This window comes from Danio rerio, chromosome 23 (genome assembly GCF_052040795.2).
Source record: "Danio rerio strain M-AB ecotype USA chromosome 23, GRCz13ab, whole genome shotgun sequence".
NCBI lineage: Eukaryota > Metazoa > Chordata > Actinopteri > Cypriniformes > Danionidae > Danio > Danio rerio.
The window spans coordinates 45,635,001-45,755,000 of record NC_141043.1 but is presented as its reverse complement, the minus strand read 5'-3'; the positions used below and the strand labels follow the sequence as shown (position 1 = coordinate 45,755,000).

Genomic DNA, 120,000 nt, shown 5'->3' with positions numbered 1-120,000 from the left:
GTTCCGCTGACTCTGGCCTTCTCGCTGTCCCTCGGTACCGCCTCTCTTCAATGGGGGGCAGATCATTTAGTGTTATTGCACCCAAACTCTGGAACTCTCTCCCACGCTCACGCTCACTCCGCTCTGCTAATAAAATCTCTGAATGCAAATCCTTACTTAAGACTAACTTATTTTATGAATGCTTCGCTTCTGATCTGCCAAACTGACTTTATCTGATCCACCTCCACTCTGCTCATTTGTCTCCTAGGTCTTGTTTGTGTAATTCCAGTTTATTATATTTGACTTCATGTGTTTTGTTTATTTACATTTACATTTAGTCATTTAGCAGACGCTTTTATCCAAAGAGACTTACAAATGAGGACAAGGAAGCAATTTACACAACTATAAGAGCAACAATGAGTGAGTGCTAAAGGCAAGTTTCAGGTGTGTAAAGAAAGTGTAAGAAGCATTAAACATTAGTAATTAGTAAAACATTAGTATATATATATCTTTTGAGGTAGTTAGTGGAGGAGTCAGAGAGGCAATTGCAGATTAGGAAGGGAAGTGGAGACTAAATAGTTGAGTTTTCAGTCGTTTCTTGAAGACAGCAAGTCAGCCGTTCTGATGCAGTTAGGGAGTCCATTCCACCAACTGGGCAGATTGAGCGAGAGTTCGTGAATGCGATTTCTTCCCTCTTTGGGATGGAACCACAAGGCGACATTCATTCACAGAACGCAAGTTTCTGGAGGGCACATAAATCTGCAGAAGTGAGAGCAGATAAGAAGGAGCAAAGCCAGAAGTCACATTGTAAGCAAACATCAGAGCTTTGAATTTGATGCGAGCAGCAACTGGCAGCCAGTGCAAACAGATGAGTAGCGAAGTGACATGTGCTCTTTTAGGTTCATTAAAGACCAGTCGTGCTGCTGCGTTCTGAAGCAGCTGAAGAGGTTTGATAGAGTTAGCTGGGAGCCTGGCTAGTAGAGAGTTGCAATAGTCCAGTCTGGAGAGAACAAGAGCTTGAACAAGGAGTTGAGCTGCATGTTCAGATAGGAAGGGTCGGACCTTTCTGATGTTATAGTGCGATTCTGCACGATCCAGCAGTTCTAGAAATGTGGTCAGAGAAGTTTAGTTGGTCATCAATCGTTACTCCAAGGCTTTTCACCATTTTGGATGCAGTAATGATTGCCCCATCCATCTGGATTGAAAAGTTATGATGTTTATCTTTTTGGTCGCATTCCTTGCAAAGTGTCCTTGAGCTCTGGAAAGGTGCTATATAAATAAAAATTATTATTATTATTATTAATAAAGTTGCCTATACTACATGTAGAATAAGTGTATGGAATGTTGATAATAGAGGGCTGCTGTCCTGGAGAGTTCAGCTCTAACACTGAAAACAAATACATCCATGAATACTGAAGACAGTATTCAAACTCAGTTCCTGAAGGACTGCAGCTCTGCAGAGTTTAGTTTCATCTTAATAAAACACACCTGAACGAAGCAAAGTCCTTTAGGCTTGTTTGAAACCTGCACTGAAAGACGCAGTAATATTTCCGCATCAAGTGCATACGGATGATCCAGCGCAGTCTTTACACATTCGCCGTGGCTGACGCGCTCCTCTTAAAAAAATGTACCTACATGTTGTTATAACACGTAGCGTAAGCTCTGTGATTGGTTGGCTTGGTAGGGTTGACAAGTGTAAACAGGGCTGAGAGTCGCAGGAGAATTGTGAGTGTTGTTGTCGAATCCCGTGGAGGAGCTCCATATGTAAACTGTTGTTTTGTGTTTACCCTATAATTAAAGTTGTAGCACATCTGCTGAAGCTGGATTGGAATGAAACTCTGCAGGACTCAACCCTTCAGGAACTGAGTTTGACACCCTTGACCTAAGACCTTGAGTTGCATGTTCAGTTGTGTTTGTGGGTTGGAGCTAATCTCTGCAGGGACACCAGTTCAACAGAATCAATGGTCCACATCCCTGCTGTAATATGCTGAGATTTCATGATCATGTGACTGAACTGATTAGATTGACCTGTGGACAGATTACAACTTTTAAAAAAGGAGGCAAGCAACACAGAATCAGGAGCTCGAAGGTGGTTAGTCGTGATGTACATTTGGCTGTCTATCAGGGACAGCACTCTTGAGATAATGATAATCAGGGTGATCTCATCATTGCCTCCGGGCCTAGAATTGATGAGTGGAATTCAAGCATGGGGATCTTAATGGGGACAGAGACAGAAAGTCATAATCTGAAGGCCATCCCCACCGGCAAACAGTGCAACCGGTTTCATTGATCAGGTTATGCAGGAAGCAAAAACTTCTCAATATCCTCTCCTTGCTTGTCAACTTTGGCTCTGTTCATGGGGTTGGCCGGCTGCTGGACCCCCACATTAGTCGTCGAGTCTCGCTCTCACTAGCGAGCGGTATATCTTTATGTACTTTGACTCCTCAGCTGACTGGAAAGCTTGCAGTGTTGATTCTCATGGATTTTGTAGCTTCAGTAAATAGAGTTGCTCTATTGCTGCAGCAGGAGAAATGCATTGAGCTGATGTGGACTTAGGGTGATGGAAGTTCTCTCTCCTTTTCTTTTGTACAGGAGTGCAAACTCAACAGGGGTGAAAAAAAGGTGACAACCAGATGTAGACTAGTTGAAATCTGCTTCGACCAAAACCACATTTGCACATTCTTCTTGTGTAAGGTTTCAAAAGAAAGATCTTGAGTGTGTAGAATGGGTTTGTTACGGATTATATATTAATGATGATTAATGAAACCATTGGTTAAATTCCTTAATTGATAAGTTGCAACCAAGAGACTTTGGTTAAATAAGTCTTGCAGCACTACAGTTTCTCTGTTTCTGCCACTGGCAGGAGTCTCTTGGTTGCAACTTATCAATTAAGGAATTTAACCAATGGTTTCATCAATGTGCACATTTCCCACTCTGTAGACCAGCATATTAGGTCTGATTGGCTGTTATAACTCAAGTTGTGCATTATTAATTATTTTTCAACAATCAAACACACAAGAGTCAATTATTCTGCTTATACTATGGTGACCACACCTAAAGACATGGTTCAGATGTTGTATTTCAGGTCAGGTTTTGTCCTTAAGCAGCTCCTGTATGTAGTTCCTGCTTCTTACACATCTTCTGCCAAGTCTTTAGGTTTTTTTTTTTTTTTTTGAGTAAATTGTTGAGTGTTGCAGGCTTTGAAATATCAATCATTCAGCGTAGTGATATGGAAATGTAATGCAGTCATTATATACCTGGGACAACTATATAGCTGTGTGATTCACTGAAAGTAATTGCACACCTCATAATGTTCTTCAGTCAATCACAGGCGAGCATCAGCCGCGTTTCCACTGTCGCATCTAAAGCGAGCGTTTCCACTGTCACTTCCAAGGCCTGTTCGGGCCAAAGCGGGGCTTTCTCAGGGCCAGCGTCAGCCTTTTTTAGCCCACCAAATATCTTGGGCCAAAGAGAGCCAGCTGGGGCTTCGGGGCGGAGTGAAAGAGGAGGCGGACTTTGCCCGAGTCTGGTAAAGATGGCATGCAGTCATTACACTAGTTTTCCAATCACATATGAGTTCATGCACCAAACAAATAAATAAGGGAAAGAAAACGTATAGCCTTATAGGCTGGGGTCTTTTTGCTTATGATCGCCCCTTTATGTTTCTACATGTAAGGGTGTTGCATAAAATAATAAAGTCTTAATTTATAAGCGACTTTTCTTTGCTGCGTCCTCCTTGATGTTTCAATAACGCATAATAATCTTTACACCATATTAAAACACAGCAGCCAGTAAAGGTTGTCAAGAGTTTTTGTCAAGTTTAAAAGGTGTGTTTTTTACAGGCTCGAAACTTTATTTTGACAAAATATAGAGATAACCCAGGAGGATTTGGTATTTCCCCAGTTGAACCACTACTTGCCACTGAGAAGCAGGTCAAATGTATCACACGGATATAATAATAAAGCTGAGAACCTTGACTCACTTAAGTGTAAATGGGAAGCTGGTCTGGGTAGTGTAATTGACAATGATTATTGGTTAGATCTAAGTAGCAACCACCTTGGTTTGTTAGCCTCAAATTCTGCTTGGGAAAGACAAATTAAAATTTTACATAGACTGTTTATTACACCTGAGGTTAGACATAACATGAATTCAGGTCTGTCTGAGCTGTGTGTGAAATGTAAATTAGACATTGGAACCTTCTTTCATTGTATGTGGAGATGTCCTTATGTACAGCAGTTTTGGGATTTGATTAGACTGCACTCGACACCATCCTTAAATGTACATTTCGACTGGGAGCAAAAACTTGCTTACTGGGGCTCGATGATTTAATTTGTAATTTTCCAATCAGAGACCTACTACATATTTTGGTTTACTTTGCTCAGAAATGTATCCTTGTAAAGTGGATCAATGACGAACCGTCCAGTTTAAGTCAATGCCTGCTTGCAGTCTGCAGGATAATCCCACTGGAGGCTTTCTCCACATCTATGAAGAACAACCTTTTTTTTTTATTTTATCAGACCTGAGACCCTTTCTTTGATTATCTAGGAACCTCTAAGTTTCAAAGACTAAAAGCTAGACTGTTGGACTCAGCCTGGACAAAAGAAGTGTAATATGCCTTTTTGCAATATAATATTGTATTTTTTGACATTATTATTAGTGTTATTATAATTTATTTGTTGTTTATTTAATTACAATTTAATTTTATTTACTATTATTATTATTAAATGTTTATTTTTCATGTGGGGGTCAGAACTCAGATTACATGTTTACATGTATGACAGATATTTTCTTTCTTTTTGGAAATTGAAATGCATACATCATCTTAAAGATTAACAAACAAGCTTTATGTTAGGAAATGATGATATTTAGCTGATGTATGACTATTTGAAAAACTGGAATCAGATATTGAGAGACCCACCTTTAAAGTTGTCGAAATGAAGTTAATAATTATCGAAAATTGAGTTTTGTATCAAAAATAAAGATGTAAAAATACGTAACAGTCGCAGTTAATCAATGTTAATCAATGAGATTTATCGAATGTGATAATTAAGGGACCAGGCCAAAGTTTGATGTCCAATAATCAAAATCTGTTAACCTCTCCATGTGTGCGCACAGTAGTGAACCTACACTCACATATTTACTAATGCAATTATGACTATGCAGTGTGTTCGGAAGTTCCAAGAAGAAAACTAATATTATCAAATTGCAAGAAAAAAAAATAGGATGTAGAGGCTTTGCAGGGCATTCACTTTGCCTCAGTCCTCAGTCGTTTGGGCATTACAGGGGTGGCAAAGAAAAGGGCCATTTGATCTGTAAGCGAAGCCGCAGAGAAGGCCACAAGCTTATTAAAGATATCATTAGGGATTTATGGTCAGCTAAAGTTCTAAAGAACCTTTTTAAAGGTAAACCTCAATTTAAAGTATTTATTCTAAATTCTTTGAATTTTAAGGTTCATGTCATTACCTAATTTTGTATATTGCTGACCTATTTTAATAAAATAAAAAAATATATATGATGATCAAATATAAAGCAACTGGTGTAGAAATAGATAATAATATTAATTATTTTTATTATTGTAACAGCCCGGTTGGAAAAATAAAAGGATTAAACTCATGCACTGATGTTGCACTGTCCTCCTTTGTGCCTTTATTGTTGCATTTGCCGTCCTTAAAGACTGTACAACACCGTAAGAGCTAAGAACAGATGAATAAACACAAATAGAAAAAATGTAATGAATAATAATTCACATAATAAGACAAAACAATAAACTTAGTGACAATGTTTAAAGTATCTGCAAATATATGACTAATTTTACGATAAAATAGCAATTTAAATTATTAGCAAGCCAACAGATGCATCAAATTTTAGCAATATGTATAAAAATGTCCTCATCTACCTTGTTCTCCCTTCCAACCAGGTGTTCAAACAATGAAGATGAACAGAACAAAAAACAAACTCAAATATGCATTAAATCTCTCCTAAATCAGTCCTTAAATGTAACATTAGCTCCGTGCATTTCTCTGTACAAGCGATCGCTCTCTCCCTCGTGCTAGGCGCGCTTCTCCAATCTCCCTGCTTCCGTGATCTGCGCGCGCTCGCGCACCTGACCACTTCCGGCAAGCCGCGCGTCAAAATAAGGGTCTCTATAGGCTAAATAACTTAGTGCAAAGCGGAGTTCAAATAAATAACAAAAACACAACAATTTTTAAAGAAATAGAGAAGTAATTAAAAGCAGCATAAATAATTAACACTGAAACCTAACTTAAATAACTTGGGGTTATTTACACTCCCACCAATCATGAGTGATTATGAATTTTAACCTTTTAATCACGAATGATTTTAAATGAATTATAATTACTACTACTACTACTATAACCATTTAAGACTAGATGTAAACAACACTAAAACATATATTACTATGAACTGTTTACTCAAAGGATATGTCAGTATGTTCAGGCTGCCTCCATCAGCAGGACCAGCTTCTGCACTGGACGTTCCACCACAGATGGTTTATGTGGACGTTTGCCATCCTTCCCCAGATTTCTGTCTCCGAACTGTATTTTCACTCTTCTCACCAATCCGTCCTTGTCAGTGACTGCCTCAATAATCCTTGCCAAGCGCCACTCATTCCTGGGCAGATCCACTGCCTTCTCCAAGACAATATCTCCTACTTGCATGTTCCTTCTTGGTGTATGCCAGCACTGTCTTGTTGTGATGTTAGACACATACTCCTTATGCCAACGTCCCCAGAATTGTTCCGCTAAGTATTGGACATGCCGCCATCTCTTACGGGCATACACATCTTCCCTGACAAATTTGCCAGGAGGTGGTAGGGCTTGAGTAGGTTTTAGAGTGAGGAGGTGATTAGGGGTTAGAGGTTCAGGGCTACTTGGGTCAGTTAGACTATCAACCGTGAGCGGACGACTGTTTACAATGGACATGGCCTCGTAAAAGAACGTTCGCAGAGAAGAGTCATCGAGCCTTCCAGATGACTGTGACAGGGTGGAGCGAAGAACACTTCTGACTGTTCTAATCTGTCTTTCCCAAACTCCGCCAGTGTGGCTTGAATGAGGTGCATTAAAAACAAAGTCACACTGTTTTTCCGCTAAGAATGTTACCAGACGGTTGGTGTCAATCTCCTCCATAGCTTTGGTGAACTCATTCCTGGCTCCAATGAAATTACTGCCTTGATCACACCTTATTTGATGGACTGCTCCTCTGAGAGCGATGAAACAACGCAGGCCATTGATAAAGGCATCTGTGGACATGTCATCCAGCATCTCAATATGGATGGCTCTGCAACAGAAACAGGTAAAGAGAAGTCCATACCTCTTGTTTGACTTGCGACCTTTGCAGGTGATGAATGGACCGAAAACATCCATCCCGCTGTATGTGAATGGAGGGGATGGCTCGATGCGCTCTGAGGGTAAGTTAGCCATTTTTTGCTCTTCCGTAGGTCCACGTAACTTGCGACATCTCACACATTGTCGTACAAAGGAAGCTACAGTCCTGTTAACTCCCGTAATCCAGAATCCTCTTGATCTGATTTCATTTATAGTCATTCCCTTTCCTTGATGAGCCATCTTCTCATGACAATCAGCAATCAGGAGTTTTGTAAGTTGGTGCTCCTTCGGAAGTATCACTGGATACTTGACAGCATTAGGGATAGATGCCTCACAAAGTCTCCCTCCCACCTTCAGCAATCCATCTTGGTCGACAAAGGTGTTAAGATTGTATAGTCTGTTGCTGCGAGGTAGTTGTTTGCCCTTACAGAGTAAAGTTATCTCCTCTGCATATGTCTGCTTCTGTAAGTCCTTGATTATGATACATTGTGCATCGTTCCGTTCCGCCAATGTACTGTGATTATGTGACTTGTCTTTCCTGACACGACGTATTAAACGTGCAACAGCTTGGATAGCTTTGGACCATGAGGACAACTTGGTGAGACGGTCTGACAAACATGAATACTGTACAGTTTGCGTGTTGAGTGACTGAACCTTCTTGACTTCAGGGTCGCCAATTGGAAGCTGCTTGCTGATTTCCATAGGTGGTGGTATTTGCTTTTCCCATAAAACTTTAGGTCCTCTAAACCAGTTGGAAGTGACAAGATTGTTAACACTTAGACCACGCGATGCGTAATCGGCTGGATTTTCATCTGAGCAAATGTACCGCCACTGTTGAGGAGTTGAGGTGCGGTGAATCCTTTGTACTCTATTTGCCACAAACGTGTGGAAACGGCGGGCTTCATTGTTTATGTAGCCTAACACCACTTGTGAGTCAGTCCAGAAAAACGTTTCTGCATCTGCCAGGTTCATTTCCTCCTTCAACATGTCATTCACTGCAACTGACACCACTGCGGCAGCCAATTCTAGCCGAGGAATTGTTGTGATCTTGAGTGGGGCCACTCTAGATTTTGCCATGAGCAACGAACAACTGATGTCACCTTGCTCGTTCTCGAGTCTGAGATATGAACACTGACCATATCCACTCATGCTGGCGTCTGAGAAGTGGTGAATCTCTCTCCTTATGATTCTCCCAAAGCCAGAAGGCACAATACAACGAGGCACTTCAATCTTTTCTAGGTTAACTACATCTGCCTTCCAGTGTTCCCATGCTGATTGTAGATCAGCGGGTAAGTTATCATCCCAACCCATACCACTTCGGCACATTTCTTGCAGAATGGTCTTTCCTTTGAGTACAAAGGGGGCAAGAAAGCCTAAGGGATCAAACAATGATGCCACTATAGACAGTATCCCTCTACGGGTTGCTGGTTGGTCCTTAACAGTGATACGGAATTTGAAATTGTCTTGTTCCAGACTCCAGTATATGCCCAAAGCTCTTTCCAAAGGCTGATCAGTGAGAGCAAGATCGACAGCTGTAACATCTACCGCACACTCTGAGGGTGGTATTGTCTTCAAGACTTCCTTGTCATTAGACACAAACTTGTGAAGCCTTAAGCTTCCCAGTGCACAAAGCTGACGAGCTTCTTCAGCCAATTTGATGGCCTTCTCTGTGTTTTCAATGCTGGAAACTCCATCATCCATGTAGAAATCTTGCATAATAAATTGCGAGCCCAGAGGATACAGACGTTCACCTTCTCTTGCAAGATGCTTCAGCCCATAGTTAGCGCATCCAGGGGACGATGAGGCTCCAAACAAATGCACTGTCATGCGGAAGGTTTGAGGCTGTGAATTGAAATCTCCATTTCTCCACCATAGAAATCGTAAATAATCACGATCCGCATGGTCTACATGAAATTGGTGGAACATTTTCTCCACGTCACACATTAGGGCTACAGGGTACTGTCTGAACCTCAAAAGGATGCCAGTTAAGCTGTTCATCAGATCTGGGCCAGTTAGAAGATGGTCGTTCAAGCTAGTTCCCTTGTATCTGGCTGAACAGTCAAAAACTATACGCAATTTCCCTGGCTTTTTCGAGTGGTACACTCCGTGATGTGGTATGTACCATCTTTCTCCTTCTCGTCCTTCCTCAAACACCTGTTCTGCATTACCCTTCTCTATTACTTCCTCCATGAATGTTACATAATGCTCTCTGTACTCCTGATCTCTCATTAATCTCCTCTTCAAATGTTGAAGTCTTATGACAGCTAGAGGTTTGTTATCTGGAAGATATGGTCTTTTCCTGAATGGCAGGGGCATTTCCAGATGACTATCCTTGTTCAATCTGATATTCTCTTCCAGCTTTCTCAGAAACATGATGTCCTCCTGAGACGTCACTTTAGTGTGCCCTTCTGTATCCTTGAAATCAGATTCCAGCACTTTTATCACATCTGTGGGAGTTACTGCAGGTATTTCCTTGATAGACACTCTATGACACATGGCAGCACTGCTTTGGGGCTCAAAATGTGTTAAGGAAGGACCTATAATGCTCCATCCGAGGTCCGTGCGAACAGCATATGGTTCATTCTCCGTTCCAAGAATTACTTCTCGGGGCGCTAGCGCTCTGGAACAATTGTATCCTATCAATAGTCCAACCTCACAATTTTGAAGTGGGGGAATTTTGTCTGCTAGAGTGGCTAGATGTTTCCAATGACTTGCAGTCTCCATTGTAGGGATGTGTGCGCGATCCACAGGAATGCATTCTTTGGTGTATGCAGGGGGTAGATCTATAATCAGTGAGGAATTGAAACCTCTAACTCGAAGACCAGAAATCCTTTCACTTGACATCAAGGAGTCCTTTCCAACTAAAGTAGTGAGTTTAAGCGTCACGGAACAGGAGTCAACTTTAAGACTTTTGCATACTGCACATTCAATAAAGACTGAATCGCTTTGTGTGTCTAACAGAGCATAGACGAGCTTCTCAGAAACTGGGTCTTTATGTGTGGACAACCACACTGGCACAATCATAGAGGTGTTAACAGGCGTGCATCCAGATTCTACACTCAATGACATGGTCGCAACTCCTTCATGGACATTTTCTGGGCTCTGAGCAGAAGAAGACCTCACCTTTCTATTGAAGCTGTCGTCATGTAGGCAGGTAGGGTGTCTTCCCTTACAGGTGTTGCAGCAATGTCGGGAGCGGCAGTCCTTGGCACTGTGACCCAGCCTCAAACATCCATAGCACAATCTTGTATCCTTTACGAACTGTCTACGTTCTTCAAGAGACCTTGCAGAGAATTTAGAACACTCATGAATTTGATGTTCACCATTTTGACAGAACAGACATGGCTTATTGACCTTTCCAGTGGGCTTAGAATTATCATGCTGTGTGACAGTCTTTGTATGGAAGACATTAGCTTTAGGTTTACTGACCTTGAAATAAATTTTCTCTTTGTTAGGTTCTGAAACATGAAGGGCATGAAAGGATGTGACTGGATTACAGGCAACTTCAGCTTCAACAGACATGAAATGGGCGAATTCTTGAAAAGTTGGAAAATCTTGTGTTTCACTCAACGTTTGTGTGGTTTGACGATTCCAGCGGGCAGCCGCCCAATCAGGGAGTTTGCTTACAAGCTTCCTATTCTCTTCGCAATCATTCAATATTTCTAGTCCCTTTACATGTGGCATTGCATCCTTACATGAGTTCAAGAAATCAGAGAAATTTCGAAGTCCTACCGAGTCCTTGGATTGAATTTTAGGCCAGTATGCGAGTTTCTCTCTGAATGCTCGTTGTATGATGAATGGCTGTCCGTAGCGATCTAGAAGCCTCTTCCACGCGTCCTTGTAAGCCTCCTCATCATTTCTGTAAAAGATACCATCTAGCACTTTCAGAGCAGGCCCAGTAACGTACTTCTTCAGGTAGTATAACTTGTCTCCTGAAGAGATATGTCTTTTATCAATGAGTGATTGAAATGAAGCCTTCCACTCTATGAAGTGAATGGGGTCACCACTGAAAACTGTGGGCTCTGGCATAGGAAGTCTGTTTAGTGTTATGCTATCTTGGACAGCCTGCGCTAATTGAGACACATCAGCATTGGGACTCTGTGATGAAATGTTAGGCGTTGGATTAACGGAGGATAAGTATACTGGTTTATGCGTGGGAGGGCTTACAGGTTGCTGCAGCCCTTCATCTTGATTAACAGTGTCAACAGTTTCTTCCTTGTCATACACCTCCAGTCTTGCTCTAGCTGCTCTTACCTCCTTCATCGCTTGGAGCCTTTCAAACTCGCCTTTTTGAGCCTCAAGTTCTTTTCTTTGCTTCTCTTCTAGAAGTCGTAATTTTTCTCTTTGCTCCCTTTCTTCTATTACAGTAGCATATTCTGCTTCCTTAGCTGCTAGCTCTGCTGCTGCCTCTATGCGTTTAGCCATTAGTATAGAATTCAGAGAAGGTTGACTAATAGGTGTACTGGATTTGGAGCTGATGCGTGAAACAGTAGAACCATAAACAGAGCGAGCGTAGTCTCGTTCAAGCAGCTCACGTAAATGCCCCTTTACGGTGTCATTGTCAAAGCCTCCATCTACCCCTGAGATCCTCTCGTATGCAATTTTTACTATATCCTTTGTAACAGCATCACAAGCATCAATTTTCCGTCTCATATCAGTGGGTGGAGTTACATAACTTCTAACCCTTATGTATGCATTCATCACACTGTCCTTTTCCCTTTCCAATGAGTCTATGAGTGTTGCTAATTCACTCTCAGAAATGTCTAATTTCAACTGACTTCTTGCTTTCCGAGCCTCAGCCTTCCATTTTTCATATGCATGCATAAGCTTTCTTTCTGCTTTATGAGACTCCTCCCTTTGATATGCAAGCATCCTGTCTGTCTGAGTTCGTTCACGGGTAGAGCGACGTACATTTGTGTCTAATTCTTCAGATTGAACTTCTATTTCTTCATCAACTTCTTTGTTTTGAACATTATCAATTTGTTCGTTTACTTTTGCAGGAGTGCACAAATTGGAACCGTGATCCGTCATCATTTACATCAGCAAATAATGTCAGTGGGTGCAAGCTCTTACTGTAACAGCCCGGTTGGAAAAATAAAAGGATTAAACTCATGCACTGATGTTGCACTGTCCTCCTTTGTGCCTTTATTGTTGCATTTGCCGTCCTTAAAGACTGTACAACACCGTAAGAGCTAAGAACAGATGAATAAACACAAATAGAAAAAATGTAATGAATAATAATTCACATAATAAGACAAAACAATAAACTTAGTGACAATGTTTAAAGTATCTGCAAATATATGACTAATTTTACGATAAAATAGCAATTTAAATTATTAGCAAGCCAACAGATGCATCAAATTTTAGCAATATGTATAAAAATGTCCTCATCTACCTTGTTCTCCCTTCCAACCAGGTGTTCAAACAATGAAGATGAACAGAACAAAAAACAAACTCAAATATGCATTAAATCTCTCCTAAATCAGTCCTTAAATGTAACATTAGCTCCGTGCATTTCTCTGTACAAGCGATCGCTCTCTCCCTCGTGCTAGGCGCGCTTCTCCAATCTCCCTGCTTCCGTGATCTGCGCGCGCTCGCGCACCTGACCACTTCCGGCAAGCCGCGCGTCAAAATAAGGGTCTCTATAGGCTAAATAACTTAGTGCAAAGCGGAGTTCAAATAAATAACAAAAACACAACAATTTTTAAAGAAATAGAGAAGTAATTAAAAGCAGCATAAATAATTAACACTGAAACCTAACTTAAATAACTTGGGGTTATTTACAATTATTATTATATCACCCCCCCCCCCCCCCCCAAAAAAAAAAAAAAAAATTAGCTGCTTTTAAAAATTTTTTTCCTTAATTTCTGTTTAATGAAGAGATTTGTTCAACACATTTCTAAACATAATAGTTTTAATAACTCATCTTTAATAACTGATTTATTTTATCTTTGCCATGATGACAGTAAATAATATTTGACTAGATATTTTTCAAGACACTTCTATACAGCTTAAAGTGACATTTAAAGGCTTAACTAGGTGAATTAGGTTAACTAGACAGGTTAGGGTAATTAGGCAAGTTATTGTATTTGGTTTGTTCGGTAGACTATCGAAAACAAACTACCTTAAAAGGGCTAATAATTTTGACCTTAAAATGTTTTTTTTATTTTATTATTATTTAAATTGCTTTTATTCTAGCCAAAATAAAACAAATAAAACTTTCTCCAGAAGAAAAAATATTATCAGGCATTCTGTGGAAATGTCCTTGCTCTGTTAAACATAACTTGGAAAGTATTTAAAAATAGAAAACAAAATTCAAAGGGGGCTAATAATTCTGACTTCAACTGTATGTATATATATATATATATATATATATATATATATATATATATATATATATATATATATATATATATATATATTTGTGAGGTAAATAAATAAATAAATAAATAAAGCATTTTCTATAGCCCCATGGCCAAAGCCCTGCTTCCTATTTTATATAAATAAATTGTACTGCAATGAGGAGCCAATAAATAATAATGTTAAATGAAAAGTAATTCTCAGAACACTTCAAATGAAAATAGTTTAATAATATTTGCTACGGTCATGACTGAACTAGATACAAAATAAATGTCGGAAGTGGAAAAAAAAAACATGAAATGATAAAACAATATTAATTGTGCTGAGCTTAAAATCTATAAGTTACCTAAGAATCAGACAAAAAGTAAAAAAAAGCCTTGTTTTATCATATCCTTGTGACCTTTATTATCAGAATGACCTGACAACAGTTGTTTATATATGATATAGATGAGCCAAAGTGCTCTTCTGCACTCAACAACTGCTGTTATTGTTTTCCCTCTATATGGCATGTTTCAAGTCACTTTTGGTGTCTCTACTGCAGCAGATGATGCTAAAGGGTTGAGGATAGCGGACTATACCCATAATGCCATCCATGTCTAAGGGCTTTGCATCAGGCAGCCAAGAGAAACGAATCCTCTGTAGGAGAGATGTGATGAACAAGAAGAGCTCTGTCTTTGCCAGTGTCTCACCCAGACAGGACCTTGGACCTGAAAACAAACACAAATCAATCCAGCAACTTTTGCTTGTGCTCAAGGGGGCATTTAACAAAAATCTAGAAACTTTTAATGAATTTTCTTGTTTTAACAACAATGGAAATCTGGGGACTGAAAACATGTCATTTTAATTCTCAGTGCACATTTTTGAAAATGCCACCACTATTGCTCATGTGTAAACACCCCATGTTGCAATATCTGAAAAGGGTGATGCATGTTATGGGCCCTATCATACACTCGGCGCAATGTGGCACGAGCGTGGTTATGAATATATTAATATATTCACTATATTAATACATGAATATATGAATATACACTAATATATACACTAATATATATTAGTACTAATATATATATATATATATATATATATATATATATATATATATATATATATATATATATATATATCAAATCGCTTTTATTGTCACATCATTAGCAGCATGTGTGCTTTGATGAGTGAAAAGCTTAGACCTCCACAGACAGCCAGGTTTCTGTAAGGCAGATAATGCAGCAGTTTCTTGTTTCTCGCTGGAATGAAATGTGCGCCCTTAACTCGCAAAGTTTGTTGTCCAGTCACTGAACATCAGCCAGCAGAATGATGGAGAGCGGAGGTCGAAATCCACGGCGTCTCAGTCTGACGAGGACGCCGGCTCTCTTTCCTCTTTTCCGGCTGCGTTTCCTTCATCGCTTCGGTTGTGTGACCCAGACAAAGGGCTCTGTTGCTGTGTTTGTAAACAGAGCGTCATTAAAGAACTCAAAGTCCGGTCTTTGGTGTGCAACGAGTGAATATGAAATTAAAGGCTTTTTAAGACTATTTCAAATGAAATTCAATGCCAACTTAGTACCCTGTCAAATGATGAACACATGCCCCGTCATTCACATCGCCTCATTTGTGCTAATTGCGCCATAGGATGTCTATTCGCGTCTTTGCATTGGCTCATGCTTGATGCTTCGTCCGCATCTGGTGTGAACGCAGCATGAGACCTTGATTAGCTTGTTCAGTTGTGTTTGTGGGTTGGAGCTAAACTATGCAGGGACACCTGTCCTACAGGATCAATGTTCCACACCCCTGCTGTAGTATGTTAAGATTTCATGATCATGTAACTGATCTGAGTAGATTGACCCGTGGACAGAATACAACTTTTAGGATAAGAAGCACGCAACACAGAAACAGGACTTTGAAGGTGGTTAGTCGTGGGGTACATTTGGTTGTCTATCAGGGGCAATATGCTTATTTCACGCGGCTGCCATTTTAAAGAACCAAAGCAAGGCTGCGGTGGGAAGAAACCAGCTGTTGCCGAGATTTCAAAATGCAGAAATGGTGTAACCATATCTTTAATATTATTTAGTAAGTTTTTTTTAAACAATAAAAGCAATTTAGGATAAAACAAGATCACAATCTCAGTGATACGCTTAAGTGTCCTCCTAGGCTTCAGCTCATGGCACCAGTTAAACACCGTGAGGACGCTTTCCTGCTTCAGTCTATGTAACCCGGTGAGTGATAAAACACTGCAGTCCTCTGTAGCACACCCTTGCGTTGTCTGTAATAGTGTTTTCCCGGTACTTAAGTTTTAAACCCGGCTGTTTCCCGCTAACATGGAAGCGCCGCTGAGCGCGGATGACTCGACTGATCTTCATGGCTTCGCGCTTTAGTCTCCGTGTATCTGTGTTTGGTTTGCACTCAGTTTACTGCTCTTCACCCAGTGCAAACACAGACACACGGACTGGAGCGCGAAGCAGCCGTCAAGATCAGTCGAGTCATCAAGCAGATCGCTCTGCTCGTCTGTGTTTATACTCAGTATACAGCGGTGGGTGAACTGATGACCTTCTCGGCCAATCACAATCATTTCTGTTGAGCACGTGAACACAATGGCAAATCAGCGCTGTTTTAAGAAAGCCATTAACATTGCCTTAAATGTTAGCGCGAAATTGTCGGTTATTCTTTTAATTCAGTATCGTGATGAGTCTAATATAGTGAAAGATTCAGTTTATTAACTCGAGTTTGATAAATAGCATCTAAAACGTGTGTTTGGGAAAGAAAACGTTAACTAACTAGTGCCATTTCCCTTAACTTAGCTGAAAATGAGCTCTGATATCCCTTTTAACATTCACCATTCATTCAGAACAGACCTTCGGGTCACCCGGAAGGCGGAGAAATTATAAATTTGTGTCACTTTATCTTCACTGATAAGATATACAGCCAGGTACACAACATTCCTATTCCATTCCGACTCCCAATGATACTTCTGGGTTTCTTCCCACTGCAGCCTCGATTTCGCTTTTGAAAATGGCGGCCGCGTGAAATCAGTCTATAAGGAGATGAAGATTGTGTTTTTGAAGACAGATGAAGACAGTCAGATTTTGTATGTCGAGTCAGGGTGGGATTAGTGATCTAGTAGCTCATCCCTGCCTCTGGGCCGAGTATTGATGAGTGGAATTCAAGCAAGCCACACTATCTGAACGGGGATAGAGACAGAATGCAGCTATTCAAAGCGTTGGCTGGCTGCCGGGCCCCCACATCAGTCAGTGAGTCTCGCTTTCTCTAGCGAGCTGTATATCTGCATATCTCATGTCACTTGACCCCTCAGGTTGCAGTGCTGATTCTCGTGGATTTTGTAGCTCTAGTAAATAGAGTTGCTCTCTTGCTGCAGTAGGAGGAATGCATTGAGGTGATGTGGACTTGGGATGATGGAAGTTCTGTCTCTATTCTTTTCTATAGCAGCACTACAGTTTCACTGTTTCTGCTACTGGCAGGAGTCTCTTGGTTGCAACTTATGAGTTACGGAATTTGACCAATGGTTTCATTCATGGGCACATTTCCCACAGCGTAGTCCAGCATATTATGTCTGAGTGGCCGTCATGACTCGAGTTGCACATTATTTATTATTATTCAATAACCAAACGGACAAGAGTCATTTATTATGCTTATACTATGGTGACCACACCTAAAGACTTGGTTCAGATGCATTTCAGGATAAGTCAGGTTTTGTCCTCGAGCAACTCCTGTGTGTAGTTCCTGTTTCTTACTCATCCTCTCCAAAGCTTTGTTTTGAATAGATTTTGACTGTGAAATATCAATCATTCAGCATAGCGATATGGAATTGTAATGCAGTCAAGATATGCCTGGGACAACTATGTGGCGGTGTGATGATTTTTGGAGACAAAAAACTTATTTGAAGACATATTTTAAGCAAATGCTTTGAACTATACACATTACTCAATAATTGTGTACACTATACACACATTTGCCACACTTTCTTTATGCTGGTGACTGTTTTTGCTCCATTGACTTCCATTATAACACAATTTTTTGATTGCAATGCCATGACACAATTTAATCATACATTCTTGAATGTTGGTGGTTTTCCCTGTTGGGAAGAGGTACAATTTTGTAATTTTTGTAATGTTGATCAAGAGTTGCAGTGCAAAAAAAAGCATAGTTTCTGGCTTTTATATGGAGTTATATGAAGTATACTGTTTGTGTGAGAGAGAGATCTTTAAGCATTAACTTTGATACGTCTGAGAAAATGAAAGTGAGCACCTCAGAACACAGTGAACATCAGATGGGGACTGGGATAGCATTTTTAACCGGGAAAAATTTCACATCTGAAGTGATATGGGAAGTGTAACAGGGCAGGAGGGGGTTTTTAGAGTTGGTGGGAGAGACACTATCTGAAGACCCTGAGGGGGTGTGGCGGGGGTTATGATGGAAGAGAGAGACACCCGTTTACACTAGTGCGTTTTAGTTTTAAAACGGCGTTTTAGATCAAAAACGATCTGCGTCCACACTAGCGTTTCACCTAGCGTCTTTGAACATATCTCCGTCCACACTACGCCACCAAAAATGTATATCACGTGACCATTCACGCACTCTGGGCATGCGCGTTCTAGTATAAACAGAAAGCATGTGTCTCGCTCGGCATTTGGTTTCTGTTTATACTAGAACGCGCATGCCCAGAGTGCGCGAATGGTCAAGTGATATACATTTTTGGTGGCGTAGTCTGGACGAAGATATGTTCAGAGACGCTAGGTGAAACGCTAGACGGTACAGCAACGTTTTAGAATGAAAACGGCCTCTCCAGCGTTTTCAAAACGTCTCTGTTTTCAACGCTCGAGAACTCCGGCATAGCGTGGACGGATGGCGTAACCGTAACAAAACGTATGCGTTTTAAAACGAAAACGAATTAGTGTAAACGGGGCCTAAGTGAAAAGCGGTGGGTGCGGGGTTGAAATGGAAGTGAATAGCCGGGGGCAAAGGGTTGGGTTTGGGTAGGGGATGGTGAAGGGGGAGATGGTAATTGAAGAGAGAGGAGGGGTGGGGGGTGTAGGTGCATGCCAGGCCACAGTCACGGTGGAGGGCCAGATTGACCGTCAGGCAACCGGGAAATGGCCTGTCTGCACCTAGTAAACATAGTAAGTGTATTTATGCATGCACACTATATTCAAAAAAAAGACAGAAACAATTTTTACCTCTTCTAAACAGGGAAAACCACCAACAATTAATAATTCATTATTACATGGTGCTATGGCTTCGCAATCAAAACATTGTTATAGTGGAAGTCAATGGGGCAAAAACAGCCCCCAACATAATGAAAGGGTAGTCAATTTAAACAGTACTCAAGGGTTCAAATCTATCCAGAATTTGGAGGATGATAGTATGCTCAACCAGTTCTACAGGTTTAATCATATGGACATAGAGATCAAAATAAGACAACATCCTTCTGTGTTCAAGTGTTTCCTCGTTGGTTAGTTACACTATATTCAACACTAGTGAATTAGTTACACTATATTTCTTTGCACAACAATAGTCTATCAGGCTTTTTGGCTAAAAAAAGAGAAATCATGGTTTAATTTGTTATCTTTGGATTATTTTTATATTTGATGTCTCCTGCTAGGCATGAACTAAGCTGTTGAATAGTCTGCGTATAAGGCGGCTAGCTTCAATTTTGATAAAATTATTCTCTAATCGTTTGCTTATTATGTGGGGAATATCCCCCTATAATGCATGCTGCAGTCCTTTTTTGTCTGGCCTTCCAGATCTCACAAGAAAACGTAGGTATTTTACGTTTTGCCAGTTTAGTGGCTAATTCGTACAAATTCGTACGAGTTCAGTCGTAAGAAATTGTACGATTTTAAAAAGGAGGCGTGGCACCTAACCCCACCCCTAAACCCAAACGTCGTTTCGGGATGAGCAAATCGTACTAAATTGTACGAACTAGATCGTACAAATTCATACGAATTAGCCACTAAATAAAAAAAAATTAAGAATTGCCGTGAGATTGTGTTGGGTTTTCTCAGATATCTTACCTGTTCACCAAAAAATGACTAATCATATCCCTGGGAATGTCTGACACCAGCCAGGCACGAAAGCTTAACATGTGTAAGAACAGTAACTAAGCAGGGCGGGGCTTAGTGAAGAGTCAATTAGCCAGTGATTTCCATGCAAAATGGGTAGTTGAAGCTAAAAACAATGAAATGGCAGCCCTGAGTCTTTAAAAAATGACTTTATTTATTTCATTAATTCTTTATTTAATGAAAGATCATTACAGTACAATAATCAGAATAAAATAATTAGAATAAAGTCAAAACAAAGGGTAAAAACTATTCAATTTTTGATTGCATGAAGATTAAAAAACTGCTTAAATGTTCAAACATGTTAAGAAGCATCAATGCAAAGAATAATACACACTCTTCTTTTTATTATCTGAGTTACCTGAGAACTGTGAATTATACATGATATAGATGAGCCAAAGTGCTCTTCTGCGCTCAACGGCTGTGCTGTTATTGTTTTTCCTTTGTATGTTATGGCTTGATGTGTTTCGGGTCACTTTTTGCTGTCTCTACTGCAGCAGATGATGCTAAAGGTTTGAGGATAGCGGACTATACCCACGATGCCATCCATGTCTAAGGGCTTTGCATCAGGCGGCCAAGAGAAATGAATCCTCTGTAGGAGAACAGTGGCGAACAAGAAGAGCTCCGTCCTCACTAGTGACTCACCTATACAGGCCCTCAGCCCTGAAAAACAAGCACACAGATCAATCCAGTGACTACTGCCTGTGCTTTAGGGGGCATTTAACACAACAACGATTCAGTCAAAAACTGTCAACTTTTAATGCATTTTCTGTCGTTTTCACAACAATGGAGACTGAAAATGTATATTGGGAAAAGTGCAAGTTTTTGAAAAAGGCACAGTTATTGCTTCCATGTAAACACAAAATGCGGAAATCTTTGAAAAACAAAGACGTCATGGGCATACATAGTATGTTTTGGGTATGTAGAAATGCAGTACATGCTGATTTTAAAAATAAGTGTGAACAAACATACACCCCAATGCAGGAGTTCATGGTTAGAGGCTTGCATTTTAGCCCGAACCCACTGGGGCCCACATTTTGTATGCCCGTAGGGCCAGGTTTCAAATTTTCACATCATAGCTAGAATGCATAACGGCTTCAGGCTTGCATTAGAAAAAAAAATGCGTGCGGTCTGGAAATGCCAGCAATGCCTTGCGCGTAGAGATTTCCAGCAACATGCAATAGACTGATTTCACGCAGCCGCCATTTTCAAAAGCGAAATCGAGGCTGCGGTGGGAAGAAAACCAGAAGTATCATTGGGAGTCACATAGGAATGTTGTGTAGCTGGCTGTATATCTTATCAGCGAAGAGAAAGTGACACAAATTTATCATTTCTCCGCCTTCCGGGTGACCCGAAGGTCTGTTCTGAATGAATGGTGAATGTTAAAAGGGATATCAGAGCTCATTTTCAGCTAAGTTAAGGGAAATGGCACTAGTCAGTTAAGGTTTTCTTTCCCAAACACACGTTTTAGATGCTATTTATCAAACTCGAGTTAATAAACTGATTCTTTCAGTATATTAGACTCGTCACGATACTGAATTAAAAGAAAAGTCGGCAATTTCGCGCTAACATTTAAGGCAATGTGGATGGCTTTCTTAAACAGAGCTGATTTGCCATTGTGTTCACGTGCTCAACAGAAATAATTGTGATTGGCCGAGAAGGTCATCAGTTCACCCACCGCTGTATACTGAGCACAAACACAGATGAGCCGAGCGATCTGCTTGAGGACTCGACTGATCTTGACGGCTGCTTCGCGCTCCAGTCCGTGTATCTGTGTTTGCACTGGGTGAAGAGCGGTAAACTGAGCGCAAACCAAACACAGATACACAGAGACTGAAGCGCGAAGCCATAAAGATCAGTCGTGTCGAGACATCCATGCTCAGCAGCGCTTCCATGTTAGCGGGAAACAGCCGGGTTTAAAACTTCAATACCAGGACAACAGACAACACGAGGGCGTGCTACAGAGGACTGCAGTTTTATCACTCACCGGGTTACTCACGGTGCTTAACTAGAGCCATGAACTAAAGCCTAGAAGGACACTTGAGCATATCACTGAGATTGTGATGTTGTTTGATGCTAAATTGCTTTTAATTGTTTAAAATAAACTTACTAAATAATTATAAAGTGATGACACCATTTTCTGCATTTTGAAATCTCGGCAACAGCTGGAGGTTTGTAGTCCACAGCATGTTACTGCAAAGTTTACAGTGCTTGTCCTATACTTCCGGGTTTCTTCCCACCGCAGCCTCGCTTTTGTTCTTTAAAATGGCGGCCGCGTGAAATAAATGTATGAAGAACATAAAGAGAACATTTGCCAACGCCAAACAAACGTCGTGCGACGTGTTACATTTTTTGGGAGGTGCGCCTCAGCAACGCTGACGGCGAGGGCTATGCGTCCACGCATAGGCCGCGTCGTAGCATATGTGTGCAATTGACGCAGAAGTATAAATCAGCCTTTAGATTTAAGGCCCGTGCGCGGGTCTATTCATGGTAGTGTTGTGCGGCTCCTCAAGAGTTTAAGCTTTTTCAGCAAAGTGTGAATTTACTTAAGGAACATTACAGCAAACAGCGGAGATGTATCAAACAGTACACACAGCAAATTCTAAATACACACCAGGGTCAAACGCATGTCTCTAAAACGTGTTTTTAGATTAGACTAGACATGTGTGTGTGCTATGACTCTTTTAAACAGAGGTTCTATAACCCTAAAAGCTCAGAATCCATAAATACAGGTTTTCACATCATGTTTAGTCAATAAAACACTTCCACATAAATTTATCATTACAATTTGACAAACAGCTGACTCACCCAGGGAAAATGGAATGTAAGACTCAGGCTTGCTGAAGTGTCCGTTCTCATCAAGGAAATTCTCTGGGTTAAATGTGTCAGGATGCTTCCAGTGCTCCTTACTGCTGAAAATTGCAGCCAAGTTTGTCATGATCATAGTTCCCTGTGTGAGGAAAAAAAAAGAGCAACAGAATTGAAATAAATGCATATTAATTTTTTTTTTTTTATGTAGTTCCTTTTGTGTTTTTTTTTTTTTTTTTTTTTTTTTGTGATAATATGTAACCAGGAGCCTGAAATATAAAAGCTGTATATGCATGTGCAAATCATCATATCTTTTATGACAATTATTATGGAGACCAATTTGGTGCCACAGTAACTGCATCAAATCTTTTTACATTCAAAATGTGTGAAATTCCTAAAGCTTAATCTTCATCATTTTGTGTTCACATCAATCAGATGGAAATTTTGAATCAACCGATTCAACAAAAAGATTTATTAAGCTTTGATATGAACAATTTGAATGTGTAAAACCAGAGCAAATTTCCATTTTACAATCGATTAGCTTCATTCACTCAAACTCCATTCATTACCTGAGGAATGTCAAATCCATGTAGTTTTGTGGGCCAAATTGTTTCATGAAACACACCGAAAGGTACAGTTTTTGCAAAGCGCTGAATCTCATGAACAGTGGCGTGTGTGTATGGTAGTCTGTCACAGTCATCCATGCAGGGCAAGCGGTCGTAACCCAGAACCTGAACAATCTCCTCATGACATCTCTCTGTGTTGTAAAAAAAAAAAAGTTTAGGACCCAGAAAATACAAATGTTCTCCTAAAGATCCCATATGGATACTATTTGGGGAGAGGAGTTGTGAACCAAATAACAATTCTTTTTTTGGTAACCAAAAACTAAGGCCCTGTTTACACTAGTGCGTTTTAGTTTTAAAACGGCCTTTTAGATCAAAAACGATATCTCCGTCCACACTACGCCACCAAAAACGTATATCACGTGACCATTCGTGCACTCTGGGCATGCGCGTTCTAGTATAAACAGGAAGCATGTGTCTCGCTCGGCATTTGGTTATTGTTAGTCAACAAACGCTGGTTGAACATTAAACGCGATGGCAAAGAAAGCAAAAGAGGTATTTTTGTGGACAGACGATGAGGTCGAGTTGTTACTAAACGTAACAAATGAATAACTGCACAATGGCGCCTAAACACAGAAAATAGAGCAAACAACGCTAAATTTCTGTATTCATGTTGTTGTTTACAGTGAAGGCTGATCTGCTGTCTGCCGGTAGTGTTAAAGCCATGTGTTATAGTCATGTGATAGGGGCTTGACGAATAAGAGAAGGATACGCAATGGCACAAAAGCCCCAATCAGGTAGCGAATCTCAGCAGCCCCGCCTCCATTTTCCGATATCTCCGTTTTCCCTCATCCACACTGAGACGTTTCAGAATAAATACAGCCTCTCCAGCGTTTCCAAAACGCTCTGTTTTCGGCACTTGAAAACTCTGGCGATGTGTGGACGGATGGAGTAACTGTAGCAAAACTTATGCGTTTTCAAACTAAAAAGCATTAGTGTAAACGGGGCCTAAACTTTCCAGAACGTTACAGGGAGGGTTTTTGTAACAACTTAAATAGAACCTAAAAGAGAATGTTCTGAATACGTTCTCCTAACCTAGAAGGAACGTTCTATTAAGATGGTCTAACTCAGCAGCAAAGCTAAACTGTATATTCATCACACATCTAAGCTAAAAAGTTTAGTATAGCGGTGAAACCTAAAGTACGGTTTGAGCGGAAAACAAACAGAATCAAGTCATGACTGCAGTTGATGTTTTACTTTAGTACCTTGTACGTCTGGGTTTTGAATCAAGAAGAGGAGTCCCCATCTGATGCTGGTCGCTGTGCTGTCGGTTCCAGCAAAAAACAGGTCAATAGCTGAACCAATCAGGTTTTCTTCTTGAAATGTGGAGTCTTTGTTAGACTTTTGCTGTTTCAGATAGAACAAAGCTGTCAGTTTACAGTAACTACAATTAAATGAATAAATATAAGAATTCTTCTTTCATGATCTCACTTTCTCGATCTCCAGCAGATAGGCATCTATGAAGTCTCGTGGACTGACTGGATCCAGAGTTTTTCTGTGTTCCTCAACTTCATCCTCAATGAAACTATATAACTCATTGGAGTTCTTCTTGATCTTCTGGTGTGGACCAGGGAAATGCTTGATGAACGGGGCCAAGTTGAAAATCTAAGACAGATAAAGTATAATGGGGCAACATTTTGTGTTTTAGTTACAAAAAAAAGACAAACATAACACATACTGTGCAGTATATGGCAATGAGTGCAGGTCACATGACAACGTTTTAGTAGGGACGTGTTTGGTATTTAAAGAGCCCCTATTATTGGTTTTTGAAAATGACCATCCATGCAGTGTTTAACACAGCTCTGAGTGAATGAAAACATCCAGGTGAGGTTTAAATATAGAAGTCCAGCATGTTCAAAACTATTGATTCTTCAGCGAAATATTTGACTCGGAGTCGAATAAATGAATCGAGTTGGGTTTGACTCTTTTGTTTGATTGCATCGACGTTGATACGGTACATCTCCAAATATGTACTTCCAGTTCCCGTAAAATGAGCATGTGCCTTCCCTTCACACATCACGGGACTGAACATGACGCGAAGATGCCCATCACTGACAGATAGAGATTTGGCTGTTGAGAATAAAGGGTTAAAGTTCATTTTCACAACAACACCACAGTATAGCCAACCGTGTGCTGTGATTATTCCTGTCATTTTCCAGATTTTTTATACAATAACCTACGCTGCAGTGTGGGATTCGTCGGCCGTTTACTATTGAAGGAACAGCAGAGACTATGGGACTTTGACAGGGACTTTTACATTTACATTTACATTTAGTCATTTAGCAGATGCTTTTATCCAAAGCGACTTACAAATGAGGACAAGGAAGCAATTTACACAACTAAGAGCAACAATGAATAAGTGCTGTAGGCAAGTTTCAGGTCTGTAAAATCTAAGAAGGGAAGTATTAGTAGTATTAGTATTTTTTTTTTTTTTTTGTGCAGTTAGTGTGATATTCAAAGAGGCAATTGCAGATTAGGAAGTGAAGTGGACATTTCAAATGGACCGGTTTCAGTTTCTTCTTTCACCGAATCATAACATGTAAGTGTCATTAAAATTGTTGCCTCGTTTTGTCTAGTTTGCAAAATATGTGTTTAATTCCGTGTTGTTACTTGTAATCACTCAGCGTGGCTTGTAATCATGTCTCTATTATAGATCAGTGCTTGTACCGTATCTCTCAGGTTAAATCTGTATGGGGCTGTTCACATATCGTGTCCAAAACCACATTAAAAACGTGACGCGTGCTTCTTCCTTTACTGATTTAAATGCGTTTCTGAAGTGGTGATCCTCTGCTGTTTGCCTTTGCTATGGCCACCTTCAGTGGTTCCTACACATGTGTGGCCACTGTGTGGCTTCATACTGAATGTGTGTCGTTGTTATTACTTATGGTTAGGTTTAAGAGTAGAGCAATATGCTGGTCAGTATTTATTGCATTCCTGTATTGGGCTTTCACATACTCTCTGGCTGCAATTTCATAGTCACGGTGGGCATTTCTCTCTGTCTCGTGCTTTTAAGCCTGTACAGTTTAAGCCGAGATTACAGACCCAGATTAGCTTCGCGATAAGGAGGGGTCTGGGAACAAATGAATGACTGAATGATTCATCTGGGAGTCGATTATTAGGAGTAGGATTATTAGGTTAAAATAAATGCATATTATAAAACAACTAGATTATTAAAGTTCGTCGAGACAAACTTTAGGCTGCCTTGAAAGTCTCTTGAAAATAGTTTGTTTAGTTTAAACAGTTTTAAAAAAATTAAAAGATGATAGATAGATAGATAGATAGATAGATAGATAGATAGATAGATAGATAGATAGATAGATAGATAGATAGATAGATCGATAGATAGAAAAGAACAGTTTGAAAAAGGATAGATAGATAGTTGAGGTCACAAAGTTAGATCTAATGTAAAGTCAATGACAGTCTTTTGCAATGGAAGTCTATGGGACAGTTGTTGCTAGGGTGCAGTATGTGGTAGCTAGGGTGTGGCTAGAAAATTAAAAGCTCATCAGTTATTGTTAGTTTGGTAGTCTGAGTTAAATGAGCTCAGCCATTAGTCTGTATGACAGTCTGATGCAGAGTTATGAGCTCACAAAGTTTGATCCCATATTAAGTCAATGAGAGTCTTTTGCAATGGAAGTCTATGGGACAGGTTCTAGGGTTCAAAAGTGGTTGCTAGGGCGTGGCTAAAAAGTTAAAAGCTCATCAGTTATTTTCAGTTAGGTAGTCTGAGTTAAATGAGCCCAGTTAGAAGTCTGTGTGACAGTCTGACGCAGAGTTATGAGGTCACAAAGTTTGGTCCAATGTTAAGTCTATGGGATTTTTCCGACGGTGCCGGGACGTTTTTCGGAAAACCGAAAGTCGGATCAGTCGGAAAAGATATAGCATACAGAGTCAGAATAGTTTGGAGGTCTGGTGTGAGTTTGGTGGTCATAGCTCGAAAGCTCTAGGAGGAGATAGATTTTGAATTTTAGTCTCAGAAGAAGAATAAAAATGTTAACTTTAAATAGGATTTCAGTAGTCTGGCTTGTTTCTCAAGCCAGCCTAATGAAAGTATTTTTTGACATAGCATGCATATCAGCCTGTTGTTGAAGACCCCCAAAACCAAAATATGATATTTTTCCATGCAAAATAGGGGCTCTTTAAACTCTGTTTATAAATATTTTCCACATAGGTTGGCCTTGGCAAATAATGAATAAGTTACAAAACTACATAAGGATAAATATTTCAGGTGCATATACTTTAAAATAAAGACAAAATCATAAATTAGGAGTTTGATCATACCTGTCCTATAGCTGATCCTGTCAGCATCATGTTTTCATTCAGGATTTTCAGAAGGTAGCCTAAGCGTTTGTTATCGTAGTCAAATCGCTCTCCAAACATGATGGAGCAGAAAATGTTGGAAACGGCATTCTGTAGGGCATGATGGGGATTCACTGGCTCACCTACAAAGACAATCTCCCACGAAATGAATATACATTTGAAACTTTTTGCGAAAATTGTATTATGCAAAATTACACTGCAAAAAATGCTTTTCTTACTTAGATTTTTTGTCTTGTTTCTAGTCCAAATATCTACAAATTCTTAAAGCAAGAAGCATTTTCTAGACAAGCAAAATATGTTGTCTTGTTTTAAGAAATAATACGCCAAAATGATGTGAGATTTCCTTAAATCAAGCAAAATAATCTGCCAATGGGGTAAGCAAAATAATCTTGTTTTTCGATTTGTGATAAGACTATTTTGCTTACCCCATTGGCAGATTATTTTGCAGATTATTTTGCTTAATTTAAGGAAAACTCACTTCATTTTGGCATATTATTTCTTAAAACAACACAAAGTTTTGCTTGTCTAGAAAATGCTTCTTGATTTAAGGAACTTTAAGATATTTGTACTAGAAACAAGACAAAAAAATCTAAGTAAGAAAAGCATTTTTTTTTTGCAGTGTAAGCATGAAGCTTTTGATATTCTACAACATATTCTTGTCACTAATATGTTTCAGAGAGGGTTCTTGGTTTCTGTTTGACATTTATAAGCACAGATGAGCTTGTTTAAAGCATCACACAATGTCATGTGCTTAAACAAAACATGAACATGTCATACCTTCATCTTTGAGCAGTTCAGCAAACAGATATTGGCTTTCCTCTAACACACGACTTTCTATTGATTTCTTCCCCAAGCCAAAGTTTCTGAGCGTGTGCAGAGCAAACCGTCTCTGCTGCTTCCAGGAGTTGTTAAATGTGGCCATTATTATACCTAAAAAAGAGAGAAGCAGACCTTCAAACCTTCACACCCTTGGAATGGTGATTGCATTTTGCTGAGCTGTACAGTCTTAAAATAAATGCTGGCATTTTTCATTCCATAAAGAACCTTTAACATCTATGAAACCTTATTGTTGTGCATAAGGTTCTATAGAGTGCAAAAGGGATTTAGATTTATTGGGCTCTATTTTGACGGTCCATGCGCAGAGCGCAAAACGCAGGGCGCAAACGCTTTCAGGGCGTGTCAGAACGCATTTTTGCTAATTTAAGGACGGGAAAATCCGCTTTGCGTCATGGCGCATGGTCTAAAAGGGTTGAGTTTATTTTCTTAATGAGTTATAGGTGTGTTTTGAGAATAAACCAATTAGAGCCTCATCTCCCATTCCCTTTAAGAGCCAGCTGCGTCGCGCCATAAGTGCATTTTGACGTAAAGTAAGTTCACTTTCGCTTTTGCTCTCGTGGATAGGGAAACCTTTACGCACAGACATCTATTAGCCTATAAATAATTAATTTTGTTTGTTAAGTGCAAAGATTTGTTTCAAAACTATTTCTAAATTCGGTTATAATTTCTAGCAAATGAATAAATGAACAATAATAACCAAGTGTGCTCAAAATACTGAGTTATTTTCAAATACACCTGCCATGCCCCAAATGGTCTAAAACCTGACAGGTGGACAAATCTAAGCTTGTTTTTAATAAAACAAATATAAATATGTATATAATAAATAATACTGCTAATAATAATAACATTATACAAAAGCAAATTGAATGAACTGAAAAAGCCTCCCGAGATGAAGAAAGTAAGGCAGTGGTTTTTAAATCTTCATGTAGGCTAGAAATTAATATGTTTTGTAATATTTTAATTATTTATATTTATATCCTGTATATATCCTTATTTTATATATATCCTTAAGATATTATATATTTTTCATATGTAAAGATATTTGCGTATTGCTCTACATCTTGTGTGTAGTGTGTAAGCCAGGCGCACTTCGCGCCAGACAATAGACCGACTTTGTTCTGGTCTAAAAATCAGACTATTTACAGTTTTTCAAAATACCAACGCGCCAAAACACGCCTGCTTTTTTTAGACCAGAAAGCCTATGGGCGCACATTTGAGCGCAAATGCATTTGCTATTTAAACAGCGTGGCGCAACACCTCAAAATGACCCTTGCGCCGAGCTAAAACAAGCAAAAGAGTATTGCGTGTGCCTTGCGCCACATTGCGCCGGGTGTATGATAGGGCCCATAAACTGATTCTGATCTGTTTACTGAAAGGTTCTTTGAGAATTATTTTTTGGAGCTTGATTAAGAAAAGTGTTACTGACCGCATCCATTAGAAGTCCAGTCTATAACCGGCAGACATGGTCTTCCAGCAAAAGCTTCCTGAACCAGGGCTTCCTTAGCCACCTGGATTGTATTGAGGACTATCGCTGGCTTTTTCCCAAGATACATAGTGGACATTTCTCCATATTGAGCCATCTGTTTAGAGAACATTTACAGCAGTATTGTTCAGAATACAGCAGCAGAGCTTCACAATGAGAGAAAACAGCAACAACTTACTAATCTGTTGAAGCCCATCGGGTCCCTCAATAAATGTGGTAGGTTTCCCACAAAAGGCAGAGGTGTTGGACCAGGCGGAAATCGACTTTTGTAAGAATGAATCCTGAAGATCTCAAACAGAACCAGAAGAATCAAGCCCAGCAACAGAGTCAAGCCCACAGAGGAAAGGTCTAACTTTACAAGAGCCCCAAACATGATGACAGATTGAGTTCAGGACAAACACAACAGCAGCAGAGGGTCAGGAGCTTTATAACAGAGGGAGGAGGTGGAGACAGAAAGAGTTTGATCTGATGTGAAGCCTTTCAGTCCTGTCTTTATCCCCACTCATACAGAAGGGCATTTGCAAAATATTACCCAGAGTACCTAAGTTGATTAAAACAATCAATGACTTAACTGTAACATACTAATGTGTTGAAAACACTGTGAAACTGCTTTTGATGTCATTCTTTCTGATTGCTTTTTCTTCATACAGCTTGAGCAATACCAACCCCCAAATCCAGCTGAGCCATCATGAAGGGGTGATGACATAAAGAGGGGAGCAGAACAATAACATACAGCATTCTCCTCAAGCCATACATAGATTGTTCATTAAAATACATCAACATCTCTATTGTTCCTCACCACTACAAAGTTGGTCATAAACTATCAAATGACATTGACAAAACAAAAGTTAAATGGCAGAGGTGTGTATTAGAGGTGTAGGAACTCTGCTTGATCAAGACATCATCAAACATGATCAATGACAGATTAATCCAGCTGCTGGTTTATGAATGAGCTTAATAGGCTGAGAGATGGTTCCGCAGCCATTAAAGGTGCAGTAGGTGATTGTCTTCAGAAGCATTTTTTGTTGTGCAGGTTGAAAGTCTCTTCACAGTCTAATAGTAATGATTACAGTAAATGACTTAAATGTATTTACATGTATATTTATATTCTGGGTAAAGCATAAAACTAAAAAATCCCTTAATTCCGATAAGCAGGTCAGACTGTCTGTCAGCAAATGTAGATTCCCATAGATATGTACACTAGATGTTGCCTGGCCTATTGTTGTCTATTGGACGGAATGCGTCAATAGCGCCGCCATCTTGGTTCAGGGTAGCGCTCCTTTGAAATGAATGCGGGACCAAGGTACAGTGGAGGACTGTGGCCATCCAAAGCCAGAGATATACACATATATCTATGATCGGGAGTTTTCCTGGATGTTAGTATGTAATTTTTTTTAATTACGAAAATTATCATTTTACATCACTTTTCTACATTGATGGATCAGTGACCGCACCGGCATTCCTGACAAAAAGCTTGTGTTTGTTTACAGAAATGTACTATTCACCCTCCCTGTTAAATTTGATCTAATCATGTCCTGAAACACACCTCCTCTCCTGCTTTCACTTCTCATACTGACGGAGGGAGCGATTCGTTTGTGAATGAATCCCCCGAACGACTCTTCCTAGGCTGGTTTAAGCTGGAATTTTCAGCAGGGATATAAATCCGTAATGTAGATTTAGTTTAACAACAAAACACCAGTAAATAGCGCTATTCCGCCTAACCTGTTTTATTGAGCTGAAGTTGCTTTTATATTCACATTGGGTCATTTTTGAACAATGACAGCCTTCCTTTACTGTTTACCGTGCTACTCTGAATATTCGCTCTGAAATAGCACGCAAGTGTGGCAAAGTAATACATGTAATTCCTGCACGGCGCTGGCACTAGCTAACTGGCGAATGACATGAACTAGTGGGTTGTCTGTCTGCTGTTGTGACGCGGTGCGCGTGCTCGCGATTTCAGGGGGTGCGGCTTTGAATCACAGTCCCTCCCCGCCGTCCAAAGATAATATGCTAAGCGGTTAGCATTTTGGCAGATCACCTACTGCACCTTTAAACCGGATTCAATCACATTTGCATTCACACTGTTAGAGCGATCTCACCTAATGTGCTTTTGACTACCTCTCGAAGTAGTCAAAAGTGGACTAACTCAAAACATTGCACACGCCATTCACACTTGTGCTTGGCATTGTCAACTTGTTTTCGGATTGACAAATACAGCAGAAAATAGATGGAAACTGGATAAAATAAATAAAAATTAAGGTACATAGAAAGAACTCCCTGCTGAAAAATCCAGCCTAAACCAGCCTAGGCTTGTTGGCTGGTTTTAGCTGGTCGACTAGGCTGGTTTTAGAGGGGTTTTGGCCACTTCCAGGCTGTTTTCCAGCCATTTCCAGCCTGGTCTTAGCTGGTCAGGTTGGGAGATAACCAGCTAAAACCAGCTTGACCAGCCTAGCCAAGCTGGGAGTCCAGCCAAAACCAGCTATATCCAGCTTAAACCAAGCTGGTCAAGCTGGTTTTAGCTGGATTTGGCAGGTCATTTTCCAGCCTGACCAGCTAAGACCAGGCTGGAAATAGCTGGAAACCAGCCTGGAAATGGCCAAAACCCCTCTAAAACCAGCCTGGTCGACCAGCTAAAACCAGCCAACCAGCCTAGGCTGGTTTAAGCTGGATTTTTCAGCAGGGCTGTTGTATTCATGTACAACTAAACAAATTAATATAAAATAAAACAAGTGAGATCTCTTTGGCAAGCTGCATATCTTTGCGTCACTTGACCCCTCAGCTGACTGGACAGCTTGCTGTGTTGATTTCTCGTAGACTTTGTAGCTTACGTAAATAGTGTTGCTCTCTTGCTGCAGCAGGAGAAATGCATTGAGCTGATGTAGACTTGAGATGAACAGATGGGAGTTCTGTCTCCTTTTCTTTTTTACAGAGCTGAAAAAGGTGACATCCAGATATACACTCACCAGCCACTTTATTAGGTACACCTTACTAAAACTTGGTTGGTCCCCCGTTCAGAACTGCCTTAATCCTTCGTGGCATAGATTCAACAAGCTACTGGAAATATTCCTTAGAGATTTTGCTCCATATTGACATGATAGCATCACGCAGTTGCTCCAGATTTGTCGGCTGCACATCCATGTTGTGAATCTCCCATTCCACCACATCCCAAAGGTGCTCTATTGGATTGAGATCTGGTGATTGTGGACTCATTGTTAAATTATGACATGGCGTATGGCATATCCTGCTGGAAGTAGCCATCAGATCATGGGTACTCTGTGGTCATAAAGTGATGGACATGGTCAGCACCTATGACACCCCTACCTAACAGCACAATCCACATCAGCTTTGAGGGACTAAAATAGTTTTTAAAACAGAACATTACTTGTCTAAAAGAAATACTTCAGCAATGGTGTAGTCCTAAAACTAAAATCTCCTACACACCGGGACGCTTTTCGTGTACATTTATCGTCAGTGTTTTACGAGACGTTTTTCCACATTCAAACCCAAGGATTTGATAAAGTTTTGATTTTACGGCTGTGTCTCGTGTGCACATGAACAAAGGCAGATCTGCATGAACATGAACAGTTGTACAAATCTACATTTGTTGACCGACAGTTTGGGCTACATATCAGAATTAAGGGAATTTTCAGCCTGACAATATTTAATTGGATGAACATTTTTTAGTTTTATGCCTCACCCAGAATATAAAAACACATATAAATACATTTAGATCATTTACTTTAATCAGTACTATTGGAATATGAAGAAACTTTCAACCCATCACCTACTGCACCTTCAATTGAGTGGTGTGATTCGGTACAGTACAGCAGGCGTTCCCAAACTTTTCAGCTCGCGACCCCCAAAATAACAATGCCGGTGACTCGCAACCCCTAATATCCTCTTAGGTGGTTATAAATACAGAAACCTTGCATGCAATGGTGCTCACACACCAATAGACCCAAGTCTGTTCTTCATTTCATTTTTTTAATGCATGTTAGTGCTGCAAATGTGCCAAAAAGTTTAACCTGGTGTTATAAAGTCAATCTGCTGCATCTGATGCTGATGCTGTGTCTTTAATATAATGTAATTACCTCAGGGGTTGCAATCCAACAGAACTAGTAACTATGAGCTACTATAGTAACTTTATATTATATAGTAACTATAAAAAATTATTTTTTCTCTTCAGTAGGATATGAATAAAATATGTTAATTCTTATGGTTTAATAATAATAAATAGATTTTAGATATCACCAAGCAACCCCCCTTCATTGTCCCGTGACCCCTCGGGGGGTCCCAACCCCCAGTTTGAGAACTACTGTAGTACAGTATGCATTTACAGTTTCCACAACGAAAGGTGCCAGAATAGCAAACCATTCCACTTTTTTTTAACTTTTAAATTGCATACAAACATGTTGACATCTTTGGAAACACTTGTAAATTTTAAGTCGGACACTGATGGTCAGTGTTTTGAATCTCTGCTATAGCAGATGATGTTAAATGGTTCAGGAGAGCGAATCACACTGAGAATCCTATTCATATCTGGCCACTTCTCTCCAGTTGGCCAGGAGAAACGAATCCGCTGAAGGAGAGAAGTGACGAAGAGGAAGAGCTCAGTCTTAGCCAGAGTCTCACCAAGACAGGCCCTTGGACCTGGAGCAAAAGAGAAATCAAAGTCAGAGTCACTCAATTTCTACCTGGTTTGTCATTGTTCCAAGTGGCTCACCCAAGGAGAAAGGAAGAAAAGCCTCCGGTTTGAAGAAATGTCCCTTATCATCTAAGAAATTCTCTGGGTTAAAAGTGTCTGGATGCTTCCAGTGCTCTTTGTTAGCCAAAATACCCATCAAGTTAATCAATATCTGAGTTCCCTTGCGAGACAACATTTATTAGTTCATTTCATTCCCATACAAACATAACATACAAGATCATTCAGCACCTGAGGAATGTCGTATCCTCTTAGTTTTATTGGTTTAGTTGTTTGATGAGGCACTCCAGAAGGTGCGACGTTTGCACAACGTTGAATCTCATGAACAGTGGCGAGTGTGTATGGTAGTTGGTCACGGTCATCCATACTGGGAAAGCAGTCAAAACCCAGAACCTGAACAATCTCATCATGACATCGCTCTGGAAGGATACAAAAGCTGGAGTTAATGATGGAATACCACTGTAAGTATGCCACTGGAAAGTTGACTTCCTGCAGAATTTATACCTTCTGGTGGCTTCAAAACTTTGGTACAATAGTAATCAGTTGCTTATTGTTACTCTTTACCTGAATAATTCATTTAATGGACAAACTTTTTTTGGTAATCTTCAAAGTCCTGAGCATTTGCTTCTGTGTTCGGACTGGCTTCTTTTCTGTAGATGTCAGTTTGACGGTGTCAGCCACAATGTTCTTAGCCACACCCATTTTACCATTAGTTGGCTAAGAGTGAATGATGCACAAAAAGAATACTGTCAGTGTTAATTACCTTGTACATCTGGGTTCTGAGTCAAGTAGAGGAGTCCCCATCTGATGGTGGTCGCTGTAGTGTCGGTTCCAGCGAAAAACAAATCACCCACTGACATAACCATGTTATCCTCGTGAAAAGTGGAGTCCTGAGTGGACTTTTGCTGTTCCAGTAAAAACAGAAATATTTACCCATGCGTATCTACTTCATTAGCAGAATACATTGATTCTTGTTAATACTGTATTCCTAGCAGGGATCAGAACCGAAATTATTAGCAATTTTATTTGCAAGTTACCACAGTTACTTTTACTTGACAGAATCAGTCACATTCACAATAGAGATGGGCGATACCACAATTTTTAAATTCGATACGATACCGATACTTTTTGCTAAAAATTTTACGATACCGATATCGATACCACTAATTATTTAGAATGTTAATGTAATTTTTCTAAAAAATGTTAACAATAAAAAAATCATTACATGTAAATATACATACACGCACACACAACCATATTGCATATATACACTGCATAAACATGCATACTGCATACTCATGTGACGTTCCGCCACAGATTGATTGGTGTAACATCTTGTATACAAAGCGTCACTGACAATCCTGTCCACAGCGCTAAAACATTTAGTTATTCAGAAATTAAAACATAGTCGAAATATCGATACTTTAAAAAATATCGATACCAAATTAGAAGCTTCTAAGTATCGATATATCGATACTCGAGCATCAATGTGCACATCCCTAGTTCACAAGCAGTAACAACCATCAAAGAGTGTATTCTACATTTTCTTAAGTGGTAAATCAAGGTGGTCTCACTTTCTCCATCTCCAGCAGGTAGGCATCAATAAAATCTCGTGGACTGTCTGGATCCAGAGTTTCTCTGTGTGCTTTGACTGATTCCCTGATGAAAGACTTAAATTCTTCTCCATTCTGATATATTTTCTGATGTGGCCCTGGCAAATTTTTGATGATAGGAACCAAATTAACCATCTGGAAAAGAAAAAGAGAGAGGAGGGAGCAGTCAGAAAACTAGTCAGTATGTGTCTCACACATTGCAACTCATCTTCTTCACAGATCAGAGATGATCAGGTTGTTGATTGTGGTCTGTGGAATGCTGGTCCACTCCTCCTCTTCAGTGTCTAATGCCAAGTTTAGGATATTGGCTGGGATATTGGAAAGAATGGGATATTGTCTGGAACTTGAACAGGCTATTGCATACTCTGATCCAGAGCATGCTCAATGGGTGACATGTCCAGCGAGCATGCTGGTCATTAGATTAGATTCGATTCGATTCAACTTTATTGTCATTACACATGTCCAAGTACAATGCAACGAAATGCAGTTTAGGTCTGACCAGCAGTGCAATAGCCGCAAGTGCAGGATACAGGTATAAGTTATAAAGTGCTATTATGAAAAGACTATGGTGGTTAGTGATGGGTCGTTCATGAACGATTCGTTTATTTTGAACGAATCTTCAATATGACTCGGGAACTACGAGTCCTCTCAGGGAGTGATTCATTCATCTGGTTGTGCGCATATTTGTGCAGGTAGTATCGTTAATATCAAGTCTTCATCACATTGGCAGAAGCCAATCATATGCGTTTAGAGCCGGAAAAAGAACTGATCAGTTCACCTCTCGAGTCCTCTATCTGGTCTGAGTCACTCGTTCATCACGGGCCAATTATATGCGTTTAGAGCCGGAAAAAGAACTGATCCGTTCACCTCTCGAGTCCTCTATCTGGTCTGAGTCACTAGTTCATCACGGGCCAATCATATGCGTTTAGAGCCGGAAAAGAATTGATCCGTTCATCTCTCGAGTCCTCTATCTGGTCTGAGTCACTAGTTCATCACGGGCCAATCATATGCGTTTAGAGCCGGAAAAGAATTGATCCGTTCATCTCTCGAGTCCTCTATCGGGTATGAGTCACTCGTTCCTCACGGGCCAATTCTATGTGTTTAGAGCCGGAAAAGAATTGATCCGTTCATCTCTTGAGTCCTCTATCGGGTATGAGTCACTCGTTCCTCATGGGCCAATCATATGCGTTTAGAGCCGGAAAAAGAATTGATCCGCTCACCTTTCAAGTCCTCTATCGAGTCTGAGTCACTCGTTCATCACAGGCCAATCATATGCGTTTAGAGCCGAAAAAAGAATTGAACCGTTCATCTCTCGAGTCCTCGGGTTTGAGTCATTCTGTCACGTGATGAACGAACGATTATGGCTCCTATCGGCTTAGACTGTGCATTGATTAAGGTTATATGTGACTGTCAGTGTAACATGAATGAACCCCTGACATTTGAAGACATGAAGAGGTGAGCTGAGCAAAGAGACAACAATACCTTCATAGACAAAAGAGCAGGTAAACATTGAATTATTATTTTCTCCTTCTTATAGTATTCTACTTATGACTTATTTGTCGTGCAATCAACCTTTTGGGCTAGTTGTATATGTGTTTGGAAGCAATTCGTAACATTTTAATAATATTTTGGCAAATTGAACCAAATGACTCGAAAAAAGATTCGTTCATCTTGATGAACGAGACTCAAAGATTCGAGTCAGTAAAATGATCCGAACTTCCAATCACTAATGGTGGTATTTACAGATGGATGTACAATCAACATTTCGTCTTGACCAGGCTGGAGGTGTTGGTGATCCGGGAAAGGTCCTTTGAGATATGGGTCCCCAGGAACTTGAAGGATGAGACAGGCTCAACGGCCATCCCATTGATGTGAATGGGATCATGTGAGCCTGTTCGTCCCTTTCTGAAGACCACAATGAGCTCCTTGGTCTTGTTGGTGTTAAGGAGCAGATTTATTGTCGGTGCACCAAGTGGCCAGATGCTGTATTTCCTCCCTGTAGGCAGTCTTTGGTCATGCAAGAACTGGGATGTTTTCAGCCCCCAGGAATTGTGTACAGATTCTTCCAATATGGAGCCATGCATTTTTAGCCTCATGATCTTGTTGTGGTACCTTTGTGCATTCAACATGCCATCAATAACATTCAGCTGTGTTCATTGTCCACACCTGCCCATACAATAATCACTTTGCCTTCATGGGCCACCCTATACACAGTACAAATTGATCACCCTTACAACGCCTACACACTGTCTGACATCTGCCCTGTGCAGTGATAACCAGGATTTATCTGTGAAGACAACACCACCCCAAAGTGCCCAATGCCATCGAATGTGAGCATTTGCCCACTCCAGCTGGTTACAGTAAAGAACTAGTCAGGTCGAGACCCTGATATGGATAATGTTTATGCAGATGAGCTTCTCAGAGACAGGTTTCTGACAGTTTGTGCAAAAAAAAAAAAAAAAGTTTGATTATGCAAACCAATTGTTGCAGCAGCTGTCCGGGTGACTGGTCTCTGACAATCTTGGATTTGAAGATGTTTTGGTCAGTGGTTATGAATGGATGTACCATCAAATTCTCTGAAATGCCTTTGGAGATTTTTGTTGCTAGAAAAATGACTATTCAATTCACATTTCACCAATCGGCTTGACAATTACATGCTCCCTCAAAACTTGCGAAATCTGTAGGATTGTGCTGTGTTGTCAAACCGCACATTTCAGAAAGGCCATATACTGTGTCCAGCCTAAGTCACATTTGTGCAATAATCATGAGGTGTAATCAGCATTGTGATATATCACACCAGTGAGAAGGATGGATTATCTCGGCAAAGAAAAAGTCCTGACTAGTGCTTTAGACAAATTGTGTGGACAACATTTTAGAGAAATTGACATTTTTTTGTATGTAGAAAAACTTTTAGATTTTTCAAGAGTTCACACTTAGCTGATGATTGATTATAAAGCTTGTTTAGCATGCTGTCCCGGGAGAGAGCCCTGACCTCATAAGATCCTCGAGCCCAGGGCTCCCTCCTGTTGCAGGGTGAGAGGGGAGTTTGAGCTCAGGTAGATCTCGAAACTCCCCTGCTGTAGTAACTAATGAACAGATAGTGATTGCTCTTAAGAAATAGCTACTTACTAGCAGCATGCCTATGGTACAGATTTGGATTAGTCAATTAACTTAAGTTGCATGTTTTTTGGACGGTGGGAGGAAACTGGGGGAAACCCACATGAGTACGGGGAGAACGTGTAAACTCCGCACAGAAACCTTAGGACTAGAACCAGTAATGTTCTTGCTGTGAGGCAACAGTGCTAACCACTGGGCCACCGTGTCACCCATCTAGGAAAGGAGGAGGAGTATGGGGGATTCTTCAAAATGAAGATGGATGTGATATGGAACCCAGGGTATTTATAGTGGCTCATAGATATATATACACTAGATGTCGCCTGGCCTGTTGTTGACTATTGGACGGAATGCGTCAATAGCGCCGCCATCTTGCTACAGGGTAGCGCTCCTTTGAAATGAATGCGGGACCGAGGTACAGTGGAGGACTGTGACCATGCAAAGCCAGAGATATACACATATATCTGTGATCGGGAGTTTTCCTGGATGTTAGTATGTAATTTTTATTTTCTAATTACGAAAATTATAATTTTACATCACTTTTCTACATTGATGGATCAGTGACCGCACCGGCATTCCTGACAAAAAGCTTGTGTTTGTGTGTACAGAAATGTACTATCCACCCTCCCTGTTATATTTAATCTAATCCGTGTCCTGAAACACATCTCCTCTCCTGCTTTCACTTCTCATACTGACGGAGGGAGCGATTCGTTTGTGAATGAATACCACGAACGACTATAATTACTATATTATTCACGTAATAACACTGTCTTGACTAGTGCGGTTGAATGACATTTGTCGTGGGAGCACTGTACCAATGTGGCGGCGCTATTGACGCATGCTCAGGGTCCCTATGCGATATCTAGTGTATATATCTATGATAGTGGCTTAGGAAACGTCTGATTGGTGAATCATGAATTGGCTAATGCATGACCAGCTGTGTTCATCATAAGCATGTGATCCTCTCGAAATTAGTTTATAAATAAACTTCACTGTGAGTTCAGTGTTGCATTCATATTAGTAGTCCTATGTACCTTTTAGTAATTATTTTGCGATCTTTAAAATGTTTCCACTCTATTTGCACTTGATATCTACTCAGAAACTGAAGGTCCTCTAGGAAAGTTCAGCCAAATTTGAAGAAATACTGGCAGATAACATAGCACTCTGTTCACATTCTGTGTTAACATGCTTTAAAGTAGGAAAGTAATACATTTTTAATGCAGCACTTCATTCACTTTTCATTTCATTTGAGTCAAGATCAACTCTGCTGGAAGTAGAATCATGGTATCAGATTCGGACATCTTGTAAAAATATACTTAGAAGTATTCTTGGCACTGTTCCATACCTGTCCAGCAAATGACCCTGCCAGATCGAGGTTTTCTTTTATGATTTCCAGAAGATACGTGAAGCTCTTGTTATCATAGTCAAATCGATCTCCAAACACGATGGAGCAGATAATGTTGGCAGCAGCGTTGTGTATTGCGTGTTGGGGGTTGAACGGTTTGCCTGTAACAAAGAAGAACATTAGTCAGAGTTTGACACTTAAACCTGAATAGATTAAATCTTGCCAAATCAAATGAATTAATATGGCATGACAGCTAACTTTAAATAACACCTGAAAAGATATTCAGAGACTAAAGGCCTACTCACACTATGCCATCGGTACCGTGCCCAGGCCCGTTTCCCAGATCGTTTGAGAAGTGTGAGTGCGCTGAATCGGGCTCAAGCACGGTTCACTTGGCCGGCCCTGGCCCGGTTGGAAGAGGTGTGCCTGAGCGCGGTTCACTTGGGCTTTGGCACGGTACGCTTGTGTGCGAGTGCAAAATGCGCCAAAGCCCGAAACTGAAAGCGAGACGTGACTTTTAAGGGGCTGTTTCATATTGATTTATTTATCATTTTTACTGTTCAGTGAACGCAAACTGCCGTAGTTTATTAAAGACGTGAACTCCTCACAGCACGACAGCTGCGCGGCTTCAGCAGACCTCCTCATTCCTGCCGCACAAGAGCTTTATGATTGTTTATGAGCGCCAAAAGTGGTGGATCTGTTCGGCGAAATTTCTGACTGCGTGTCACCGCATACCTAAGGACTGTTTGGCGAAATATTTGACGGCATATCAAACGACTGAAACGATATAACTAGAGAAATCTCCACTGTGCTGCTGAGTGAGACAGCGCTTCTCACTGAACAGCGCAGCAGCGATGACGTAAGCGTGCCGAGGCCCATTTGTTGTGTGAGTGCGGCCGTCGGGGGAGATGGGAGGGGGGACAAGCGTGCTTTGGCCCGGTTCGAGGCAACTGTACCTAGTGTGAGTACGGCCTAAATCCTTAATAACCTTCCACTCTGAGCAATTCAGAAATCAGGTAACCGCTTTCCTCCGTCACACGTTCCTCCACAGACTTCTTTCCCAGACCAAAGTTTCTGAGTGTGTGCAGAGCAAACCGTCTCTGCTGCCTCCATGAGTGACCATCCATAGCCATTATGATACCTGATGAAGAGAGACGAAACCTTCATAATTATACACAAACAAGTTGAACAAAAAACATATCATAAACATCTGTATAGACCAATCGGCTTTAAACATCATGACAAAGATGATTTACTCAACCTTGGCCTCTACAGAGCTCAAAATTCCTCAAGTACCTTTGCTACTAACAATCTTGCAAAAATCAAGTGCTTTTTGTATGCAGTGGTCCCTCGTTAATCACGGGAGTGAAGTTCTAAAAATAGCCTGCAATAGGTGAAATCCACAAAGTGGAAAATTATATTTTATTATTTAATTTATTTACAATTATTACAGATGTTTTAAGGCTGTAAAACCGAATGTAACAAACCAAAGATTCATTTATTCTGTAATGGCGCCCTACATCCGCGCAACTTCTACACTACTTTCCGGAAGTCCAACATTTTGTGCGATGGGTAGCAGCTTTTTTTGACTTTTGGGTGCTACTGCAGATGCGTTTGAGGATGCAGAACGTCTTGTAGAAATTGTGGGGTTTGTTGTGGAGAAAACTCCATGGAGGACATTGATTGACAATGGTCTGAAGACAATCAGGGGTCCGTTTTTCGTACGTGGATTACTCAGTTAGCTGGATTTGGATGTTGACGATTTGACACGATCCAGGATCGTTTCGTTCTTCAAAGCTGATCTGAGAGTTGTTGTCATAGCAACAGTTCTGCTAGCTCAAACCTGATCGAGGCAGGTTCAATTCATATAAACAGGATTAGATCGGCTCAGTTCAAGCAAAGATAATACAGAGAGTATGTTCCGAATTCTGATATTTTCTAAAAGTAGTAGTTATATACACTTGGGAAAATGGTAAATATTTTTAACTATATATATAAAGTTATAGTTATTAATAAAATAAATAGAGTTATACATATTAATAAAACTTATGCAATCTGCACCCTCGAAATGATAGTACAAAGACTGCCACCTGGTGGTGCAAAGAGAAAACTTATTGATATGAACTTTTTAGATCGCTTTAGTACAAATTGTGTATAATAGAAATGCACAATATGACTTTTTTAAAGCAATAATATATTTATGCAGTCATGAACATGTTTTGAAAGTTAATATGCCGGTGATTTGATGCTTCACAAAAGTTGCAGACGCCTTTACCAATATGAAAACGCTTTTGTAAACATCCAGTTATTCTTTACACCGATTAAAAAACGGCTACTATAATAAAGAAAATCTTTTCTAAATGTAGAACTAAATACACTGATGTGCATTGAAATACATGATGAATACTCTCGACACATGACAGTGTAAAGCCTGCAGCTCACAACAAATGTGGAAGGTTATTGTGTGTTAATTGTAACAAACCGCAATACTGCTAATTTGATGTAATTTTGCTCACATGGATAATTGAATATTAATCAGATGATGTCATTACGCTGATGTGCCGTCAGCTAGTCGTTGCATTGCTGATCATGATTTTGAGGATCGATAGATCTGTCCTTCACAAGACACACAGCAATCTCAGATCAGTTTATCCAGACATTCTAATCTGATTTGCGAACTTGTTTGAAGAACCAAATTAGCGAGAGATCAGTTATCAAGATATAAAGATCCAGGATCTGCCAAATCATCTTAGATCATTTAAGCGAGGTACGAAGAACGGACCCCTGGACGTAGAACATAATGCACTAACCTGGAAGCAGAACACAACGGCTCTGAAAATGCATGTCAAATTGCACAAAAAAAATAATCGGCGAAACTGCGAAGCCACGAAAGGTGAACCGCGTTATAGCGAGAGACCACTGTACTGGCTTTTGGATAAGCTCTCTTAAGAAGTACAGATAACAGTTTAAGACAGTTCTGGAGGTAATAATAATACTGAACCACTGTGATGACAGACTTTGGCTTAGGGATTTCAGAATGACCAAAACAACATAAACATTTCAGATGATTTACAATATTACAATTTAGCTGGCAGCTAGCTCTCTGCAACTCTCACATGGCCGCCCACTGAAGCTAAGTAGGGCTGCGCCCGGTCAGTACCTGGATGGGAGACCCAGCCTGATCTCACGAGAAAACGTAAGTATTTTACGTTTTGCCAGTTTAGTGGCTAATTCGTACGAATTCGTACGATTTCAGTCGTACGAAATGATACGATTTTAAAAAGGAGGCGTGGCACCTAACCCCACCCCTAACCCCAACCGTCATTGGGGGATAAGCAAATCGTACTAAATTGTACGAATTAGATCGTACGAATTCATACAAATTGCCGTGAGATTGTGTTGGGAGACCACATGGGAAAGCAGAGGGCAACCAACCTGCGGTCTGTGTGGGTCCTGATGCACCAGTATAGTGACGGGAACCCTATACTGCTCAGTGAGCGTCATCTTTCGGATGAGACTTTAAACCAAGGTACAAACTCTGTGGACGTTAAAAATCCCAGGCATCCTGGCCAAATTTGTCCACTGGCTTCCTTACCCTCCCCATATCATAATTGGCTTCATCACTCTGTCTCCTCTCTACCAATCAGCCTGTTTGTGTTGTGCGTTCTGGTGCAAAATGGCTGCCATCGAATCATCCAAGTGAATGCTGCACACTGGTGGTGGATGAGGTGATTCCCCCCTATGTGTAATGCGCTTTGAGTGCCCAGAAAAGGGCTATATAAATGTAATAAATAATAATAATATGGTCGGTCAACTTGTTTTGTCCATCCATTTTGCCCCAGTTCCAACATTTAAGCAGATTAATATTGTGCTTTATAAATTGGCTATGTGTGATGTATATTAAAATATAATCACATGACTTTTTTGATGTAAATGCTAGAATTTAGGCAGTAAATCTGTTTCCATTATGCACTGTATCATTTTTTTCTTATAGGACAAAAGATTGATCCTCTGTTGTGCTTTAAGCTTATGCACATTTAATTAATTAATTAATTAATTAATTAATTAATTAATTAATTAATTAATGAGCATCTTGAGACTACCATTCTGCATTTTTTATGATAATTAGATGGATAGCTAGTAATACCAGTAAACTGATTTAAATTAACCAGAATAGCTTTACTGGTAAGTTCAATAGCAGAATTCCAGCAACCCGAATCTTAGCTTTCCTGATCCCATTTCCTCTCTAGCCACTTTCACTACCTGTCTAATATAGTGTGCTAATAAAGTAAAGGCAAGAATGCCAAATATATACATGTTTGAAATGAAAAGGTAAAGGGTCTGTGCATGATCTCTCTGTGACAGGGGTGTCAAACTCAATTCCTGGAGGGCCGAAGCCCTGCACAGTTTAGTTCCAACCCTGCTCCAACACACTTACCTGTAGGTTTCAAACAAGCCTGAAGGACTCAATTAGTTTGATCAGGTGTGTTTAATTAGGGTTGGAACTAAACTGTGCAGAGCTGCGGCCCTTTTGCAACTGAGTTTGACACCTGTGCTCTATGGCAATTTACTATATTTTTCAAAAAAGTAAGTGTAAAAGGCGGTTCTATGAGAACCATTAGTTGTGGCCTTCAATAACAACTTTGCAGTTTCACAGCATAATGCATTACTGACCGTATCCCTGATTGACCCAGGTTAAAACAGGTACTGGTGGCCTTCCAGAGAAAGATGAACCATTCTGGACGAAGGCTTCCTTCATGAGCTGGAGTGCGTTAAGAATTATCGCCGGCTTTCTCCCAAGATACACAGTAGTCATCTCTCCATACTGAGATAACTGATCAGAGAAGATTGCACGACATTACTATACAGTCAGTGTGGTCTAGACATGGTCTTACTTGTGAATGTCAAGTCAAGATAGCATACAACAGCATAACATGAGATAAGACTTACTGATCTTATGAAGCCCATTGGGTTCTTCAAGAAATGAGGTATAGTTCCCACAAAAGGAAGAGGTGTGGGACCAGGTGGATATCGACCTTTGTAAATACGAATCCTGCAGATTTCAAACAGAGCCAGACAAAATAAGCCTAGAAACAGACTCAAGCCCACAGAGGACAAGTCTAACTTCAGGAGTCCCACTAACATGATGACAGACAAATGCAAACACAAGAGCAAGAAATGGAGCTTTATAACAGCAGAAGAGGAAGAGGGAGGAGACAAAGATCGAGAGAAGAGGGAGACTACAGAATTGCATAGAATACAATAAACACAAAAAGCATTCAAGCACAGTGTTTCTCAAAATAAGAATGAAGATAACTATGCTGATAATATTATCCAAGTAACAAATGCAGTGAATGTTCAAATTTTGGTTTAAGATTTAATTTGTACTTCATATTTACAAAAGTTTGTAATCATATTGCACAAAAAGACATTGTGCTCTGGCTGTTTGGATGCAGTTAAATGTGTAGCAGAAAATATCATACTCACATCAGCAAACTTGTAACACTGAAATCAGGATTAGCCATAAAATCATGTCCTACATGTAAAAGCAGGTTGAGCATTGAACAAATAATCGAAACTCGTCTCAGATTTAAAGAGGAATCACAAGTGTGTCTTCCGCTAAAGTTGACCAGTTCACTGTCTGACAAGCTGCTCAACAAATGTTAATCAAGATTAGGTTAAGCTTGTTATTTACTGATGAATGTTAAGTCACTGCAGGTCTATCAGTCCGAATTCTCATAAACATGTTAGTGTTGAACTGATGGACCATGCATTGGTCTTTGCATAAGATGCAATCTTCTAGAAATCACATAGTTTTCTTGCTGGCTGTGAAACGTTAATCTCTTTGACCTCTCTCATCTGGACAATCTGAGGGTTTCAGTCATTTTGCAAGGACTCCTCCACCTAGCAAAAACTAGGCAAACTGGAAAGTTTGGTTGCCAGTTCAATAGTGTTTGTTCAACAGAGTGTGCTCAGAATCTGAACATACCAGTGTAGCAGAATTTCATCAATAACTGAAAGAAACTTTAAAGTGATGTCTAATTTTGACCAGTGTTGGATTTCCAATGTACTCACCAGCCACTTATTAGGTACACCAACTGTTTGTTAATGCAAATTTTTAATCAGCCAATCACATGGCAGCATGTAGACATGGTCAAGACAATCTGCTGCCGTTCAAACAGAGCATCAGAATGGAAAAGAAAGCTGATTTAAGTGACTTTGAACTTGGCATGGTTGTTGGTGCAAGACGGGCTGGTCGGAGTATTTTAGAAACTGCTGATCTACTGGGATTTTCATGCACAACCATCTCTATATAGTTCATGCAGAGAATGGGCTGAAAAAGAGAACATATCCAGTGAGCGGCAGTTCTGTGGGTGTAAATGCCTTGTTGATGCCAGAGGTCAGAGGAGAATGGCCAGACTGGTTCCAGCTGATAGAAAGGCAACAGTGACTTAAATAACCAATGTTGCCTGGTCTGATGAGCCTCGGATGGTAGGGTCAGAATTTGGCACCAACAAATTGAAAGCATAGATCCATCCTGCCTTGTATCAATGGTTTAGGTTGGTGGTGGTGGTGTAATGGTGTGGGGGATATTTTCTTGGCACACTTTGGGCCCATTAGAACCAATTGAGCATTGTGTCAACGTCATGGGCTACTTAAGTATTGTTGCTGACCATCTCCATCCCTTTATGACCACAGTGTCTCCATCTTCTGATGGCTACTTCCAGCAGGATAACGCATGTCAAAGTGCAAATCATCTCAGACTGGTTTCTTGAACATGACAATGAGTTCACTGTACTCAAATGGCCTCCACAGTCACCAGACCTGAATCCAATAGAGCACCTTTGGGATGTGGTGGAGCGGGAGATTCGCATCATGGATGTGCATCCGACAAATGTGCTGCAACTGTGTGATGCTATCCCATCAGTATGGACCAAAATCTCTGAGGAATATTTCCAGTACCTTGTTGAATCTGTGCCATGAAGTATTAAGGCAGCTCTGAAAGCAAATGGGGGTCCAACCCGGGTAATAGTAATGTGTACTTAATATAGTGGCCGGTAAATTTGCAGCAGTAGATTAAATTGTTAAATGTAAGAAAATCTATCACCCAAATGTAGGGGGACTCCAGCATCAGGATTGGCTCTTTCGTGATTCTAACAAGCAGATACATCAAATAGGAAAGACTCTTGATGGAGGCATCCAGCATTACTGCAGTCAAAATGAAAACAAACACCAAAATGTCAGCTTTCAAGAAGGTGGAGTGCTCATGTTGCATAGATGACCACGGGCACAGTTGTGTTGACAGCTTGCAGGAATGCAGACAGTGATTTATGATCCACCTTTGGCCCAATTTAAACTTAAGTGTAAAGCTAACAAGACATTTAGCACTCACTCATGCCTGTCCAACAAGTGACCACACCTGAGTGAGATTCTACTTCAGGATTCCGAGAAGATATGCAAAGTGTATATTATCATGATTGAATCTATCCCCAAACACAGAAGATAATGTCAGAAAGGTGTTCTGTGCTGCATGTTGGGGCTCAAACAGCTTGCCTTTAACAAAGAAATCAATGAGTTCAGGCAGGGGTGCTCAGCCCTGTTCATGGAGATCTACCTTACTACAGAGTTCAGCTCCAACCCTTATCAAACACAACTAAACTAATGATTAGTGATGGGTCGTTCATGAACGATTCGTTCTTTTTGAACAAATCTTCAATATGACTCGGGAACTACGAGTCCACTCGGGGAGTGATTCGTTCATCCGCGTGTGCGCACATTTGTGCAGGTAGTATGGTTAATTTCAAGTCTTCATCACATTGGCAGAAGCCAATCATTCGCGTTTAGAGCCGGAAAAAGAATTGATCCGCTCACCTCTCGAGTCCTCTATCGGGTCTGAGTCACTTGTTCCTCACAGGCCAATCATACGCGTTTAGAGCCGGAAAAAGAATTGAACCGTTCATTTCTCGAGTCCTCGGGTTTGAGTCATTCTGTCACGTGATGAACGAACGATCATGACTCCTATCGGCTTAGACTGTGCATTGATTAAGATTATATGTGACTGTCAGTGTAACGTGAATGAATCCCTGACATTTGAAGACATGAAGAGGTGACCTGAGCAAAGAGAGAACAATACCTTCATAGACAAAAGAGCAGGTAAACACTGAATGATTATTTTCTCCTTCTTATATTCTACTTATGACTTATTTGTCGTGTGATCAACCTTTTGGGCTAGTTGTAGATGTGTTTGGAAGCAATTCGTAACATTTTAATAATATTTTGGCAAATTGAACCAAATTAACGAAATTACTTGAAAAAAGATTCGTTCATCTAGATGAACGAGACTCAATGATCCGAGTCAGTAAAATGATCCGAACTTCCCATCACTACTAATGATCAAGGTTGCAGCAGGAAGGTAGATGTCCAGGAACAAGGTTGAATCAGCCTGATCTCCCGAGGAAACGCAAGTATTTTGCGTTTTGTCAGTTTAGTGGCTAATTTGTACAAGTTCAGTCGTACGAAAATGTATGATTTTAAAAAGGAGGCGTGGCACCTAACCCCACCCCTAACCGTCATTGGGTGATAAGCAAATCGTACTAAATTGTACAAATTAGATCGTACAAATTCATACAAATTAGCCACTAAACCAAAAAGTTAAAAATTGCCGTGAGATTGTGTTGGGATAAACACCCCAGAGATAAGCCTCACTCACACAATGCAATATTATGTCAAGTCAGACTGCATAAACATGGCTCCCATTTCACACTGTAAGAACTCAGCTGTCAACTTCAGATTAACTGTTGTCTGAAATTTTCTGACACTGCCAGAACTTCATTGGAGGGAAAATCTGATTGCAAGGGCTACTAAGCGTCATGTCAAACCAACAATCGAAGATCACAGATTTTAGCCTAGGACTTCAGAATTCTTTTTGGTTTTCTCAAATTTGTCTCAGGTGAGCAAAATCGTGGTTGAAATCCCACAGTGTGAGCAGGGCTTTAGTGTTTGGCAAGGAAAAATAGTTTAAAGAGAGTCTTGCTGGTCATACATTCAAGGGTCTCGAGATGGTCAAAGTCCAAAAAAAAAGGAACCAAAAACATTGATAAAACATTCCATGCGACTCTAGTGGTTCAACTGTACTTATACCAACGTCCAATCACAGTCACACTCCTGCACAGTCACCAAATCTAATTATTATTGAGCCATTTTGGGGTGTTTTGGAGGAGAGAGTCAGGAAACATTTTCCATCAGCAGCATCACGTAGTGACCTGGCCACTATTCTGCAAGAAGAACGGCTTTAAATTTCTCTGGCCACTGTACAGGACTCTGTCATTCCCATGACCAATTGATGCTATATTAGTCACAAAAGGAGGCCCTACAGCATACTAATAAATTATTGTGGTCTAAAACCAGGCATTTTGATTTCAGTGTGGCCAGTAGAGGACACTATCCTAATGCCATGTCACAAGTCCTAATGCCCTAGTATAGTGAAGGGAACGCTGTATTCTGAGCGAGCACTGTCTTTCTGGCGAGACGTTGAGCTGAGGTCCTGACTCTCTGTGGTCACTAAAATTCCCATGGCACTTTTTAAGATCAGAGGTGTAATGCTGTGTTCACACCAGACACGGAACGCACGGATAAATCGCGATATTCGCGCGTAAATTGCCGCATGAACATTTGAGATTACTCGCTTCATTCGCACATCAAACCCCGCTTCATTCGCGCATCAAATCTGCTTCATTCGCATGTCAAATCTGATTCATTCCCGTGTCAAATTAACTTCAGAACAGACGCGGATTCGCGTGATGGGCAGGGCCACCTGCCACCATTATTTCTTCCATGTAAAGACACAATATGGAAATGTAGAGTTTTCAGTGTCTAGAATGAACTGTATAATTTAGTAGACTAGTCATCTAGACCTGCTCATCCATAGATCTGGGAGAGCAAAGAATTGGTGAGTGAGGTAATCTCCACTTCAGATACTGCAGTTTACTAACAAAGTGACCAGCGCCGACTACTGGCCTGGTATACACAATACAGCACTTGTAAGGTGTTTTAGCGGATGTGCAAGTGTGAAAATGTTGGTGTGTTTATGTAAACATTTTTAAAAATGCAAGGGAAACACTTGAATTTTTAACTACACCACTGCCATGTAAACTTAACCTAAATTTATTTAGTAATTTGACAAACCGCTGACTCACCCAGGGAAAATGGAATGAAAGACTCCGGCTTGCTGAATTGTCCGTTCTTATCCAGGAAATTCTCTGGGTTAAATGTGTCAGGATGCTTCCAGTGCTCCTTATCGCTTAGAATAGCAGCCAGGTTTGTCATGACTACAGTTCCCTGTATGAGGAAAAAAAGTTTAGAAGTGTTTTAACTAAATCAGAGCTCAACAATAAGGACTGTCTGGTGGCCTGTTATTTTTTTCATAACCTGGTAACAATCAGTACAGCGAAAAGACAGCGGCAACATCAAACTATGAGGCTAAAAGAAAACGTCTGTTTCTAAAGTCTTGGAAGCAGACAATTATATGGATACAAAATTAAGAAAACTGAAAAAAGAACAAGAAAAAAAAAATATATATATATATATTTTTTTTTTATTAAATATTTCCCAAATGATTTTTAACAGAGCAGGGAAGCTTTCACAGTACATCTTATAATATTTTTTTCTTCTGGAGAAAGTCTGATTTGTTTTATTTCGGCTAGAATAAAAGCAGTTTTAAATTCTTAAAAAAACTTTTTTGGGACAAAAGTATTAGCCCCTTTAAGCTAATTATTTTTTTGATAGTCTACAGAACAAACCATCGTTATACAATAACTTGCCTAATTACCCTAACCTGCCTAATTAACCTAATTAACCTGGTTAAGCCTTTAAATGTCACTTTAAGCTGCATAGAAGTGTCTTGAAAAATATCTAGTCAAATATTATTTACTGTCATCATGACAAAGATAAAATGAATCAATTATTAGAGATGAGTTATTAAAACTATTATGTTTAAAAATATAAAATTTATTGGGGGAAAAAACAAACAGATGGCCCTAATAATCCGGGTGGGCTAATCATTTGGACTTCAACTGTATGTATATATACTGTATGTATACTGTATACATATACTTATACATACTTATATACAAAGCCATTTTTCTAAAAATTATTTAGAACTGCAATTAAATACCAGCACATTTTTATACTGCTCTTTCGTTGGCATAAAATCTTGAATTTTGCTCATTATACATTTATTAACATTTATAAAATGTTTAAATTCTAGATTCACAGACATTATTTAAAATATGTGGCTGAGAAATAGCTATTAACTATAGCTATTAATTATTATTATTTTATTTTATTTTTTAAGCCCAGTAGAAAATATCCTTAGCGTTAAACCCTGTAAATGCATGAAAAAAATGCATTAAAAAAATGTATGGCAATTTCTTCTTTTTAATGTTGTCATGAAATGTAACCTAAACATTCCCCCAGCCTGAAAAGAATTGGCTATATGTGAAAGCGTAAATCATAGATTTTAAGATAATTATTATAGAGAACAATTTGGTGACACAGTAACTGTATATAAGATCTTTATACATTCAAAATGCGTGAAGCCTAAAGCTTAATATTTGTCATATTGTGTTTAGATGGAAATTACTGAATCAACTACTTTAATAAAAAGAACTGATTTGCTTTGATATTCCACTTGAACATGAAAAGCCAGGGCAGATGTCAGTCTTTACAATTCATTAAATAGCTTCATTCACTCAAGCCTCATTCATTACCTGAGGAATGTCGTATCCACGTAGTTTTGTCGGTTGAATTGTTTCATGAATCACACCAAAAGGTACAAGGTTCGCACATCGCTGAATCTCGTGAACAGTGGCGAGTGTGTACGGTAGTTTGTCACGGTCATCCATGCTGGGTAAGCGGTCGTAACCCAGAACCTGAACAATCTCCTCATGACATCGCTCTGTGTTGTGAGACAAATGTTTAGGGGGAAAAAAAAAGTTTAGTACCCAGAAAATACAAATGTTCTCCTAAAGTTCCTAAATGGATTAGAGCTGCAATTGGGCCATGAAAGTTACTAATTACAACAACTACATTTTTATTGACAGCTTTTTAAAAGCCCGAACTTGTTTACAGCCCGACAATATTCAAATATGCACAGCTCTCTTGCCTTTTTCATGAATGAGTCGTTTATTTCAGAATTAGAAAGAGCTTTTTTAATTACAGTAATATTATTGACTAAAATGAAAATGTTCATCTGATTTATGTACAATGCAGCTTGTAAACTAATATTTCTGTCTTTTAGTAGATATATTATATGAGAGACTTGCTTTGTCTATCAAAAAAAGTAAATCTAATCGGATTTGCAATTTAAACATTAATTAAAAGTTAAAAAGGTATTACTTAGGTTTAGTTATGACACTCTTAAAATAATTCCGCAGACTTTTACCAAAATTCTCCTCAGAGCAAAAAAACGTCCACAGATCCCGTCTGGCCCAAGCTATAGGCCACTATAGGTCACTATAGGCCACTATAGGTGTGAACGCTCCAGCCTAGGCTGGTTTAAGTAGTTTTTTTTTTTCCAGTAGGGCAAATAACAACATTCTCTAGACTTTCTCTAACTTTCCAGAAAGTTACAGGTAGGGTTTTTTTTTGTTTACCAATTTAATACAACCTAAAAGAAAATGTTTTCCTAACCTAGACGGAACATTTTATTTAGATGCTGGTCCTGACAAAACAACTTTGCTGGTTAGTTACATCCAAGCTAAAATCAATTATGACCACATCTCAGAAAACTGACAAAACTTAAAGCACCATTTCAAGTGGAAAACATAGACTAAATGCGAAGGTTTAGTACCTTGTACATCTGGGTTTTGAGTCAAGAAAAGGAGTCCCCATCTGATGGTGGTCGATGTGGTGTCGGTTCCAGCCAGAAACAGGTCAGCTGTTGAAATAGCCAGGTTTCCTTCATGAAATGTGGAGTCTTTGTTGGACTTTTGCTGTTTCAGAAAGAACAAAGCTGTCAGTTTACAGAAGCCACAGTTAAAACAAAAATCTAGCTTCTACATGAACACGTGAAAACCTTTCTTTCATGATCTCACCTTCTCAATCTCCAGCAGATAGGCATCAATGAAGTCTCGTGGACTGTCTGGATCCAGAGTTTTTTTGTGTTCTTTAACTTCACCCTGAATGAAAGCTAACAACTCATTGGCGTTCTGCTTGATCTTCTGGTGTGGACCAGGGAAATGCTTGATGAAGGGGGCCAAGTTGAAAATCTAAGACAGACAAAGCATCATGAGGTAACAGGGATGTTTGTTATCCATGTTTGAATTTTTATACCAACATTTGCGGCTTAAAGGATGGCCACAAATGTAGGTTTTTCAGTGGGTGGCCTTGGCAAATAATAAATAAGTCAGAATACTACATGAGGATGAATGTGCAAGATGCATATAAAATAAATAAAGTCATGAACAAGGAATTTAATCATACCTGTCCTGCTGCTGATCCAGTGAGCACAAAGTTTTCATTTAGGAGTTCCAGAAGGTATTCAAAGCGTTTGTTATCGTAGTCGAAGCGATCTCCAAACACGATGGAGCAGATAATGTTGGAAACGGCGTTCTGTATGGGATGATGGGGACTCATTGGCTTGCCTACAAAAAAAACAAAAAACAATTTCCATTGCAGTACAATTTTGAAAACTGTAATATGCAAAAAGCAGCATATATATCCTATAGGGGTGTCACGGTTTCGAAATTTATGCTCAATTTTGATTATCGAATCAAAAAATAGAATCGTCGATGCTGCCACGCCCCCATGTCACGTCAGCTTTTAGATTTCCAGTGAGATATGTTGACAACATTCGTGTTGACGACAAAAAAAAACAAAACACAGTTTTGCAAGCTCTGCTATGTATGTATTACGTACGGTTGGTCCGATAGACAACACCGGCATCGCGATCCTCCGCCCGCCCCCGTTGCAAATCCGCTCGCGAAAAGTACACACTCAGGCCCTGTTTACACTGTCTTTGTTTTTAAATGGCATTTTAGAACGACAACGATTTGACATCTACAGTGGCGTGTAGCATTTCTGAGCAGCCCTCCTTCCCCACTACTGCTGAAAACGCACATCACGTGACCACACAGACACAGACGCACACACAGCAATGTGCTCGAGAAAGCAGGTCCAGGCAGTCAGAGGACTGCTTCAAACTTTCACTCACTTGTACTTAGTCATTTTAGCGAACACCTCAGATACTGTTGGCTGGTTCCTGTTGATTGTGCCTCTTTTTTTACCGACGCCATTATAACGACACAGATCACTGCCTATTCACGAATCCCGCAGAAAAAGTGATTGACAGGTGGTAATTATATGTGTAAATTGCCTTTATTCATTTACTGTATGATTTATTTATGGGTAAAACAAAGACCATGCAGGTCAGGTAGTCTAAACGGTAGGCTACAAATAATTAAATGGTCATTAATTCATTAATTATTCATAATCTAAAATCAAATCGAATCGTGCTTTCAGAATCGAAAATGTAATCGAATCGAGAATTTGTAGGATCGTGACACCCATAATATCCTATAGCATTTTTGGTCTTATTAGAAATATTCCATAAGGGTTCTTGGAGTTTGTTTGACTTGAGCTTGTAACACATCTGTTTAGCCGTGCCTTTACTGAATAAGCACTGCTGCGTCCGACAGTTTGCACTATCATGTTTTTCTCTTCTTCTTCATTCTTTTATATCACATTTTACCTGTTTTTATGTTTATTTTTACTCATTTTTATAATTTTTTTTTTTACTTGTTTCTTTTATTCTTGTTTATGTAAAGCACTTTGAATTGCTGCAGTGTATGAAATGTGCTATATAAATAAACTTGCCTTGCCTTGTTTATACCCACACAGTTCAATCTGAACATTACACACCTTCTCCTTTCAGTATTTCAGCAATCAGATATCGGCTTTCCTCTAACACACGATCTTCTACTGATTTTTTCCCCAGGCCAAAGTTTCTGAGTGTGTGCAGAGCGAACCGTCTCTGCTGCCTCCAGGAGTGGTTAAACGTGACCATTATTATCCCTGAGAAAGAGAGAAACAGACCTTCTAATGCACACCTCTTTAGCAAAGATGCATTGAGCTCCCAAGATCAACTGTACACTCATAAAACTTAAAGGCTGGCATTTATGATTCCATGAACCATTAACACCTATGGAATCTTTATTGTTCATAAAGTTATTTATAGTGCAAAAAAAGTTCTTTGGGTATCTAAAAATGATTGAAAAGGTTAAAATTTGCTAACAAAAGGGTTTCTAACATTTCTGTAAAAAAAAAAAAAAAAAAACAATTGGGAAGCTTTAATATTAAAAGTGTTACTGACCGAGTCCATTAGCTACCCAGTCCATAACAGGCAGAAACGGTCTTCCAGAAAAAGCATCCTGAACAAAGGCTTCCTTAGCAAGCTGGATTGTGTTGAGGACTATCGCTGGCCTTCTTCCGAGATACATAGTGGTCATTTCTCCATATTGAGGCATCTGTTTGAAGAACATTTACAGCAAGTTGGGTGCATGTGTGTGCTGTTCAGAATACAGCAGCAGAGCTTCACAATGAGAGAAAAGCAGCAAAGACTTACAGATCTTATGAACTCCATTGGGTTCTTCAAGGAATGTGGTAGGTTTCCCACAAAAGGAAGAGGTGTTGGACCAGGTGGAAATCGACCTTTGTAGGAATTAATCCTGAAGATCTCAAAAAGAACCAGAAAAATCAAGCCTAGGAACAGGGTCAAGCCCACAGAGGCTAAGTCTAACTTCAGGAGAGCGGCAAACATGTTTACCAGTTGAGTTCAAGACAAACACACAAGAGAAGCAGTAGGTCAGGGGCTTTATAACAAAGGATGAGGGAGGAGACAGAAAAAGAGTTCGACATGCTGTTAACCCTTTCAGCACTACTTTGATAAAGATATATTGAGAAAAGGCAAACTACATAAATTATTGTAGCACACAGCTATTCTTTATTTTAAAAAAATACCCTAATATTTACTTATTTGCAAAAGTACAAATGTATCAGGCAACATTTGGCTCATGATGCATTTTCCTGTTACCGTCATACATTCTGGGTAACATTCAAGCAGAAGCTTTAGACATTTTCATTTTCACATTTTCCTTCTCAGGTTCACAAGAGTTCTTGTGCGTTGGAAACTTAGCGTGACAGAAAATTGGACAACAATCACTGATTGAATACTTTACTGATGCCTAATCTAAGGATGATTAGGCCTGGTTATTAATAACACACAAGAGGTGTGTAGAGCTGAGAAAAAAAAGCACAAGTATGGCAAAGGTAAAGCACAAGACAATGAGTCAGCTATAAAATAAACTTGATGCAACCTCAAGCAACACATTGGTGACTGTACTTAGTCATACTTATACGACAGATACAATCCAAACAAAAGCAATAAAAATGAGTTAATTTACCTAAATATAATTATGCACATCTATAATCTAATCATTATAGTCTAATTATGCTAAATTATTCAATGTTTGAGAAATGCGTGAGGTATCTCGACAGAGAGAAACACGTTTCTCTCATATCGTCTAACTTAACCCTGACAGAAAGAGCTGATGCAAGTTGTCGATGAAATAAAAGGCGTTGTTTGTCTAAAATTAAGGAAACATTTTATATTATTGCACTTCTTAATCTAGGAACTAACGTTAAGGAGAAAACAAAAACGAAAGTGTTGCTTTGGCTTGTGGTTCATTTTTTGAATCGGATCTTTAAAATGAATCAAGTGCATCATTCACAAAACACAACTAATTTATGAGGTTATAATTATGTTTGTACGTGGGGATGACAGGAAATAAACTAATAAATCAACTGATAATCATCATAACGAATCATAAATCAAATCAATGCAGCATTTTAGTAATGATTCAAAAGAATCATTTTCAAATTAAGTTCAAACGAGTCGGTTCAGTGAACAGATTCGTATACAAATGAGTGTCAGTTTCGATTCGTTTAAAAGCTAGAAGAGCTGTACAACTCCGTTTAAAGTAAGGAAATTATTAAGGGATACATTTTACCGTGGATGTGTAAGCAAACGGGACAGTATTTTGTATCACATGAACAGAATTTCGCTGTCATAATCCCGAAGGCAGATCATTTTACACCGGTTAATGATGAACGGACCGAATCTATACAGTGCGGTGGTCGCTAAAGGAGCTCCACCGTCATCCGATACACGTGAGTAAATAAACACAGTACAATGTTAATAGTTTCACCCAAAGAAATGTAAAGTTGCTTACCATACTGTTAGATGTAAAAGCATGACTGATGACGAGTAGTGTAAAAGTGGTGTAAAGTTTGGTATTCGTCTTTCATTACATACTGTTGTAAACACTTTGTAACTTAAATATGATTGAGAAGAATAACATGCAGTCACAAAACTAACCGTGAAGTATTTATGTAGGTTTCAAATATAATGTTTACATTTTAATACTTAGTAAACAAGAGGACAGACTATTTGTTTTCATAAAGGAATGCTAAATAGGCTATAATAATTTATAGCTCAATATAATTTCAAAATCATCATAAAACTTTGTCAGTCTAGCACTTGTAATAGTATAAAGTATGTCTGGAGCATAATAAAAGCATGTATTTCGATTGCTTCTTGAAAAAGACAATACAAACCACCACAGGAGTTCTAAATACCATACAACCAGTATATCATAAACCTATTACATCATAAACCATATCGTAAACCAATCTAACCAGTAAATTTCAATGGTTTCTAGTTCATTTTGGGACATAATTCAGTAGGATTTTTATTTTATTTTAACATGGCACCAACAGAAGGCAAAAATAGCCCGTAGATACTCACAGGACCAATACAGTTTCAATTAAAACCAATATAATTCCCAGTAACCTCTATGTTATTGATTGGTATAACTCATTAGGAGACATTTGAAACTTTAATATAAGCCAATAAATCAGAATCAGTGTAACACTATAATTAAAATATTGTTGTCTTATTAACATTATTGTCCTATACTGTATACTAAAGCTCTAGATTATTTTCATATTGTGTTCTCACTCTGTTCATCCTCAGAACCAAAATCTGGCCTGTTGAATCTGAAGAGATCACTTCTGGATCTGATGGCTCAATACCCTGAAGGCATCAGTTTAAGTAAAGCCCGCAGATCCTGTCCGCTTCTCCTCGACTCAGAAGTATTGAATGGCTTTGGTTCGGTCCGGCAGCTCTTGGCATCCATGCCTGATGTGGTGACGCTGCATGGACTCGGGGTCCAGACGTTCCTTCTCCCGGCTGGAGCTAAACTATAGTATAAGACACATCTGAAAGGTTTTAACAGAGATTCTTCAATGAAAAAAACTAAACGGAAAACAAATGTAATGCTTAATGAACAAAGCATTACTGGAAATGCGAAAGCTGTGATCTCTCCAATGTGGCCTGGATGAAAACACACATCAGCAGTAATAAGAGGACCGGGATTTTTTCATACCACAACATTTGTAATCGTTTAGTAGTGTATTTTTAAAATATTTGATTACACTTTATATTAAGGTGTCCTTGTTAAAATGTAATGATTTAACAAATTACTGAGTAATTTTAATTAAAGGTGCAGAAGGTGATTGTCTTCAGAAGCATTTTTTGTTGTGCAGGTTGAAAGTCTCTTCACAGTCTAATAGTAATGATTACAGTAAATGATCTAAATGTATTTGTGTATTTTTATATTCTGGGTAAGGCATAAAACTAAAAAATGTTCATCCAATTAACCGACATCTCTCATAATTCCGATAAGTAGCCCAATCTGTCTGGTTTCCGGATTTCTCTTAGACAGGTAATGTTCTGTTTTAAAACTGTTTTAGCTTCACGCAGAGCTGATGTAACGTTAGATGTTGTTGTTACAAATGGGTTATATCCTCACAGAAGTGTTGTTCAGCCACTAAAATCTTCCGATGAAAGATGGATAAGACTATTTTCAGTTTCATAAAGGACTTTTACAGCATCAATGATGTGGATTTAATTCGTTTAACAACAAAACACAAGCAAATACCGCTATTCCGCCTAGCCTCTCCCTATATTGTTTACCATGCAACTCTAAATATTCACTCTGAAATAGCATGTCAGTTTGGCTTGCACGCCGCCGGACAAGCACTAGTCGCTTTTAACACATGAGAGAGGGTTCTTTTGCTGTGCTCGTGTTTCAGGAGGCGTGGCTCTGTTAGCATTGTGTAAGATCACCTACTGCACCTTTAATTCCATGTACTCACCAAATGGTTAGACTCAATCGCATGTAAATATGCATCATTGATTGTAATTATTATAAAATGTACAGTATGTATGTACTTTCATTTTAGTTCTTTTATTTCCAAAATGATTTAGAACCATATTGAAACTTAACAACTTTTTAATAATTAATGAAGGAATTATAATGCTTTGTTTCATTATTTCTTTTTCATTTACAAGTAGCAGGGTATGTACAGCTACTGTATATTTCTGTTCACATCCCATCCTTTAGTGCCCCTGGTGTTATAGTCACAATCTTGCCACGTGTTCTGTTTGTGTTGCTCTGCAATAACTCTTCCGAAATGCTAGCTGGCAATAGGTTTTAAGGTTCCTCTTTGTCAAGTTCTTCGTGGTTGTTTTGTTTTTTCTGAACGATACCTTAATGTACAAGTTGCTCTAACTCGCTCATTTTGAGATGCGAACCGGCGGAAAATGTAGTTAAATTTTCAGCGATGGCCACATTGAGGGCTCTGCGACCACACAAAGGCATCTGTCCACTTGACGCTAAAGTATCAATCAGCCTTTAGTACCGCGGAGGTAATGGTCGTTTTGAAGTGTCACCCGCTGTACATAGAATGTGTGATGAGTCCTTAATATACCAGTGCTACTATATGTATTATAAAAATCACTAAATATATTGTGTTTACTTCTACAAAGACTAAACTTTTACTTTAATGTTTTTTTTTGTTACCTTTTTGATTCTTGTATGTGATCATGCACAAATCAGGAAACCGCAGTGCACTTCAAAATGTTGAGTGAACAATGATGGAGCAACTCAGGGTTTTTTTCCCAGTCATAGAAAATTATATTAAGTGATCAAACTCTGTATAAATATAACATTGATACATTTAAATCAATGTTTTAGTAGAAAATTATGACATTTTAAAATATACATTGTCTCGAAAATATACTGAAAAAAATATACTTTGATTACTTTAATAGTTTTTGGAGGGATTTTTTTTTTTGAGAGAGGGAATACACAGTAATGATGTTCTCACAGAGGATTAACCAGCTCTATATGGCCCATTTCCATTCAGCGGGACTGTACAGTGTGTGTATCACTGTAAAAGGTATCAAAATGGTGAACCATACCACTTTTTTGGCACCCTTTCACAGGATAGCTAGCACAACAGTACGGTGCCAAAAGGTGGAGCTAGCCTTACTGCTGAAATGCTATTGGTATACAGAGAATCGACAGCAGCGCATGCAACAAGACAAAAATTCAGCTGCAGACTCAATTCAACCTATAGACATTTTAGGACACACAATCCCGGCTACATGATCCAGGTTTTTTAAGTGGGAGGGCCTTTTGAAGACTATGCCTACAAGATTGATACAGATGTGGCTACTGAGAATGTCCAAACGGTAGGTCAGTGGTTAGCACTATTGCCCTACAGCATGTAGGTCGCTGGTTGGAGTCCCGGCTGGGCCAGTTAGCATTTCTGTGTGGAGTTTGCATGTTCTCCCGTGTTGATGTGGGTTTCCTTCGGGTGCTCCGGTTTCCCCCAAAATCCAAAGACATTAGGTATAAGGGAATTAATCGATGAATTTGCACTTTAGTGTTTGGACTCTCAGTAATGACTTCAAACCACACTGAACTGAGGTAAACTGAACTGAACTTAAACACTAAAAAACTGAACTATCCTGATCCAGTTACTATGACCATGTATGTGAAGCTGCTTTGACACAATCTACATTGTAAAAGCGCTATACAAATAAAGCTGAATTGAATTGAATTAACTAAAATGGCCGTAGTGTATGAGTGCGCGTGTGTATGGGTGCTTCCCAGTACTCGGTTGTGGATGGAAGGGCATCCGCTGCCTAAAACATATGCCAGAGTAGTAGGTGGTTATTTCCAATGTGGCGACCCGTAATAAATCAGGGACTAAGCCAAATGAAAATAAATGAACATACAAATCATGTCAACCTTCTTTTAAGTTGACATCTGGTACAATAGGTGGCAATAATACTCCTAAGGAATTAGTCGCCACTAAACAAGAAAAAGACGTTCGCCCTGGCCTGGATTGTGTGTTCGGAAATGTGTGGGTCTGCAGCTTGATTTATCCCACCAAGTAAGGATACTTTTGGTAGTGAAAACACAAGGGTGACCTATACCAAACCATTCTGTAGTAAACCATACCACTCAGCAAACAAGTGAGAGATCATGAGAGAAAACTGCTTTGATCTGTTAAATCGGTATTACATTTTAATATATGCATTTATCAGATGCTTTTATCCAAAGTGACTTACACTGCACTGAAGGTACAAATTATTGCTCGTTTTCCTTTGGAATCGATCCCACAACCTTGGCATTGTCTCACGCTATACTATTTCAGCACTTTAATTTACAGCAATGTATAGTGTTGTAAGGTAATACAACATTCTTTATCAATACAGTAAATTTTAAAACAAGTCTAAATCTTTGGAAACACTTGTAAATATGAGCACGGACACTGATGGTCAGTGTTTTGAACCTCTGCTATGGCAAATGATGTTGAATGGTTTAGGAGAGCGAACTATGCCGAAAATCCCATTCATATCCGGCAACTTCTCTCCAGTTGGCCAGGAGAAACGAATGCGCTGAAGGAGAGAAGTGACGAAGAGGAAGAGCTCAGCTTTAGCCAGAGTCTCACCAAGACAGGCCCTTGGACCTGGAGAAAAAGAGAAATCAAAAGTTAGAGTCGATCAATTTCTACCTGGTTTGTCATTGTTCCAAGTGGCTCACCCAAGGAGAAAGGAAGAAAAGCCTCCGGTTTGAAGAAATGTCCCTTATCGTCTAAGAAATTCTCTGGGTTAAAAGTGTCTGGATGCTTCCAGTGCTCCTTGTTAGTCAAAATTTCCGTCAAGTTAATCAATATCTGAGTTCCCTAGAAAGACAACATTTATTAGTTGAACAATTCCATTTCCATACAAACATAACATACATTATTTTTCAGCACCTGGGGAATGTCGTATCCTCGTAGTTTTGTTGCTTGAGTTGTTTGATGAGGCACTCCAGTTGTGCACAAGGTTTGCACAGCGCTGAAACTCGTGAACAGTGGCGTGTGTGTATGGTAGTCGGTCACGGTCATCCATGCTGGGCAATCGGTCAAAACCCAGAACCCGAACAATCTCTTCATGACATCTCTCTGGAATGACACAAAAGCTGGAGTTTGTACGATAAAATACCACTGGAGGTGTGCCACTGGAAAGTTGACTACCTGAGGAATTTATAGCATGTAGCAGCTTCAAAACCTTACTCGGTACAATGGTAGTCTTTTATCAACATAATTACATCCATAGACAACACTATTTATTGTAAGTCGGTAATTAAACATAGCCTCTTGAAACATCGGTAATGTAAGCTACATTTTTTAAGCCATAACAGTAGGAATTAAAAACAAGATTATACTACAGATCCAAAGAATAAAAGGGGAACTGGCAATATTCATCCATTCCTGGAGAATCAATTTAGCAATATCTTGTTATCATCATCAGTACCACGCAACACTGTTTAAAGGGTCACGAAACACCAAAACACATGTGTTGAGCTGTTGACAGTCGTATATGTGTCCCACACTGCTAAAAACACTATTAGGACACCTATATTTCAATAAAAAGTGTAAATTGGTTGTTTTTGCGTTATTTCAAGCAAATTCGTACTAACGGTTTGAAACTAATATTTGAAGCTGCGTCACGGCCATGAGATAATAGCGTGTGTTCCAGCGTGCAGACTGGGCGTTTGAGCCAGAGTGGGCCTTATTACGTCTCGGAGTGTGCTGCAATAATGCATGAGTAAAGCTTGGTTCAAACCAATCAGCGCGCTCTGTTGTGCAACTTAATTAATATTCATTACTGTCACAGTGTTTAGATGACACTCACACCACGTTGTGTTGGCAAAACAAGCGTGAAGTGTTGCTTTTATAGTTTGCTGCAGTGAAGTTTTGTTTTCATTTTCTCTCTGCGAGAGCTCAGACTCACGTGTGGATTAACAGTGTACGCGACGCTCGACAACAATAACTTACGTGTCTAAGGAGGAACATTGTTTACCTGAGAGCTGTTCTCATCTGCAAACGCTGAGATCCGGATTCACTTGTAGTATTCTCTTCATAAAGACGCGGCTCTAGTTGCTGGTGATTGTCCTGTCTCTACAGATTTGGTAAGTGAGCGACCAGTGCTCTTTGTTTATTCAGTTTGTTCTTATCGAACTAGCAATTGCACCGAGTGTAAACATGTTAGCACCACAACCAAACTTTAACCTCGTGTGGGATTTTCACCGCATTTTGTGACCGGAATAACACATGCGGCTTTCTGACACTACCTGCCGTGTGCATCTAAGTTTCCGGGAAATGTGGAGGGTTTTTTTCTCTCATTCGCCATGCGGTATCAAACATTGCATGAAAAATACACGCTTAGAGCAGTTCCTCCAATCAGCACATAAACACTGTCAATGTTAATTACCTTGTACATCTGGGTTTTGAGTCAGGTAGATGAGTCCCCATCTAATGGTGGTTGCTGTAGTGTCGCTTCCAGCCAAGAACAAATCACCTACTGCCATAACCATGTTATCCTCGTGAAAAGTGGAGTCCTGCGTGGACTTTTGCTGTTCCAAGAAAAACAGAAATAGACCCATATTTTACCCATACTTATCTACTTCACTAGAAATAAGATTCCTAGCAGGGTAAACAAGGCATTAGGAGTGAAGTTAGCAAGTTACTTTTAATTAACAGAACAGCAGTAACCTTCACAAGCAGTAATAACCATCAAAGAGTGTATTCTACATTTTCCTGAGTGGTTAATCAAGGTGGTCTCACTTTCTCCATCTCCAGCAGGTAGGCATCGATAAAATCCCGTGGACTGTCAGGATCCAGAGTTTGTCTGTGCTCTTTGACCGATTCCCTGATGAAAGACTTAAATGCTTGGCCATTCTGATATATTTTCTGATGTGGCCCTGGGACATGTTTGATGATGGGAACCAAGTTAAAGACCTGGGAAAAAAAAGGGAACAGATAAATTCCTGTAGGTGTCAACAGTACCTGAATAAAAGGGGGGGGGGGTGTCAGTCAGTATATGTTAACTCCATTTGCCTTACACAGTGCAACTCATCTCCTTTACAGGTCCGAGATAAACAGGTTGTTGATTTTGGCCTGTGGGACGTTAGTCCACTCCTCTTCAATGACTAATTTAAAGTTGCTGGATATTGGCTGGAACTGGCACACCTAATCCAGAGCATCCTAAACACATGTCCAGTGGGTGTACTGGCCAAGCAAGAACTGGGATGTTTTCCGCTCCCGGGAATGCATGTGGGCCTCAGGATCTTGTTGTGGTATCTTAACGCATTCAAAATGCCATTGACAGCATTCAGCTGTGTTCCTTGACCAAAACATACACTACCATAACCTCATCACCTCTATGGGCTACATGATTTACAATGCTGACATCAGCAAATCAAATCCCCCACACAATGCTATACACGATGTTAGCATTCTACCCTATACAGTGAAAATGGGGATTGACCTGTGAAGAGAACACCTCACAAATTTACCCACTTTCGGTTGTGCATACAGATAATTTCGGTTGGATGTACTGCTAAATTCTCTAAAATGCCCTTGGAGATGACTTATGGTAGAGAAATTAACATTAATTTCAAAGGCAACAGTTTGGGTTTACATTCCTGCAGTCAGCCTGTCAACTACATGCTTCCTCAAAATTTGCCACGTCTTAGCATTGTGCTGTCTTATCAAACTGCACATTTTAGAATGGCCTTTTATTGTGGCCAGCCTAAAGCCTGGTTTATACTTCTGCGTCAAGTGACCGGCGTAACCCACGGCGAATGCAACATGCTTACCTGTGCATTCATACTTCTGCGCGCAGTCTCTGTTGGTCTGCATTAACACTTCCGAAACGCTAGTTGGCAGTGAGGTGTAAATGTTCCTCTGTGTCGAGTTTCTTTGCTGCTGTGTTGCTTTTCCTGAACACTTCTGGGATGTACAAGTGGCTCAGCATCATTCACGCGGCTCTCGGTCCCACCCAGACTCGTCAGTGCTACTAAGCCCACCAATCACAGAGCTTGCGCTACGCGTCGTGTAGTTACATTTTTTGAGAGGTGCACGTCAGTGTCGCCGACGGCCATGGCGAAAGACTATGCGTCAGCGCCGTAGCATACGCCGCCGTTTGACGCAGAAGTATAAATCAGCCTTATGGCACAGCTGTGCAATACTTATGCTGCCTCATCTTGATTTACCACATCGAGCTGTAATCAGTAAAAATTAAAAAAAATTAGATCAGTAAAAATTAATCATAAAAATTAGACCCGATAGGGTCCGAGCCCGACAGTTACATTTTGATTGACACCTTTATAAAGCCCGGACACATTTATAGCCCGACATTATTCAAATGTGCACAGGCACACAGCTCCTTTGCCTTTTTTCCCAAGAATGAATCATTTATATATTTTAACATAATTTATTTGTAACAAATATAGGCTGTAGGACACTTGGAATTTGGAACAATACAATAAGTATAAAATAAGTCCTCTGTAACATCCCGGCACTTTATGGCCTAGGTTCATACACTTAGCCTTTAAATTGGCCAACACACCAATATAACTAAGTCTCCCTAATAAATTAAATTAAAATAAATTCTAAATTATGACGGGTATTTGGCAAAAATGAAATTAAGATAAAGGCTCTGCGGGATGTGTTTCGCTACGTCTCTTCATAATCTAGCCTTAGGGCGACTGTGAAGCTGAATGTAGCCTATTGCCAACATTAGCCTGTATACTCTGTCTACATTACGATTTTATGGTTTATCCTTTAAAAACTCATCAAGATTAGGCTACATGTTTTGAGGAGGAACATTACTGAATCCACTGTAAATGGCTTCAGCGCAGTCCTGCGCTCAGGATGGTGCGTCCAGCAGCACCAAACACCTTTTCACTGCTGCTGCTACAGGTAGAGATGCAGAGTTCTAATCTGGCTAGTTCAGCATGTTTGGGGTAGGCTTGTTTGTTTATCTTTTACCAACCAAGAACATCCATTTAATTTCCAAAGACAGCTGTTTCAATGTAGCAAGTGACCGTCATCTTCCCTGTCAGCTTGCGGTACATAGCTGTTTAGCGCTCTATCGTAATACACAGTGTATGAGCGACCACCAAAATACCTTATCGGCTAGAATGACCATTCTTTTTGGACTGGCAGCTGGCCTGACCGCAGCCAAAATGCACTCTTTATGACTTCTTTGTCATCATTTGTTTCATATTTGCAAGGAAGGATTTTAATGTTGTAAAAAACGATTTGATTACTTTCTTGCGCTAATCCAAATACATCACATGACTGTTCATTTGCTGTGAAAGCCAAGCCACGTTTAAAATGATAGAAACTAAACTCTTATAAGCTCTTATACCACACCTGTGAGGTGGATGGATTATCTTGGCAAAGAAGAAGTGCTCACAAACACATATTTGGACAAATTCTGTAGACAATATTTGAGAGAAATTTGCCTTTTTTTGTACATAGAAAAAGGTTTAGGTTTATCGAGTTCAGCACATGTAAAATATTGGTTAACACTTTATTTTGATGGTTCATTTGGGTATTAGTAGACTGTCTGCTTAATATCTGCTGATACTGCTCCTTAAACAGACATTTAACCGACTTTAAGAAAATTTGCAAGTTCATGTCAACTTACTCTAACCCTTACCCCAACCTAACAGTCTACTGATAATCTAATGAGAATTAGTTGCAAATATAACTTTAATTTAACAAATGGACTATCAAAATAAAGGATGACCCATTAAGTTTTAAAAACTTGTTAAGATCAACTCTGCTGGAAGGTAGAACTATAGGATCAGTTTGGACATCTTGTGAAATATTTGTCATCTTTCCATACCTGTCCAACAAGTGATCCTGCCTGAATGATGTTTTCTTTTATGATTTCCAGAAGATACGTGAAGCTCTTGTTATCATAGTCAAATCGATCTCCAAACACGATAGAGCAGATAATGTTGGCAGCAGCGTTGTGTATTGCGTGTTGGGGGTTGAACGGTTTGCCTGTTACAAAGAAAACCATCAGTCAAGAGTTTGAAGAGTTTCTTTAAGAGTTTAAATCTTGCCATATCAAATGAACAAATATGGCATGATGGCTAACTTTAAATAACAACACATCTGGGGCCTGTTTCAGTAAGGAGGTTCAAACAACTCAGAGTTTAAACTTGAACTCTGAGTTGATTTACCGAGAGATTAAAAACTCTTGAGTTTTCGGTTTCAGAACAGCTGATCTGAGTTGGGTCAATCAACTTCGAGTAGACCAACTCAGAGTTAAGCGCTCACACCGTGACTTTAAAAAGGCATTATCAATGGAGCGCAGACATTACGAGTGACTATGGCAATATCTTATAAAAGAGATCACCATTTCTTTCTCCAGCTGAACTTGATGTTCTCATGCAAAGTTATAGCAAATATGAGCGTATATATTTGAAAAGAAACAACCATCAGTGAAGAAGAGACAGTTAGCGTGGGAAAACAGCTGCTCAAGTTAATGCCTAATTTCACTTTTTAAGTATTTAAATATTTAAGTATAATAAAATAAGTAATGCAATTTGTGACGTTTATATTTTTTTTCTAAACTTTTTTATACATTTATTAGTTTTAAATGATTTAACAGTGCACTTGTGTGTCTGCCTTTTTTATTGATCAAGTGATAGAGGTTAATATAACATTTAGAAGGTAAGCAGTGCTAAAAATAATTTTTAGAAAGAATAATAATCCCATTAATCTAGTTACAGTGCATGTTGAGGGTGAATTTAATTTAATTATTTATTAAAAAAGGATAAGCCATTCTAGTACAGTTCTTCTGTGTGTGACTAAAATGTAGGCAATAGCTATGTTTCCATCCAAATATATTACATAAATTTATGTGCTAAACTGGAATATTGCATAAAAGATGCGAATAAAATTCCATCCAACGAGTCAAAGAGAAAAAAATCGTCACTTCCTGATTAAACTGGCACCAAATATCAACAGTAAAAACAGAATTTCCTGTGGTAGAAGAAGCTGCGTCAATTAATTCTTTTTTTAGCCTAATTAATGTACTTGCGCCTCGATGTCAAAAGACAATGCTGAAACACAATGAACACGTGGAGGAGTCTGAAGCCATGAGACGCGGAGACTCTTGACACGCACCAGACGTTCGGAGGTAATTAATAATATACACTAATACTGAAACAGTTAAGGCATTTCAGAATGACTAAAACAATATTTAAGACGTGTTACAGTGTGCTCAGCCTGCTGGTTTGTCCATTTACACACATTTTCATTATCATATGATCATGATCTTTTTTTTAATGTACATACTGTAATTTGTTCAGTAAAAGTGTTTCCATCGTAGTTTATGCGTACATTTTCTATCGAATAAAAGTTTATCCTACTCAGCTATGCACGTTTTTTATGCATATTTTAAAAAGTTATGTGCATCATGACGTTTCTATCAATCGTTTTTATGCACGTATCCAAAATGAGCCTTAAAATAGGTGGGTAGAAACGTAAGGCTAAGGCGAGAAATAACGCTTCATCTTTAAAAAAGGGGAGGAGACCGACAGAAACTCTGAGTTTAGAGAATAAAACCTGCTTCTGACCAGGTTAGATTCACAGAGTAAGTTACCACAGTAACTGACTCTGAGTTAAAGTTAACTCTCTTTTAGAAACAGGCTTGACTTACCCTGCTTTCTCGAGTTTAACAAACCTGCCATTTTGAAACGGAAAACCCAGAGTTTCTCTCATTTCAGGGTTAAAATACTCTGAGTTTTCAGTTAACCTCCTTTCTGAAACAGGCCCCTGGTTTATTTGCATTTGAAGCTAACTTGCACACCAAGGCTTGTTTATCAATACAGTAACGCACGAATACCTACAATGGGACCGTGCACTTGAAATAGTCAAATGTTTACATGCACCTTCTAGAATCTGCAAAATGGCAAATATTTTAACAAAATAAGAGGGATCATACAAAACAAATATTATTTTGTCGGCGCCAGTAGACTAGTGGTACTGCGCGCTGACATAAAGCACTGGCGTGCTCGTGGCGACCCGGGTTCGATTCCCGGCTTGAGGTCCTTTGCCAATCCTTCCCCTCTCTCTGCTCCCAATGCTTTCCTGTCTGAATTCTCTACTGTCCTATCAAAATAAAGTTGAAAAAAACCCTAAAAAAATAATTAAAAATTATTTTATAAAAATTATTTATATATAAAATTATATATAAAATTATTTTAAGTAGTGACCTGAATATTTCACATGAGTTAGGAACGGTGTTAACCCACTTCATTCTTATCGTTTTCTCTTATTTTATTCTGTTATCCTGCTGAATTTACAATATTATCATTTAAAGATAAGGGTAAAGATCATATACTTATTTTGAATTCTGGGAAAATAGAAATCTTTAGCTCCTGAAAGGGCAGTTCTAAATGAAAAAATGATTTTTATGAAAAATAAGAAAAATGTACTCATCTTCATTCTGTTTAAATGCTTAAGCATTAGTGTATACAAACTTTCGAAAGGGGTATTTTTTTCATTCATTTTCTTCCGCTTGTCCAGAGTCAGGTCGCAGGTGCAGCAGTCTCAGGAGAGAACCCCAAACTTCCCTCTCCCTAGACACTTTCTCCAGCTCCTTCTTCTTTACAACAATGGAATGGTACATCGACCACATTACTGTTGCCGCTGCATTTATCCACCTGTCAATCTCATCCTCCATCCTTCCCTCACTTTCTCAACCCCAAGATACTTGAATTCCTTCATTTGGGGTAAGGACTTTCCTCCAACCTTGACATGGCAAGCCACCTATTTCCAGTGTAGCACCATGACCTCAGACTTTGAGGTGCTGATTCTCATCCCAGCCGCATCACACTCGGCAGCAAACCGCCCCATTGCATGCTGAAGGTCCATGTCCAATGAAGCTAACAAAACAACATCATCTGCAAATATCAGAGATGAAATCCTGTGGTCCCCAAAACAGACACCCTCTGGCCCAAGGCTGCACCTAGTAACTTAGTTCATAGAAATTATGAACATAACCAGCGTGAAATAGTATGCATCTCATCCACCCCCGCTACGTTGTCACTTGCTTGCAAACTATCTCAGCCACCTCAGCTTGGGTGATGGGTGAGTCCACTCCTGCGTCACCCATCTCTGCTTCCTCAATGGACTTTGACGTTAGTCAAAGTATCCTCGAAAACGTCAAGTCAAAGTATTTCTATCCACCGTCCGACAACATTCCTAGTCAAGGTCAGCAGCTCCCGACTTCTGCTGTAAACCATGTCGGTGTGGAACTGCTTTCCCCTCCTGAGGCGCTGGACAGTTAGCCAGAATATCTTTGAGGCTTCCCGGCAGTCTTCCTCCATGGTCTCCCCGAACTCCTCCCAGGCCCGAGTTTTTGCTTCTGCAACCACCTGTGCTGCAGCATGCATGGCCTTGTAGGTACCCATCAGCCTGCCTCGTGAGTCCTACAAGCCAACCAAGCATGTAGGCACTCCTCCTTCAGCTTGACAGTATCCCTTACTTCCCATGTCCACCACCGAGTTTGTGGATTGCCACCACTACAGGCACCACAGGCCTTACAGCCACAGCTCCTCACGGTTTTATCAACAATGGAGTTGGAGAACATGGACCACTCAGGCTCAATGTTTCCAGCCACCCTCAGGATCTGGTCAAAGCTCCTCTGGAGAGTTAAAAATCCCTTTGACTTGTTCCCTGAGGAGCCTCAAAATACGTTTTGGGCCTGCCAGGTCTGTCTAGCTTTACCCTCTGCCACTGGATTCAGATTGTGACCAGTTGACAGCTCTCTTTACCTGAGTGTTCAAGACGTTAGTGATGGGTCGTTCATGAACGATTGGTTCATTTTGAACGAATCTTCAATATGACTCGGAAACTATGAGTCCTCTCAGGCAGTGATTCATTCATCTGGTTGTGCGCATATTTGTGCAGGTAGTATCGTTAATATCAAGTCTTTATCACATTGGCAGAAGCCAATCATATGAGTTTAGAGTCGGAAAAAGAATTGATCCGCTCACCTCTCGAGTCCTCTATCGGGTCTGAGTCACTCGTTCATCACGGGCCAATCATACGCGTTTAGAGCCAGAAAAAGAATTGATCCGTTCATCTCTCGAATCCTCTATCGGGTCTGAGTCACTCATTCCTCACGGGCCAATCATACGCGTTTAGAGCCGGAAAAAGAATTGAACCGTTCATCTCTCGAGTCCTCGGGTTTGAGTCATTCTGTCACGTGATGAACGAACGATCATGGCTCCTATCGGCTTAGACTGTGCTTTGGGTAAGATTATATGTGACTGTCAGTGTAACGTGAATTAACCCCTGACATTTGAAGACATAAAGAGGTGAGCTGAGCAAAGAGACAACAATACCTTCATAGATAAAAGAGCAGGTATTCTATTTATGACTTATTGGTCCTGTGATCAACCTTTTGGGCTAGTTGTAGATGTGTTTGGAAGCAATTCGTAACATTTTAATAATATTTTGGCAAATTGAACCAAATGAACGAAATGACTCGAAAAAAGATTTGTTCATCTTGATGAACGAGACTCAAAGATCCGAGTCAGTAAAATGATCCGAACTTCCCATCACTACAAGACGTATGGTAGGAGATCAGATGATACAACCCAATCACAAAGTCGATCATCGCCCTCAGGGGTCCGTTCTTCGTACCTCGCTTAAATGATCTAAGATGATTTGGCAGATCCTGAATCTTTTAATCTTGATAACTGATCTCTCGCTTATTTGGTTCTTCAAACAAGTTCGCGAATCAGATTAGAATGTCTGGATGAACTGATCTGAGATCGCTGCGTTTGTTGTTAAGGACAGATCTATCGATCCTCGAAATCATGATCAGCAATGCAACGATTGGCTGACGGCACAGCAGCGTAATGACATCATCTGATTAATATTCAATTATCCATGTGAGCAAAATTACATCAAATTAGCAGTAAACGGCTTGTTAAATAAGACACGCAGTAACTTCACATTTGTTGTGAGCTGCAGGCTTTACACTTTCATTTGTCAAGACAAGAGTATTCATCATGTATTTCAATGCAAATCAGTGTATTTAGTTCTAGATTTAGAAAAGATTTTCTTTATTATAGTACAGTTTTTTAATCGGTGTAAAGAATAACTGGTTGTTTCCAAAAGCATTTTGATATTGGTAAAGGCGTCTGCAACTTTTGTGAAGCATCAAATCACTGGCATATTAACTGTCAAAACATGTTTATGACTGCATAAATGTATTATTGCTTTAAAAAAAAAGTCACATAATGTGCATTTCTATTATACACAATTTGTACTAAAGCGATCTAAAAAGTTCATATCAATAAGTTTTCTCTTTGCACCACCAGGTGGCAGTCTTTGTACTTTCATTTCGAGGGTGCAGATTGCATACGTTTTATTAATATGTAAAACTTTATTTATTTTATTAATGACTATAACTTTAAATATATAGTTAAAAACTACTATTTTCCCAAGTGTATATAACTTTTACTGTAAGAAAATATCAGAACTCGGTACATACTTTCTGTATTATCTTTGCTTGAACTGAGCCGATCTAATCCTGTTTATATGATTTGAACCTGCTCCCGATCAGGTTTGACCTAGCAGATCTGTTGCCATGACAACAACTCTCGGATCAGCTTTGAAGAACGAAACGATCCTGGATCGTGTCAAATCGTCAATATCCAAATCCAGCTAACTGAGTAATCCACGTACGAAGAACTGACCCCTGGTCTAGGGTGTCTTGGTACCATGTGTAGTTTTTTTTTTTTTTTGTCGGATAAATTCAACTCTTATTGTAAACTTGTAAATGTCATGTATGTGTAATATTTGACTCTGCTCAGCACTAGACAAAAATAAAACAACAACAACAACAACATGCATTTTGCATAATCCCTCTTAGTAAAATAATTAACCTTTATGCAGATTCTACAAGGTATATGTACAATTTTGATTCCATCTGTATTTTGGTCAGACATTCCTGTCTATTCTCTTGAGTAAAGTAATTGTAGCAGTACGCTTCGAATTTAAAACTCAGCAGAACTTTGTGACTCAGTAGCACATCTAAAAAATTGAAAAGTTAATTCATATCCTTAACCTTCAGCTTTGAGAAATTCAGAAATCAGGTAACCGCTTTCCTCCGTCACACGTTCCTCCACAGACTTCTTTCCCAGACCAAAGTTTCTGAGTGTGTGCAGAGCAAACCGTCTCTGCTGCCTCCACGAGTGACCAAATGTGGCCATTACGATTCCTGATGGAGAGAGAATAAACCTTCATAATTATACACAAACAAGTTGAACAAACAAACACAACATAAACATCTTCATAAACCAATCAGCTTTAAACATCTTGTTCAAGATGATCTAACAACTCAACTTTGGCCTCTGGCAAAAAGAGCTTGACATTCCTCAGTGGTTCCTTTTCTACAAACTCTGTATGATCTCATACTGAGGTAAAATTAAGTGCTTGTCTGCATACTGTATTCCAATGAGTCAAAGAGAACAAAATCTGTCTGATAAACTGGTGGCAAATATCAAAAAGGAGAGGAGCCACTGTGGGCCTTTTTCTTATATAATGAATTATTTGCACCAAGAAGACCAACCACAATGAACATGTGGTGACTTTTGGAGGTGTGAGATGCTCAAAAACAGTTCTGATGGTAATTTTAAAATAATAATAATAATAATACTGAACCACTGTGGTGACAGACTTTGGCTGACAGATTTTAGAATGACCAAAACATTTCAGATGTTTTACAGTGTGCTCGCTCTGCTGGTTTGTCAATTAATTTCGTTTCATCATGGTCCAATTCTAACATGAAAGCAGATTGCTATTGCATATTGCATGATTTTGTTTTAATTGCACATACTGTAAATTATTCGATAAATGTGTTAAAGATTTCTGCATTTTTAAAAAGGCCTTGTGGCAGTGCGCCAACATGTAAAGTCTTTGTGTTATACTTCCTGTAACTTCTATTCGAACATACCATCCTATCCAAGTAAAGAATACACTAACTAGCAACTTTATTAGGTACACCTGATTAGTACAGGAATGGATCCCCTTTTGCCTTCAGAACTGCCTTCGTGACATAGATTAAACAAGGTGCTGGAAATATTCCTCAGAGATTTTGCTCCATATTGACATGATAGCATCACGCAGTTGCTGCAGATTTGTCGGCTGCACAATGATGCGAATCTCCCGTTCCACAACATCCCAAAGGTGCTCTATTAGATTGAGTTCTGGTGACTGTGGAGGCCATTTGAGTACAGTGAACTCATTGTCATATTTAAGAAACCAGTCTGAGATGATTGAGCTTTATGACATGGTGTGTTATCCTGCTGGAAGTAGCCATCAGAAGATGGGTACACTGTGCTCATAAAGGGATGGACATGGTCAGCAACAATACTCAGGTAGGCTGTGGCGTTTGGCCCAAAGTGTGGCTAGAAAATATCCCCCACATCATTAAACCACCACCACCACCAGCCTGAACCGTTGATACAACGCAGTATGGATCCATGCTTTCATGTTGCTGACATCAAATTCTGACTCTACCATCTGAATGTCGCAGGAGAAATGGAGACTCAGAGCAGGAAACTTTTTCCAATTTTCTATTGTGCAATTTTGGTGAGCCTGTGTGTATTGTAGCCTTGTCGCCTCTGATTTTAGCTGTCAGTAGTGGCACCAGGCATGGCCTTCTGCTGCTGTAGCCCATCTGCCTCAAGGTTGGACGTGTTGTGTGTTCAGAGATGCTCTTTTGCAGGCCTCTGTTGCAACGAGTGATTATTTGGGTTACTCTTGCCTTTCTATTAGCTGGAACCAGTCTGGCCATTCTCCTCTGACATCAAGTCATTTGTTGGACACAGTTGGACAGACAGGTGTACCTAATAAAGTGGCCAGTGAGTGTATATATGTATATTAAGACACTAGCTTTCACAAAAAATTTTAGCTTATGAATATTAATATAAAAAAATAGTATATAAATATTTCCATTAGAGTATCATTACCAATCCTTAATATCTACGTGACAATGGAGTACCATTGATTATGGCCTGCATTAATAATTTTGCAATTTCGCAGTATAATGTATCACTAACCATATCCGTCAGTGACCCAGTTGAAAACAGGTACTGGTGGCCTTCCAGAGAAAGATGAACCATTCTGGACTAAAGCTTCCTTCATGAGCTGAAGAGTGTTAAGAATTATCGCCGGCTTTCTCCCAGGATATACAGTAGTCATCTCTCCATACTGAGATAACTGATCAGAGAAGATTGCACGGCATTACTATACAGTCAGTGTGGTCTAGACATGGTCTTACTTGTTAAAGACAAGAGAGTGTTACATAACAGCAAAACATAACATAAGAAGACTTACTGATTTTATGAAGCCCATTGGGTTGTTCAAGAAATGAGGTATGCTTCCCACAAAAGGCAGAGGTGTTGGACCAGGTGGAAATCGACCTTTGCAGGAATGAATTCTGAAGATCTCAAACAGAACCAGAAAAATTAAGCCTAGAAACAGACTTAAGCCCACGGAGGACAAGTCTAACTTCAGGAGAGCTGCTAACATGATGACAGACAAACACGAGAATGCAAACACAAGAGTGGGGAGAGGGTCAGGAGTTTTATGACAGCGGAAGAGGAAGAGGGAGGAGACAGAATGAGAGAGTAAGCGCACAATGCTGTTAACCATTTCAGCTCAGATCACTTATGTGGAAAATGAAGATACAAGTGCCTTCATCTCAATATATCAGTATACAATCGACTAAAGAAATGAAGAGAATACAACAAAAACACACAGCCATGCATCTTCAAAACAACCCTGTTGTGTTGCAATATTACCTCTAATTTCATACAAAAACAGTAACAATGTTCATGCATGTGTTTCTAAAAATGAGAATGAAACTGCTAATATCATTGTTAAAGCACAAATGCAGTCAAATGCAAACATTTTCCTTTTGAGTTATAAAGGGAGGTAAAAAAAATTATAAAAACTTTTTTTTAAGTGTTATTGTGTGTGATTTTAAACAATATTACCATGGATAGTCATACATAAGTCTCTAATGTGCTGTTTTGGGATTTACAGAGCTTTGGGATTTACTGTCAAGTCCTGCTGCTGGTGGACCACATTCCTGCAGAGATCCGTTCCAACATGCTCCATAATAAACATCTCCCATGGACTTGTACAGTAGGTGTAGAGGTGAATGAGAAGCTGTTGCTATCAAACATTGTTTACTACAATGTTGAGTCAGTTTAATGGTGAAGGGATTGACCTAACAGGCTTATTGATGAAAGGATTACGATGGAATTTCAACCTCCCTTGTGAAAGTATTTTAAAAATACAGCATTTTTATTTTGATACAACTGTCTTTACCTCAGTGTCCACGACATACAAGCTGTCAACTGATCAACACCTGGTGGTGAGTTGGATCTGCTGAAAAGGGGGACAGCTAAACAGACCTGGCAGGCCCAAATGTATTGTGAAGGTCCTCTGGGAACGTCTGGCTGACGACATCGTCTGCGAACGACATCGAGTGGTACATGTTCTCCAACCCCATGCAGCCGTGAGGAGCTGTGAAAGCTACGCCTGTGGTGCCTGTTGTGGCAGCAATCTAACGATGGTGGACATCTGAAGTAAGGGATGCCGTCAAGGTGAAGAAAGACAGGCTTTGGTTGGTTTGTAGGATTCCAGAGGCAGCTAACAGCCCAAGCATGTTGCAGCCCCGGCGGTTGCAAAGCAAAAACTCAGGTCTGGAAGAGTTCGGGGAAAGCATGGAGAACCACTGGCTTGCTTCAAAGAGATTCTGGCAAACCGTCCAGCGCCTCAGGATGGGAAAGCAGGTACTGGAGAGGAGGATTCGGCTGAACCATGTGGATTTTGTCCAGGCCATGGGACACTGTACCAGCTCTACACCCTCACTAGGGTGCTCGAGTGGTCATGATGAGTATACCCAACCACTCCACATGTTTCGTGGAGAAGGCAATCAAACAATGTCCTTCATGACATTCTGTTGGGGGTCCTCTGGGAGTATGGGGTCAGAGGCGCTCTGTTAAGGGCTGTCTGTATGGACAGAGCAGGTTGACATTAGCAGCAATAAATTAGGCTTGTTTACAGTAAACGTTGGACTCTGGAAAGGTTGCGCTTTGTCATCAGTTCTGTTTATAAATTTTATGGGCAGAATTTGTCGGTGCAACCTAGGGCTAGAGGGGGTCTGGTTCGGGGACCACAGCATTTCATCTATATTATTTAATAATAATAATATTTCCTTACATTTATATAGCGCTTTTCTAGGCATTTAAAGCGCTTTACACACATTGGGGGGGGGGGGGGGGGATTCTCCTTATTCACCACCAGTGTGCAGTATCCACCTGGATGAGGCGACAGCAGCCATTTTGCGCCAGACCGCACATCACACACCAGCTGATTGGTAGAGAGGAGACAGAGGGATAAAGCCAATTCTGATGGGAATAGTTAGGAGATGCCATGATGGACAGAGACCAGTGGGCAGATTTGGCCAGGATGCCGGAGTTAAACCACTACACATCCTGGGATTTTCAACGACCACAGAGAGTCAGGGCCTGGGTTTAACGTCTCATCCAAAAGACAGATTTGCTGTTGTTCTGTTAGCTTCATCGGACACGGACCCTCAGCATGCATTAGGGCAGTTTGCTGCAGAGTGTGATGCGGCTGGGATGAGAATCAGCACCTTCAAGTCCGAGGCCATGATACTTCACCGGAAAAGGTGGCTCAAGGAGGAGGAGTTCAAGTATTTAAGGGTTTTGTTTCGAGTGAGGGAAGGATGGAACGAGATTGACAGGGGTATCGGTGAAGCGTCAGCAGCAATACCAGTCAATGTACAAGTCTGTTGTGGTAAAGGAGCAGAGCTGAACGGCAAAGCTCTTGATTACGGGTTAATCTATGACCCTACTGTCACATATGGTCATGAGCTTTTGTTCATGACCTAGAAGACAAGATCTCAGATACAAGTGAATGAGTTTCCTTCATATGATGCCAAGACGCACCTTTATAGATAAGGTGAGAAGCTTGGGAATCCGTTTCGGATGCCTAACGAGGAAGGAGGTCCTTGCTTGTCCCATCTGTTTTTGTGAAATCATATAGACATATAGAGCACCTATAGAACAGCATGAATAACAGTGTTTCCTTACATACTGCAGTAAACAAAACAGCGTGATGTCAAGTCTAGCAGGATTTTATCGATGCTTAAAACTACACAGTAGAGATCTGCGCGAGACTAAATTTTGAATCCCGCTCCCGCCCGCACCCGCCAGGTTTTAGCCCGAACCCGACCGCTCCCGCTTATATTAAGAATTTATTGTCCCCCTGCCCGACCCGCCCCGTTTTCTGGCCGCCGCGCCCGATCCCGCTTAAGAGCGGGGGAGAACAAAACCGAAAATCACCCAGCTATACAGTCCAGACAGCCAAGCTGTCTGTATAAACACACACACACACACACAGACAAATCTCTCTCTCTCATACGCGCGCACTAACACACACACACACACACACAAGCACCAAGCAGACACACAGTTTGCTGTTATATCAACTCAAAGGCTTGTAATACCATGTATCAAGTACCAATGCAATATCAAAAGGTTTTATATAAAGGTATATAAATACTTTGTCGCACCAGCTCCGGGCCGCAGCGCACATTACTCTCGGGCCGATTCCGGCACGGATGCGACAGCGTCAGCTCGCTTACGGCCGCCGCATCTGGCCCGATTGATTCGGGCCGGAATTGTGCAGTGAGTCCACAAGCGTCCGGAGTCCGGCAGCCGGCGCCGGGCTGTGTGTCTCTCTCTCTCTCTCTCTCATTCGCATAGCAATATCCGCAATATTGCTAGACAGCTCGCTCCCGTCCCAAATTAAACCCGTTACCGACCGCTCCCGCGATTTATTCGGAATAAATTTGGGAATGCAGACCTCTACTACACAGCAACCTAATATTTGCAGATTATATTCAGGCAAACTTTAGAATACAACTACACATTGTGTAACCAAAAATGAAAAAAGCCCATAAATATCTCTGAAAAGGGATCAACTTAATATTTTTTAAAACCCAGCAAACACCCTGTTACTAAGGATCGGCGTCATACCAGAGTTTTTACATGCGCAGTAGCTGGAGCAAACTGGAAATATCATGTTTTACACATAATTAAAGCTTAAACGACAAAAGTAATGGGACAGGTCACTTCAGATTTTGTTGCCGATTTGAAATATGTAATTTAACCCTAAATTCAGCAAGCAGTTTTGCAGATTTCGGGATTTCCCATTCATTTTGATAAGACTTTGGTCCTGGACAAACTGCCCAGAGGCATTGCGAAAATGGCTCCCGAGTGAACAGATTTTGAGTTCACTGTCCTGCATGATAAGTGAAGGAGCTGCATATTAATGAAGGAGCTTCACAACATTCGTATTCACAACATTTCCCATGTAGCTGAAAAAGAGGCCCAGCTCCTGCAGCAGAAAACACCACCAAAACATGAGACGTCACCTCCAGCTTCTAAACACTTTGAGTTCAGTCTTATTTCAGTTTGATGAATAGCTGATATTTTACCTTATTAGATTAAAGCTTTCATCGCTTAAGTTCACCGTCTACAAAACAAGCTCTTCAACAAATGTTAGTCAAGATTAGGTTAAGTTTATACGAAGGTTTGACCACTGCAAGGCTTTCAGTCCCAATTCTCTCAAACATGTTAGTGTTGAACTGATAGACCATGGCATTTGTCTTCAATAATGACTACCCTCTTTGCAAAGACTCTAGAAATCACACATTGTTCTTTCTGGCTGTGAAAAGTTAATCTCTCTGACCTTCATCTGGACAATCTGAGGGTTTAGTCTCTTTACAATTCAATGTAGATGAATATAGCAAGCTCTTTTAAATATTTCAAAGATGCAGCAATTGATTATGCAAGAATCTAAGAAAAGCTTTCAGCTAGATGTAGGTGGCTTCCAGTATCAGGATTGAATCTTTAATGGTTTTAACAGTGTAGTGGCTATTTGCTCTAAGGAGGCTCTCTCAGTGGTCAAGAAACAAAGTCTTACCCGGGATGTCTTTTCAAAGTTTGATTCTTTATAAAGAAGATCACAATCATACAGCAACAACCATTTCAGCAGAGTGAGATACTCAAGCAAAGTAAGTTCCCCCTTTATCTAGTTTGTACTGCTTACGAGGTCAACTCCCAATAAGGTCTCATCTGCATTTACGTCAGGCGTCTTCTGCCATTCGTGCGATATGCTCATAACAACCACACATCCTTCTTAAGCAACCATACCTTTCAGTGATGTATAGACCATAAATTCCAGTGATGCGTACCCAGAGAAAAGAAATGTGTTCACCCCCACTTAGGCCGTACTCACACTAGGTACAGTTGCCTCAAACCGGGCCAAAGCACGCTTGTCCCCCCTCCCGTCTCCCCCGACGGCCCGCGCTCACACCATATCGGGCCTCGGCACGCTTACGTCATCGCTGCTGCGCTGTTCAGAAGCGCTCTCTTTGGCAAGCCTTTTTAGCATTTAAATCTTTGTTCTGACTCCATAAATATATTTAGAGATATCTCTAATTATATTTTGACTAGTCATAATTATAATTCGACTAGTCTGAATAACAATTAGAGATATCTGCAATTGCAATTGTACTAGTACGAAATCAGATTGGAGATATCTGCAAATATATTGTGACTAGTCATATTCCTCCATTGACTTCCATTGAAAAATATTTGCAGATATCTCTAAATGAGTTTTGACTAGTCACAATTGTAATTGGAGATATCTCTGAGTTTTTACTAGTCATAATACATTTGGAGATGTCTTTAATTCATCATATTTAGAGATATTTACAAATATATTTGAAGATATCTCTAATTAATTTACTAATAGTCGAATTACAGTTGTAGATATCTTGAATTGGATTTTTGACGAGTCAAAACTCAGTTAGAGATATCTGCAAATATTTTTCAATGGAAGTCAATGGAGGAATATGACTAGTCTTAATATATTTGCAGATATCTCCAATCTGATTTCGTACAAGTACAATTGTAATTGCAGATATCTCTAATTGTCATTCTGACAAGTCGAATTATAATAATGACTTGTCAAAATATATAATTATATCTCTAAATATATTTATGGATAGTCAGAACAAGGTTTAAATGTTAAAACGGCTTGCCATATGCTCTCACTCACCAGCACAGTGGAGATTTCTCTAGTTATATCCTTTCAGTCGTTTGATATGCAGTGATATGCAGTCAAATATTTCGCCAAACAGTCCTTAGGGATGCGGTGACACGCAGTCAGATATTTCACTGAACAGATCCGCCACTTTTGGCGCTCATAAACAATCAAAGCTCTCGTGCTGCAGGAATGAGGAGGTCTGCTGAAGGTGCGCAGCTGACGTGCTGTGAGGAGTTTGCGTCTTTAATAAACTACGGCAGTTTGCGTTCACTGAACAGTAAGAATGATTAATAAATCCATATCAAACAGTCCCTTAAAAGTCACATCTCGCTTTCGGTTTCGGGCTTTGGCGCGTTTCGCGCTCACACACAAGCGTACCGTGCCAAAGCCCAAGTGTACCGCGCTCATGTACACCTCTTCCAACCGGGCCAGGGCCGGCCAAGTGAACCGTGCTTGAGCCCGATTCAGCGCACTCACACTTCTCAAACGATCCGGGAAACGGGCCTGGGCACGGTACGGATGGCATAGTGTGAGTAGGCCCTTAGGCAGATAAGGGAAATTCTTAGGATAATCACATAAGCACACACCTAGAGAAATATAGTTATGTATAAAAATGTACACATAGGTTTTATCGCGAACATATGGAGAACACAGATACACGCACATCTAAAAATGAGTCTCAAACAAGTTTCTAATATATAAAGGTCATCTAAAAATGAATTTCCATTACAACAAGCAGATACATAAAATAGGAGACACTCTTTATGAAGACATCCATCATCACTGCAGTCAAAATAAAAACTGCAAAAATGTCACATTTTTAAGAAAGCGAAGTGCTGATGTTGCATAGATGACCAAGGGCACAGTTGTGTTGACAGCTTGCAGAAATGCAGACAGTAATTTATGATAAACCTTTGGCTAAATTTAAACTTAAGGAACATGTAAAGCTAACAACACAGTTAGCACTTGTTCATACCTGTCCAACAAGTGACCACGCCTGAGTGAGATTCTACTTCGAAAAGGTATGTGAAGTGTATGTTATCTTGACTGAATCTATCTCCAAGCACGATGGAGCAGATAATGTTGGAAAGGCGTTCTGTGCTGCATGTTGGGGGTCAAACAGCTTTAACAGAGACAATGACAAGTTAGCGTCTGGCAGGGAAACGTAGAGAGCCTTGTGAATTAAGACTTTTAAGGGTCCTAAGATGGCTAGAAAAGGAATTCAAAAATACACCTGCCTTTAAGTTTGAAGTATACCTAGTGGGACCAGGGTTGAAGCTAAACCCATACACCCAAACCTCTTTACAATCATGAGGGTGGTCTCTCTACATCACCACCAGTGTGCAGCATCTACTTGAATGGTGCGACGACAGCCACAGGACAATGGCGTCAGTGCGCTTACCACATATTAGCTATTGGGGGAGTGGTCATACAGCCAATTCAGTGGATGGGGATGATTGAGAGGCCATGATCAGTAAGGGGCGATGGATGGAACTTGACCAGGACTCCAGGCTACACCCCTATTCTTTACGAGTAGTGCCATGAGATTTTTAAGTCAAGACCTCGGTTTAATGTCTCATCCGAAAGACGATGCCCACTGACAGTATAGCATCCCCTTCACTTTACTGGGGCATTAGGACTCTCACAGACCACAGATTCAGAGACCACAGGTCTCCCATCCAGGCTCAGCCCTGCTTAACTTCAGTGAGTAACCGGTCTTGGGCTGCAGAGTGATATGGCTCTGGCTTCCAGAAAGAATCAAGAACACTTTTGTGTGCCAAAAAACCCTAAAAACAATGTTTTCTTTTCCTCACAAGTTCATCTGGGAATGTGTTTACCACAGAGAGTCTGACTTACTGCCAATATATTCGGCCATGCAACATTGCTTATAGTAGACACGCATCCTTATTTGATGCAGAACAGTTTTTTTTTTTTTTTGGCAGACAAATTGTTTTCTTTGGAGCATTGTATGATTACATTTGAACCACTGGAGTCACATGGAATGTTTTGACAAAGTTTTTATTTCGTTTTCTGGACTTTGAACGTCTTGAGACCCTTGCTTTCTATTGAACAGAGTTTAGCTCCAACCCTGGTCTTGCTAGGTATATTTGAAACTTAAAGTTGGGTGCATTGAGGCAAATTGGAGCTAAACCTTGAAATGACACTGGCCCTCCAGGACTGATATTGAAGCAAGCACCTTAAAATAGCAAGACAAAAAGTATTGGAGTTCATTCAGCTACTTTTTGCAGGACAATGTAATCTATGAAAGATCAGGCTCAGACATTGCAGGCACTTACAAGAGAAGGAAAACACTCCCTTTTTCTCATTTCCTATTATTTCCAGAGGAAATGTTTCATAAGCATTCCTAAGAGTTTTCAAGTACTAGTTTTCTGCACTAGGAACAAAAAGGTGAACAAAAAGAATTTAGTAAACGATCAATGCAATTGGGGGGCTTTGCTTATGATTTCTCTGTGGCCACATTATTAGGTACACTGGTTCAATCGCTTGTTATATCGCATGCCAGAAAATCTACTAATTTTGGCATTTAGGCACAGCCAAGAAGATCTGCTTAAATTAAATTAAGAACAAAAAGTACATGTTTATAGGTGGTGTTACATACCAGGATTTCAGGCAGGCAGGTAGGAGAGTAGTGGTAGAATGCTGGAGTTCTGGTTAAACTGATTCAGCTCAATGTAATAATTGTAATACAAATGTCACTGTTGAAAGCTGATGTTTGGAAGAGCAGCTTCCAAATGCATTGCATTTAAATGTGTTTTTGTAGTTATTTTCAGTTTGTTTTGACTTGTCTATTTCCTTATTTACTTTCTCATTGCTTAATTAAGCTGGTTATTGTTTGCAGCTGTGATGTCTAGACTTTGACTATTGCTACATCACCTACTTCATAGGTACTACATTGGAATTTAGTAAAATATTTCAATAGAAAATTATGTTCTATATAGTAAGTCTACTAAAGGAGGTCAAGCCTTCTTATTTATGGCTCCTAAACTCTGGAATAGCCTTCCTGATAATGTCCGAGGCTCGGACATGCTTTCTCAGTTCAAAACTAGATTAAAGACTTATCTGTTTAGTAAAGCATATACGCAATGCATCACATAACGGTACAATGCATGAGTGTGCTATACGCAGGTAATTGGGCTTGACAAACCTTAATGCACCTGACATTTTGTTAGAAACACAAACATGTTTGTTTCTATGTCTGTTAATATAACTACTATTTTCATTTATAGCACTTAATTTTTGCATTTTGTGTTTAAATACATTATGAACAGCAGCTACACTTATTATTTTCTTTAATTTCCGTTTCCATCTGGGGATACTCATCCTGAGGCCTCTAGAGATTATGCAGTGTCACTGATGTGATCCAAGACCTGTGAAGAAATGATGCCAAGGTGTCCATAATCCTGGACCAGACCATATCCTGAGCTGACGCTGTTGTGGTTATGGAGGAGTGGAGAGATTGGGACTGATTCCTGAAAGACCCCAGTGACAGACGAGTCTTCGCATTGATCCAGTGGGTCAGCCTGAACACCTGCTGGTGATCTACTCACACCTGCAGCTTCTCAACGATAGAAGTCCAGCATTCTCCAGCCTCCAGCACCTAGACTGCAGCTCTGCACAAGAAGTTTAATCAGAGGAGCAACGGTCGTGCCTAACTGAGCCTGGTTTCTCTCTTGGTTTTTATTCCTTCACTTTCGTCAACTGGTGAAGATTGTTCCTCGCCACTGGCTTGCTTGATTTGGGACTTGTGGAGCTGCGTATCTATGGATTTGCTCTTCACTGCTGAAAGGCCTAACACTTAAATCTAAACCACACCGAACTGAACTACACTGACCTTCAACTCTGAAATCTGGACTTACACGGTTGCAATTTACTAGAACTTCTTTGTGAAGCTGCTTTGAAACAATCTAGATTGTAAAAGCTCGATAGAAATAAAGACGAATTGAATTGAATTAAATAATAATGTTTACATATTTGGACTCAATTCTGTATGAATAATTTTAGAAGGAATGCTCAAGACCTTACTTAATATATGAATTACTTAATATATGCAACAACTCAATTTAAATGTTGGAGAAGGAATCTAAATGTAATGAAAAGCAATTGTGTGTGTTTTGGCGTATATTTTAATTAAGCACAGAGTGCAATAATGTCCATGATTATAAACACTAACAGTAGCCCCTTTCACACATACAGACCTTTCCGGAAAATTGCCGGCAATTTTCTGGAAAGGTTGTATGTGTGAACAGGTCCTTTTTGAAAATACCGGTAAATTCGTTCTGGCTATTTTCCGGAAAGAAAAGTTGTAACATTACCGGTAATTTGCCGGAATGCTGCGCTGTGTGAATGCAGAAGAAAGATTGCCGTAATAAGAGCGTGCACGTCTAGAACATGCTGACGTGAAACGTCTGCTTTAGCCAATCACAACAGTCAGACGCATTTACGTCGCGCGGTTTGTGAGAATAAAAGCCTTTGAATATTTTTCCAGACACATTTAGCTGCTAGAAGTTAGTCAGATCACGTTTATATGTTCTTCTTAATGCCAACTGTGTAAATAATCATCGATGAGATGCTTATGATAAGCCGTTGTTTGTTTACCTTCAAGCTTTGCGTGTGCCTGTGAAACAGCCTGTGAGCGCCTGCACACGCACATATTATGAACATCTCGACATGCGAAAGTGATCCTGCGAAAGTTGTTCACAATATTGATCATCCACAGAGTTTGTAATTTAGTCAAATGTTTACAAATACAAGCGCAGCCGTTTAAAGCTCATTTGTGGTGAATGATGTCAGAATTTACCGGTATTTTGGAATGGATGTGTGAATGCTCTTTTCCGGAAAAATTCCGTAACGTCCTCGCCTGTGTGAACAGCGTTTTTTTGAACATACCGGTAAAGTCGTTCCGGAAATTTTCCGGATATTTACCGGTATCACTGTGTGAAAGGGGCTAGTGTGTGTCACAGATCTATGTCAATATAAGTCGATTATGAAAGATATACAGCTAGTGTGCACCTGTACTGACTAGGGGGTGACAGTACTTGTCAGAATATCTTGTAATATCACAGTCTTACAGTGGTTTTACAGCACCATTGTTATCTATTGTAAAAGGCTCAACGCTACAAGATTTTTTTGTAAATGTCTGTAAATGTCAGAAAGGCATGGTCACTCTTTTGAGCCTCTGCTATGGCAGATGATTTTGAATGGTTCAGGAGAGCGAACCACGCTGACAATCCCATCCATGTTCGGCCACTTCTCACCAGTCGGCCAGGAGAAACGAATCCGCTGAAGGAGAGACGTGATGAAGAGGAAGAGCTCAGTCTTAGCCAGAGTCTCACCAAGACAGACCCTCGGACCTGGAGGAAAAGATAAAAGTCAATCAGAGTTGATCAATTCCTGCTTGGTTTACTGATGACATCTTTTTCATGCGACTCACCCAAGGAGAAAGGAAGAAAAGCCTCCGGTCTGTAGAAATGTCCCTTATCGTCTAAGAAATTCTCAGGGTTGAAAGTGTCTGGATGCTTCCAGTGCTCCTTGTTAGCCAGAATATCTGACAAGTTAATCAACATCTGAGTTCCCTAAAAAGACAACATTTGTTAGTTTCATTTAACAATTTCACTCCCAAACCAACCAACATATGCTCATTCAGCACCTGGGGAATGTCATATCCTCTTAGTTTCATTGGTTGAGTTGTTTCATGTGGTACAGACGATGGTACAATATTTCCACAGCGTTGGAGCTCATGAACAGTGGCGAGCGTGTACGGCAGTCTGTCACGGTCATCCATGCATGGTAAGCGGTCGTAACCCAGAACCCGAACAATCTCCTCATGACATCGCTCTGGAACAAAATCAAAGCTGAGTTTCATTGAATGAAAGCTTTTTCACTGAGTTCATAGAGTGTGGTGACTTTAAACCCTTTCTTAAACTTGGTACAATGTAATCTGCATCAAAGTAGCTGCACAGACTATACTATCATCCTGATTCAGCAGTTTAATTTGCGCACTAGAAATGCAAACATGCATGTTACAGTTTTGGAGTACAGTGAAGATCAAAAGTACAAAACAATCAGTTTTCAAAACAAAGGTCACTTCTTAGATCACTCAAGGATGTTCACATAGCCACTCTTTTGTACTCTTAGGTCCAGGGTGCTCTAGGATAGGTTTTAATCAGAAGTGCCTGCCACTAAAAAACATCCTGGTGAGGGTTCCAGTGACGTCATTTATCTGAATGGGAACTTAAACAGTGGCTCCTCTGAAGCTGTGTTCACACCAGACACAGAACGCATGGATAAATCGCAATATTCACGCGTAAATATCCGCGTGAACATTTGAGTTTACTTCATTCGCGCATCAAACCCTGCTTCAGAACAGACACGGATTCGCGTGATGGGCAGGGCTTCTGTCTGACTCTAGCTTCATTGCAAAATGGCTAACATGGATTTCATGAAGACTGTGTTTATGTGCTTTATGAAGGCTAAAGAACAGCGTCGATACATTTAGGGCTGTGTCTGAGTCCACTAGATCCTCTCAGAGGTTCATCCAGCTCTGTGAAACTCCTCCAGAAACTGAACCTCGATGATAGAGGCTTTCAGTGGTGCTTCTGACTGAGCCAAGCCCAGTTGGATGAACTTTTTGTAGGTGTCGGCTCTAGGATTTCCCCCGGGACACCAACAACAGGCGATACGTCACAATCACGCCCCCACAAGAGCAAGCTCCTGATTGGTTAACGGGATGCGAATGTCCGCTGAAGTTCAGATTTTCGAACTCGAGATTCGCGCAAAACGCTTAATTCGCGCCGTGCCATTTGCGTCTCGCTATTCGCGCAAATCGCGCCGCAGGATGTCTATTCGCACGTTTGCATTGACTTAACATGTAAATCACTCGTGCCTGACGAGCGTTCCGCGTCTGGTGTGAACACAGCATTAGAAAGTCGTTTATAAGCCTCATTAAACCATCAAATATTTTGTTTTCTCGGCTTGTCTTGCTTAATAAGTGGGACAAGTATAAAAAGAGACGGAAACAAAAAAAATGCACAGCTGGAGAAACTTTATATGAAGAAAGCGTAGACATTAGCTCTCACGCACATACCAGATGGCGAAGATAATGCTAACAACGCTACCCACCTGAGTGACACGGCAGGTTAGACAAAAGTTCTGGAGGAGAGAAGGGACTTTTCCAGAGACACAAAACCGCAACTATGTGGTATTATCACAGAACTCACTAGCGTTAATCAAAAGATAGCGGAAACGCGAATTGTAAAAGCAGAAAAATGTGTTCAAAACTTAGAACAGGTGATGAGCAAAATGATAAAAGTGATGAATCAACAAGAAAATAAACTGCTCGACCAAGAAGGGAGGTCATGACAGGAAAATATAAGGATCTACAATGTTCCTGAGGAAGCCAAGGGGGCATTGATGACACAGCTTATGGAGAGGTTTATACCCAACTTGACGGAGATTCCTCAGAAAACAGATCTTGGTATTGAGAGAGCTCATTGGGTGCTGGCAAAATTTAAGAAAAACATCCCCACAGCATGATGCCCCACCATGCTTTACTGTAGGGATGGTGTTGTCTAGAGGATGAGAGGTGCCTCGTTTTCTTCAGACAAAGAGTCTTGACTTCCATCAGACTATAGACTTTGTTTCTTGTGGTCTGAGGGTCCTACAAGTACCTTTTATCATACTCCAGCTGGACTGTCATGTCCCTTTTAATGAAGGGTGGCTTCTGTCTGGTTGCTCTGCCACACAGGCCTGATTGTTGCACATCTGGAAGGTTCTGGTCTCTCCCCAGAGAAATGCTGGAGCTCTTTCATAGTGACCATAGGGTTCTTGGTCACCTCCCTAACTAAGGCTCTTCTCCTCTTACTTGCTCAGTTTGTCGAGGCAGCCACTCTTATCTCTTCCCCACAATGATAGTTTGAGTACTGTTTCGAGGCAAGAGTCTACTTCAAAATCGGATCTTTGTCTTTTAACACCTAAAGCAGGGGTTTTCAAAGTGTGAGGCGTGCCTCCCCTGGGGGGCGCCAGAGCATGTCAGGGGAGGCGCGGGAAAAATATATAATAAAAATAATACGTCAAAAATAAGAAAACCTTTTTTACCCAGAAGGCCATAGCTGTGAATTCGCTTCTGTCTGGCAAGCCTGCCAATACAGGGGGGGGGTAGTATAGGGTCTGTCTATACTAAAACAAATAATACTTCAAAAAAACTGTTCTTCTTCAGAAAGAACTTTGTTCCAATGCACAGAATTCCAAAAACTAAAATTAACTAAATAAATCTAAATAAAACCCTGCCTGGGAGATCTGGCAGTACAAAAGTATTCTATATAATACTAAAAGATACAGCCCTGCTATTGTCATCTGGCAGAATGTGGCTGTGTTGATGGTTTGGTGCTTGTGGAGGATTTAGCAGAACATAGCTGTGCTGATTGAGGGGATTGATGCTTGTGGGGGGTTCACAGACAGTATCAGGAGAGAACGCTTTTAGTGCATGTGATAATACATTACATAGAAGGTTGCGCGGTGGCACAGTGAGTAGCACTGGGTTCTCCCCATGTTGGCGTGGGTTTCCCCCACAGTCCAAACACATGCAATATAGGTGAATTGGGTAAGCTAAATTGTCCCTATTGTATGTGTGCGAAAGAGAGTGTATGGATGTTTCCCAGTGCTGGGTAGCAGCTGGAAGGGCAGCCACTGCGTAAAACATGTGCTGGATAAATTGGTGGTTCATTCCATCGTGGCAAACCCAGATTAATAAAGGGACTAAGCCGAAAAGAAAATGAATGATTATGCATAGAAGATGTTGACAGATGTTTAATATCTCTGCCTCTGCTGATTTCACTTTTGCACACATTATACAGTATCACTTTGTTTTATCTGCAGCACCACTGACTGTAAAATGCTTCCACAAAGAACATGAAGTTTTATTTTTTTTTACTGGTGGAGGACTAAGAAATGGCTCAGCAGCAGTCTCACTCTTTTTCATGGTGCCCAAATGTATTTGAGGAGTTTCAAGTTAATAAAAAGTGACGGGAAGCTATGCTAAGGTTAACTAGCCTATAGCATATATCTTGCTGTCTGCAAAAGACAGTTATTTAGACGTACCATATAACTCCCATAAGTGCATACTATTCGACACAACAGCACAAGCATCGTTTTAACCTTTATAAACAAACGTTAATGTTACTCTGTCAACAGTCTATTGTCTAAATTACCGCGCTAACAGAGCTAAAGTTGCGTAAACAGAGCACCCGATTGCAAACTTCAAAAATGCAGCGTAATGGAAAATCCCGAACAAACTCCGCTACAAGTTTATAAACTGCATCTGGAACCCAATTAAGGTACAAAATAGTGATGCAGAGAAGCATTTTTTTCGCTCAGCCGAGCCTTCTCCGTCTGCTGCTGCGGAGAAGCGTGTGCCAGAGACCTTTTACCTCCGCCCCGCCCTCTCTCTCTCTCTCTCTCTCTCGCTCTCTCTCTCTCTCACTCATGCACTGTGGTCTCAGGAGGAAACGCAGCTTTTTGATGTAATGCTTTTCTTGCTCCCGAATACAAATAATTTTTCAAGTATTTGTTCGAAATAAGTATTCGTAAAAACACGCTATTCGTGCCTTTCCGAATACCGTATTCGGGTTCGGCTCCACCCTTAATATATATATATATATATATATATATATATATATATATATATATATATATATATATATATATATATATATATATATATATATATGTGTTTGTGTGTGTGCGTGTTTGGGAGGAGGGGGGCGCCAATGGATAAGTTGTGTCAAAAGGGAGGCCCACTGTCTTAGACTTTGAAAACCCCTGACCTAAAGCATTGGATCTGAACTACAAAAATGTATTGAACAGCACCAAAACACTGTTGGGCTATAAGTAAGAACTGCGTAGGTTCTAAAGTAAGAAGCTTAAGATGGTGTTACTGTGGTCAACTATGCTAACACAATTGTTTTGAGTGACACCTTTAGAATAGCAAAGCCAATAACATTAATAGCAACACAACGTCATGTCATGTTTGTATTTGCCACTTCCGCATTTAGGTTTCTAGGAAAGATGAAGCACATTCAGTGATAATAGACTTGACTCTGTGGTGGATATTTAGCTGAACTAGTACCGGAACTTCAATAGAAGTAACTCTGAATTATCACTTGGTTCATGCTGGTGAAAAAGGGGTATCCAGGAGTCCTGGTAGTTCCAAACCTCTCTGATTTACAGAGGACACTGTGCTCACTGAGACCTTTAACATTGCAGATGTGTTTCTGTACCCTTCCCAAGATCTGTATTCAATCCATTATATTCCATTTCAGAGGTCAACAGACAACTTCTTTGACTTCAACCATCCAAATACCTAGTTACTGTTAACTCCAATCTCCACATTTTGAGCCACAGACACATTGTCAATGTTAATTACCTTGTACATCTGGGTTTTGAGTCAGGTAGATGAGTCCCCATCTGATGGTGGTCGCTGTAGTGTCGCTTCCAGCCAAGAACAAATCAGCCACTGACATAACCATGTTATCCTCATGAAATGAGGAGTCCTGACTGGACTTTTGCTGTTCAAAGAAAAAAACAAAAACATTTACCCATGAAAATTTACTTCACTACATGTTTACATGATTTCACCTTGTAGGATGATGTTGATTCATGAATACAATTACTATAAGGGTTAATGGTACAAGTTCAAAGTTGGCAAGTTACTAAAGATGATCCTTCTTGGAGCTTGTTTTACTTAACAGAATCACATTTTCACATGCAATAACTACCATCAGACAGCATATTATACATTTTCAAGAGTGGTTGATCATGTCGCTCTCACTTTCTCCATCTCCAGCAGATAGGCATCAATAAAGTCTCGTGGACTGTCTGGATCCAGAGTTTCTCTGTGTGATTTGGTTGATTCCCTGATGAATGACTTCAACTCCTCTGCGTTCTGATAGATTTTCTGATGTGGCCCTGGGAAATGCTTGATAATGGGAATTAAGTTAAAGACCTGGAAAAGAAAAACGGAAAATGTTGAGTCAAGTGTCTCAGTTTCAACAACTGTCAAATCCTGCTTGTGTACCACATTCCTGCATAGATTAGTTCTAACCTACTCAAAAACGAGCATCTCTCATGGAAATGTGGGACAGTTAAACATTAAGGCTGATTTATACTTCTGCGTCAAACGCACGCGTATGCTACGACGCTGACGCATAGCCCTTCGCCAACGTGCACCTCTCAAAAAATGTAACTACACATCGCAACGACGTGTAGCGCAAGCTCTGTGATTGGTCAGCTTGGTAGCGCTGGCGAGTCTGGGCGGGACCGAGAGCTGCGCAAATGGTGCGAGCCTGATGGATTGTTTACAAGTGTGGAGTCCCGTGAAGGAGCTCCAGATGGAAAGTTTTGTTTTGTGTTTACCTCATAGTTAAAGTTGTTGCACGTCCGCCGGTTCCTGCCTTAAAATGAGCGAGTTTGAGCCACTTGTACATCCCGGAAGTGTTCAGGAAAAGCAAAACAGCAGCGAAGAAACTCGACACAGAGCAACATTTGCACCTCACTGCCAACTAGCGTTTTGGAAGTGTTAATGCAGACCAACAGAGACAGCGCACAGAAGTATAAATGCACAGCTACGCGTGTTGCATGCGCCGTGGGTCACTTGACGCAGAAGTATAAACCAGGCTTTAGTAGTAGTTCAAATAAAAATTTAAAATCAGTCATCATTTACTCTCCCTCAAGTGATTCTAAACATTTATGAGTTTCATTCCTCTACCTACATCTTTAAGGCCATTGGTGAACTAATGTCAAATTTGAAAAGATTATTAAAATGTATAATTAACCAATCAGAATGCATTGAATTACGTCCACCTCATGGAAACAAAAACAGAGCAAAGCTAGCATATTTACCAGATATTCATACCTGTCCAATAAGTGACCCTGCCTGGTTGATGTTTTCTTTTATGATCTCCAGAAGGTATTCAAATCGCTTATTATCATACTCGAATCGATCCCCAAACACAATGGAGCAGATAATGTTGGAAACGGCATTTTGTATTGCATGTTGGGGGTCGAAGGGCTTGCCTTTAACAAAGAAGAATGAGTTAGTCTCTAGCAAGGACTGTTTTTAAAGTTAAGAGAACTTTGCCAATCAAATGAAACTTTCTAAATAAAAGCTATCCAGTTTAAAGACATTTTAAGCCAACCACACCACTAAGACTTGCTACCATTACAGCAAATCAACACATCCAAATTCCTAAAGTGGGACCATGTCCTTGAAATTTTTGGTCAGGGACTGATGTCACCATACCTGGGTGAAGATTTTTTTTTAAAGAATGAAAGAGTGAAAAGATGTTAAAAATCTTGGATGACCTTCCAATTTGAGCATTTCAGGAACCAGGTAACCGCTTTCCTCCGTCACACGCTCCTCCACAGACTTCTTTCCCAGACCAAAGTTTCTGAGTGTGTGCAGAGCAAACCGTCTCTGCTGCCTCCACGAGTGACCAAATGTGGCCAATACAATTCCTGCGGACAGGCATTAAACATTCAAAATAATACATAGACGAGCTGAAAAAAGACAGATAACCTAAACATCAGAATCGGTTTTATTGCCAAGTGTGCCGTTAGGAACTGCACAGTTTTGGTGCATGCATGTTCTTTCTGTCTCTCTCTCTCTTTCTCCCTGCCCTGTCATTTTCAGAGGTACCGCCTATTTCGGAGCACTATTGGCTGACAGGCCTGCCAATCTAAATCAACGTTGTGACGACTTCTTCTCTCTCTGCCAATCACGCTCGTTGCAGAGCCCTTTATATCTGAAGTGGCAACGGGAAGAGATCAGCTGTTGTCGTTTTAGTGTGTTGTCTGTTTGGTTGTGTTCGTGTGCATTTTGTAGCTGTTACTGATGTTGACTTTGAGTGAGATTAACTAATGTTGACTTTGAGGCCCCGTTTACACTAATGCGTTTTAGTTTTAACGGAGTTTCAGATCAAAAACGATCTGCGTTCACACTAGCGTTTCTGAACATTTCTCCGTCCACACTACGCCACCAAAAACGTATATCACGTGACCATTCGCGCACTCTGGGCATGCGCGTTCTAGAATAAACAGGAAGCATGTGTCTCGCTCGGCATTTGGTTATTGTTAGTCAACAAACGTCGGTTGAACAATGAACGCGATGGCAAAGAAAGCAAGAGAGGAATTTTTGTGGACAGACGACGAGGTCGAGTTGTTACTAAACATAACAAATGAATAACTGCACAATGGCGCCTAAAACAGACAATACTGCAAACAACGCTCCCATTTCTGTGCCAATTGATGTTTTTTATTTCACAGCGAACACACAGTTGTGCATGAAAATAAATATTTACAGTGTCAGTATAACTACTCTAGCCTATATAATGTTGATTTTACCAGTGAATTAAATGGTCTAAAAACGTTGTCAATGACAAATTGCAAGCATAGGCCTATCTCTCAAACATAATTCAATATCAGAATTATTATAAGTAGGATATAATTATTTATAGAAACCAGTAGACCTACACAGAATATTATTATTGTTGTTTTACCATATGTTTGAGTAAAAACTATAATAATTGCTGACTCATATCATCTTTACTTTACATCTACAGAATCGTGAGAAAATCAGGATCTTTATTTTAAGCAACAAAAAAATAAAATAAAAACGCGATTCTCATTTTAGCCAGAATCGTGCAGCCTTAGTAGTACCTTATAAAATTTAGGAAACGCCAATACAGTTGAACAAGGTTTACCACCCTTAAACATTTTGAGCAAGACTATCTAAACCAGGGGTCTCAAACTCGCGGCCCGCGGGCCATTTGCGGCCCTCAGTGCAATATTTTGTGGCCCGCACCGACCGCTGTACACTGACAGAATCAGCGGAGCGGGGAGAGAGAGCGCTCCCCGCTCCGCTGATTCTATCCGTACACAGCAGTCACTGGCATTCCCGGCCCTGTAAACAAAGGGGCGGGGATGCCGGTGACGTCACCACGCACCCCGCCCCTTTGTTAGACGGTGTGACGGGCGGGAAGTGTTAGGAGGGAACTCGCGCCGGCCAGAACCAAGGTAAGCTGTTCCCGCCCCTGCCTGCCACTTAGCTACCTAGCTGCAGCCTGCCACCTACCTAGCTACAGCCTGCATCTTATATATATTATAGATTGATACAGACTGGTACAGACTGATGTGACTGGAGTGGGGGTGTTCTATTTATACATATATACGCCTTTTTTTTAGGTGAGGGAATGGAAGTTTTGAGTGAGTTCCCGCAAGCCATACTAAGGGTCTCAACTGCTTCCGCTCTAAAGCCAAATGTGGTTCAGATTTGTGAGGAGAAGCGCTGTCAAGTCTCTGGCAGTAAGGAGTAGGCAAAAGATGCCATGTTCAGAAGAACTGTTCATAATCTTCACTCAATGTTCTATTAATGTTCAGGACACTTCATGTTCAGAAGAAATAATTAAAACTGTTAATAATGACATTTGAGGACTTTTTTTTTGTAAAATCCCTTATGCGGCCCAGCCTTACCCAGACTTTGCCTCCTGCGGCCCCCAGGTAAATTGAGTTTGAGACCCCTGATCTAAACAAAGTTGAACTTGGACCCGTTGATTGGCGGAGTTCCTGATCTAAACAACCAGCAAAAAAACGCTTGAGCCTCAGATTACGACTGAAACGCATTATACACTCTTGGGGCTCTATTTTGACGGTACATGCGCAGAGCGCAAAACGCAGGGCGCAAACGCTTTCAGGGCGTGTCAGAACGCATTTTTGCTAATTAAATGACGAAAAATCTGCCTTGCGCTGCGGCACATGTTCTAAAAGGGTTGAGCTTATTTTCTTAATGAGTTATAGGTGTGTTTTGAGAATAAACCAATCAGAGTCTCATCTCCCATTCCCATTAAGAGCCAGCTGCGTCGCGCCAAGAGCGCATTCGCTATTTACAGGACGCAAAGTAAGTCTAAGTGGAAAAACTGAGCATTTCACTAGCAAACAGTTATTTAACAGAAAACTGTTAAACAGAGCAGCTACATCGTGAGAATGAGAGATAATGGATCACTTTTACTTTCACTCTTGGATAGGGAAACCTTTACGCACAGACATCAATTAGTCTATAAATAAATACTTTTTTGTTTTGTTAAGCACAAATATTCGTTTCAAAACTATTTCTAAATTCATTTCTAATTTCCAGCAAATGAATAAATGAACAATAAAAACAAAATGTGCTCAAAAACCTGAGTTATATCCTAAAACACATGCTGTGCCCCATAAGGTCTAAAACCTGACAGGTGGGCAAATCTAAGCTTGTTCATAATAAAACAAATATAAATATGGATATAATAAATAATACTGCTAATAATAATAACATTATACAAAAGCAAATTGTTATGAATGAACTGAAAAAGCCTCCCGAGATGAAGAAGACATAAAAGCAGTGGTTTTTCATATGTATGTCGGCTAGAAAATAATATGTTTTGTAATATTTTAATCCTTTATATTTATATTCTATATCTATTCTTATAATATCCTATATATATCCTTAATATTTACATTTTTTCATATGTAAAGATATTTGCCTATTGCTCTTTTGTGCGTATTAAGCAGTGCGTAAGCGAGGCGCAACTCTGCGCTGGAGTTTAGACCGGTTTAGTTTTGGTCTAATGAAAAATCTATTATAGTTTCCCAAAATAGCAACGCGCCAGCGGTCCGCCTCAGAACGCCTTCCTTTATAGACCAGAACGCCTATGGGCGCACATATGAGCGCTAATGCATTTGCTATTTAAACAGCGTAGCGCAATGCCTCAAAACGACTCTTGCGCCAAGCTGAAACAACCAAAAGACTATTGCGTCGCACCTTGCGCCACACTGCGCCGGGTGTATGATAGGGCCCTTGATGTTTGAGGTTTTAATTGTAACGGCTGTTTCACACCGCAAGCGTCAGCAGCGCGTGAGCAGAGCGTGAGAAGCACATGTTTTTTCGGCGTCCATGTTAACTGTTTAGAGCTTTCATACCGCATGCAGCAGTAACGCGTAAGCGCGAGGCGTGAGAGTTTCTGAAGCAGCAGTGCAGCGATAGTTTCGGCGCTGGGTCTATTTTTGACACGCTAAAAGTCACAGTGCATTGATAATGACCAAAATACAATGAATGATGGTAAAAAGTAGAAATTGTACCCAATAAATGAGTTAATAATATCAACTGATTTATATATAGTCAATCAAATAAACTTAAACGATTAAAAACGGCAAAAAACATTTATTTAGGCCCGAACTACAAAACCAAATGTAAAGCAATTTTAGTATCAGTTTTGCTTAAGTTGCACGCTAGTGTTTCAGGAGAGGGGAAATAGAATATGTAGGGGAGTTGTGGTCCATAGCGAAGTGTATTGTGGGTAGTGTAGTTCGACACGCATGCTGGATGATCTGAGCTCGCTGTGTGCTGTGCAGCTCAAGCAGAGGAAGAAAGTTTTACTCGGTTTTGTTTTATATTAACTCGAGTTATTCCTACCGGGAGCTGTTTGCACTGTGAACCTGACAACACCAAAATAAGTAAAAGAATGGCATGCATTAATTACTTTTCTCCGTCTCATCCTCTGCACGAGCATGAATTAATGAGCTGTAATTCTGCCGCTGGACATCACTGAAGAGGAGAAAGTAAAACTAGTTTGATCATGTATAAATATCATTGTAACTATATTGTATAAATATTATTATAACTAGATCTACAGCAACCTGATAATCAAAAACCAAATGACATGATATCACAGGCGATTGTCTTCTGACTGTAGACACTCCTCATAGAGCTTGAGAAGCATACAGTAGCCTACTATTTAATCTATAAAATTTGAAAATTAAACATTTGCAGGTTAAAGAAACAGCAAAGGAGGAAGTTGCCACGGGTCTTGGTGCAGATGAAAAGTTTTAAAAGTGTATTTGTATATAGAGAGACATGGGTAACTAGATAGAATAGACAGAGATAGGTTGATCTCTGCAGCAGCTGCCGAAGAGCTGCGCGCTGCAGACGCAGCTGGTGTGAAAGGCAAACGCCAGCGTGCTGCTTCTGCTCTCCATATGCGGTGCGCACGCGCTGCTCACGCGCCGCTGACGCTTGCAGTGTGAAACAGGTGTAAGATCTCGAGCAGTTAGGACTGGTGAATTCTTTTATGTCTACAAATTGGTTTAAATTCGAACATGTTCTCCATGATGAAGCCATGATATCAGCTTGATAATAACTTGCAATGAACTTGCTTTCAGGTTTACTTTACTGACCATATCCCTCAGTGATCCAGGTTAAAATCGGTATCGACGGCCTTCCAGAAGATGATGTACCATTTTGGACTATGGCTTCCTTTATGACCTGGAGTGTATTAAGCACCATCGCCGGCTTTCGCCCAAGATACACGGTAGTCATCTCTCCATACTGAGATAACTGATCAGAGAAGATTGCACAGCATTACTATACAGCTAGTGTTGTCTTAACTGTGAATGAAGTCAAGGTAGTGGATAAATAACAGCATAAGATAAGAAGACTTACAGATCTTATGAAGCCCATTGAATCCTTCAAGAAATGAGGTATGGTTCCCACAAAAGGCAGAGGTGTTGGGCCAGGAGGAAATCGACCACTGTAGGAACGAATCCTGAAGATCTCGAACACAACCAGAAAAATCAGGCCTAAAAACAGAGTCAAGCCCACGGAGGCCAGGTCTAACTTGAGCAGAGACGCAAACATGATGGCAGATTGATTGCAGGACAAACACAACAGCAGCAGAGGGTCAGGAGCTTTATAACAGCAGAAGAGGGAGGAGACAGAAAGACAGAGCTTGACTGGCCAAGTTTAGGATTGCATATAAATGCTACAGATAGAGCTGCGAGGAACTAAACGTTCAAGACACAAAGGACGAGATGAGATCAAATGTCTTCACAACACTCCCAGAATTAAAGAATGGATTAAAAGATGTCAAAAGCACTTCTACTGTCCAAAGGGGAACAAACATATAGGGGACGAGTTGAGCAAGTTTGGTAAATGACTGACAATCTCAATGCTCTCTAATACAGTAACATTGCGTGCGACTAAAAGATTATGTAAGAGCTCTGGAAAGGCGTGGGAAGATAGGAGTGAAACCATAGGTAAAGGTAAAGCACTAGAGTTTTCTGCAGTCATGGAAAATAGTGACTTGAAAAGATACACCCTATTCATTCCCATTGTTTCTATATTAGGACATAATTATCCATATAAAATTATCTTATCCCAGATAAGCATCTCCCATAGAGTTAAAAAGTTGAGTTTTATCATTCTGAAATCAATCAAATACCTATTTTCCAAGATTGTATGGCTAATAACTCTCATTCTGGTGTTATAATAATGGCCTGTTTCCACTGAGTGGTACAGTGCGGTACGGGCCGTTACAGGTCACCCTTATCATGCTTGCATTTCCACTACCTAAAGGGTACCCTTTTGGTGTACAACAAAGTTTCATTCGTGCTCAAGGAAATGTCAAATTAAAGCTGTACGGGTCATTTACATATCACATGAGAAGCACTTCTCATAAATACTTGTGTATAAATGTTTATGACTCACCTTTCTATTAACATGATCTGATTATAACTGTAGATCATTGTGGAATAGCCTACTGTAATATCTGTAATTATATAAAATAAATAAATAAATAATACAAATATTTTTAGTAAATCAAAAAGTGTGGTTATGATGACCATCCCACAAGCAGTGTTATGCTGTGTTCACACCAGATGCGGTACGCGCAGATAAATTGCACTATTCACGCGTAAATAGCCGCATGAACATTTGAGTTTACTCGCTTCATTCGCCCGTCAAACCCCGCTTCAATCGCTTCAAATTCACTTCAGAACAGATGCGGGTTCGCGTGATGGCAGGGCTCCTGTCTGCCTGGTGACTCTAGCCTCATAGCTAAACGGCTAACATGGATTTTATGAAGAAAATAACAGGGTTTATGTACTTTATGAAGACTGAAAAACAGAATCGATACGTTTAGGGCCGTATCTGAGTCCACTACATCCTTTCAGAGGTGCATCCAGCTCTGTGAGCTCATAAACTCCTCCAGAAACTGAACCTGGATGACAGAGACTTTCAGCGGTGCTTCTGACTGAGCCAAGTCCAGTTTGATGACTTGTTGTCAGTGTCGCCAGGGGGATTTCCCCTGGGACACCATCAACAGGTTCTACATCATAATCACGTGACTACAAGAGCAAGCTTCTGATTGGTTAACGCGGCGCAAGTTCAGATTTTCGAACTCGAGAGATTCGTGCGAAACGGTTGTTAAGCGCATCAAACGCGCAAAACGCTCAATTCAGGATGTCTATTCACGCGTTTGCATTGACTTAACATGTAAATCACTCGCGCTTGACGTGCGTTCCGCGTCCGGTGTGAACGCACCATTAGATTTCCCGCCCAATTGGACTGTTCTAAATTTGATTGTGCGGGTAAAAAAAATAGGCATAGGCGGGTTGACAAAATTCGGGCGGTTTTGAAACGTAACTTTTTTCTGCAACTTATTATGACTCCCCTTCTCGTGTACACGCATCACAAAGCGCCTGCAGTTAAACTCATGATAAACAGCGGTTCATCATGACGCTTTTATCGATCATTTTTTTTCCAGAATTAACAGCAAAAACAAACATAGTAGCATTGTCTGATTAACAAGCAGCAGCTAATTGTGTTCAAGAGAGTTTAAAACAATAGGATGAATTTAGCAAAACATACTCTAACATTAAGTGCAGTGGGTGGGTGAGAAGGGGGGCAGTGTTTCGATGTGATCCGGTTATGTTGTGGTTCTGTGTCTGCTAGTGTTGGTTGCTGTATGGCTAAAAATTATAATAGTTAAAGTAACTAGGTTAATTTTGATTTAAATCAATTATAATTAAATAGTTTTGGTGCATTTTGGCGGGTTTAGGGCTGGAAAATGTCAGCTATATCTGGCAACACTGCCGACAAGCTAAAGCGTCAGACCGGAAACATCAAGTGCATCAAGTTTCGCAGTTCACTGTATTGCAAAGTTTAAGCTTGGTGAACTCTGACCTCACGCATCACTTGATGGCATGAGACTAATCGAAGATAAAACATGACTTCTTTGGACAGAAATGTAAAGTATGGACCAATCGCTCGCTTTTTAAACGTCTAATCATCTTGTTTAAGCCCGCCCCTTTTAGCAGCGCCATATGACAGGATTTCGCAAGCTCAAACTCTAGTTTGACAGCAGTTTAATTCAGTGAAAAATAGTGCTTAAAATGTATTTAAATCTCATAATTAACTACAAAATGAGTCATATAATTGCAAAAAGATCCACTTTTTAAGAAAAAGAACCACCCCTTTCATATGGGTCTGTAATTAATGCAAATCTAGTAATCATTACACCACCTGAAAATTGCCAAATTCCCTCAAAATGCCAAACATTGGGGCTTTTGTTTTTGTTTACATCCCTCAAAATGGTCTGTATTCACTTTGGTGCAAATCCTGAACCGCATCTATTCCGAAAAAAGGAAAATGAGGATTTCTTGAATTAAATAATGGCACTGCGGGAGATGTCACATGACGTTAATCATCTGAGGTATTATCTTTCAAAATTGAAGACCTGCCAAGAACCTTATTAGTTTATCATTATGGAAAACTTCAATAGGGGCTACTTACTTTTTCACATAGCAATAATGTATACATACTAAAGCAATGATAACACACACAAATGGATAAAGCAAATAAAAGGCAACACAGAAGATGTTGGTTTGCTTTTTCTTTATTTTTTTGGTCTTTTCTAGTTTTTTTCTGCTCTTTTTTTGACTGTTTTCTTGGTTTGCTATAGGGAAGTTTTTTGGCACTACATAATTGTCTTATCAGGTTGTTATGTTGGATTTTCCTATCTAAAGCCTTTGTCCTTATGCAAGCAAAATAGGAATACAGCTAATAAAAATAAAGTGAATACAATTTAAATCCTTATTTTACACGTAAAATAAAAACACTTTTTTGGACCCCTTCAAAAATAGGGGTATTAAAATATTTGACATTTTGTATCACAAAATCATTGTGATGATACACACAGAAATAAAAGGAAAAGAACACATTAAAAACTGTACAAAAATGATAAAATTCATTTTAAAAAGTTTCCAAATGACCAAACGATGCAAAGTTAGTCTTTTTCTCCTCTAAGGACCTTGGGCATTGGTTTATAAAGTGTCATTTCTTCATTTCTTCTGCTGAATGTAGTTGAGATTGCCGTGTCGACCGTGTTGAATAAGAGGGTAATGTTGATTTGCCACCACAGAACCTGCAGAAGGGCAGAAATGACAGACTGTTAAAGCAGACGCTGGAAAATGAGTTGTGCAATAATGAAATGACACAAGGAGAAAGAGCTGAACTACAGAAATGTGTTTAATACTTTATATAAAAGGCTTTTTTTGGTGATGGCAGCTTAAAGACGCCTCTCATATGGAGAATGAAGTCACATGCATTGCTTTTGAACAGAGTGTCAAAATCGTGATGGTTTTTTCGGGCTCATCTATCAAATCTGAGCTTTACTTTGTATTTTCTATTGGGTTGAGGTCAGGTGATTGGCTGGGCCATTTTATAGCTTGATTTTCTTTCTCTTAAAGCATGAGTTTCCTTGGCTGTGTTTTGGATCATCGTCTTGCTAAAATGTCCGCCCCCTTTGATGCCAAATTAGGCATCAAACAACATCGCAATCTCTGTAGGAGTAATATGCTCAAGTGTCCTCCAAGGCTTCAGTTCATGGCACCAGTTAAACACCATTTGGACGCTTTCATGCTTCAGCCTATGTAACTCGGTGAGCGATAAAACACTGCAGTCGTCTGTAGCACACCCTCGTGTTGTCTGTAATAGTGTTGTCCTGGTACTAAAGTTTTAAAAACAGCTAACATTGAAGCGCCGCTGAGCGCGGATGACTCGACTGATCTTCACGACTGCTTCGCACTCCAATCTCTGTGTATCTGTGTTTGCACTTAGTTTACCGCTCTTCACCCAGTGCAAACCTAGATCCACAGACTGGAGCGCAAAGCAGCCGTGAAGATGTCGAGTCATCAAGCAGATCGCACGGCTTCTCGGCTTGTCTGTGTTTGTGCTCAGTAAACAGCGGTGGGTGGAATGATGACCTTCTCGTCCAATCACAGTCATTTCTGTTGAGCACATGAACACAATGGCAAATCAGCGCTGTTTTAAGAAAGCCATCAACAGTGCCTTAAATGTTAACGGGAAATTGTTGTTTTTTCTTTTAATTCAGTATCATGACAAGTCTAATATAGTAAAAGAGTCAGTTTATTAACTCGAGTTTGATAAATGGCATCTAAAACATGTGTTTGGGAAAGAAAAAATTGGCTAACTAATGCCATTTCCCTTAACTTAGCTGAAAATGAGCTCTGATATCCCTTTTTATTTTCACCATTGCTTCAGAACGGACCTTCAGATCACTCGCAAGGCGGAGAAATGATAAATTTGTGTCACTTTATCTTCGCTGATAAGATATACAGCCAGTTACACAACGTACCTATGTAACTCCCAATGATACTTCCGGGTTTCTTCCCACCGCAGCCTCGATTTCGCTTTTGAAAATGGCGGCCGCGTGAAATCAGTCTATTACATATGCATAAAACACTGTGATATAGCCGGGCTCGAATTGTATTGCTTTCTCACTACAATTGATCTGCTCCAGAGTTCGTTTCAATCGAGTCGAGACCACCTCATTCAGGCAATCTCAGACCGATTGTTTTGCCGTTAGTGCCAGCGCGATTTCTGGATTCACATATGCCAAACGAGACAGGTTCCGAAACGAAAGTCTAGATGTGAAAGCATCCTAAAATGCACGGCAGCGCGCAAGGCACTAGATGCAAAAGTATAAACCAGCCTTTATAGTTTGGTTTGTAAACAATTGTTTTTTTTTTGGTGTATTTTTGGTTTTATCTATTATTATATTAAACATATAAATTTATCTGGGTGTCAATAATTGTCACAATGATTTTGGATTTTTGTTTACATTTCTCCCTCACTATGTCAAATTTGTACAACAATACTCTAAAATGTGTAATATCTGTACATTTTTGGAACACTCTATAAATAAAACTGGGGGTGGGGGGCACACAAATGTTTTCATTATAAAATTCTTGTCTAACCGTTTTTAAACTCTCACTTCCACTAAAATATATGTTTTATGGTGCACCTTGTGAGATGAAGGGTTTGTTGGGCTGCTGCAGGTATGGAGGCAGCCGGTAGGGCATGAAGGATGGAGAAATGGAATATTGAGCAGCACCGCCGTGATCCCAGGATCGAGAGCCCGGATTCACACCACCAAACTGAGTCGGGAAATTAGGATCTGAGATGGAAGGGGGGAAAAAAAAAAAAAAAAAAAAAAAAAGAGTGAGCATAACGACCAGCACAGGAACTCAGATTCATTAAATGGTCACTTAACCACAATTTTTGTGCCACCTTTTTTATTTATCCCAGAATCCCTGAGCATGTTTAAATCATCATTTCAAACTTACCTTTTTAGGGTAGCTCTGATCTGATTTTTAGATGTATGATTATTTTTATTGTTGCTTTTTTTTTCCATTCCAAAAGTACAGTTATTACCATATTCATATGGGGGAGGAGGCAGGGAGGGGTTTTGCGCTCATGCATGTGCGCTCAGTTTCACGTTAATTAGGATGCATAAAGAGAATATGCGTGGGATTCTGCGTACGCAGTGCTTCATACATCTGATTTTCTTACTGTGTATGCACATTCACAGCTTTGTTCGTACGCAATGTTGTAGTATGAATTCAACGCAAGTCTTTGTACATGAGGCCCCAGGTCTGGTGGGAAAGATTTTAGCTTAGCTTAGATCATTGAATCAGATTAGACCATTAGCATCTTGCTTAAAAACGACCAGAGTTCTAATAATTTTCCTATTTGAAGCTTGACCCTTCGGTAGTTACATTGTGTACCAAGACAGAAAATGACAAGTTGTTATTTTCTAGGCGGACTTGTCTATTACCTATACTCTCATTCTGGCGTAATAATCAAAAAATGTAACATAGCTGCAGCAGATGCAGTGATATTATACAGATTCTACTTTTGATGTAAGTGTAGGAATTGGTGCAGGAGACTTTTTAAGTGCTGCATAATATAATTGCACCTGCTGCAAAAATGGCACGGCTGTCAAAGTTAATCTACTTTAAAAGCTCTCCCAAAAAAATGAGGACTTGATCTGAAATTGATATAACAAAACAGACATCATCCTTATCGATGATATAGTGGTGTTTACAAACAGCTGAAATTCAGACTGGGCCATCTGACCAATCAGAGCAGAGGCAGCTGTCAGAAAGGCTGGGTTTAGAGAGATCATTGAACCAACAGTTTCAAACGCCAAGAGATAAGAGCTGATGCTGCAGTGGATATTATGAGAGTAACCAGGTAATTGATTTTGACCTTAAACGGATGTAAACTTTGTTGAAGACTCCAAAACAAAAACAAACAAAACAGAACAGGGGTCCGTTCTTCGTACCTCGCTTAAATGATCTAAGATTATTTGGCGAATCCCGGATCTTTTAATCTTGATAACTGATCTCAGGCTAATTTGGTTCTTCAAACAAGTTTGAGAATCAGATTAGAATGTCTGGATGAACTGATTGAGATCGCTGCGCGTGTTGTGAAGGACAGATCTATCGATCCACGAAATCATGATCAGCAGTGCAACGATTGGCTGACGGCACATCAGCGTAATGACATCATCTGATTAATATTCAATTATCCATGTGAGCAAAATTACATCAAATTAGCAGTAAACGGTTTGTTAAATATGACACGCAAGAACTTTCCACATTTGTTGTGAGCTGCAGGCTTTACACTTTCATTTGTCAAGACAAGAGTATTCATCATGTATTTCAATGCAAATCAGTGTATTTAGTTCTACATTTAGAAAAGATTTTCTTTATTATAGTAGCTGTTTTTTAATCGTTGTAAAGAATAACTGTTGTTTACAAAAGTATTTTCATATTGGTAAAGGCGTCTGCAACTTTTGTGAAGCATCAAATCACTGGCATATTAACTATCAAAACATGTTCATGACTGCATAAATGTATTATTGCTTTAAAAAAGTCACATATTGTGCATTTCTATTATACACAATTTGTACTAAAGCGATCTAAAAAGTTCATATCAATAAGTTTTCTCTTTGCACCACCAGATGGCAGTCTTTGTACTTTCATTTCGAGGGTGCAGATTGCATAAGTTTTATTAATATGTATAACTTTATTTATTTTATTAATGACTATAACTTTATATATATAGTTAAAAAATATGTACCATTTTCCCAAGTGTATATAACTACTACTGTAAGAAAATATCAGAATTGGGAACATACTTTCTGTATTATCTTTGCTTAAACTGAGCCGATCTAATCCCGTTTATATGAATTGAACCTGCTCCCGATCAGGTATGACCTAGCAGAACTGTTGCCATGACAACAACTCTCGGATCAGCTTTGAAGAACGAAACGATCCTGGATCGTGTCAAATCGTCAATGTCCAAATCCAGCTAACTGAGTAATCCACGTACGAAGAACGGACCCCAGGGCACTAATTTCCAAATAGTGAAGGCTTGATCTGGTGAGCAATAACCTTCCATATTCTCTTGATTATAAAGGAATGCTTGAAAACCATTTCATTAGATTTATACAGCGTTTTACACAACCAGGTCCCAGTGCTCAGTGTAAAAGTAGTGCTGTCACCCAGTGAACTCAATACACCTGTGAAACTTACCTGAGCTCTCTACCAGCACCTGCTCTCAGTAAACACACACTGGACTTAGTTCAGAGATTCATAAAGTTACAGATAATAGTAATATAAACATTTCAACACATTTTTAATGCATCACTACTCTCTTGAATAATTAGTTTTGAACAGCAGATTTTAACAGGCTATGCTAGATTTTAACAGCAGACAGCGCTCTAGGCTAGTTTTTAAACGGCAGATGTCGCTTTAGGCTAGTTTTGAACAGCAAACTGCTCTAGGCTAGTTAGGAACAGCAGATGACGCTCTAGGCTAGTTTTTAAACTGCAGATGGCGCTCTAGGCTAGTATTGAACAGCAGACTGTGCTCTAGGCTAGTTAGGAACAGCAGATGGCGCTCTAGGCTAGTTTTAACAGCAGACAACGCTTTAGGACAGTTTTAACAGCAGATGGTGCTCTAGGGCTAGCTCTAACAGCAGATGGCGCTCTGGGCTAGTTTTCGACAGCAGATGGCACTCTAGGCTAGTTTTAACAGCAGACGGCGCTCCAGTCTAGTTTTAACTTTTAACATCAGACTGTGCTCTAGGCTAGCTCTTACAGCAGATGGCACTCTAGGATAGTTTTAACAGCAGATGGTGCTCTAGGCTAGTTTTTAACAGCAGATGGCACTCTAGGCTAGTTTTAACAGCAGACTACAATCTAGGCTAGTTTTAACAGCAGATGACATATGCTAGGCTAGTTTTTTACAGGCAACAAAACTCTAGGCTAGTTTTAACAGCAGATGGGGCTCTAGGCTTGTTTTTATACAGCAAATGGTGCTGTAGGCTAGTTTTTATGCAGCAGATGGTACATTCTAGGCTAGTTTTTAACAGGCGACAAGACTGTTGGCTAGTTTGAATAGCAGACTGTCCTCTAGGCTAGTTTGAACAGCAGATGGCACTCTAGGCTAGTTTTTAATACAGCAGATGGTACATTCTAGGCTGATTTTTAACAGTAGACGTCGCTCTATTACCACCATTTGAAACCTGCAAGATCCTAATAGAAATGCATTTTCGTAGCCTCATAATCAATTTCTTAAACAGCTCTAGTAGTGACTGTGAGATCCATGCGCGTGTACCTGGCTTATTCACGGTGCCATTTCCCACAAGTGGCCCTGGACCCAGATGGTGATTGTGCCAGGGGTGCCCTCTTTCTCGGCCTACTGCCACCCGTCCTGCCGCCGCTGCCGGCTGAGCAAAAATAATACTGGGATCATTCAGATTGACCGCCTGCCCTCCTCCATTGCCACCTCCTCCACCCTGGACGGTGAATTTGGAGTGCTGTGAGGCGGTGGGCTGGACGAGGGGGCCGTGAATGGGCCAGGAGCCCGAGGCGAGCGGCGGTTGAGCGGGCAGGAGACCCAGCGCTGACAGACCCGCGTGATATTGGCCCGGGTGAGAGTGAGGGAAGCTGAAAAGGGGCAGCTGCACTTGGGGAACCTGCGGTGGCTGGGAGGGTTTGGTGGAGGAGGATGATGATGATGATGATGAAGGCTTGGTGTTCTGCGGAGACACGGATGTCTGGCTGTACGGAGACGCTTGAGGAGAATATGGAGGAGTCTGACGTGTATCAGACTGAGAGAGGAAGAGAGAGATTTAAGAGTTGGTCTGGGAATAAACAAAAAAAGACAACTAGAAAATATACATTTCATGCCCAAACTAATGAAGTCAAACCAAAGCCTTCTTACTATACTAATATCAGGCAAATCTGTGTGTATGCTCATCCATCCATCCAATCTATCCATCCAATCTATCCATCCATCCATCTATCTATCCATCTATCTATCCATCCATCGATCCATCCATCCATCTATCTTGAAATGTTTAAATTAAACTTTATTAAACATTTAAAATAATAAATAAAAAAGGAATATATATATATATATATATATATATATATATATATATATATATATATATATAGTTGTATAGTTTGTAAAACTTAACAAAAACATTTTGATTTCGTATTTTTTATATTTAGTAAACAATTTTTTATTAATAACACATTATTAAATAGTTTACATTGAAATTACTATTTAAAGTCTTCATTTTATCTTTAATAACAGAAAAGTAGAAAGAGGAACAAAGTTAGAAAGAAAAAAGACGGAAAGAAGACTAAGAAAAAAGGTAGACAGAAATATAAAAAGGTAGAAAGATGAAAGAAAAAGAAAAAAGGAATAAAGAATTAAACGGTAAAAAAGCTAGAAAAAAGAAAAAGACAATAAGAAGTGAAGGGTAGAACGAAAGGAAGAAAGAAAGGAATGAAACAAGTATAAAGAATAGAAAGAAAAAAAATGAGAGAAAAGATAAAAAAGACTAGGAAAAATCAGGAAATAACAAACAAAGGAAAAAAGAAACAAAAAAGAAAAAAGGTAAAGCAGAGAAAAAAGCTAGGAAGAAAAAAATGTAAAAATTGTAAGAAAAAGAAAGCTAGAAAAAAGAAAGCTAGAAAGAAAGAAAGAAATGTATAAAGAAAAAAGAAAAACAAAAAAGATAAAAAGGCAGAGAAAAAAGGTAGATAGAAAGAAAGTAAAAAAATAAAAGGTGTAAGAAAAAGAAAGTTAGAAAGAAGAAAAAAGAAGAAAAGAAAGAAAGAAGAAAAGAAAAAAGAAAGACAGACGAAAGAAAGAAAGAAAGAAAGAAAGAAAGAAAGAAAAAGAAAGAGAAAGAGAAAAGTAGAAGAGAAAGGTAGAAAGAAAAAAAGAAAAAGGCAGACGAAGAGATAGAAGAAGAGAAAGAAAAAGGTAGAAAGCAGAGAAAGGTAAAAAGAAAAGGCAGAAAGAAAGAAAGAAAGAAAGAAAGAAAGAAAAGGATGAAAGAAAGAGGAAAGAAAGAAAGAAAGGTGTTCTGCTTCTTACACATTCAGAGGGTTGTCTGTTCCGTCCAACTCGCTCCTGGACTGAAGCAGCTTGAGGAATGGGGATGGACTGAGAGCTCGCCATCGCCCGCACCATATGAGGAACTGCACACAAATCAGTCACAAACACTGATTATGTGCAGACGTGGATATGCTGCCCTCTACAGGACAGTCAAGACTTTACCATTTACATACTAACATCAGCATTGAACACGCAACTGCTGACTACTGAAGTCTCCTGTAATTAGCATCAACTTAATTTGATCTTTAAAAAATATTTTACCTATTCGAAAAATTACATTTGTATTAAATAACTTAATTTATAATCAAAAGTTATTATAGTGTATATAATTTAGTACTTAGTTCGAAAATAAATATAGTTTGAAATAGAAAATACAGTATTTTAGATAAATAATTCAAACAAATATGTGTAACTGTAACTGTAATTGAAGACACTGATAAATTGCATTAAAAACAAACACTTAAAACCCTACAATATTTTTTTTTTAAATGTCTAGGAAAATATATATACAGTTAAAGTCAAAATGAATCATCCTCTAGTGATTTTATTTTCTTTTTTAAATATTTCCCAAATGGTGTTTAACAGAGCAAGGGCATTTTCACAGTATGTCTGATAATATTTTTTTTTCTTCTGGATAAAGTCTTATTTGTTTTATTTCGGCTAGAATAAAAGCTGTTATTAATATTATTAGCAATATTAATATTAGCCCCCTTAAGCAATATTTGTTTTGAATTGTCTCCAGAACAAACCACTGTTATACAATGACTTTCCTAATCACCCTAACTTGCCTAATTAACCTTTAAATGTCACTTTAAGCTACACAATAGTGTCTTAAAAATATCTAGTCAAATATTATGTGGTGCCATCATGACAAAAATAAAATAAATCAGCTTACATAAATAAGTTATTAAAACTATTATGTATAAAATGTGTTGAAAAGGGTCTTCTCTCCATTAAAATCTCTTAAGGGCTAATAATTTATTCTTCAACAGTATTTGAGATTGTGGAGTTGTAGAGTTCTGTACCAGGTCCGGGTGCTGCTCTCTGCCGGAGGTGTTTATAGTCGGGACAGTCCCGCCTGACATGTCCCATGTCACCACACTGAAAACATCGTCTCTCTCTGGGCTCGCGGTCCTCCTCTCTGACCTCCTCCTCACGCTCGTTCTCCTTCTTCTTCATTCTGAACACAAAGAAACAGCTCAGCACTTTTGCTGCAATACATTTCGGCTTTAACAAGTAATAGTACTAGTGTTTAAAAAGATATTCCTTTTCTGAAGCATCAGCGCATGGCTTTTCCAACCATAACTAATATTACCCTTCATGACAACTGTGAGGGGGTGAATTTTTATTTACTCATCCGTTTAATTGATGTTAAGCCTTAAAATTCTACATGATTAAAGTTGTGGCCACTTGAGTGACAGCTAGGTCTCACTGGTTGCTGTCCCGTCACCTCGGCTGATTCTAACTTCTGAACTCAGCATGTACACTACCTAACTAAAGTCTTCTAGTTGATCATTTGGAAAAGTGGCTGAAGGTAGATATTTCAGATGAATCATCTGTTGAACTGCATCCCAATCATCACAAATACTGAAGAAGACCTACTGGAACCAGCAAGAACCCAAGATTCTCACAGAAATCAGTCTGAGGGCGTGTGAGAGATCTGCAGAGTGGATGGCAACATCAACAGCCCGAGGTATCAAGACATTTGTGCTGCCATTCACATTACAAACCACAGGAGAGGTCAAATTCTTCAGCAGGATAGCGCTCCCTCTCATACTTTAGCCTCCACATCATGTTCCTGAAAGCAAAGTTGGTCAAGGTGCTCCAGGATTGGCCAGCCCAGTCACCAAATATGAACATTATTAAGCATGTCTGGGGTAATAATAAGGAGGAGACAATGAGGATGAATCCAAAGAATCTTGATGAACTCTGGGAGTCCTTGCCTTTTATATAAGCCACTTCTGATACTAAATGATCAACTAGAAGTCAAGTTATTATTAGTTGTTCCTAAAACTTGGATAGGCGACAAGACTTTTGTCGGGTAGTGTAGTACATATATAATATTTTTGGCTTATATATGTGTGATATAGTGTTAAGAGTTTCTCCTAAAGAAAATCCCATCTAAGTAAAATGCAGGCAGGCATCTTAAGACATTGTATAAAAGTTATAGTCCTCAGTATGATGCCAACATCAGCATTTGCACATGTAAAAGTTAGCGCACCTGCGTCTCTTAGGACAGTCCTTCATGTAGTGACCGATCTTCCCACAGATCCGGCAGCAGCGATCATTAGGAGCCAGTTCACCGTCCGTCAGCACCTTTGAGTCAAAGAAGTAATCCTAACACATAAAAGTGAAAATACAATTATAAATGGTGTACATCAGAGATATGAATGCAGGTTGACAGCAGCTTTACTATAACTCACGGCCTCTGTTCCAGGCTGAGGGTAAAACGGGGTGCCGAAGAGCTTCCTGCCGTTGATGAAGGCCTTCATGATGAAGTTGGTCACTGAGATTGACAAAAATCACACTTTAGTTTAGGAGAACTGCACCACAGGCCAGGAACAAATGCTGAAAGATGTGGAATTTTTTGTGCTTACTTTTGCGAGAAACACCAGCACCAAGATTATGATTCAAGTCAAAGGGATCTGATAAAAGAAAACAAAAATAATAAGCACTAAAACCGGACATGTTAAGTGCACGTAAAACTTTAATATACGTCTCATCTTATATATAAATATATACATCATATATACATATATATATATATATATATGGAATGTTTCAGACCTTCGATTGCGATGCATTTGGACGTCCACTGCTTCTCGAAGGTGGTGAGGCGTTTGCGCTGCCGGATGGAGATCACATGCTCTTTAAAATCAAACTCTTCGGTGTAGAAGCGCAGCAGGCCCAGCCAAAGCTCCCCGACTGTCTCTCTATTCTGATGGAGCTCTGGGAGACGCCGCCGCTGCACATAAAAAACACACAGTTAGGAACTAAAAAATAATAAAACATGAATAGTCAAAAGATCTAAATGCAATAAATTTCACTCACACACACGTAATTGAGCATCTTTAAAGTATGAAGATGCTAAGGCCATATCCACACGTACACAGGTATTTTTATGAACAGTTTTCCCAACCTTCATTTTAAAACAGAATTCCACATAAAAATGCAAAAACCCAGGTGGAGGCAGTGGCGCAGTGGGTAGCATGTTCGCCTAACAGCTAGAAGGTCAATGGTTCGAGTCTCAGCTGGGTCAGTTGGCATTTCTGTGTGTAGTTTGTATGTTCTACCAGTGTTGGCGTGGGTTTCCTCCGGGTGCTCTGGTTTCCCCCACAAGTCCAGACATGGTATAGGTAAATTGGGTATGCTAAAATTGTGTGTGTGTGTGTGTGTGTGTGTGTGTGTGTGTGTGTGTGTGTGTGTGTGTGTGTGTGTGTGTGTGTGTGTGAAAATTAGTGTATGGATGTTTCCCAGTGATGTGTTGCGGCTAGAAGGGCATCCGCTGTGTAAAACATATGCTGGATAAGTTGGCGGTTCATTCCGCTGTGGTGAGCCCAGTTTAATAAAAGGACTAAGCCAAAAAGAAAATGAATGAATAAATGAAAATGCAGAAACCACTGCGATAAACCAACAGGTGATAAGATAAGAGGCAATGTTGGGTTCACATAAAATGCGGAATTAAGTATTTGCGGAAGTGCATTTCATACAAGTTAATGCAAACAAGACAACAGTGGCGGATCACTGTCCCAAGGAGCGTATGACATAGAAAATGTGACATGTTTATCGCAAACATGTGGAATTTGATCATCTGAAAACATGTATTTATACATTTTATTCCTATTAACAAAATCAACAAAAATAGAAACTCCATTTTAACATTTTTTTTATTCAAATATTTTTTATAATTTCTTAGGTTTTCATTAGTTAACAAACCTGTTTGTTTAATATTATAATATTGCAAACCTACTAATATTTTTATTCATATATCTTTGCTTACACCATTTTAATCAACCATTGTTACAATTGTTCATTTAAGTACTGAGCAATATTATTTAATTACATTTACTCACTATAAGGTTAGATGGATTAGGAACGGGGTGTCCAAACTCGGTCCTGGAGGGCCGGTGTACTGGAGAGTTTAGCTCCAATCCTAATCAAACACACCTGTACCAGCTAATCAAGCTCTTACTAGATATACTGGGAACTTCCTGGCAGGTTTGTTGAAGCAAGTTAGAGCTACACTACGCCGCTTTGGCCCTCCAGGACCAAGTTTGGACACCCCTGGATTAGGATTAGTGTTAGATTAGTGTAAACAATTAATTGTAATTACTATAGTATGTAAATAAAACATTGAACAAGGAAACTATAAAATAAAGTGTTACCAAATATTGCAATGTTTCTATTTTGGAGAGAATAAATATATACTAGCATACTATATGTATAATAATGATGATGATAATGATAATAATAATAATATATAAGTTTAGAATCATTACAAAACCTTTACAATTATTATTCTTCATATATTTAGTGAATAGTAATTATTAACATTTTAAATATACGTTAATTTACCAATCCTGCTTACCAGCTCATCGAGGTCATCGAAGAAGAAAGCGTTCCAGCCATCTACCATTCTCTGAGGAGTCGTGTTTCCATCAAAAATCTGCAGGAGAAACACCATCATGACCATTAGGGCGCACTCACACTATGCCATCCGTACCATGCCCAGGCCCGTTTCCCGGATCGTTTGAGAAGTGTGAGTGCGCTGAATCGGGCTCAAGCACGGTTCACTTGGCCGGCCCTGGCCCTGTTGGAAGAGGTGTGCCTGAGCGCGGTTCACTTGGGCTTTGGCGCGGTACGCTTCTGTGTGAGTGCAAAACGCGCCAAAGCTTGAAACTGAAAGCGAGACGTGACTTTTAAGGGGTTGTTTCATATGGATTTATTAATCATTCTACTGTACAATGAACGCAAACTGCCGTAGTTTATTAAAGACGCAAACCCCACACAGCATGACAGCTGCGCACCTTCAGCAGACCTCCTCATTCCTGCAGCACGAGAGCTTTATGATTGTTTATGAGCGCCAAAAGTGTTGGATCTGTTCGGCGAAATATCTGACTGCGTGTCACCGCATCCCTAGGGACTGTTTGGCGAAATATTTGACTGCATGTCACTGCATATCAAACGACTGAAACGATATAACAAGAGAAATCTCCACTGTGCTCCACAAGCATGCTTTGGCCCGGTTAGAGGCAGCTGTACATAGTGTGAGTACGGCCTTAGTCACGGAAACTATTATTAGCAACACAAGCGGTTGGGAAAATAAAAATTGCACCATTTTATGCATTATAAGGGTACTACTAAGGCTAAAAAGAAAATTGGGATAAATGACGCAAAATATTAGATTTTTTATTTTATCCAAAATAAAATTAATTTTATCTAATATCCATTAAGCCACTTTTCTAAACTTCTTAACAACAAAGAGATCAATAATACAACATTTGTTAGAAGACATTTCTCATTTTTATAGCACATTTAACCAAAACTCCCTTATCAAGGAAGAAAGATTTATACGATTAAAACTGAACAACTGAAATCACATGGAATGTTTTGACAATGCTTTTGGTTTCTTTTCTGGACTCTGAACATCTTTGAATCGTTGCCTGTCTATGGAGGATAAGGGAGCTCTCAGATTTCAACTAAGATTTCTAAATTTGTGTTCTGAAAATGAACGAAAATCTCAGGGGATTTGAACAACATGAGGGTGAATAAATTATTAACAGTATTTTTATTTTTTTGGGTGAACTAACCATTTAAAGGTGTCATATACTGAAATGATTCAATAAGGTAACTTGTTCTCTGATATTAACATAGTAGATATGTAGCTTAGGCAAGTAAAAAATCTCCAGAAATGGTTTTATATGCTTATTTATTACTTCATAAAATAGCTTGTAATCAGAAGCACTTTATTGACCATATTTGGAACGGTTATGAATATTAATGACCTCATGTCAAATAACAAATATATCTATTAAATTTCACAATAAACACAGTAATTAAACTAAATATACAAATAAATATATCTCATGTCTCTCTGGAGATGCGCTGAATACATTTATAATCTGTATATCCTGCATTTTGCATTCTGACGAGTTCTAAAGTCATTGCTTCATAACACAAAACAAACAGGATCAGTTAGCTTTGACTTCACGGCATCTCTGGTTTTCAAAATAAGAGTCCCAAATACATGGTAAGTTTAATATAAATGTTGACAAACTTAAAAAAGGAAGGGAAATTATTAAAACACATCCTGAGTATGCCTATTATTGATCCAGTGTGCAATATATCAGCCTGTGTTGTGAATTTGTTTTTCATTTTAAGCCATTATCGACATAAATATCAAACGGTGCATTAATATTGCACATCTCAAATTGTGATTAATAGCTGTAATAATTATAGTGCAGCCCAATGGACTGTGTTAACAGATATGCACACATGATATTGAAAGAGCAGCAAATGTGAAAAATTAATGTGAATATTGTTAACTAACACTCTTTGAATGGTTTTGTACCTCTTGTAAGACGGGAATGACTGGTGGTTGTCTCTGCTGGAGGAAATAGAGCACCATGAGGATGTAAGCATATGAGGAGAGACTCCCTCTGGAGGCATCGCCAATATCACAGCGCTGAAAAACAAACATGTTTATTTTCAGTCATTTGTCTTAAGGGTAAAATGAATTAAAGACCACTAACGTTATGCACTTGGTTTAACAATAGTGTTATAATACGTTTATACTTCAAATCTTACTAAACGAGATACGTGTTAATAATGATAGTAATAGTAATAATAATAGTAACAATAATAATAATAATAATTAAAAGTATTTGACTTATTTTACTTAAGTATTTATATAATTATTAGTATAGGTATAATAGGAATTTATTTATTTGATCAAAATAGAGGAAACTGAATAATACAGTCAAACATTATTAGATTTGAGAAATGTTTTCTGTGTGTTTTCTATAATTTTGTTTATTCCAGTGATTAAAAGCCACATTTTCAGCATTATTATCCAGTCTTCTGTGTCACATGACTCTTCAGAAAAAAAATCTAATATACTGATTTGAAGAACCATTTTTATTTATATTATTATTATTATTATTATTAATGCCATGCTTCATATGCTTGCAGAATTTTTATATATTAAAATTATTATATTAAATTATTATATTATAAATGCCCTTAAACGTCACTTTAAATCAGCTTCATACATACTTGCTGAATTTAAGATTGTATGTATAAATATAAAGACTACTAAAGATAAAATTAGCCATAGGAATAAAACGATTACATCCATGTCACTTATCAGCTACTCGTATATACATGATACGTTACTTTAGCACTGATGTGATTTAAGTCGGAATGCACATGTTTGAACTCTATTAGCTGGAAAATTTGTAAATATTATGATAAAAACAACAAAAATATCAAGTCTTACCTTGGCAAATACTTTCATAGTGTAGCCCAGATACTGCACACGAGGATCTATAGCAGCATATGTGGCCAGCATCCTTGTGTTGTGCTGGGCCTAAAAAAAATTTTTATAAGTAAATAAATAAAAACAATAAATAAATAAAACTAATTTAAAAGTTTATATAGCTTTAAAAATCACAAATAATTTCATTTCTTAAATACATTTCTATATCCACCTACCGGCCACTTTATTAGGTGCACAACAGCTTGTTAACGCAAATTTCTAATCAGCCTATCACATGGCAACAACTCAATGCATTTTGGCATGTAGACATGGTCAAGACAATCTGCTGCAGTTCAAACCGAGCATCAGAAAGGGGAAGAAAGGTGATTTAAGTGATTTTGAATGTGGCATGATTGTTGGTGCCAGACGGGCTGGTCTGAGTATTTCAAAAACTGCTGATCTACTGGATTTTCACGCACAACCATCTCTAGGGTTACAGAGAATGGTATGAAAAAAAGAAAATATCCAGTGAGCGGCAGTTCTGTGGGAGCAAATGCTTTGTTGATGTCCGAGGAGATTGGCCAGACTGGTTCCAGCTGATAGAAAGGCAACAGTAACTCAAATAAGCACTCGTTACAAGCTAGGTCTGCAGAAGACCATCTCTGAATGCACAACACATCCAACCTGGGGGCGGATGGGCTACAGCAGCAGAAGACCACACCGGGTGCCAAGTCAGCTAAGTACAGGAAACTGAGACTACAATTCAGATAGTCGGGTCAGAATTTGGCATCAACAACATGAAAGAATGGATCCATCGTGCCTTGTATGAATGGTTCAGGCTGGTGGTGGTGGTGTAATAGTGTGGAGGATATTTATTTGGCACACTTTGGGCCCATTAGTACTAATTGAGCATTCTGTCAACGCCACAGCCTACCCGAGCAGGCTGTATTCATGACTACATGTATTGTTGCTGATCATGTCCATCCCTTTATGACCACAGCGTACCCATCTTCTGATGGCTACTTCCAGCAGGATAACACGCCATATCATAAAGCGTGAATCATCTCAGACTGGTTTCTTGAACATGACGATGAGTTCACTGTACTCAAATGGCTTCACAGTCACCAGATCTCAATCTAATAGAGCACCTTTGGGATGTGGTGGAACGGGAGATTCACATCATGGATGTGCAGCCAACAAATCTGCAGCAACTGCGTGATGCTATCATGTCAATATGGAGCAAAATCTCTGAGGAATATTTCCAGCACTTTGTTGAATCTATGCCACGGAGGATTAAGACAGTTCTGAAGGCAAAAGGGGGTCCAAGCAGGTACTAGTAAGCTGTACCTAATAAAGTGGCCGGTGAGTGTACATAATGTATAATAAAATATAATTTAAAAAAAATCTGACCAGGGTGTTGTAGAGGCTGATGTCTCCTTCCAGTCCGCTCTGTCTATGTTCAAACTTCACTATAGGCACTTTAGCAGTTGTGATAGGCAAGATATTCCTTAAACCTAAAGCAGACAAGCACATTAATTTACCAGTACTAATTAATAGACTCATCATTTAGAAAATAAATCCCTCTAGTACCTGTGTGTTTCTTCAGCACTTTAGCTAAGCCCTCTATGATCTCCTTACAGTTCAGCTTCTGCAACAAAAGAGAGAGAGGTGTTAAACATAAGAGTTTATTAAATGCCTTACGATGAAATAAAAACACGTCAACATTATATATAAATCTCATTTTGATGAGTTAATGAG

At 39.7% G+C, this 120,000-nt stretch overlaps 7 protein-coding genes and 2 long non-coding RNA genes across 31 annotated transcripts in view; 2 read left to right on the top strand and 7 right to left on the bottom strand.

The window, feature by feature from the left end:
- Positions 1–5,597: 5,597 nt before the first annotated feature.
- LOC147838291 (uncharacterized) lies at positions 5,598–12,883 on the bottom strand. 7 transcript variants are annotated; one of them, XR_015523884.1, is made up of 5 exons: positions 12,718–12,883; positions 12,396–12,514; positions 10,752–11,181; positions 5,876–10,605; positions 5,598–5,672 (listed from the first exon to the last, which is right to left on the bottom strand). XR_015523884.1 is itself a non-coding variant. In XM_087307616.1 (2 exons), the coding sequence occupies exon 2, from the start codon at positions 12,354–12,356 to the stop codon at positions 6,432–6,434; it is 5,925 nt and encodes a 1,974-aa protein (XP_087163742.1). In that variant the 5' UTR covers positions 12,357–12,514; positions 12,718–12,883; the 3' UTR covers positions 5,598–6,431. The 7 variants fall into 7 exon arrangements, 1 of the variants encoding a protein (XP_087163742.1); XR_015523885.1 differs by having other exon boundaries at positions 11,055–11,181; XR_015523883.1 differs by having other exon boundaries at positions 10,752–12,514.
- Positions 12,884–13,891: 1,008 nt separating this feature from the next.
- Positions 13,892–30,222, bottom strand: cyp2aa4 (cytochrome P450, family 2, subfamily AA, polypeptide 4). Of its 4 annotated transcripts, none has more exons than XM_087305483.1 (9): positions 30,000–30,222; positions 29,765–29,918; positions 28,279–28,431; positions 27,463–27,623; positions 24,613–24,786; positions 24,387–24,528; positions 23,128–23,315; positions 22,559–22,700; positions 13,892–14,389 (listed from the first exon to the last, which is right to left on the bottom strand). In XM_087305483.1, exons 1-9 carry the CDS (start codon positions 30,192–30,194, stop codon positions 14,181–14,183), a joined length of 1,518 nt encoding a protein of 505 aa, XP_087161609.1. In that variant the 5' UTR covers positions 30,195–30,222; the 3' UTR covers positions 13,892–14,180.
- On the bottom strand, positions 14,063–56,442 carry cyp2aa7 (cytochrome P450, family 2, subfamily AA, polypeptide 7). Its single transcript, XM_087307777.1, has 9 exons — positions 56,218–56,442; positions 55,966–56,119; positions 55,515–55,667; positions 54,078–54,238; positions 53,690–53,863; positions 53,446–53,587; positions 52,364–52,551; positions 50,417–50,933; positions 14,063–14,557 (listed from the first exon to the last, which is right to left on the bottom strand). The coding sequence occupies exons 1-8, from the start codon at positions 56,410–56,412 to the stop codon at positions 50,760–50,762; spliced, it is 1,341 nt and encodes a 446-aa protein (XP_087163903.1). The 5' UTR covers positions 56,413–56,442; the 3' UTR covers positions 14,063–14,557; positions 50,417–50,759.
- Positions 32,776–56,442, bottom strand: cyp2aa11 (cytochrome P450, family 2, subfamily AA, polypeptide 11). Of its 4 annotated transcripts, XM_087307772.1 has the most exons (17): positions 56,218–56,442; positions 55,966–56,119; positions 55,515–55,667; positions 54,078–54,238; positions 53,690–53,863; positions 53,446–53,587; positions 52,364–52,551; positions 50,792–50,933; positions 45,546–45,648; positions 45,270–45,429; positions 41,584–41,736; positions 40,596–40,756; positions 36,098–36,271; positions 35,287–35,428; positions 34,755–34,942; positions 34,545–34,686; positions 32,776–34,471 (listed from the first exon to the last, which is right to left on the bottom strand). In XM_087307772.1, the coding sequence occupies exons 9-17, from the start codon at positions 45,561–45,563 to the stop codon at positions 34,281–34,283; spliced, it is 1,329 nt and encodes a 442-aa protein (XP_087163898.1). In that variant the 5' UTR covers positions 45,564–45,648; positions 50,792–50,933; positions 52,364–52,551; positions 53,446–53,587; positions 53,690–53,863; positions 54,078–54,238; positions 55,515–55,667; positions 55,966–56,119; positions 56,218–56,442; the 3' UTR covers positions 32,776–34,280. The 4 variants fall into 4 exon arrangements, with proteins under 4 accessions (XP_087163898.1, XP_087163897.1, XP_087163899.1 ...); XM_087307771.1 differs by lacking the exons at positions 50,792–50,933; positions 52,364–52,551; positions 53,446–53,587; ... (3 more) ...; positions 55,966–56,119; positions 56,218–56,442 and having other exon boundaries at positions 45,546–45,756; XM_087307773.1 differs by lacking the exons at positions 34,545–34,686; positions 50,792–50,933; positions 52,364–52,551; ... (4 more) ...; positions 55,966–56,119; positions 56,218–56,442 and having other exon boundaries at positions 45,546–45,756.
- Positions 56,443–56,491: 49 nt separating this feature from the next.
- On the top strand, positions 56,492–60,542 carry LOC141380559 (uncharacterized). Its single transcript, XR_015524048.1, has 2 exons — positions 56,492–57,821; positions 58,687–60,542. It is a non-coding gene; the product is annotated as an uncharacterized LOC141380559 (long non-coding RNA).
- Positions 60,543–62,065: 1,523 nt separating this feature from the next.
- On the bottom strand, positions 62,066–76,502 carry cyp2aa6 (cytochrome P450, family 2, subfamily AA, polypeptide 6). Its single transcript, NM_001199969.4, is given in 10 exon segments — positions 62,066–62,537; positions 62,612–62,753; positions 62,826–62,887; positions 62,889–63,014; positions 64,327–64,468; positions 64,680–64,853; positions 67,753–67,913; positions 74,005–74,157; positions 76,001–76,160; positions 76,278–76,502. Coding segments are annotated over 10 exon segments (1,506 nt in total). The 5' UTR covers positions 76,473–76,502; the 3' UTR covers positions 62,066–62,346.
- A 9,727-nt stretch (positions 76,503–86,229) lies between these two features.
- Positions 86,230–99,862, bottom strand: cyp2aa12 (cytochrome P450, family 2, subfamily AA, polypeptide 12). The gene is given in 10 exon segments (NM_001109701.4): positions 86,230–86,337; positions 86,513–87,466; positions 87,547–87,688; positions 87,763–87,950; positions 92,536–92,677; positions 92,941–93,114; positions 94,024–94,184; positions 94,473–94,625; positions 99,375–99,534; positions 99,640–99,862. Coding segments are annotated over 9 exon segments (1,506 nt in total). The 5' UTR covers positions 99,835–99,862; the 3' UTR covers positions 86,230–86,337; positions 86,513–87,275.
- Positions 99,863–102,855: 2,993 nt separating this feature from the next.
- The window catches only part of tut4 (terminal uridylyl transferase 4), a 56,685-nt gene continuing 39,540 nt past the window's right edge, over positions 102,856–120,000 (bottom strand). For 3 of the 11 annotated variants that reach the window (XR_015523898.1, XR_015523894.1, XR_015523899.1), the window contains 14 exons: positions 119,833–119,890; positions 119,653–119,756; positions 118,264–118,353; positions 117,337–117,450; positions 115,354–115,431; positions 113,553–113,730; positions 113,363–113,410; positions 113,189–113,271; positions 112,987–113,102; positions 111,791–111,945; positions 110,745–110,848; positions 109,327–109,461; positions 105,302–105,454; positions 102,856–103,399 (listed from right to left, as the gene is read on the bottom strand). Coding sequence is in view for 4 of the 11 variants with exons in the window: in XM_087307638.1 (XP_087163764.1) it covers positions 103,317–103,399; positions 105,302–105,454; positions 108,966–109,461; positions 110,745–110,848; positions 111,791–111,945; positions 112,987–113,102; positions 113,189–113,271; positions 113,363–113,410; positions 113,553–113,730; positions 115,354–115,431; positions 117,337–117,450; positions 118,264–118,353; positions 119,653–119,756; positions 119,833–119,890 (1,860 nt within the window). In the remaining 7 variants the exon portion in view is untranslated. Of the gene's footprint in view, positions 103,400–105,301; positions 105,455–106,211; positions 106,447–107,808; positions 107,899–108,965; positions 109,462–110,744; positions 111,258–111,359; positions 111,946–112,986; positions 113,103–113,188; positions 113,272–113,362; positions 113,411–113,552; positions 113,731–115,353; positions 115,432–117,336; positions 117,451–118,263; positions 118,354–119,652; positions 119,757–119,832; positions 119,891–120,000 lie in introns of those variants that run through there. The other 8 variants (XM_087307638.1, XM_087307641.1, XR_015523893.1 and 5 more) reach the window with 7 other exon arrangements.
- LOC147838290 (uncharacterized) lies at positions 102,930–108,946 on the top strand. Its single transcript, XR_015524109.1, has 2 exons — positions 102,930–106,609; positions 107,665–108,946. It is a non-coding gene; the product is annotated as an uncharacterized LOC147838290 (long non-coding RNA).

Bases quoted from the DNA above. Each gene is read 5' to 3' on its own strand.
- cyp2aa11 (XM_087307771.1), bottom strand. From the start codon at position 45,740: ATGTTAGTGGGACTCCTGAAGTTAGACTTGTCCTCTGTGGGCTTGAGT. The intron at 35,429-36,097 runs GTGAGACCACCT...TTACTGGAACAG, and splicing joins ACCTGCTGGAGATGGAGAAA to CAAAAGTCCACTCAGGACTC. The intron at 34,687-34,754 runs GTGCTGAATGAT...TTGTCTCGCAAG, and splicing joins GAGGATACGACATTCCTCAG to GGAACTCAGATATTGATTAA.
- cyp2aa7 (XM_087307777.1), bottom strand. From the start codon at position 56,412: ATGTTTGCCGCTCTCCTGAAGTTAGACTTAGCCTCTGTGGGCTTGACC. The intron at 56,120-56,217 runs GTAAGTCTTTGC...TTCTTCAAACAG, and splicing joins CAATGGAGTTCATAAGATCT to ATGCCTCAATATGGAGAAAT. The intron at 54,239-55,514 runs GTGTGTAATGTT...TTTTTTTTGTAG, and splicing joins TGAAATACTGAAAGGAGAAG to GCAAGCCAATGAGTCCCCAT.
- cyp2aa4 (XM_087305483.1), bottom strand. From the start codon at position 30,194: ATGTTTGGGGCTCTTGTAAAGTTAGACCTTTCCTCTGTGGGCTTGACT. The intron at 29,919-29,999 runs GTAAGTTGTTGC...TTCTCTAAACAG, and splicing joins CGATGGGCTTCAACAGATTA to ATGGCTCAATATGGAGAAAT. The intron at 24,529-24,612 runs GTGAGATCATGA...TATCTGAAACAG, and splicing joins ATCTGCTGGAGATCGAGAAA to CAAAAGTCTAACAAAGACTC.
- LOC147838291 (XM_087307616.1), bottom strand. From the start codon at position 12,356: ATGATGACGGATCACGGTTCCAATTTGTGCACTCCTGCAAAAGTAAAC.